At 40.3% G+C, this 106,113-nt stretch overlaps 2 protein-coding genes across 7 annotated transcripts; one reads left to right on the top strand and one right to left on the bottom strand.

The window, feature by feature from the left end:
• Nucleotides 1-32,191: 32,191 nt before the first annotated feature.
• Nucleotides 32,192-101,629, bottom strand: MAPK9 (mitogen-activated protein kinase 9). 6 transcript variants are annotated; one of them, XR_010025211.1, is made up of 14 exons: nucleotides 101,532-101,629; nucleotides 100,726-100,829; nucleotides 91,079-91,251; nucleotides 88,047-88,176; nucleotides 83,362-83,420; nucleotides 81,622-81,760; nucleotides 78,815-78,980; nucleotides 77,091-77,162; nucleotides 69,865-70,047; nucleotides 68,990-69,114; nucleotides 66,320-66,383; nucleotides 65,877-65,948; nucleotides 61,682-61,884; nucleotides 32,192-32,304 (listed from the first exon to the last, which is right to left on the bottom strand). XR_010025211.1 is itself a non-coding variant. In XM_063120816.1 (13 exons), exons 3-13 carry the CDS (start codon nucleotides 91,198-91,200, stop codon nucleotides 61,742-61,744), a joined length of 1,275 nt encoding a protein of 424 aa, XP_062976886.1. In that variant the 5' UTR covers nucleotides 91,201-91,251; nucleotides 100,726-100,829; nucleotides 101,532-101,629; the 3' UTR covers nucleotides 59,927-61,741. The 6 variants fall into 6 exon arrangements, 4 of the variants coding, with proteins under 4 accessions (XP_062976886.1, XP_062976888.1, XP_062976885.1 ...); XR_010025212.1 differs by lacking the exon at nucleotides 32,192-32,304 and adding an exon at nucleotides 42,505-42,521; XM_063120816.1 differs by lacking the exons at nucleotides 32,192-32,304; nucleotides 77,091-77,162 and adding an exon at nucleotides 77,454-77,525 and having other exon boundaries at nucleotides 59,927-61,884.
• On the top strand, nucleotides 41,935-43,690 carry LOC134394941 (rho GTPase-activating protein 24-like). Its single transcript, XM_063120820.1, has 2 exons — nucleotides 41,935-42,457; nucleotides 43,361-43,690. Exons 1-2 carry the CDS (start codon nucleotides 42,324-42,326, stop codon nucleotides 43,596-43,598), a joined length of 372 nt encoding a protein of 123 aa, XP_062976890.1. The 5' UTR covers nucleotides 41,935-42,323; the 3' UTR covers nucleotides 43,599-43,690.
• Nucleotides 101,630-106,113: the final 4,484 nt, after the last annotated feature.

Genomic DNA, 106,113 nt, shown 5'->3' on the forward strand with positions numbered 1-106,113 from the left:
CTGATATACCCAGCATTGCTTGGTCTCCCTAAGATATGTGTCTGCAAAGTAATCATCTTAAAGTAGTAGGCCAGTGCTAGGCCAGTGAGTTAACTTCTAAACAAATTAAATTTGTATCTTTTATTACAACAACCCTGCAAGGTAGGCTAGTGCTAGACCTATTATATAACTTTAAAACAAATGAAATTTGTTTCTTTTTCTCTCTCATCCCTGACACATGGGGGTGTTGCCATGATTTTACTTGTCTCCGCAGAAAACAAAAAGTACAACTCCCAGCATGCCTTTTACCACAGTGCCGACTTGCCCAATGGGAGTCCTGCCACTGAGGATCATGGGAAGTAAAGTCTGGCTGAGCCAGTCCATGCTGCATTGTGCAATCAGTGCCCATAGGTAGGCCATGCTGACTGACTGACTGACTTATGATTAACTTGGTCATTGCTGTCGGCTATGCGGCTGGAGCTGCATCCTCCTCCCTTACTGCTCCTGATGCTGCCTCCCCCTCCACCCCCCGTCATAACTAAACCATAACATTCCAAAACAGATGCAGGAATTACTGAATAAAGTTTATGATTTTTATGTAAAAGTCTGATTATACCATTGAAGCAGAAGAATGAATGGAGGAATGACTGATAGCTGAGGCTAAAATGGAATGGTGGGTGGGGTTGGTGGCAGTTGGGGAAAGTCAGGTAGAAGGAGAACTAAGAGAGTTAGTGAAAGGTCATGAAAGTGGGAGCTGAGTTAGGTTTGCTCATCCATATTTTATTTTAAATCAGCCACTCTATATGCCACTACTATACCTCCCAACATGCCTTTGGCAGCCTGCAGGTGCCCATGTCCTCTGAAATATCCTCTTGTTGCTAATGGTGCTCCTCGATAGAGTGTTGAGGAGTAGCATCACTGAGGAGGGGTGGTAAGTGGCTGTCAGTGGACACACCCAGCTCTGACCAATCCTGCTGGGACTGCCTTGGCCTGCACTTCTCACCCACCAAGTGCTCCATCACGGCCTGTAGTGAAGGGCTTGGGCTGGGCTGGGCACTTCCCCCACTTTGTTGGGTCTGTTTCTGGGCATGTGCAGTGTGTCTCCCCTTCCCTCCCTCTTAAAGGCAAAGGTTGCACACCTGCTTCTCCCAGATTCTGAGAAAATAGCGATATCAGGTCGGAATGCCTTTGAGCATGTTTGGCCCCTCCAAGTCACACTGTTTTATCTAGTTACAACTTTAAAACCATGCAGAGGATGGGGGGAGGCACTGCAAATGGGTGCAGCCCATTTATGTGGGTTGTTTCCTTTTACGTGGAATTGGGTTGACTGTTCAAGACCAACTTTAGGAGTCGGGGTTGCGAAAAAAAACTCAGCAGCAACACACCCATGCACTCACAATGGCCGCCAAAGGCCTCCTGCCCAAAGTCTGGCCTCCTGCCCAAAGCATGCTGGGAGTTGTAGGCATAAACCTTGATTTTTATTAAATTCCTTAAAGATACTTAAAACCCAAAATTCTGTGTTTTTAGATTTTTCTGGTTTATTGTGCAGCCAGACCTATCAGCATGCCAAATTTCAAGTTTCTAATTCATCTGGAAGTGGGTAAACATTTCCGGACATACATCCCAAACATACTTTCCACTTTATAGGTAGAGATGTTTCATAATTCCACTCTGAAGAAACAAAAAGTAAAACTAGGGAGTATTCTAACATGAAGTAGTGTGAGATAAGACTCAAGTAGCAGGTTTTGTGTGCCATTAAAACATGTCAAAGTGGTAAAATGTCAGTTATTTCAATAATGTCAGTAATTCACATGGCAAAAACCCAGTTATTTCACTCCTTTTTTTCAAATGGGGAGGGATAATGACCCACCATGTGAGTTTTCCTCATCAAGAACCAAAAACTCTTGAGCAAACCTGTATATTATTGAAACTGAAACAACAAAGGTAAGGTGTTCAATATTCTAACAATTCACCTTTGGGTGCGAACCTAAATTAATCCAAGCATTTCCAGAAATAGTTATACATAAGGCATTCACTATTGGTTGATTTTGACTGGAGTTACCTCCAAGCAAAAGAGTGCTTGCACCAATCAGTTCTAGATTCCATAATTTCATGACATCGTCCAAAATTAGATCGTATTCAAGGAATCCACGCAAGCCAATTTACTCAATTACATAGGTGCCAATCACCATGGTGTCCTTTTAACTGTGGACCTACCGATTAGAACTTTAGACTGACATGTTTGTAAAATAGCTTAAAGCCAGCTGTATCTGTTGAAGGCTACTTCTCACAAGTGGTAAATCTGAGTCTGGTGAGCTGTACCAAAACTGTAGATGGGAGCTCCTATGAGTCAATGCTCTTTCATATAATATAATATAATATAATATAATATAATATATATATATATATATATATATATATATATATTCTTCCACATAAAAAATGAGCATGGCGTCTAGAAGACTAGGCTTGAATCCTTCACCCTGACATCATTTTTTCTATGTGGGGAGATTTGTTGTTTTTGGATGGACCAGCATTCCATCATGACAGCCCCCCACCAGCAGCCTGTAGAGGTACAGTCTGCACACTCTGGCATCACTAAAGTGAGAAGGAAGTCTATGTCTCAGGGCATTGGGTACATAGCAAACTTGTCTTGTCTAAACTGCAGGTTGATATTTGAAGACAGCATTATGCAGGAGGAGGCAACAGACTCTGAAGTTGGGCAGATGCCAATAGCACACCATCGCTAAATAGGCACTCCACAAGGGAAGTGAAATCTCCTCTCTCTTTCTTGGCGGCAGCGCCAGTCATGTGAAAGACGGACAATAAGAAGGGATCTCAGAGAAATTTGCAATGGAATCAAATTAGATTGGATTTCTATGAATCCAACCTGCAGATTATGTAGTGGATTGACTTTTCCTGAGTTACACAGATTCTGCAGACTTGTGGCCCATTTTTTTTTAAATTAAAGCATGAAAATGTGCATTTGGGGTGTACATTTTACGCATATTCAATTGGAAAATATCTGATTCCATCAATGAGTGGATGATGGAACGAAAGACTCCTGACAATCCGCAAAATGCAGAAGGAATGGATTTTACCAAATCCATACATCCCTAACAATAAGTTGCAAAAGTTACCTCTCCCTAACTCAGCTCCTAGTTTGGGGAGGGGGAGCATGCCTCCTTTCTGCAACTCACCCCAAACAAACTTTCTTACCTCCTCCTCAAGGCCTCCTCCTCCTCATGCTGTCTAGGTTTGTGGGCACCTCAAGCATCCAACAAATTATTTCCCATAACAATGTCTATTTTCACTACATTGGTAGGGGAAGGGTCTCAAGTCACAAGCCCAAGTAGTGCTTTCCCTCTCAATGATCTGGCCACAGTCTTCCTACCCACTCCCCACTTTAACTTCAGTCAAATACAAGGGAAATCTCACAGCTGCTGAGCCAGGAGCACATTCCATTAGGCTCTGGTATTCAGGAGCTCTAGCATGCAAGGAGAGGCTAGCAGGAAAAGGCCACACATTATGTAAACTTCTAATATGTTCCTTCCTTAGCGGTATGATCAAAGGACTAGCATTGACAGCTAATTTATCTTGATTTGATTTTCAAGCTTTCAGTCCTGAGTTAACACCAGATTAACAGAGCAAATGTTTGATTAAAATCAACAACATGACAAAATCTAAGTACGTCCTCAGACTTTCCACACTCTATCTCCTATCAAAGGAAGAAGGGAAGAGGGGAGCTCCTTTTTTCCCTTGGCTTTTTAGCATGCAAGAAAATGTGTTTTCTGGGCTCTTGCTTTGCCCCTGCTTCCTGGGTTGTTTAATAGGCTTACAATCCTGTGCCAAGGTTTCACTTGTGATAGATTTGTAGGGCTGTGCATGGACCACCACCCCAACCTGCTTCTGAATCAGCCAACTCGCCTCAGCTATTATTATTATTATTATTATTATTATTATTATTATTATTATTATTTTATATAGCACCATCAGTGTACATGGTGCTGTACAGAGTAAAACAGTAAATAGCAAGACCCTGCTGAATTCAGACCCAATCTGACCCACTTTGGATTCAGATCCAAATTGTATCTCAGACATCAACTGTCAGGATTTCCCCGGATTTGTCCTGGTTTTTGTTCTTTCCATGGTGTCAGGGGGGATTTTCTATAATTTTCAATAATGTCCTGGAATGACACACCTTCCTCTTTAAGGCTGCCATTAGCATGGCAGAAGGGAATGACATGCTTTCTTGAGGCACATCATTCCCCCACCCCTAGCTCCAATTGAGATCTTAAAGGGGAAAGTGGGTCATTCCTGGACATTATAGAAAAGGCCCCAATTGGAGTGGATGGTGGTGGTGCAGAATGAAATCCTTTCCCCTCCTCCACTCCAATCGGGTTCTTTAAGGTGGCAGGGGAATAACGTACTTTCTGCACAACTCAGAAAGCTGCTTCCACACACACACACTAGGTGTCCTCTTTTTCGGTTTCCCAAATATGGTCACCCTATCTTTGGATATCAATTTTTTCAGATGTGGGACCAACCAGAAACCCGTCGGACTCTTTTCCCACTCACTCCCCCAAACCCTTTATGGCCCTTTATGGCTGCCTTTATGCAACAGTACATTTATGAAAACCCAGAACCCACATGGGCGGATGCTGGATTTTAAAGGAAATTTAACATGAAAATTCATCAGTATTTTTGAACACATTTCTCTGAATACATGCCTCATATACACATTTTCCAGGCATTTCCCCTAATATAATACATTTTGTATAATGCATACACATTTCCCTAATATACACATTTAAATGCAGTTTTTGGATCAGAGAACTCAATTGTAAAAGTTGACATAGCGTGCATTTCGAAGGATAACTGAGTTTTGGTTAGTGTCTTGGTTCAAAAGTGCGAAATATGTAAGTTCTCACTATCATTTCAAGTAATGTAAACTGAACAAATTTCTCCCCCAGCCCTAGCAAGCCATTTACAGAATGGGTCCCAAAGTAGCTTCACATAGGCCCCAATGGAAGAACAAGCATCATTCAAATGATATCCCTTTAAAAAAAACAGCAACAACGCATAAGTTTGGCAGTTGGAGACAGAAAACACCCTCTATGTCCTCAAGTGTATGTGTGTGTGTGTGTGTATGTATGCATGTGTGGTGGTTGTGGAAGTGGTGGTGGTGGTAGAGTTGTGTTATGAAAAGAAAGCTAACCAATTAAAACAATTGCCAAAAACACACACATGATGTTCGTGGTAGGAAAGGTGTGCCATGTGGTTTCCTTATACTTTCCCCATACCCATACTTCAATTCCCAAACAGCAGTGAGAGGGTGCACATGCATTGCAGAAAGGAATAGCGTTTGCACAATCATTATAAGCAAATTTAAGAGTGATTTTTTTTTAACTGGACAGAATCCACTTGTAATTACTAACCCTCTCCCACAATGAGCTGGGGAAGTTCTGCCCATGTCTAATTTTAGTATGTGATAAAATCATTCATAAGTTGATGAATCCAGCCCTGAAATTAAAAAGAATAACTTTTGGTGTCTATATTCGTACACAAAGGGTGAGAAAAGGGGTGTAGGAAGGTATTCATTCTACCCCGCTAGCAGATTCTTTACCATTGCTCTTGCCTTCCCAAATATGATGTTTGGGAGACAGTCGTAGAACAGAGATAACAGGGTTTGGATGGCAGCCAAAGACATGCAAGCAAAGTCACATTCAGACCCGTGTTTCTTGGCATTGCTGTGAAGCTCATTCTATTCAATTTCCCCCCAAAATGCCCAGGGGGTATTACAATGGTGGTTTGAGTATTTGACACACCAACTGAAGGGTTTGATATTTTCCCCTTTAGTACTAGAAAGAGGGACGTGATTGCCTAACTTAGAATATATTTTGGAATACATCCAGTCTGTCCAGGGACCAGGAGTCACAGAGGAAAGGAAAGAGTTGAGAACGCCCCTGGAAATATGTGAAAATCACAGCATGTGTTGAGACGAATGAGTCTCACTCATTATTCTATGTTAATACAAGCTATTTGACTCTCCCAAGGAGCTTTCACATCACAGAGAAAATAACCATCTGTCATGTACAAAGTGGTTATGGTTATTTAAACTGAAGCTCCTGTCCCTTCCCTTATGACACCCCGAAATGTTCTAGTGTAATAAAATACCTGAAATACCCCCACCCCCCAGCCAAATACCGCCCATCCGCCAGCATTCTTATATCAGAGTTTTAGAAAGCTGTGTTTCTCCTTCACCTGATGGAAAGCTGAACTTACTTTGTTCAAGTAATTAGCAAAGTGAAAACTAAAATTTAGCTAACTTGCGACAAAGAACTCCAATTTTTGAGACAATAAAGATAAATGCTGCCTTCTCACAATCTAGATTTTTCCATCCACACCACAGTTTCATTTCCTAGCCTTATTCTTTTGTTACTTTTGTGGATAAACTTTATTCGTTACAACCTCAGTTAATCAGTATTTATTTTGATATTTATTACTTTGATACCCCTCCTTTCCACACACACGAAATGATGCTCAAGATGGTTAACAATAATAAAATACAGGTTAAAAACAAAATCTTGATTGACGCATAACAAAAAACCAATCAATAAAAACACAATTAAAACATAAGAATCAAACAACCTGTTTAACTGTCTTTTCAGACTCAAAGCCCCCAGTACCACTTATAGCATCTGATGTGGTGGGTTGCAACTTGTAACCCATGAAAGCTTAATGCCAATTTATTAAAATATCTAAACAACTGAAACAGTCTATAGGTGTGCTACACTAACCCTTGAATTTCTAAGCAGAAGGCTAAAACTATTATACTATAATGCAACAATATAAGAAATAGTCAGGCCCTAATCTTCACTTTCCACTGAGGAACTGCACAATCTGTTGAAGGTATTTCCTGTAGATGTGCAGGTCCAAATCTACATGAACATCGGAGGGGGGGTTCCTATTGCTACCTCCACAGGAGGCTCAGGAAATGGCAACAAGGGAGAGGGCCTTCTCAGTGGTGCCCCCACAACCATGAATGAGCTCCCCACTGAGGCCTACCTGGCATTGATACTGTCATTTTTCAGTGCCAACTAAAGACCACCTTCTACTCCCAGGCATTTTTAAAAATTAAAATATGATTTTTTTAAAAAATTCCAATATATAAACAACACATGAACAGAGGTCCAGATTACCCCGCAAAGGCCAGCTGAAACAGAAAAGTTTTAGCCTGCCTCTGGAAACACACCAGGGAGGGAGCCAGTCTAGCTTCCCTGGGAAGGGAGTTCCAGAGGCCCGGGGCAGCCACCGAGAAGGCCCTCTCCCGCATTCCCACCAGGCATGCCGGTGGTGGTGGTGGTGGGACCAAGAAAAGGACGTCTCCTGAAGATCTCAGAGGACGGGCAAGCTCGTAAGGGAGAATAATAATATGGTCTTTCAGAATTGTTTTTATCTGTTTACATTGTCTTAATTTTTCTGTGTTAATATTTCAGGCTATTTTTATTATGTCATACAGAAAGTGAAGCTGTTACATGAACTGTTCTAGGCTCAGGTTGATAGTGGAGTGGAACTTACGAAAGTCTTGGTATAACAGGGTCTCCTATCTGTGAGTTAAGATAATAATAAAGATGTCATCAAAGAATCTCAGGTAGAAAAGAGGTTTTGAGGGACAGAAGCTGAGAAAGCATAACAAAGTCCACTATGAAGATGGTGGAATACTGTGGGGCCATAGGAGTACTCATGGCAGTGCCACTGAACTGAAGAAATATGTTCTCTGTCTGTACTTTTTGCATTTCAGCAACTCTGACAATACAGTTTCCATCCCCCCACCCCCCAGCATGTGTATATAAATCTGCCAATTTGAGATGAAGACTTCATGTATTTGATGAAGTGGACAGTAGCCATGAAAGCTTCTGCCAGAATGAATCTGTTAGTCTTTAAGGTGTTACAAAACTCTGTTGTTTTTACTGCAACAGACCAACATGGTAAATGCTTTAGAAATTATTAATGCTGTGTTCATTGTCAAGCATCCAATAACGGCCCTCGTTTTGAATCCCTAGATTCAAAAGGGTATGGTAAAAATCCAGTATGGTAATCATTTCGGGAGCCCACACAAGATTTGCCATCTCTGCTTCACATTTGTTCACTATGGGCCTGATCAGACAACATGCTAAGCCATGGTTTGGGAGCTAACTCTTTGGCAGCAAATGGTTAGTGAGTGTGTTTAAATCGTGGCTATGTAGTCACCATGGTTTGGAATGGTTCGCACAACATGCTAAGTGATAATGTTTAGCTCAAAATGTTTAACTACCATGGCTTAGCATGTCATCTGAACAGGATCTACATGAACAAGCCCATAGGACTTTCCTGCTCATAGCCATGAAAATGTAAATATGAAAATAGGTATTGGCTGTTTAGCCAAATAGCTTAATCTTCTAGAGTTTTGAGGAACAGAGGGTTTTGAAAATGCTGAAATGACACCAGCTTTTTCTTGTTCAACATCAAGTCCTTCATATATGAACATACACAAGTATAAATGACCTCATGACGCAACGTTCTGAAAACAGTTTAAGTCACAAATTTTGGCAACACTTAGCGAACGTTGGTAACAAGAAACAAAAACTGAACCATTTCGGTTTCATGTCATACAATAATGCAGCCTTCCCCAACCACATGCCCTCCAGTTGTTTGGGCTACAACTCCCATCAGCCCCAGTCAGCAAGACCAATAGTCAGTTATGATAGGAGTTGTAGTAGAGAACATCTGGAGGGCACTAAGTTGGGGAAGGCTGTGTTAACAACCCAAAGTGTTATTTATTTTTTAAAAGAAGATACTATTCTGGAACGACAGCTTGTTTTTTCCACCCAAATTATTTACGTAAAATAAATTTTGAACAGGAACATTGTTCGATGTCACCTCAAATATGGGCCTCCTAAGTCCTGTATTGGCATCTTGGTAGGTGCCCTCCTCTTAGCGAAACAATAAAGAGATTCTAATGTGCTCTGTGTTGTCCGATATCTGATAAATGTGCTCTCTGATGAGTGCAATATATGTTACTTGCATACTTAATGCTACAAAAAGTATGCCTATTTTATCTTGTGACTGATTAAACCCGGCTTTTGACAGGTTATATTTCACTTGTTGCTGCAGAAAAGGCTACACAGAGATCAACATGCTAAAAAGTTGGGGAAATGACACTGCTTGATTAATTTCCTCTCTTATCTGAATATTCATTTGATCTTCCAGATGTGATACTGTTCAAAAACCAACCCCTCCTTCCCTTTATCTTAAAATCAAATGTGAAGAGCAATACTTCATCTAAAGAGAACCAAAATTAATTGTCATGCTGTCGTCGTTATTTCACTAGAATCTATTAAAATTACATTTGCATACTTCATTATGAGGTTGATGTATAAACCTAGCTTTCGTGTGTGTGTGTGTGTGTGTGTGTGTGTGTGTGTGTAAGGGGAGGAAAGAGGTTTACTTATTACAGAAATGAAGAATTTCCTTGTGTGAAGCACAAAAAGTTCCATGAAGAATAGTACTTTGGCACTTTTAATGCATGTAGTTTTGTCTGTGGGATTAGAGCAGCCTCAACTGGAAGCCCATCAGATGTGTTGGACTACATAGCTGGTTGGGGGATTCTGGGAGTTGTAATCCAACACATCTGGATGATTACAGGTTGGGGAAGGTTGGATTAGACAATGGGCACATGGCATTTTTCAGGGGAGAAACTGTCATAGTGGAAGACTTCCTTACAAGTTTAGTGGACTAGCATTGACTTCAAGATGACGTTCTCCAAGTCTCACATGGAAGCATCCAGCTGACTACCTCCTATCTAGATTGACATGAAGGCCACAATGAGCCATATGGTCTGTCAACAATATATTTATTTTCAAATCAGATCATCCTAGTGTGTGTATATTGCAGTAAATGCTGTAAAAATGTGTTGGTTGCACAGCTTGTGATGATCCACTGGATGATATTGACAACTTACCAGCTGTGCACCTGTACATCTGTGTTACCACTCTTGCTCAAGACACGTGTCTCTATTCCAGGGGTGGGAACTGGTTTAATTAGGGTTGCCATATTTTTCCTGCATTGGATTCCCTGGGAGGAGATGAGGTTAAAACCTCCCCCCAGTGAACCAGATTACTGTTTCCTGCTGCTATTAGTTATTATCTTCCCAAACCCTGCTGGGTATTGTATTCCAAATTTTGGAAAGCAATTCACCCAGTTTCTCCAGAGAACAGCTCCTGCCATTAGCTACCTTTGATAGAACATTGGTTGATCAGTTCTGACCATTGGCAAGCAATCAACTTAATAAAGGATGGGCACCCTCAGCCAGCAACCCTAAGAGTATCTAATATGCCACATAGCCCACTTTGTCATTTTACTATTGGCATTACTCAGCTTTCCTTTAAAAAGATCCAAACTTATTTCTAAGGGCTCCTCTAGACCACTCACGAAAGTTTGCAACCAGGACATCTCCTGCTGTACCCATTTAAAATTCCATCATGAAAAGAACCACTTTTAAAGTGGTAACATCTGAAAAAAGTGGTTTCTTCTGCCACCAGATGGTGCTGTCTCAATGGAAGTGAACAGAGCATGCTTAGAGAGGAAGTATTCAATTCAAACCACATGGTCGCTCGCTCTCCACCTGTGTAATGCAGCCCATAACAATTGTGCAAAAAGCAGGAAGCACAAACGCCTTGGGTAAGCAATACAATTTCCCCTTAATGTAAAGACGCCGGCAGGATCTACACTACTACTTTAAAATAGTTTATAACAGTAGTGACAACTGTTGGGGCCCAGGACACATTTCATATAGAGTTTTCAAACCATTTTTAATGTGTCATATACTGCTTAGTGTAGTTCTGGCCGCCGTAAAAGTGATTTTCATCCATGAAGCTCAGCATTTAATTTGCCTGATCGCTTAGCTACTGAGGATTTCAAATAATATTCCTGTGGGTTGTTTAATTTGAAATCAGATGCATGACAGGCTGTTTAGCTCAAGTAAGTATTGCTTTTCCTCTGATTTTCATAATTTTACAGAGCTTTATCAAAGCTTAAACCTGCAATTCTCATTACAGGGAACAAATAAAAAGAATGACACAATTTTCTGAATTGGAGTCTGAATATCTGCTATCAATAACAACAAAGTCACTCTGATTGCCAGAGCAGGTGTTTAATTTATGCATCACGATTGAAAAAGAAATACTAATGCCTTATCAGAAAAGAAGCTTTTTCAGTAGTCTCCAAATTTCATATAAAATGACAATCTGTTTAATTAGTCGAATCTCTTCGTTATAATTAAATCCATCTATCCTAGTGGAGATTTTATATTTGAAATTGTTAAAAGAGAAACAATTAGTGCCCAGAAGGTGGTTTGTGGTTTGTTGTTGTTTTTAAAAAAGGATTATCTATTTGTACATCAGAAATGATAAGACACACCCACTGAATAATTTTGAGAGATTAAAGTACTACAGCTAATTACAGAGGTCTGATATCAAAGATCTATTCCATGTTAATATATGAGTCTTGGGCATATTTGACAGGTTTAAAACAGCATGGGATACAAATGAGGGGCTCCCTCCCTTCCCGATGGACAACATTGTGGACAAAGTAACCCTAAACTCCTGCATAGTTGGTACCTTACACCCATACAGTTCCAGCACCTGAGCAACTAATTCTCTCTCCATCTGTGTTGGTGAAACCGTTGGGACCAAGGCAGATATGTACATATGCGATGAACCTGTGATGTTGTGGCAGGTTTCTGGTTGCAAATTTGCCAGGGAAACTCTAGAATTATTAAGCAAATCCAGAGCTCAAGTGTGTACACCTGCCAGTTTTGTGGGAAAGCTGATTGTAGGGTTCCCCACAAAGAACTCGTTGTACATCTCCTGGTTGCTGCACATATGGAAATTCTGTAGCACTGGTAGTTAGCTGATCTGTCCTCTACAAGCTCATACGTGATAAGTCAGATAATGTCTGAAATGGTCCTTAAAGGAACTCATTTATAGCACCTAGAGAAATTGACCCATTGGACTCAGCTTTCTAGAGGACTAGTTAAACCTCATACTGATTGGTATCTCTTTACTTCATATATAAATACTGTTCTGTTCTCCCAGGCTTTTAAAGTATTTTAATATGTTTTGTGTTTCTGAATGTTCCGCTATTTTAGTCCCTGTGGTGTGGCTTTAATTCTTGTATCTGATGGGAGTTCTAGTTTTGGCATCTGTATTATATTTTACTCAGTATCGGTATGCCTATTGATTTTTGTACTGCTTTGTTGTTTTTATTGTGATGTTGTTGTGATTTTATTATGTGTTGACTTTACTGTACAATGCCTAGAGAAATTAATTTTATGAAGCATTCACTAAAGTAATTAAATAAATAATACATAAAACAAAGCAAGGCAGCAGAAATGATTATGAATGCATTTCCCAGTGGCTGACACATGTCATACTGGTATGGATTTTTATTTTTATTTTTACAGAGGGGCCATTTAGAGGACACAACCACATGATTTCTTGGGGTCATAGTACTGTTTGATTTCTGAAGATGTCTGTAATGCAATGTATATTCAGATTTACACACAGTGTTCTGCACCTACAACTTCAGAAATTAAAGTCAGTAGGCTACATTTCTAACAGTTAAATCAATTATTAATAGTCATAATATTAGTAACCATTTATTTGTATGGCTAAATCATGGAAACTCTTAGCCAAGTCCCATTTCTTCCTGTCCCTGGTATTTCTGGGTTTGCTTAGAGCAATATTGGATTTTAGTACTATTATTATTAAATAAATAAATAAATAATAATAATAATAATAATAATAATAATAATAATAATAGAACTGTTGGGTGTTTTGTTTTGTTTTTAAGTTAATAAATATAACAATTCCGTTTTCTCACTTTTTCTCACCAGTTTAAGGCACCTTCAAGCTTCGTTCTTCTATCTATACTATGAAAGTGATGGGAGGTCAAATGCACTCTTTTCTCTGGGGATTCACAATTTAAAAGATCAAACCAGTCCATACTCCAGGAAATAAAGCCAGGCTGCTCACTTGAGGGAATGGTATTAAAGGCAAAACTGAAGTACTTTGGCCACATAATGAGAAGACAGGATACCCTGGAGAAGAGGCTGATGCTAGGGAAAGTGGAAGGCAAAAGGAAGAGGGGCCGACCAAGGGCAAGATGGATGGATGATATTCTGGAGGGGACAGACTTGACCTTGGGGGAGCTAGGGGTGGCAACGGCCGACAGAAAGCTCTGGTGTGGGCTGGTCCATGAAGTCATGAAGAGTCGGAAGCGACTGAACGAATAAACAACAACGAATTTCCTTTCTCATACATGTTCAATACTTCTTTCATTGTTGAAAGCTACCCAGACTGCGCATTGTCTGGACTGTGAATTATTCAGCAAATACTCCTGTGCATGGCAAATTGAGAGCAACCCTAATTACAGATAAAACAAAACATTTTTTTAATGTTTGGTAAGTCTATAAAAGTAATTAACCTCTTCACCTTGCCCCTAGCCTTTCTCTGGCACTAGGAATATCAGGTTGTGTTTTCAGTATCACAGAATGCTTCTCTGTAACAACATCATAAGAAGTTCAATAGTCTCTGTCCAAATTAATTAACCCCACAAGTCCAATGGGCAGATAAAAGCTTGGGCCTGCTTAAATTTCAAGAAGGGAAGCTGAGCGATCGAACAAAATTTATTACAGAAGTAGCTTTCTTCTTTCCTTTCTTCTCCAGGTTTCTGCCCAGCGTATCCTTACATTCTTTCACTAATTTGGAACACTACTGAAAGTGGCTTGCTGCAGGCACAATCAAGCTCAAATTAACCACTTTGAAGTCCTGTTGATTTAATTGTTTTAATTTCTACCACTAAAAGGGCTTAATGTTTTGCAGGATTGTGACTTACTGTATATCTCCAACTTTGTTCTCAATGCCTCTATCATTAAATGCCTCTTTTTTTCTAGGTATTTTTTCCCCTTTGACTTCTTTAGAATCTATGTATATTCATTGTCTCCACTTCTTATCCTTTAAGTAGCACTTAAGTACAAGTACTTTGTTTTGGGTTGCATTTGGATTTATGCTCAAGTATCCTACTGCATCCATATCCTGCTGAGGTAGAAGGGTCCAGATGGCAGACTAGCAGGCTTTTCCAGTGTGGCCACACTGCCAGGATTTGCTTAGTTTTAGGAGGAGTGTTGATGTAGGTTTCTCCTCCACTGTACTATACCAGGTTTGGGGAGAGGGGTGATCAACTTATGGTCCTCCTGCTCTTTGACCCACAATTTCCATCATCCCTCACCATTGTCTATGTGACCAGGGCTTATGAGAGTTGTAATCAACTTGTGTGGTCAGTCTACTCCTATTTTGGGTGATATGAAGTAGTCTAGCACATCCACATCATATCACATCAATGCAATAGCATGGTCCCAAGATAGGGACTGAAAGCCAGTAATGTCACCACCTTGCCGAAGATAAGAAGATCTGGGTTTTTTCAGTGCCTAGATGGGAGACTACCTAAGAATCCCACATTTACTGCCTCGGGTTCTGTCATAGAAGAAAGGTGGGATGTAAATAGAAGTTTTTCATGGTTTTTTAAAGTAGTAGATTCAAACTGGATTTTTCTTGTTTAAAATTGTTTTAGATGTATGTGTGTCTCTCTGTGTGCTGTCTGTTTATATTATTGTCTCTCTGTGTGCTGTCTATTTATATTATTGTATGTAAATAGTTTTTATAATGCATTTTAAAGGTTTTAATCTTCGTAAACCGCCCAGCATGTTTCGGCTATTGGGCGGTAGAGCAATGTAATAAATGTAATAAATGAAATGAAATACCCTAACTTGCACTACCATTTATTACCTAGATAGATAGATGACATTTTGAAACAAATGAAAAATCCATCAGGTCAAAAATACTTCTGGCATTATACATAAGGACTGGGAAGCAAAGAATGAACATAAACCAGAGTCATGCCGTGAGATACGCTTTTATTGTTCTTTGAAATATTTCTCTTTTTAACTGAATGCTTCTGTGGAGATTGACTGGAGTTTGGGGGGAGTCTATGCGCTCTATTAACCCTGTAGGAGCTGCACAGTGGCTCTGTGTTGTTTATATGATACAGCCGCCAACTCACAGCCACACTGGGTTTTTACCCCTGAAATTGTGCGTTTTCAAAGTCTCAATTTATTGCAATTTTTACCTTTGCTCCAAGGCCACCGCATTGTTTCCTGGGTTTTCCAGTGGGTGTAATTCTGGGTAGGCATGGGAACGTATGCCAGGGGGCAGGGGGAGGGCTTGACAAGGGAATGGCCACTGGGGCTATAATTTTTCCTGTTTGGATAGCCCACACTCCCTCCTGCCCCATCTAGCTTTTTTGATTTCACTTCACAGCAATGATGCTGTGGCTTTTGAGCTAATCACCTTCCACTGCGTCATCCCCTTGGCTTATGGCAGAGGTGGGGAATGTGTCAGATGCTGCTGGACTCCATCTCACAACAGGCCTAGCCAGCATGGCCAGTGGTCAGGGATGATGGGAATTGCACTCTAACAACATCAGGGGGTGGACACAGGTTCCACATTGTTGGTATATGGCCTCTTCATAAACAATATTTTCCTATACAAAGTTAAGCTCTGCATAGGAAAGAAAGAAAAACGGAACACTGATGCTCATGAAAAGTGGTGCAAGTATTTATTTTGCTGCAAAAGTGAAGCACAAAGTCACTGGTTTCCTGGCCCATTTACTCGAAAGCCCATAAGCACTTGAGCCAAGCTTCACAAGTGACAGTGTTCCTTTTTTCGTTTTTTGTTTTAATAAACAGAGATTCTGTCAGGAGAATGTCATGTGAAGCAGCTTTTGAATTAGAATATCTGAAACCTCCTTTTGAGCCATCTTTTTCTTTGTGTGTAGAGGTAAATATTCATGAAGGCAAATCTCCCAAATGCAGTGCAGACGGCAGCAAAAGAATGATGAAATTATCTATTCGCTACCAGGTTTGGTTGGGGCCAAGCGGCTGTCTATGGTGCAGCTTTAGAAACTGGCCTTCTCCCAAGGTAAAGTTAAAAATTTCTTTGGATCTTGATTGCTCTGTTTGTAGTCAAGTGAGCTATGTAAATTCAAATAATACTTTCAGGAGGGAGAACATGTGTGGGCTTTGTGTGAATCCAGCGTCAGCATCAGCTAGTTGTTCATCAGGGAGCCAATCCAGGGTCTGCCAGGTTTTCTGTGCAACCACCTGCAAGGTTGAGCTTTCCATGTTTTCGAAGCATCCTCGTTTGTAGGTTTGTATTGCAAATTTACACAGTGCTACCCCTTTGTAAGTGAAATTATATCCGTATTTAGATATGCATCCATTCAAACAAACATTTTGCTGGGTCCTCATTTGCATCTGAAAAAGTCTTCTCTTCAGTTGGCAGGGTCTCATTCATGTTCTGCTCACTCTTGCCCTCATCAGCTTTATAGAAAAGCAGGATCTCAGCCGCAAATCAGCATGTGACAGCTGTGGTCAACTGGAAGAAGACTGAGGCTCAGCCCAGGGACACAAAGATGGGGCTTGTATAATTTGGAATGGAGTGCGGATATTTTTGCGTGAGGCAGGCAGGGTAATTTAAGGAATCTGCAGTCATCATCTGTGCCTTTCTTAGGGTGACTATGTGGAAAGGAGGACAGGGCTCCTGTAGCGTAGAAAAAGGATTTTCAGCAGGTGTCATTTGTATACATGCAGCACCTGGTGAGAGTCCCTCTTCATCACAACAGTTAAAGCTGCAGGAGCCCTGCCCTCTTTTGTATCTGGTCACTCTAGTATAGCTCCTGCAGTTTTAAGTGTCGTGATAAAGAGGGAATTTCACCAGGTGCTGCATGCATACAAATGACACCTGCTGAAATTCCCTTTTCTATACAACTGGTAAAGATACAGGAACCCCACTGTCCTCCTTTTCATATGGTCACCCTACCTTTTTAATTACAAGGGTTGAATAGTACAATGTTCTTGAAATTATATGGAAAAGACTTCCCTACCCTATATTCGTCCAGATGTGTTAGATTGCAGCTCCATCATTGGCCATGCTGGCTGGAAGTAATGGGAGTTGCAATCCAGCATATCTGGATCGATATTAGGGAGGAGGGGGGCATATTCAACCAGTTCTTGGGAAACTGCATTGGCTACTGAGGCTCCATTGAATGTGCAACTTATTGACTATTAAAACTTTCTTGTCCTGAGCCCAGATACAGCACAAAACACAACTGGAGGAGCCCCACTCTGCATACCTATATCTGTGGGGCTGTCTATACACACAGAAAGCCCAGGGGTGGGTGCACAGTGGCGCTGTGTCAATTGTAGGACACAGCAGCCATCATGGGGCTTTCTCGTGCAGCTGCAAAGAAAAAAAGTGGGGGACTTACCCCAACTTTTTTCTCTGGAGCGAGGCGAAGATGGCACATCCGCCATCTATCCTTCCTTCAGAGTCACGGCAGAAACGTGGCTTGGTGGATGATGATCCCTGATTGGTCGCCATCCACCTGGGCAGAGGGCAGGGGGCAGGCCCGTCCACCAGAAACCCCACACTTTCAATGCTGCAGTGGGATTAGCTGCTGCCACTCTGAAGCTGTAAAAGCTTATCATGGCGGGAACTCAGTGCTGTATAGGCAACCCCTGTATGTGCTTGCTTGCCAGACTCCTACCCAAGGCAAAAGGGGGATGGAGGGAGAACATCAGAAGAATCCCTGCTGGAAAAGACCAAAGGTCTGTCTTGTCCAGAACCCTGCTTCCCATAGTGGCCAGTCAAGCAGAACACACAGAAAGAATCCTATTTTTATTTTTATTTTAAATTTATTATAACATTTCTAATTGCTCAATCACTAATGTTCTCTAGGGAGATTATAAATAATTAAAAATGAATATGCCATAGAATGGTTACACATTTTAAATACGATACAAATATTTAAAGGAACAGGATAATTTAAAACAAGAAACAACACAGGAATCGATAAAACAGCCATAACAACCTAGAATTATATCTCTAAAATGCCTGGGAGAAAAGAAAGGGTGTTGCCTGGCACCAAAAGGTTAACAAAGTAGGTTAAACAGGCGAGGTGAGCCTCTTTGGGGAGTTTATTGCATGAGTGAGAAGCTACCACTGAGAAGACCCTCTCTCTTGTATCCACCCACCTAGCTTCCTTTGGTGGGGACACCTGGATGAGGGCCTCCAGAGATGACCTAAGGGTCCAAGCAGGTACATTCGGAAGGTGATGTGCCTTTAAATACCCTGGCCCCAGGCCATTTAGACTAGAAGCCAGTGCAGTTGAAAAAGCACTGGCATCACATGATCGTATTGGTCAGTTAGTAACCAAACAGCTCTATTTTGAACTGACTGAAGATTCTGGGCTGTCTTCAAAGATAGTCTCATGTTTAGTGCACTGCAGTAATCAAACTGGGAGGTTACCAGAGCATGGATAATTGTCACCAGGCTATCTCTGTCTAGATAGGGTCACAGCTCCTATACCAACCTATTGGCTTATCCTGGGTTGCTGCTCCCCAGCAGATGCTATTCAATGTCATCCTGCCTCTGAACCTGGAGGCTACATGTATCCATCATGACTAGCAGCTATTGATGGACTTACAGTGCAATCCTATACTAGGGTGACCATATGAAAAGGAGGACGGGGCTCCTGTATCTTTAACAGTTGTACTGAAAAGGAAATTTCAGCAGGTGTCATTTGTATATATGGAAAACCTGGTGAAATTTCCTCTTCGTCACAACAGTTAAAGCTGCAGGTACCCTGCCCTGTTTTAAATCTGGTCACAGTATAGCTGCAGTATAGCTCCTGCAGCTTTAACTGTGGTGATGAAGAGGGAATTTCACCATGTTCTCCATATATACAAATGACACCTGCTGAAATTCCCCTTTCAATACAACTGTTAAAGATACAGGAGCCCTGTCCTCCTTTTCATATGGTCACCCTATCCTATACATCTCCATTCAGAAGTAAGCTCCACTGAGCTCAATGGGACGTATTCTCAGGTAAGTGTGTATAGGATTGCAGCCTTAACCACGGATTTTCCATCATCCCTCCTACCCCCAACCATTGATATTGGCATCAGGAGGAAAGCTCCCAGTGCAACTCAGGTTGAACAGCATTTTTGTCAGGTTGGCCGTGGTCCTGATCTTGCTTGTGTGTGTGTGCACGCGCATCTCCCATGCACTCCAGGGTGGCTATTTCCATTTCTTAAAATATGCATGTTAAATGGAGTACTAACACATCAAGGCCACAGCTAGACCTAAGGTTTATCCCTGGATCGTCCAGGGGTCAAACCTGTTCATCTAGGTGACACACAGGGGATCCATGCTCAGGCAGGGGCGAACCCTGGATGATCCCAGGATAAACCTTAGGTCTAGCTATGGCCCAAGTCTAGCTTGGCCCTAACTCAGTGGAAATGGACTTGGGGTTCAGAGGTTACTCAGGTGGTGACTGGAGGGGGCCTTTTCAGTGGTGGGGGCTCGAATTATGGAATTACCTCTCTAGCCATGTGCACTGACTGCATCTTCGCTATAGCTTTCAAGTACCAGAAGTCTGTCCAGTTCTCTATGGCCTTTAATGGCATTCGACCTAGGAGACTTGCTCCTCCTGGTTTTACAGTTGCATTGCAACTGGCCCCCAGTTTTATCTGTTTGGTTAATTGATTCTTCTGTCTGCTGCTGTTTTTTTTTTAATAGTAATAATGCTACTTTATTGTTTTGTTTGTTGTTTGTTTTGAACATACTTATTGTTTCATTTGATTGTTAGCTGTCTCAAAACTTTGTTAAAAGGCAGGATATAAGTCCACCAGTAAATGCATAACTAAAACGTAACTTCCACTGCCTGCATCATTCTCTGCAATTAACCCCTGTGCTGTAACCCCTTTTTCCCCTCTGAGGGAACCTCCTGTGAGTCATGCTGCTAACAGTTTCTCACCCCCTTTTCCCATTCCTTTTGACACAGCTGACACATTACCATTCACACACTTGCAAATAACTGCTGCATTTATAGCTGTTATATAAAATCAAATCCTTATCCACGTTGTTGCTGTCCTCCAGCTGACTGGTATCTAACAGACAACAAGAAGACGAACACAGCATCCATTACCTTTGATTTAAACAAATTTACTCACTTTATCCAATGGCAGTTATAAATTGCCCACTCCACCAAAGCAACTTTTCTCAGGCTGGGTAAGTGGGCTGCCCACAATTAAGCCTTAACTTGAAGCTTGGCAGAAATGCTGAGATAAACAGGATTCCCCACTCCTCACATTAATTGAATTTAGAACTCTCAAACACTAAAAAGTGGATTTTTTTCAGCCAGCGGCCTCCTCAGATTTATATTCTCCTTGATAAAATGGTAGTTATAATTAGAAGTGTTTCTCCAGATCAACCCACTTAAATGTCACTCTTTTATATATTTATGTGAGGCTTTTAAATATACACAGTAGGTCATAATATTGTAGAATTCATTCCCACAGCAGGCCTGTGGAAAAGGTCACTACTCCCATTTTTCAGATACAAAACTGAGGATGAGATATAGTTATCTGTGCATGGCGTTCCAGCACGTCCTTGCATGTGATGGACTTCAACAATGCCTGTGCCCACAGAATAATGCAGCCAATGGAATTTTCCTTTTAAATACATTTAATTGTCCATAATTGAACTGCTCCTGAAGAAACCTAGCCTGGACTTTGATGACAACATTAACAACTATGGGACAATGGCTAACATTCCCTTCCTGAGCAAGGTTATTAATTAATTAATTAATTAATTATTGCATTTATATCCTGCCTTTTTTCCTCCAAGGAACCCAAGGCGGCGTACATAATCCTCCTCCTCCTCTCCATTTTATCCTCACAATAACAACCCTGTGAGGTAGGCTGGGCTGAGAGTCTGTAACTGGCCCAAAGTCACCCAGTGAGTTTCCATGGCCAAGTGGGGATTAGAACCCAGATCTCCCATCTCCCAGTCTGACACTCTACCCACTAAACGACATAGTGCCTAGTAGCCAGCCTTTAGGTTACTTAATATAAAAAGTATAGTAACACTGGCATATTAATACTATGCCCCAGGGATCTGCAGGGTAATTGTTTGACAAAGAAGAGGATATATATCGTCTTCCAGAGCCACAGTTTGTTCTAACTAGAGACAGATCAGGCCAAGTAGGTTTTTCTTAATTTTATGTAGGATACTTAGGAAGATACTCTTTGGAAGGAATTCCACATCTGGGACAGGCATTTCTCTTGCTTCATTATTGTCCAAAGACCAATCATGTAGGAGGTGCCCAACCTGCAGCCCTCCAAGGCCTTAATTGCATCCTTCCATGTGTATTTGTGTGTGTGTATAGCATGCATGAGCAGGCAGCATGGGTAGGCAGCTGTCAAAAGCCCACATGCTCAGAATGGCACATCTGCCCCATAGGCTGCCACAGTTGCCATCTTCCTCCTCCTTGCCCTTCTGGCCAGCCCTGCTGGTGAAAGCAATCATCATACCCACCCCATTTTAAATGTGTGTGTTTTTTTAAAAAAAATCCTACATTTTGAGTAGCAGCGATCCGAACCAATCAGACGCTGCTTTTGGGGGACACATGACAAATGAGGGCACAATGCAGTCATCATTACATCACTCTTAAGTGTCCTCCCCAAAGATAGCATCTGATTGGTCTGGATCATTGCTACTCAAAATATAAGTACTTTATAAAATATTAAAAATCTGTGCAGGCCGCTCATTTGGCCAGCCAAGTGCCATGCTGCTGCTTTGCAAGCAGGACCAGCAGGGCCAGGTGAGGAGGAGGAAGAGCTGCCACCCCCACCCTCCTACCCCCCACCCCTGAGGGAAGGGCAAATGGATGAGCAGGCGGACTTAGGAGGGTTGGCAGGGCAGGCGAACATGACTGGGTAGTTTGGGAGGGCAAGACAGCAGGCGGGGGGCTTCAGCGAGTGGGGCAGCTTTAGCATACAGGGGCCTCTGGTGGTGTCATGGTGGTCCTGCCCCCAGCCAGCATCACACGTGGCCCATGGAGTCGAATCGGTTGTGCACCCATGATGAAGGCAGATCAATGTTCAGCTCTGCATATATCCACTTTTTTCATGATTCTCGTTTTGCAGTTATTTGCAAGTCATTGAACAAATGCTTCTGGTGCCTATTCCAAATATTGTGCACCTCTATTAGAGAAGTACAAGCTGCTGGGTGGTATTTTGTTGATAAAAAAACCAAAACACTGTTCTTTTAGGTAAATTCTAACCAATATAAATAGACAGCACATGGGTTAGACTTGCCTTTGGAGAGCCACTAAGCCTAATACACTGTAAAATATATGAACTAGATAGCTGAGGTAAACTCTGTTCAATGCTTGCTATTGAGCTCATGTCTCGGAAGAGGTTTGTGGTGTTTTCTCTCTCTTGCCGTGGCAATAATTACATGGGAATACATAGAGAGGATAGCAGTGATAAAGAATCAAGCATGCAGTAACAAACCACACACTTCTGCATGTCCACACATTAAGAAATAGCATAACAAATTTTACACACACACACACACACACACACTGTGGGGTTGTATCACAAACCATAATGTATGCACGTATGGTAGATATGAAAGTATTATGGGAAGGGTGCAGAACTTCTGAAAGGCCATCGGCACGCTGTAAAATCCTTGCCTAATGAGGCTAGAGCACAGACAGGCAGCTTATCTGTCAGCTGGGCTGCAAAACCTTTACACAGATAACAATGATTTCCCTCTGCTCTTGCTAGGAACTAGAGATGCAGGACTCACTTGCGATTTTAAGGCTCTCGAAACGTCGTGGAAGTAGATTCTGGATCATAAAACAATCATGCAGCTTGACACAGAAGTGTCACATCTGCCAAGGGAGCAATTTCTGTATATTTCATGTTTAGCTGAGAAAGTGAGCATTAAGCACATCCCAGGGATACGCTGCACAACATATCTGTTGTGAGATCTGAGATCTGTGCTTTTCCTATGGAACATGGCGAGGGTGCACCTTCAGTGCTAAATAATGAATGAAATGGCTGCTGATGGTCCTCTGAAAATGGAATGCTAGTGACATCTAGTTTTTTAAAAAGTTGCTTTTGGAAATGATTCTCCCTTTCAATTATTCTGTTTGCTTTGGAATTGCATCAACATGCACTGGCATCCCTGAGCAGCACCTTAACTCACCCAGCTGGTCTCTTAGCATAGAAAACAAAAGCAATAAAAAGGAGTCAAAGATAGAACATTAAGCAGTATGTGCTTTTCTGGTAGGGAACAGTTGCATGGCTTTTAAAAGAGAGCGAGCGAGAGCGAGCGCTTTGCATCAATCTTTGCTGATCAGTGAATTCTAGAATCAAAGAACTAGAAGGAGCCAAGGGCCACCTGCTCTGATCTCTGGCCATTAGATGGGACCGCCCACTTACTCCAACCCATCAGATCAACTCAACACAAGGGGTGGCGAACCATATTCTTGGTGAGGTCTGCATTGGTCAAAACCCACAGGAGTCTGCATTCTGGAAGTGGGTGTGGCCATGACCCAAAGTGGATGGAGTGACAGATGTGATTCTTACCTTCAGTTCAGTATGCAACAAAAAACATAGGCATGTGCAACCAGGTGTTCTGCTTCCCCAACTTGGGCAAGGTTCTTTGTATTGTAGTTGTGGGAAACAGCAGGATTGAGAAAATTATGTCAATAACCCAGAATGGAGCCAGTCAGGGAAAATAGCCTAGGGAAAGTCCGAGGTGTAGACTGAGGCTGGAGGTTTCCATTTGGCTCACAGGCTGGCAGTTCTCCAATCTGACTTACACAATCATAGAATCATTGGAAGGGGCCTACAAGGCCATTGAGTCCAGCCCCCTGCTCAATGCAGGAATCCACCTTAATGCATCCCTGACAGATGCTTGTCCAGCTGCCTCTTGAAGGCCTCTAGTGTGGGAGAGCCCGCTGCCTTCCTAAGCAATTGGTTCCATTGTCATCCTGCTCTAACAGTCAGGAAGTTTCTCCTGATGTCCAGTTGGAATCTGGCTTTCTGTAACTTGAGCCCATTATTCCTTGTCCTGCACTCTGGGAGGATCAAGAAGAGATCCTGGCGTCCTTTGTGCAACAACCTTTTAAGTATTTGAAGAATGCTATCATGTTTCCCCTCAATCTTCTCTTCTCCAGGCTAAACATGCCCAGTTCTTTCCGTCTCTCCTCATGGGGCTTTGTTTCCATATAAGATTGATTGCCAGGTGTCCAGCTTTGGCCCTGATACTCTAGTTTTGGAGTCTATTCCCAGGGTGACAAGTCTAATCTCAGGGGTTTGAGCTAGTATCAGATTACTGCCTTTGGATCTTGACTTCTGCAGCAATATTATTTTGAAATAGAACTTTTTTTTTAAATCACTCATTCTGAAAGAGCAAAGATCTCATAAGAGTCCCCCTCTTGCCAATGTTTTCCCCAATTTCTAATTAGGGGGTGGGAATAGATGTCACTCTCTACAGGCATGTAACCCAAAATTAACCCATGGTTTGTTCTTCAGTCAACTTTGGGTCATTTAACCCATGAATAACCCAAAGTGTGTGGGTTTGGACAGGCAGCCGCACTGGAAAGCCCCAAGAGAAGAAGAGCATCATCAGGTGGGGTGGGATCACATTTCCCTGCTGCTGTCCCACAATAGCAATGATTTCTTTACGCAGGGAAAGAAAGAATCAGCAGCAACAACTACATGGCCCATTCAGTGGGTGTTTTTATTGTGCTGCTTTTTGCACACAGCAGGAAATGGCAGCAAGTTTCGTTTTTTTAAAGAAGTTGGATTTACCAGTGTCTATTTTGTCATGGAAAAAGGACCAGAAGGGATGGGAGATGCACGGAAGGCAGACAGCGTCGTCAAAAGTACGTGCGAAAAACTGTGAGTGGGCAGTAATGAGTGTGCAATGAAACGCTTGTCTGATGATGCTCGACATCCTGCCGAAGTCCTCCAGGGGGCTTTCAAAGCAGCTCAAGCAGCGGGAGAGGCTGCAAGGTCAGAATTGGAGGACATACAAGAAAAAGCACTCCACACACACACGGCCACCTCTTTACAGTAAGGTAAGCACTGAAACCCTCCACCCCTTTCTCCAAAATTCTCAACAGACCAAAGAAATAGGCAGAAAAACCACTGCCTCATTTGCTGGGAAACAAAGACGTCGTGAAAGGCAGTTGTGGTTTCTGCACAGCACTATTAAAGCCCCAAGAATCATGCAATAGAAGGCTGCCTCATCTTCCTTCTTTACAAAGAGTCAGAGTTCAGAGGCTCTCAGCACTGCTACTGTAAACGTTGGCAGCATGTCTCATGCTGTCATGCACCAGCACAGTTACTTAAGTACAGATAGTGGAATAAACCTCACATCAACCAACATTTGAGGGCTCTGCTGATGCCAAGAAAAATGCACTGTGGGAGAACCAAGGCAGAGAGCATAACTGAAAACAGACTTGGAGCCAGTTCAGTTGCAAATGTTGTGCAGGCACTGGCTGGCCACACAACTAATAATAATAATAATAATAATAATAATAATAATAATAATAATAATAATAATAATTTCTATTGCCACTGATACATCTCATAAGGGCAACTCTAAAATGTTTCTTGTGGCTGCGTGTCCTTTGATGCTGACCTTGGAGTCCAGGAGAAACTGCTGGAATTTTTATGAGTTAGCATCAGAGACTGTGGTTGATATCAGTGACTGCCTTCTCAGGGCTTTAAATGATCTTGGGTTATCTACTGAAAATGTTGCTGCTTGTATAGCAGACAATGCTGCTGTAAATTAGCAGGCAAAGAAGCCTCAACTCCAGATACTGAAAACACCCAGGAGTTCTTTTGACAAGGCCAGCTGTCATTGCCATGCGCTCCACAATGCTGGCGGACATGCCTGCTTAAAGATCAAGTACGATGTGGAGGCACTTGTTCATAATGTTTATGCTGAGTTCTGGAGCACTCTTAAAACCGAAAAACTCAAGGAATGTTTTGAGGAGCTTGGCGTGAAGTTCCATACTTTTCTCAGCCATGGAAACACTCAGTGGTGCGCTCTCTCTCTCTCTCTCTCTCTCTCTCTCTCTCTCTCTGTCATATTTATTTATTTATTTATTTATTTATTACATTTTTATACCGCCCAATAGCCGAAGCTCTCTGGGCGGTTCACAAAAGTTAAAACCATAATAAAACAACCAACATGTAAAAAGCACAATTACTAAATACAGTATAAAAAGCACAACCAGGATAAAACCACGCAACAAAATTGATATAAGATTAAAATACAGAGTTAGAACAGTAAAATTTAAATTTAAGTTAAAAAGTGTTAAAATACTGAGAGAATAAAAAGGTCTTCAGCTGGCGATGAAAGGAGTACAGTGTAGACGCCAGGCGGACCTCTCTGGGGAGCTCATTCCACAACTGGGGTGCCACAACGGAGAAAGCCCTCCTCCTAGTAGCCACCTGCCTCACTTCCTTTGGCAGGGGCTCACGGAGAAGAGCCCCTGTAGATGATCTTAAGGTCCGGGTAGGTACATATGGGAGGAGGCGTTCCTTCAAATAACCTGGCCCCAAACCGTTTAGGGCTTTAAGTGTCAATACCAGCACTTTGAATCGGGCCCGGACCTGGACTGGCAGCCAATGAAGTTGTAAAAGGACTGGCGTAATGTGATCTCGCCAGCCAGTCCTTGTTAGTAAACGAGCTGCCCTGTTTTGTACCAGCTGAAGCTTCCGGACCGTTTTCAAAGGCAGCCCCACATATAACGCAATGCAGTAATCCAAACGATTCTGTTCTGTTGCTGAATGGCTTCTCTTCTTGTGGCCTATCATTAAATCCTATTTCCTGGAGCTGCGGGAAGAGAAGCCCAGTGCTAACTTATGGCAGATGAGTTGATGACCAATACCACTTCTCAAATTTCACTGCCAGAGTGCTACCTCTATTTTGTGCATCGTTTCATGAAAATATTACATATTTTCTGTCAGCCCACAGTTGCGCACACTAATTAATTGAAACTAATTAATTGTAGGGGCAAAGATATTTTTTTGGCAGCAAAATGGTTCTCAAGTTGAAAGCAGCTACCTGATTCTCAATTTGTAGATTTCAAAAGAGTTGCAATCAAAATGTACAATCAGGCAATAACATACCTTAACAAACGGTTTGAGAATGCATCCTTCTGGAAGTTCGCAGTCTTTGATCTTGATCCAGAGTCAGAGAAGCTAGGCCTTGAACATGTCTATAAAGTTGCCAAGATTCTGGACACTGAAGTTAATGAAGAAGATATTTTTATGAGCTCAGTCTAATTCAGAAGTTCCTGCCAGAGGTGAGAAAAGTGGACCTTCCTCTGGACCAGAAATGGGTGCAATTACTGAAACACAGCAAATCTACATGTCTTGCACAGGGGGTTAATGCTGTGATTGCCATTCCAGCAAAGAATGCCTAGGCACAAAGGTGTTTTCTCACATGGAAAACCTATGGGCAGACAACAGGCACCGCATGCCAGGCCCCTAGATAAAGCAGAGCTTTGTGTTCAACTCAGTTACGAATTCAAGTGTGTCCAGTGTTCTGAATACATAAAGCAGGAACCACAGTTGCTCAGAGCATGCACTTCCAAGTATAAATTCCAAGTATAAATTTTAAGTCCTATGTAAATATTTCTGTGTTTGCAAATTGTGTTTGTTCATTATTGTAAAAATAATGACTTAAAACATAATTCTTCTGGTGTGTTTTATTGAATAAAAGAAACCGAAGGTAAAAACCCTGGGTAATTGCAGGATATGACACTTTGAAAATGGTTTGAAAACTGTATATGGAGTGTTTCCCGGGCCCCAACAGTTGTCACTACTGTTATAAACCATTTAAAAACAGTAATATAGATCCTGCCCCCATTTTGAGTGTTGATACATTATTTTGGCACAGAGCATTTTCCTAAAGCCTAGCTGCCATGGGGTAACCAAAACCATTCGACTAAACACCACTGTTCCACTCATAGGGTTTAAGAGCTGAAGGCTCTTTGTTTCAATGGAAGTATTTCTAGCTACATCACTGGGCTTTGGCCAATATCCAAGGGCATGCAAGTAATAGAACATGGAATGCAGTCATTAAGAGCCTTGATTTACAAGAGCTAGTTTGTGCTTTAAACAGAAAGCCAAGTGCCTATTAATACTGAGCTTAAAAGTATCTCTGCTTCATTACTCTTTGGCTAAAAGCCTTCCAACTTCCTACTGGTCATCTCCCCCCTCCTTTGTTAGAATGGACAGATGGTTCAACGTGGTAGGATGCCATGTGTATAACTCCCTGCGCCATTCTTGAAATGTTGCTGGCAGGTCCTCCCACCCCCATGTTACTGATCCAAAGTTCTGTGGCTGTGAAAAGGATAAAAATGGGGCATGACGATCTCATTAAGCAAAATCAGGGGTCCTGAATCTCTTTCAGCCTGAAGGCTGGATTCTATTTCGGAGAAGCTCTGGAGGCTACATTCCAATGGTGGGCGGGGCCAAAGGCAAAAGTGGGTGGAGCCAAAAACTCAAGCATTTTGTATCTTAAAGCTCTTACTGCCAGCAAGTAGGCCTTAGGAGAGGCATTTCAAACTTTTAGAATTGTGGGAGGGGAGCTGGGAAATGATCAGAGGTTGGGGGAAAGGGGGTGGAGCCAAAGGATGGTGATAGGGGAGAGGACTGGAATTGTGCCCTGGACCTGAACTTCTGTAACCCTGATCTAAATGGCCAACTCAAAACCCACCAAGATTTGAATAATTCATGCTACTCTCTATTTGTATCATTAATCTCAGCTTTTAAAATATGTTTTCGGTTTTCATATTTTGATGTATTTTAAAATGAATAAATTGGTAACTTGGCAAAGATATGTGCATTCTACAAAGTTCATTCAGCAAAAGCAGTTTTCCCTGACCATTCAAATGCACAGTATTTATTTATTTTATTTTTATTTAAAACATTTCTTAGCCACCTTTTAGGGCAAAAGCCCTTCCAAGGCAGCTTACAACCATACATAAAACAGTATAAACATGGACCTCAGCTGTAGACCAGCGTTCAATATCATTGACCATGGTATCCTTGGGAGGCAATGCTATGTGGTGGCTCTGGTCCTTCTTAGAGGGGTGATCTCAAAGGGTGATGCTGGGGGAATCCTGTTTGACACTGTGGCCATTGACCAAAGTCCAAACAAAGACAAAGCCGGGATTTAAGACCAAATGGCAACAGAACCCCCTAGCTTTATTACCCACCAGGCCCCCAGGAAATGTGTAAGGTGAGTTTCCATAGCCAATCACTGTTGGGCTGTCTAACTATCTCGACTTCCAGGAGGGAAGGTGGGAGAGAAAAGCTCTCACTGTAGCTCAGCTGAAATGTCCGTTTAATTTTGGCAGAAACTCAGCTCTGATCTTGAAGGCCTGAACACTAGAAAACCTTATGATAACACACAGAGATGTCTGCATGCCAGCCCCTACTCACAAAATGGAGCTTGCTACCAGCAGCCAAATCTGAAAAAGAAAACGTATTGACATTGGTTTGGTTTCAATTCACCCCAGCAATTTCCTTGCAGAACAAAAGGTTGAATGCCTAGCTGGGGTGAGTGGGGTGGGGTTCATCTGTATTTTATGATTATGATGCATTACTGAGAAAAATGAAGAACAGTTGAAGTTTATGCAGTATAGAGAAGATAATTTGATACCTTAAAAATGGAAGAAATTGCTAGCATCACAGGAAGATCACCTGTGATGCAATTCTATCACAGGTGCCTGGGCCACCTAGCCAAAGCTGCTGTGCTACTGGCATCACCATACAAATAACAAATCAAGGCTTTCCTTTTTCTTTTGCAAACCTGGTGATAAGATTCCCTTTTGTTTTATGATCTCCTGTAAGAAAGCCTCTTGTACACAGGGACAGCTGGTCCCTTTCAGAGGCGCTATCCAAAATACTAGATACAAAGGCTCACCATAAGGAAAGCACAGTGAACAGGTGTTCTCACAGCCCCATCCTTATCCTCTAACATTTCCTAAGTTCTTCCATAGGCAGCAGTATCATCATTGAGTATGCTGAAAGGCATGAAATAGAAATGTACTATGTAAACATCAATAAAATCAGGAGACTTTAAATAACAGGTTATAAGAGCTCCTCTTATCTGTGCATGTTCTAAGAGTCTGAAATTGAATGCAAGATCTCTTCTAATGCATTCCTGCTCCATAACTAATATCTCTGGTGCTCCCAGGGCAAGACTTCTGGGCAGAGGTCCAAGGCCCCTCTCAGTAGAATGAATAAGGAAGGGCCCCCAAATAGAGCATGGCAGGATAACCATGTTTTGAAGTAAGTAAAGTAATGCATATGACTACCTGTCCACATTCTCTGCATTCTCGCTGTTATTTCCAATCTCAGATCAGAGATGCCCATGGTGGTCGGGGCAGGGGGAATTCCTTCATTACTTTAAATCTGTATTTAACATGCTATGTATCCCCCCCCATTTTTACTCTGAAGTTAAATTAGATTGGAACCCTAGCATGGGGGCTATGACAGTTCTTAAGTTCCAGACTAGGGCCCCTACTTTAGAATAAAAATGGCACAAGGAAGGAGATGCAGCTACTAAATACAGATTTTAAAGTGATGTCTGTTTTGACCCTACTGTTAATTTTTTTTTGAATTATGGAAGCAGAATGGTGTGATGGATCTAAGGGTAAGTCAATACAAACTTGATGTTGCCTGTTGTCTTGAGCATATTGCTAGATTCTCATAGCCCTGCACTTTTGCCCCTGAGAAAGCACTCAGGATTAAGAAATGTGTTTGAAATTCTAGTTCTGTGCTTTCTGGGCACAGTTATGGAGCTTTCTCCCCTCACTTGAACACCAAGCAGACTCCTCCAGAACACGCGATTGTTCGGACATTTTTAAATGTCTGTAATAAGCTCCCTTGAGAACTTTGCCTAATGGGAAATTCAGGTAGAAATGATTTATATAAATGAATAAAATGAAAGAACAAATGGTGAATGCAAATCAGGCAGTCCTATAGGAATTAGCTCTATGGAGTTGATAGTAACTAGTCAATAATCCCAAGCAGTAAGGAGACTGGAGAAGCAATACTAGACTATTTACTTTTTGTATTGATATGCCATCCTTCCCCCGAACCCCAAGTGTTTCCAGGTAAGGTTTCAAACAGATCATACAGAACAATCCAATACAATCCAAAAGAAGCAGATAAAAATTAGGAGCATTTTAAAAAATGAGTCAAAGATTAACATAAAAAGCCTAGTGCCCTTGAATTATAGGATGTCATATTGTAGCAGGACCAAAACAAATACACATGCAGCTATGCCTACATTTCATTACACATGTGTTTTCTGTACACAAGTATGAATCCTGATGTACAAAATGAGACCTCAGAACAAGTTCAAGCCAACTAGCAAATATTTAGGGTAGGGCCTTTACAGCTTTTAAACCATCATGCTATGTATATCCTGAAGAAGAGTGGTTGTTGTTGTTTTTTACTTCTTTTGATGAATAAAACTAGGAGAATTTTCCATTTGCCAACATGCATGCATCAAACAATGCAGCTTTATTTTTTAAAATGGCTAATTTTATGAATCATCCACTGGTGATTAAAGGTTTCAATTCCAACAACGTACTCTGCTTTCCTTCACATCCAGTACTGAAACGGGATCATTACAGTGATCCATTGTCTCAAGATAAAGTCACTGTCTCTCACAACAGCTGCAAGTAGTCTGCAGTGATCGCCAAGATGTCTGCAGAGGGGGAATAAGGACGAGCTGTTCTTTTAAATTGTTTAAATTTTTTAATTCAATTTAAAAACAAAATCAGCTTAGGATCCATAACACCATGAGCCAGCAGCCACAAAGAACAAGTAATAATTTAAAAACAAAAACAAAATGAAAAACCCGAACAATCATAAGTTAACCTGTATTTTGTTCTAGTTTCCACTGCACATAATTGTAAATATGCAGGCCAAATGTACATATGTTTACCTTACTAGAAAGGGCAGGAGGCCAACAGACCTTGAGAAAAAAGCATGGCATGCTGACAATTTACTCAGGAATGATGATGATGATGATGATGATAGGAAATCTTGACTAACATTCCACAAAAGTCCCAATTAGAGTAGACCTATTGAAATGAATGGGACTAAAGTTCTGACTAATTTTATTCATTTTTATGTGATACCTAGGGCTGTATTAGTTTCCTGTTTGGATTTTGCAATCACACTGTGATGAGACTTGGAATAAGCTTGAGATGTTACATCCTGATCTTGAATTAAGATGTTTCGTTGGCAGATTTTCCTAGGAACTGGAGAGAGAGAAAATACATTTTTGAGAAAGCTAGACAAGAAAGTAGATGCAGTGGCTGGAATTTATTATTTTAGGCCCTCAGGCAACTGCCATTTTATGTCACCATGTGGATTGCTTCCTTGCTGTTCTAAAATTATGTAGCACCTTTGTAATGTTAAACCAAATTTACAGTCTTCAACTCCTTTATCCTACTACTGAGGCAGATCACTCTTAGCATAGGTCTGCACTTCTGTTGTCCACTACGGACAACAAGGAGAATTAAATGTGTATTGCACCTGTGGAGTCTGCTTAAAGCACCAAAGGGCTTCCTTGTGACCCCCCAAACATTTCTTATCCAGATTGAATACTGATGCAATTACAACCACTTCAATGGCAACACAGTGCCTGCCATGAGAAATCGTGCTCTAATTCTGAAATTCTACTTTTATAAATATTACAGGTGAGGAGTGATAATGATATCTGCGTCCCTTCCTTATTTGATGATGAAAATAAATAGAAAATTATGATTTGGTATGTGATGATGGATTAATATTCATTTATAGCATTTCTCAGATGCCTTTCCAACCATAGGGCAGATGATACTCAAGCCAAAGTACAAAAGCCAAAATAAAGCAGTAATGAAAAAGGAAGAAATCATGATGGCTGATTTCAGCAGAATCCAGCAAAAGTTTCTATAAATTTTAAAGGAACCTGGGAACTACAGACCAGTCAGTCTGACATCCATCCCTGGGAAAATTCTGGAGCAGATTATAAAGAAGTCAATCTGTAAACACCTTGAAATCAATGCGGTAATCACTAGAAGCCAACATGGATTTGTCAGGAACAAATCCTGTCAGACTAATTTGATCTCATTTTTTGATAGGATAACCTCCCTTGTGGACTGTGGGAATGCTGTGGACGTTATATATCTTGACTTCAGCAAAGCTTTTGACAAAGTACCACATGACATTCTGATTAACAAACTAGCTAAAAGTGGGCTAGATGGAACAACTATTAGGTGGATTCACAGTTGGCTACAGAATCAGACTCAAAGAGTACTTATTAATGGAACCTTCTCAAACTGGGGAGAGGCAACGAGTGGGGTGCCGCAGGGCTCAGCCCTGGGCCCAGTGCTCTTCAACATTTTTATTAATGATTTGGACGAGGAGGTGCAGGGAACACTGATCAAATTTGCAGATGACACAAAATTGGGTAGGATAGCTAATACCCTGGAAGACAGAAACAAACTTCAAAGTGATCTTGATAGGCTGGAGTGCTGGGCTGAAAACAACAGAATGAAATTTAATAGGGATAAATGCCAAGTTCTACATTTAGGGAATAGTAACCAAATGCACAGTTACAAGATGGGGGACACTTGGCTCAGTAATACTACAAACGAGAAAGATCTTGGAATTGTAGATCGCAAGCTGAATATGAGCCAACAGTGCGATATGGCTGCAAGAAAGGCAAATGCTATTTTGGGCTGCATTAATAGAAGTATAGCTTCCAAATCACGTGAGGTACTGGTTCCTCTCTATTCGGCCCTGGTTAGGCCTCATCTAGAGTATTGTGTCCAGTTCTGGGCTCCACAATTCAAGAAGGATGCAGACAAGCTGGAGCGTGTTCAGAAGAGGGCAACCAGGATGATCAGGGGTCTAGAAACAAAGCCCTATGAAGAGAGACTGAAAGAACTGGGCATGTTTAGGCTGGAGAAGAGAAGATTGAGGGGAGACAGGATAACACTCTTCAAATACTTAAAAGGTTGTCACACAGAGGAGGGCCAGGATCTCTTCTCGATCCTCCCAGAGTGCAGGACACAGAATAACGGGCTCAAGTTAAAGGAAGCCAGATTCCGGCTGGACATCAGGAAAAACTTCCTGACTGTTAGAGCAGTGCGACGGTGGAATCAGTTACCTAGGGAGGTTGTGGGCTCTCCCACACTGGAGGCATTCAAGAGGCAGCTGGACAACCATCTGTCAGGGATGCTTTAGGGTGGATTCCTGCATTGAGCAGGGGGTTGGACTAGATGGCCTTGTAGGCCCCTTCCAACTCTGCTATTCTATGATTCTATGAAATTAAAATGTTTTGCCAGAAAATATACAGTGGGGACCAATTAAATCTCCCAGGGGACGGGGGTTCCACAACAGGGAAATCCCTGTTCTACACCCTCTTCAGATGGTTTCAATGATTAGGAAGGCACATGTGAGAAAATGTGTCTTATTCTATTCCAGTCAAGTGGGCACCACTGTGACTCTTCTGGGAGATCCGCATGCCTATAAGAAAATAAAAGACACAGCCATTGCATTCAGGCTTACGACTGAACTAACAATCTCAGGCCTGCAATCTAAGAAAGACACACAATGAAAGGAGAGCAATGTGAAACAGTAAAGGTGCAAGAAAGGTAGAATTGAGATGCAAGCTTTCATCAAGTGTTCAAATGCACCAACAGAAAGAGGCAGACATATGTGAAGACATAAAGTATCTAGTGATAGAGAGCAGCAAAGGAGAAAGGGTGCAAATGGAGAAGGGAGAGTGTGATTTAGGGTTTATGAAGGAGAAGGAACCCTAAGGAGCAAAGAGCATGAGAAGAGACACAGGCCTTAGCTAGACCTAAGGTTTATCCCGGGATCGTCCCAGGGTTGTCCCTGCCTGCTCCTGGGATCCCCTGTGTGTCATTTACATTAACAGGGATGACCCTGGGATGATCCCGGGATAAACCTTAGGTCTAGCTAAGGCCACAGTCAGAGTAAAGTACATAGATATATGGGACCAAGAGCATGAAAACATTTCAAGATTGTTAGAAGAAGTTTAAGCAGACTATAAATAACAACAAAAAGGAGTAATGATCATAATGGCAAGCAGAATTTAGATAGAATGAACTAAAGAATAAAGATGGAGGAAAGAGGTTTGTAAGACAAAGACAAAAGTGTTAATGTAAGAAATGCTGAGAGTGAAAAGAGCTTTAGCTGCATCAATACAGCGCAAAGGGTGAATTTGATAGATATTACAAAGATGAAAGTGGCAGGATTTAGCAACTGAGTGATGATGTGGGGGGAAAGAGAGTGGAATCAAAGAAAACACCAAAGTTACAAGTTGGCAGGAGAGAAGACAGAGTAGAATGATAAACATTCGAAGTTGTAAGAGGCACTCTCTCTCAGATCCACGACCCAAAGTCTTTTCAAAGGGCCGTTCAGAGAATTGGAAATGAGGCATACTTATTTATATCATTAGAGGTGATGGGTGGCTTCTTCAGACCTGTATTTCAAGGCCATGAGGCTCGAAAGGCCACCAACAGGTCCTCCACTTGGGGTTGGCCAGATTCACCCAAACACACACTAGACCTGAGAGAGTGTGGAGCAGGCAGGTCCCTCTTGGCATGTAAAAGATGCAGGCTGTGAGGGGTCTTGGATAAGTGAAAGGCTAGTGCCTGGGCAGCTCGCCGCAATAGACTCAGACCTATGTACACCTTCCACATTATTTTCCCAGTTAGAAGAGGTACTTGGAAGCAGGCTTTTCCTGTCTCCTGACACTGCCATTTCTCCAAGGCATCCATCACGTGCCAAATTGCCAACTATTCTACATCAAACAAATCAAAATGTGAATTGTTCTGTATGAGTTTTCTTCTCAGATTGACCCCAAAATAATAGGAGTGTGTGCATGCTTAGGATTGCCTGCAGGTAGATAATTCAAATGCTCTCTTTGTACACCAAGAAATTGTTTTGGGAAGACTTATTTCCTATAACTGAAGGATCCCAATAAAAATAAAAGATTCTCCAAACAGCTTCCTTTAATTTCAGTCCAAACTGCATGTGGCCTAGGAGATCCATGATCAGATCTCTGAATATTTAAATATTTGCACTAAAGTAAGTCCCAGGTGGGGGGAGAGGGAGGATCCAAATGTAATCAGAGCAGGTGAGGCTTAACCGTTGTACTATGTCCCCCAATCTATATCACCCCTCTGAAGGTACTATAAGCCCCCCAGGTTCATGAAAGATCAGGGGAAGCACAGCACTAGGGCTGCTGCTGAAACTCAGAAAGATCCAGAAGTCAGCAGCAAATTTTGGGGTTTGCCACTGTGGATTTAGGGATGGTTGTCTGGTGTGTGTGTTTTTAAATGGTTCGAAGAAATCCTTCATTTTGCTTGATGAATACCTGACCTGCTCTGGTGTTACTCTGAGTAAAAGTTCAACTGACCTCACATTTGGGTCGCTTACTTTGGTTAAATTACTGTAGTAAATACTGTAGAAACTGGAAATCTAAGAATTACAACTCAAATATAGATCTCTGCACAAGAATAATGGTTCTTGGCTGATGTTCTCAGAGTCCTGTTGTACAAATCAACAAGTTTTGGCACTTCTTATATATAAAGCTGAATTGAATATCAGCTCTGCGAAAGAGCAAGTAGCTTTAAAAATATATATTATTAGAATGGCACCAAGATCTTATCTATCTATAAGTATCAACTAGTGGAAAATAAAATGCAACAGTGACATCTAGTGATAACATTTTTAAAATACAGTAGAAACCTTTTGACTTCAACAGCATTACACAAGTTGAAATGGGTTGCAGCCGGCCCTTAAGGGCTGGCAGTTAAATAAAGGAAATAATTTCATTCTTTTTTAATTGCATGTTTCATGGCTTCTCGACTGTTTTATTTGTTGCATTTGTATGCCGCCCCATAGCTGAGGCTCTCTGGACGGTTCACATAAGATGAAAACACTTAAAGACAATATACTGTGATGCCTTTCTGATGCCTTATTGTCATATGCTACAAAGATTGGATGGGCAATTCAATTTGTAGCAGATTTTAAGTTTTGTAGGCAGGGGGAGGCAGAAGGTAGATCTGTATCTACTAATAGAACTCTGGGATGTCTTCTCACCCTTGCTGTAGACTACAAGGTCTGAACAGCAAGTGGTTTGGCATCTTATTCTCACATTCATATATAGTTTTGGTGTTGTTGTTTTAATGCCCCTTTAAGGGGCATCCTCTCTCATCTCACGCTATTCCTCCGCTCGTGCTCTTCGCTCCTCCGATGCCATGTTTCTCACCTGCCCAAGGGTCTCTACTTCCCTTGCTCGGCTTCGTCCATTTTCCTCGGCTTCCCCTTACGCCTGGAACGCTCTTCCAGAACATTTGAGAACTACAAGTTCAATCGCAGCTTTTAAAGCTCAGCTAAAAACTTTTCTTTTTCCTAAAGCTTTTAAAACTTGTTTTTGTTCTGACTTTATACTGCTAGTTTTACCCTACCCTGTGCCTGTTTGGTGCTTTCTCTTCCCCTCCTTATTGTTTTATTATGATTTTATTAGAATGTAAGCCTATCCGGCAGGGTCTTGCTATTTACTGTTTTACTCTGTACAGCACCATGTACATTGATGGTGCTAAATAAATAAATAAATAAATAAATAAATAATAAGGTTCAATCCTATGCATGCTTAGATGGAAAAAAAAAAGTCCTACATTGCCCAGTTAGATCTAAGGCCCTTTCTACACCTAAGGATTATTCCAGAAAAATGGAGGGATCGTCCCTGCCTGCTCCCGGGATCCCGTGTGTGTCATTTGGATGCACTGGGAGGATCCTGGGAGGATCCCGGGGGGGAAATGCAGGTCTAGAAACAGCCTAAGTCAATGTCCTTAAGGGCACAGTCCTATGCATGTTTAGACATAACAAAGACATTCCTGGCTGGGGAATCCTGGGAATTGTATGACTTCGTTAGGTCTGCCTGGGGAATCCTAGGAATTGTAGGATTTTTTTCTGCCTAAACATGCATAGGATTGCGCCTTTAAGGACATTGACTCAGATCTAACTATATACAGTGAGAAGGATGCTTCCTGCTCAGTTCCTGATTCCATCCATCAGTAGGGCTACTGCATACAGGTAGAGTTGGGCAGACAATCAGAAGTAGCTCCAACCATTTGGAGGATGTGGGGTGCAGCATTACACCAAAACCAGCCCCGAGTTCCCTCCTGCAGCCCTTGATTAGGACAACTGCTGATGGTTGCAACTGCATCCAGATGTGTACAGCACCCACTGCTGAATGGTGGCAGGAATTGCACACTGCACAAACCCATCACAATCGTATACATGATTTCTCTTAAGCCAGGCTTATTTCTTAGCGAGTGTTTAAGGGCTGCAGTCAGCCACCTGTTTCCAATCAATATGTAGGCCATTACCTAACATCGGACATATCTACAGAAGCATCTTTCTATGCACATGTGCCCCAACCTGCATCGGGGTGAATGTTTCAATATGTGACAATCTTTGCTATTAAAAACATATAAATGCTATGAATAATTAAACAATGAAGTACATGATCATAATTACTCTTACTCAGGAAAAACAAGCGAAAAATTTCAGAGTTGCATACAAAGTAGAAAATTCAAGAAGCTTGTCACTTAATTCATATACACTCTGCTAATCCAGTCTTTCCATTTGTATTGTATTGTATTTGTTTAGATTTCTTAAACAACCCTCCAATAACCCATGGGGTATTGCTGGGTTATTGAATGGTTGTTTAACCAGCCAACAAGCCATGCTGCCCAGGTTTGGACAACACAATAAGCTGTGCTGGGGTAGTGATTATGCAAATGGTGTCTGGCCCACACCACAGCTCACAACAAGCCACCATGGCTTGCTTTGATTGTGCAAACTGGACCATTGTAAATCCTACTGAATTCATTAGAACTTATTTCCAGTTTCATTTTTCTAGAGCAGGGGTGGGCAACTTGTGGTGCTCCAGATGTTTTAGTCTTCAGTTCCCATCAATCCTAGATAAGATAGCTAATGGTGAGGGCTGTTAGGCGTTGTAGGCCTAAACATCTGGAGGGGGACAAATTGCCCAACCCTACTCTAGCACTGTTATTTGGAAGCCCTGTTATTTGCCTAACGGTGCTTCCATACAAGGCTTTTATCCTGAAATCTCTCTGCTTCATTCAAGGAATTTTACAAGGGGTCCAGACATCTTCAATGTGTAAAAAAATATTTAGGAGGAAAGGATCAAATAACTTCACAAGGCATTTGGCTGGAAGTACTAGGAGCCCGCCGTCTGAAAGACTTCTTTCTTCACCCTTTTGACACTCCTTAATGCATTAGCTACAGTTTCTTCATAAGGCTCTCTAAAGTATTGAGAAAGCCTTATCGATTGTGCCTTTCAAGACAATTCCTGTTTCTTTCAGCACAGAAAGCAAAAGAAAATCCCTTTTAGTTTCCATTCCAGCTGAAGTCTGCTTAGGATGCCAGGATACTGAAGTAATATTCAGACTGTGCACCAAGCTGTTCTGGAATCAGTAACATACTGTACGGGCGTGGGGGGGGGAGAGAGCTCTATTTGCCAAGGCTATTGAAAAAGAATATCTGTCAGGTAGTTCTACTCCAGAATGAGAAACACCTCTCTCCTACTTACAAGCAACTGCCACTGATCTTTTCAGGAATGTCTTCATGGCTTTTGGAAATTGATTTGTCATAAGGACAGAATACAGCTGCAATCTGCCTTCAGATACCTGTCGAGATTACTTACAAAGCAAAAGGTAAAAAGCAGGGATGAAGACGTTCCCACACTTTTGTTCATTTACACATTCAATGGGGTTGTACCATTCTGCATTCCGTTATTTCGGAGTTCTGCTTTAACAAAAGAGAGTTTCTGTAATTCCAGAGATAAAGCACACACTGGCCTGGTTCGCACGATTGGCACTGCCCACCTCAACACTACTTTTGTCCCCTTTGAGTTTTATTAATGTACACATGTGCATCAGCATTTGGGCCAATGTGGAGAAAGAGATGTATAAAGGAAATGAAAACAATAGTAAACTACAAATTTACTATTTGTAGTAAATAGTAAACTACAAATGACAGTTCAGAATTTTAATTTTTGTGAACCGCCCAGAGAGCTTCGGCTATTGGGTGGTATAAAAATGTAATAAATAAATAAATAAGAGTGTATTGGGGGTGCTGAATAATCACATTACTTCATTTCCATATAGCTACTATAGTGAAGATATACCTACCTACTTCTAAATATTTGAATCATTTTTCTGTGAATGGGTCCAGCTGGTCTGATTCAAAAAGAATACATCTTCTGTTTACATGCAACAACAAGACTGTCATATTAGCATTGGCCAACTTTGCTTTTGCAGCTCAAATGTATAGAGCAAAATTTCTGATCTTGTATGATTTGTTTGGTATTGTTTTTGTTATGCTTGTTGTAACCATGGGTTGAAACAATAAAGCTTTATTACTACTACTACCTACCTACTTGAAGTTCTAGAAATGTTCACTCTTGCTTTTTATGTAGTTTTTTTAAACTTATGCTAGTTTTGTATAAATGTATTGTTTAGCCTCATCAACAATTCCAGTTTGTTTTGTCCAGAAAGGCTTGAGACAAATTCTTGCTGTTCCCAGAAGGATCCCTTCTGTTCTTCTTATAAACTGGCATGTTACATATTTAAGACAGGTGCACATTTATATATTTTTGACGATCAGCTTCAAAATTCAGTGGAAGTCAAGAGATTGACACTGCTAGGTGGAAGCACCAGGCAGTCAACTGGCACTGAAAAGGATAAAAAGGACACTGTTTCTAACGGAGCAAACTGTGAAAAGTAACTTGGCTTCAGAAGACAGAACATCTGTTCAGAAGTATGTGTTGTGGCTGTTTTGCATATTTTAGCAGTACTGTGGCTGCAATAGATAGTGCAGTACCAAACCAGATTGAAAAATATCTGTGTATGATTTATTTATTTATACATCTTCTGACCTAGGATCGGATCTTCGTTAGCAAAAATTAAGTCTCCTCCATGGCATTGTGTGTTCATGTTGACCTGTGACTGAACACTTATTTATAGAAGTCTCTCTAAAGATTCAAGTAGGAGAACTTGGACACTTCTTCAGTACTATCGGATGCAGTCACTGTTATGGGCAAGATGCTTTGATTTGAAGTGCTGTTGATAGGAGGGAGGGAGGGGTACTGGATTATTTAGCACATTATTTGCTTCAGTTTCCCACTTACAAGGAAATATAAAAACCATTCCTTTGAGAAGAGCCAATGAGCCATTAGTCTGTCAGAAATAATTAGAATATTTGTTAGCAAGTAATCAGAAGAATGTAGCAGAAAAGGTCATCTCTTTTGCATCAGTAAGCACACATAAAATGTTTTTTTATCTGTAATTGTAAATCGTTTTATGATGTTTTAATTTATGCTACTTTTGAATAATTGGTCTTGCCAAAAACATGATAGTGGCATAATAAAGTTAACGAGAAACAGAATTAACCATTGCTCACATTAGAGATACAGTTAGGAGTTGGCATTACGAGTCACATGGAAGCCAGTTATCATTCATTCAGCTCCCTCATTCCAGTCAACAGTAAAGCCAAAACAGATTTAACATACTCCTTCTATTGTCTGTACAAAAGACATAGGAGGCCTTGTGCTTGGGGGAAAAGACGGTCCAAGTTTTACTTCCTCTGCGCTGTTGCTGCTTGGCAGCCAAGAGCAGTTCTGCAGAAAATGTAACAGAAACATGCAACTAGCAATTCATGGGGAAGTCAGTTTTCCACCCACCCATGTCAGTCAAACTACATAGAAAAAGGGGGAGGAATAAAAGGGCAGTGTCTCTGGTGGGTACTAACAAGGCCTTATTGCAAGAGGACGTGTGAAGCACGGCAACTTGAGGCGTGTCCCATTCCATATCAAGAACAGACTCTGAAGCTGAAACAAGACCCAGGCTCCAATAAAGTGGATTCTTTCCAAGCATTTGAGAAGCTTCAGACAGCTGCAGCTAGGATGAGAAATCTCATAGTCCAGGGTCATACAAGAAAACAGACAAAATCAAAACCACTTCTAACCTAGAACACTCGTCTGAGAAGTCTAAAGGATATAAACAATATTGGTGAGATCTCTTGGAAGAACTACCCAGATGACTTAATATTGGAAATCTCATTTCAAGCTTTTCTTCTTCTTTTTTAAACCAGGCCTAGCACACAGAAGATTTTGTGGAAAGCAACAAGAAACACTTTGGGGCTTCAAGACAGCTTGGAACAAGGCCGGATGAGCAACTGTAGTGAATGTCCCCTTTTGAGCGATGACATCTCAACGAGTCAAAGTTCCTTGCAGTGCCATTTTGTCAGTCTAAAGCAGCAGATGGCCTGCCAGAAGGCAGAGTATGAAGCAAAGATTTTAAGGTAAAAGTTCACTTCATGAAAAGTTCACAGCTGGGGCTATCTTCTTTGGGTTTCCCAGGTGCTACTGCAATGAAAGACAAGTAGGCCTCAGCAGCGCATACATATTAGGTAGACTTATAGATTGCTATGAGTGAACTGGAATATTTTACACTAAGGGTGCAATCCTATGCATGTTTTGAAAGAAAAAAGTTCTACAATTCCCAGAACACCACAGCAAGCATGGCTGCCCGGAGGGATCCTGGGAGTTGTACGGGTTTTGTTTAACTTTGTCTAAACATGCAAAGGATTGCACTGTAAGAAGGAAAAGAATCACTATGTCTTATACTTTGAATTTATGCTAGTTTTAGCTATGTCTTTAAAAAAAAATTTTTTTAATGTGGCTATATTTTTGCCCATTAAAGCCAGGAATACAGTTCATGTTGTCCTCCAGAAAGGACAATAATATAAAGATATCGGGTATTGGGTGTAGTCTGAATCCACAGCATTTTCTAGACATAGAGGGAGAAGGGAGGCTATAATTAGATTTTCATAACTACTCTTCATCCACTGGAATTTCACTGTCTACTGCAGTGAGATTTGAGCTACTGGTGACATGTTAATTTTCTTCTTGTGGTCCACACAGTTGCACAACTAACAAACATGTGAAAATGGTGATTTCTAAAAGTGATAGGCATAATCGATACAGAGATTGGTCTGACCATAGGTAATGGCTTTACTACCTTTGAATCATGTCAAGTTTGGAAGTACCTTACTTTAGGTTGTCTCTCCTATTTGTATTACATGGGAGGCTAAAAAGAAAGTATTGGAAAAGCACTATGCTTTAAAGATCAGTGGACCTCAAGATAAAGCCAGAAAAAGGAGGGCTGCAATGTGAAAAACTACACTGTGTTTTTATGCCAACAGCCTGGAGCAACAGAACAAAGAATTACAGTTAGAGATTAAGGATCTGCATTCAAAATTGGGTCAGCAAAGGAAGTGGTATCGTTTGGTGGAAATTAAAATGTGCAATGCAGAGAGGGCATACGAAGATGCAGAGAGGAGGAATGAAATGCTTCAGAGAGAAATGGAAGATTTTTTTGATACCTTTGGAGAATTAACAGAGGAAATAAAGACACCTGAGGAAATTGCTCAGAGTTTTTAGATACGAACAGGCCTTAATTTCAGCTGGAAAAAATATCTTCTCATTACAATTCAAATGCAAAATGTGAAAATTCTGGATGTTTTCTTTTCAGAGCAACACAGTCATAGTATTTTATAAAATTCCTCTTGCTTATATTTTTATATATTATTTTTTAAACTGTTATATGGTAGAGCTCAATTGCTTAATTTGAACAGTATCAACAGAAATCAGGATTACAGCCTGTGGAGTAGGAAAGCAAGAAGCCATGAGTATGGAAGAACTAGTATGAAGTAGATTTGGGGAGAGTATAAGGAGGTAGTAGGCTTTGTATGCCAAGGAAGGTTACAAAGAAAGGCGTATAGGGGAGAAGAAAATAATCTAATAGGTTCCACTATAGGAGAAAAGGGGGAAGATGGACTACTAAGTATCACTTTGAGGAGGAAGATCAGTTTCCAGGCTTTTGCAATCCATTCAAATATTACATGAAGTGCCAAAATATCATAGAGTAAGGGGTCATACTTAAGTGTTTACAGATATCTGTCCCATGAGGTTTAAAAAAAGCACTGGACAATCTCATATCATGGGGAATAGTCAGGCACCTAAATGCTATTGCAATCAGAGGGTAACATGGATAAAGAGGGAGAATGAAGACACATTTGCACAAGTGAGGGACATTTATTTAGAATTTATAGAGATTAAGGAGGAGGAAGACAGAATCATCCCAAGATATACATTTCCCATTCTTTAAAGATATGGTAATATTGAAACAAAAATGGTCTGAGGAGTAGGGGGAGCGTGGGTAGATTTGGAAAGAAGTCTATGAAGATGTTTTTAATTCTGTTGTTGAAAGCTGGTTAAAAACCTTTAATAAAATATAAATAATAAAAAGAAGAGGGGAATACTGAAATTTCTGTCAGCTCCAAGTAGTATTGTACTCTCTCGGCATCCACAATTCCTTTGCTACAAACAGACTAGACCAGGGGTAGGTGGCCTTTTTGAGCATGTGAGCACATTTGGCAATTTGAGAAACTGTTCTGGGCATCACCACAAAATTTATGCTATGGGCTACTCACAGAGGCTAGTTACAAAGGACAAGTAATTAGCCCTGAAGATTGAGTAAAAGTTAGAAGTTTGCTTTGAAGCAATTCCAACTGCTGATAAGAACATGGCCCAGTCTCTTTTCTGCTTGTTTGTTGCCTATGGCAAACAGGACTGAAAACAATGCAGGTATGACACTTCCGTTTCAAATTGCAATAACCTGTTGTCATAAAAGTGGGGTGGGGGAGGGTGTCCAGTGCTGATATTGCTTGTGAAGTTTGTTTTTACCAGTTTTAAACTGTACTCAGTATATATATATATTTTCAAAATGAAGTTGGAAAGATTTGTTAACTAGGAAAGCTCCTATTTCCTAGTAGATCAGTAGGAAGAGAAAAGGGAAAAAGAGGGGGAGGCAGGGAGGGACTTAAACGCTTCATGGGCCAAAAGGAAGCATTCCAGAGCCCCAACATTAGCCACCAACACAACAAAGAAGGCACATAGGTACCCATATTACAGAGTGGGATGATGGAATGATGCATCCCCAAAATATGTCCATTTCACAAGAACCACCCTAGGAAAAACAGGTGGTTATTTTTTTACACTAGAACCTGTTTACATAGCATAAAGTATAGCACAGTATAGTTCTCCCTCCCATTCCACAAAAATGTGCTATACAGAATGCAATTGGATGAAATTCAATTGGATACAAACATTGCATCTTGAAAAGTAAATTGGGAAATGTTGAAGTTCAAGACATTAAGCTCATTCTAGGGGTCATTGCAAAGGTCTGGTATTCCCTACTGAGTTTGAAGTGTATTGGCCTATTTTCTGGAATGACTAAATAGTTTCCATTTTGTAAGTGGCTCTTATTAGCTTCTGTGTTCTGTAGACATCTGTGTAATGGGAAATCTTGTCACAGCAACAAAAGTTGGAGAAATAAAAATATATTCTCTGCTTTACTCTTCCCCGTCTTATTTTCCAATCAAGGAGATTTGATTTTCTTGACACAGTCAAGAAAAAAGTTTCTGAAAGCATTTTTGTATAGGTTCAGGCAGTCAATTTGCTTGCTTTAAATGCAAAACAAACACAATTTTACTTAAATAAAGGCCTGTAAAGGCAATTATCATCTATACGTCACACAGACCGTATCATGATGACGGAGGATGGTGGAGGCTGTAGTCCAATGCACCTGGATGGCATCAGACTGGAGAAGGCTGCTGTAAAATTTCACAAAGACAGTATTGTTGCATTTCTGGTCTTCTTGCTCCACCTTATCTGGGATTTTGCTAAACGTCATCCACACAAAGTCTGAGGGTCTCCCCCACTTAGTTGTTAAAAGAACTCAACTGAAAATGCCTTCTTCCAAGTTTACATAAAACTTTAGGCATGCAATTCCATAAAGTATAAAAATATATATTTCAAGACACAGAGACCAGTAAGCCAGGTTTCTTATATATACTTTGTCCACATTTATTTCATTTTTTACAGTGGTTTCAATATTGAGGTTATAAGACAAGACTATTGGGAGGAAATGGAAACCCAACTTAAAATAATGCTAAAAGCTAACACTTAAAAGTTCATTATCAATAACATTCTTTTGAAAAGTTGAGTTCTGTTGGGGGAGGCATTTAAACCTTTTGAAGTTACAATGATATAAAAGAGTTCACTTCTATTTTCCACAGAGCGTTTCCTTATTGCACAAGCATCAAGAATAAAATATGTCAAGAGCCTCATTTAGTAGACAGAACAGGCCACTATATCTATACATTTAGACTTCAAAGGATTTGTCCAAAAGCACATATCAAACAAACTAAAATAATGGCCTGAGACTCCAAACATGATAGCAATATAAGGGCTTGATGCTATTTTTCTGTGATAATTTGTATATATATAATTATTTGAATACAGGCACATACATCGCGCAACACACATTTTACGGGGAACAAATGGAATTGCATAAATGAAGGCTTATGGAGAAAGAGATCTGAAAAGATTATACCAATGCAGACTTAAAGAATAAATGTAAGGCCATTTGTTAAAAACAACATTTTAATGCAGAGTATTCAATGGGGCTATTCACACAACATGATGAGGCTGCTATAACTCACGTTTTCTGAGTTCGCATGACCAGACAACCCCTGAGTGGTGTTGCATATGCAACTTAGCACCCATGGGAGCCATGGCTCATTGTGGGTTAAATAACCCACAATGAGCCACAGCATGTCATCTGAATCTGAGTAATAATTCATCTACTCAGGTTATAGGCATAGCGTACTGGAACCTTCTGTGTAAACTCAATTTAAATTAATGAGAGCTACCTAAAATGTATTTAATTTTGACTGGGCTCATGCAGCACAAGGTTGAAATGCATTCCGCCCTTAGCTAAAATCTAACTGAATTGTTTAAGTGACTGAGAACTAGAAAAAATCTTAAGAAAGACTGTTAGGCAAAGACTTCTGCCTCCTAAACAGTGACACAATAGATGAATTTCTATAATGATACCTCTTTGGTCTGATTCACACAACGTTTGGGTGATATTTTCATTTCAGTGATATTTGGGGGTATATCCATACTGAAGCTTTTATCTGAATGTGTCACTCACCATGGATCCAGCTCCGAGTTAGCATTCTACTTCAAAAATAGAATTGGCACAAGATCTGGTTTGCATGTAATACCAATTCATGGATTGTTTAATCCAGTGAATAGACAGAGCAGTGCAGGGGCAAGCAAATGCACTGCTTCTTGTGTGTTTGCCACTTCCATTTTGCATCCGCTTTTATAAACAACCCAGGAATTCTTGGATTGTTTGATGCGACATCTAACTCTTGGGTTGTTTGATGCAACTCTTGTGTTGTTGGCTTAAAAATTTTGGGTTGTTTCTCCCTCAGCAACCCAGAGTTCCAAGTATGGGCGTTCCCTGAGTTGCTTATGAAAACTGATGCAAAGTGGAGGTGGTGAGAGAACAAGAGGCAATGTGCTTGTTTAATGCCACATAGCCTCAACTAGCTATGGGTTGATTAACCCATAGTTAGTTATGTGTGAATCAGGCCCTTGACTAGCCTTGCACACTGCATTAACCCATACTCAGTGGTTGAATGTTGGTTGTTGCTAAACTGTGGGCTGTTTGTTCTGCAGAGTGGCTTGTTAACCATGCAGTGTGGCTTATTTTTCTCAAAGAAGCCACTTTGAGAACCCACGGTCTCTTGTTGAGTTGTTCAGGATGATTAACAAGCTACCCTACATAGTTAACAGGCCACCCTGTGGGAAATGTCTTGGGTTCAAACAAGACGCTAACCCACGGTTCAACAAACAACCCACAATTAACCACTGAATATGGATTAGCATGTTGTGTGAACAGCCCCATTGGGTGACTCAACCTTTGGAAAGCATTAAAAAAGTAATCAAATGGACCTTGAGCATTTGCCACTATATAATATTTTAGTTTTAAGAGAGGAAAACTACTTGGAAATATTTTCAAAAGTTCCCCTAAAACATTAGAATGTTTTTGCTGGACTGGATGGCATTACATACTATCTTTAATTAAGTACTTAACTGACCATAAATTAGTTGTATGACACTTTTGAATTTACCAGTCACATTTGGCCCTTGAAAATAATTTTCAATCATTACCCAGTAAAAGACTCCAAAGAGGCAATAGCCTTTTGTAGAAATCTACACTTTCTGCAATATTTCATAATATATTTTGAAAAGAAAAACCAAACACTCTGGAAAAGCACAACAGCTAAACATAAGCCAATAGACCTTAAAAATAGATGTATATAAAATGTCAACCATATTGCTTTGCCAATTCTTGTTGAAAAAAGTAATGAAGGCATCAAAAATTCATTAAAAAATTGTGCACTTTTGTTTCTGTTTCAGTCACCACTGTTTCCCCTAGAAGATTATAGCACCTCACTGTAGAATTTGCTATGAAAAAGCTGGAAGGATACAGCTTTGCTCCTCACCTACACCCCTAGAGCAATTGAATATGGCCATCATTAACATACATGATTCACTTTCATTATGAATGGGAGAAAAAATGATTGAGCTATCATCTGTATTTCAGTCTAAGGCACAGAGTGCAGCACTAAAGCTCCATGTCAGCAAACGGTCATGTGCACTTGCTAGAGCGATACTATTGACAGGACCAGGGCTTCTCGCTGAGATGGGATCCTACCTTTATCTAAGCTTGACATAGGTTGCCTGTATAACTTGCACAAGGAGGGATTGATTCCTACAAGTTTATCTGGGAACTTCTATATTCTAAACACTGAAAAGCTAACTTATATGATGCATAGAAAAAGTTTTATTTGGGGACAGGGAACCTAAATAACAAAGGACTTCATTGCTAGCACTGATACCCATAATCTAACCCATTGTCCCATTGATATCAATTCAGAAACTCGCCGTTAAATTCTTAAACCAAGTTCACACCAATTTTTGTCAGTTTTAAAGAACAATTAACTCTGTGGTTTTTAAATTTAGCTTTATGTTTCAGAGAAAGATACCCCAGCTAACATTATAGGACACTTAGTTTAAACCCATAAAAATGCATGTCCAAAACTTTTTAAAATAGTTTTATGTTCAGAACTGATATGCTTTCTTAAACTACAATTTCCTCCCACCCTTCAAAAAAGCTCTAAATGCAAAAGAGCTTAATAGTGGCCATAGCACGCATACTGATGCACAGAGGGTTCCCTGTGGGCATGGGAGTCCCTGTTTCTGCCTCTTGCTTCCACAGCATGAGCAAAGGATGATAGTCAGCCTGCTAGGTTGTTACAGGGAATGGGAGGGCTTGTCCCTAACTCCCATTTTCCATCCAGCCCTCCTGCTCCACTCAGGCAAAGAACGTTAGCTTCAAGGCACGTTCCTTGGCGGAGCAAAATGAGCAGACTGGTGCAAGGCCTGTATATGCACCCACCCATGTGCACTGGAGGGATAAGAGGAACACTGTACTCTTATGCACTATGGGAATCCCTCCATGAGCAGGTGCTGTGCGCGTATTGAATCAACCAAACACACTTTTAATATGTAAAGATGGTGTAACAACAGAGAAGGCATGGTTGTGTTTAGAAGAATCCTAAAGTGCTTCAAAAAAACAATGAACAAAACAGATAGCTGTGCAAAAATGCAGGCACTCTTTCAGAAAAAAATAAGCAGCAGCACGACAAAGTAAAAACTAGAATCTTAAATATACAATTTAAATCTTTAAAACATTTTAAATATTTACTTTTCAACTTTGGAACCAGTTCAATTTTAAATTTTAGAACCAACTGAAGTTGGGAACCAATTAAATTTACTACTTCCAAGGTAGAGTGGTTTGTTTGTTTTTACTTTATTATTTTATATTCATATAAGTATTGAAATATAGGACCCAGACTTATCTACAGTATCCTCAATGAGTTAGTGGCAGTGAAATCCACAATCAGTATTATAAAAAATAAAATACAATTGTTTTATAACTCAAAAATGAGAATGTGAGTTCCTCTTGCCTTGTACATATATTATGAGAAGATGCCTTGTAATTCTTTAGCACAAGAGATTCTCATCATTAACAGAGAGCATAACAGGACTTCTAACAGAACAGTATTAAAATAAGAATCTAAACAAATTATCTTAAAATGTTCATTTTTCATACCCCAACATATAAAATGTGATCTCAGCAACATTCATGGTAAAGTAATGAAAATAAAGATCAGGGGAGACAGCTGAGGAAATTTCTGCCAGAGTCAAAGTTACCTGGAAGCATATGTGCACATTACATTAACTTCAAGTACGTTCTCTAAGTATACACAACCCCAGGGAAGAATTTGGCTCCAACAGTATCACTAAATGTAGCATCAAGCCCTGATCCATTCCATACTACAGACATTGACTTCATCTATGTGTACAGACACCGTTGATTTTGGATTTACAAAGGTGAATAACAGTTCCTGTGTTTTATAATCCAGTCGCTCTACATAAACTGTATTGCTCCAAGACTGAACTAGTATTCTATGTGGCGTGGTCAAGGAGGATGTGTCTGCGCTTGGAAGAGTTTTCAGACATTTATCAGGAATGTCATCCAGCATACATCTCACGCATTAGAATGGCCATCAATTTTGTTTCGGAAACAAGAGTCTTAATTTAGAGATGCTGTAGCTTGGCAGGTTTTAGTGTGACCTAGCCCAAATTTTCAACCTGCCCATATATTTCTCTTTTTAACTGATGGATGGTTAAACTGTGGCCCAAAGCTACAGATTCATATTACTGCATCTTAACTACCTAGGGCTTGAATCCAAAGAATCATACATCTAGTTCCTCATGCCCAAAGGAGCTTCAGAGCAGCACCCTGCCCCAGTACACAAAAAAGTCCCTTTTGAAAAAGAGGGGAGTTTCAAAAGCAGTTTGTCATATGGCCTGTAGTTTGTTGTTCAAGAGAAAAAGGAGTCAAGGCACATTGTGCACATCCAAGCCTAAATTAGTAAGTTGGATCCTTGCCCCTTTAAATTCACATGTGTTCCATAGAAAATCACGTAAATCTGTAACAGGAACCAGGCTTTCTTAAAGTAAGCTGCCAATGCTGCAAAGAGGAACTTGAAAAGATGGATCAGTGAGGATACAAGATGTTTCATTTTTAAATCCAACACTGAACATAATGCACACAGATGCCTAGGACAGCTGAAAAAAGTAAACATTCGCTTATATAACAAACCCTTGTAATTAAGTTCAACCAGCCTGAATTCTTTGATAACTATCTAAAATAAAATGGCACTATTTCAAAGGCTGTGCATAAACCTAAGAACATAGGGCTTTTTCACACATTACGGGAAGCAGCAGAAAGCACTAGTGACTTACAATCTCTTTTCAAACGTATGCTGTAATACCATGCAAAGGACCAGTTCATGCATGTCCCCACCTCTGTCTTTCCTTTTTTGCTGCTTCCCAAAATGTATCCAACAGCTTTCAGTTATGTAATTGTTATGGCCACTGCAGACTCATGGCTGTCTTTATATAATCAATCATAAATATGCATATCCACACAGAGTCATTTCCGCAAAGCACTTTTTACACTTCAGACTCAAAATGGGGTGCTTCTAATTTCTATAACATTTTTGAACAAGTGACAAGGGCACATGCGAAAACAGTTTTTGAATCTACTCCATCTCTGCAATGCCATTCAACTACTCAGAGTATGTTTAAAATAATATGTAGAGTACAGAATCTGAACATTTAATAGCCAATTTACTTCATTTCCCTTTTCAGGTGAGCAGTTAAGTATAGGAAGTACAATGCACTATTGACAGATTATGACTATTTAAACATTTCACAGTAATGTCAGAGCATGCTATAGTAGTCAATCTTGTTATGGGATTTTATTACTGAAAGACAACCTTACTTGTTTATATACACACATAAATAGCTTTTAGAAAAGTGAACATTTAAGTGACTAACAGAAGACATAAAATTTATAACAAATGTAATATGCTTCATCTAAGTATTAGTAAAAAGTGAGCCTACTGAAATATAGGTGTCACTGCTAGACCCTTATAAATAGCATGGATAAGATAGAATCCATGATTTATCATACTTACATTCTTTTGTGGCAGCAAGGTAAGTTGTGCAAATGTATGCTTTAGGCTTAGAGTTCAGTCCTAATACTTACTCACTGCACAGATTTAGATTTTTAATTGCATGAATGAGTAAGTGGTAGAATTGAAGTGTAATATATTCTGAGGCTGCTACAGATATAATGCTAACCAAACACCAACTGTAGTTAAGTTATGAAAGTGGGCCATGGGATCATGTTTCTACTCTCTGTTCCTTCCCTCTTACACTTATTCCTCCCTCATTTCTTAAGGATCAATCAGCATTAATCAAGCAGCCACTTAGAGATATTTTTAAATGAATTTTTCAGTATATAAATCTATATAATTATAATAATGATGATGATGATAAAAAGAATATCCTTAGCATATGATTTACTGGAAAAATATTACTACTAGAAGAAGAAATTAGTTTGTAGGTTTGAATCTCACATTGATTTACTGAGTCCTGTACTTTTTAATTTATAATTATTATAATATAGAAGGCAAGATTATAATATGTAAGTGTGTGTGTGTGTGTGTGTGTATCTGTCTGACATCCATGCCATAAACTTAGACATCTGAAACTTCATATGCATACTAAGGGGACCCAAGGAGTGGGCACTTCAGTTATTTTGTTTCTAAAACACATTAATTACTTTATATTTTAATGTTTTCATGTGGTGGAAGCTTGCAGTACATCTTCAGCCACTGGTGTAGACTTTCCTAACCAGTACATAATATAGACATAAGGAAGCTGCCTTAACCTGAGTCAGAGCAAATAGGCCAGTATTATTGACTCTGATTGGCAGTGGCTCTCCAGAATTTCGGGCAGGAATTTTTTCCAGCCTCACCTGGAGTTGCCAGGGATTGAATCTCAGTTGTTCTCCATGCAAAACATGTGCTCTACCACTGAGCCATGAACCACTGAACTCTCCTTTGCAGTTCAGTTTGAAGCCAGGGGACATTAGTAAACCATGGGCCAGAGCTACCAGAACATCTGAGATCCACAAGTTCAATCGCAGCTTTTAAAGCTCAGCTAAAAACTTTTCTTTTTCCTAAAGCCTTTAAAACTTGATGTTGCTTGGACTTTATACTGTTAGTTCTACCCTACCCTGTGCCTGTTTACCCTACCCAGTGCTTGTTTGCATTCTCTTCCCTCCTTATTGCTTTACTATGATTTTATTAGATTGTAAGCCTATGCGGCAGGGTCTTGCGATTTACTGTTTTACTCTGTACAGCACCATGTACATTGATGGTGCTAATAATAATAATCCCTCAGGGGAATGGAGAGGACAGACCCATCCCTCAGGGGGCTATGAGGTGCACCATGGCAGAAACTGTGCCTAGGGATGCCATCAGGCATGGATTCATTCAGATAGGTACAATATGCCCAACTCTGGCATCTGGTAAGTTTGCTTAAAGGTTTCCCTGTATGGGTATACCAACCTGTGTGAAGCCAGGTCTAAAATAAGCTTACTGACAGAGCAAGAAAGGGTACAAAAGCGAAGTGGTGACGGAATAGTGCCTGTGACGTAATGGGGGCACTGTCTCAACTGCAACTGTGTGTGTGTTTGTGTACATGTACATGCACACACTTTTGCAAATGGGAGAGGGAATTCTTCTTGCTGTCAGGGAGAAAATGAGGTTACACTCCCCCTGACATTCCAGTTTTCTATGTAGAACGTTATTATTAAGAATCATTCTATCAGGTAAACTCCCACTGCAGTACTCAAGACTTACCACTTTAGAGAATGAGGCCCACAGGATAAGATAGCAGTACAATATCTAAGGAAGGTGTTACTAGACACGTAATGTGCCCATCTTTTTTGATTCCCAAGTTTAAGATTCTATCTTTAAAATAGGGTCCCCAGCCTTTTTGAGCCCATAGGCACAAATGGAATTAAAAAATAAGTAAGTGGGTACAACCACAAAACTGTTGTTGTGGGTAATCACAAAATGATGTCCAAGAGAGAAAACACACACACGCACAGAGGTTTGGGCCCCTTGTGGTTGTGGTGATGGCACTACTACTGCTATGAAGGGGGCATCCAAAGACCCCCAAAGCCCTCATGGTGGCCAGAAGCAAGTCAGATGATGGATCTATGGGGTCTTTATGAAGCCCCCCCACCCCCGGTTCTGGCTTTTCTGTATCCTGCCTCCATCACCTGGCTACTGCTTCCCCACCCTTCCCAATCACCCTAGCTGTTTTCTCTCTGCCCTCCCCTATACCCCAACATTCTCTACTTCCATCCTGGTCAGTTCCCCCTGCCCTCCACCGTTGCTTTGCTCCACTCCCCCAAAAATCCTTCTATACTTTTGTATATAAGACAGTTGGCTCCCATGCTTGTGAGGTGGCAGTATCTTAAAATCCCAAAAATGCATTGCCTTATGTCAACATTAGATAATCTACTTCGGAAATTTTAAAACAGCCACTGCCTCACAAGGATGGGAGCAAAGAGGCTCTTATATAGAAGTGTTGCTGCCATTGCCTGCTCAAACAAGGACATCCAGATGGGTGGAGAACAATAGACATGAAGGTCACTAGAAACACTGGGACATGATTCCTTGGGATGTCAGTTTTAGGCAATGGCTGTGTTTAGACATCACAGTAAACCGTGGTCTATCACAACAGGAACTGACCTAGCATTACCTGAGGCCTAAGTTCCCATTCTCCCTTCCTCCTTCAGTGGCAATAATGAGTTTAGAAGCTTTTGCTTAACCATAGCTTGTGTTGTCTGAAACATGCAAACTGTGGTTACTCTTAATGATGGTCTGTAACAAGCCAATTTCCAACTATGAGTTATGAAGTTACTTATTTCAAACAAATCATAATTAAGATTAACCACAATTTAAGGTTCAGATGACATGCCAAACTGCAGCTAATCTACAACAGAAGCAAAAGCTTCTGATCTCATTGTGGCTATGCTGAAGGGAAGGGGGAAGCACAGGAACCCAGAGGTAGGCTAGGTAATTCCATGACTTATCAAGATGTCCAAATGCTACCAGCATTGACTACACTAAAATAAATATTAAAATGTTTAATCTCCATAGCCCCTTAAATTGAGGTGATAGCCAAGATTATGTGCACAAAGTACATTTCATATAACTTAGAAAAAAATAGTCCTCCCAAGACCTCAGAGATGTCTCTTTTTTGTTTTAGCTGATATTTTCACATTCATTGGTAGAGGCTAACCCTTGGATGCTTCTGAGATGTTCTCATGAGTTATTGCATATCCTTCAATTATCATGCCCTCCCTGGAGGAGTTCTCCTCAGAGAAAGGGCTAGAAGCTCCAGTAATCCAGGGCACACCAGACCAGGGACTGCCACCTGACCCATAGGAGCCTGAGCCTTCGAAGGACATAGCTGCATGGCCATATCTGCCAGGGGAAAGGGATTCTACCTCTGAGGCAGAGGCTGAGCAACCCTTTGATCCCTGGGAACATCACTGCCTCAAGAGACAGGCTAGTAGGGCTCCTGAGCGAAGGAGTGCTTGCCTCCAGAAAAGGTCTCTTTAGAAGAAAGTGACTCCTTAGGAGTAATCCTGGAAAGGAAGACTTGATTACTACAGCTGAGCTCTGGGTGACATCCAGTAAAAGCCTTCACTGAAAACCCAGCCCGTGTTGGAATAACATGGTCCACCCTGACTGCTGCGTATCTTGCCTCTTGAACCATGCCCTATGATTGATGCGCTCTCTCCTGACCTTTTGAACTACCTAACGACCCTGCTTCTGGACTGCGTAATGCACCCTATTGATTTACTGTGTTTGACCTCTTGTCTGTTATCCTGTTGTTGCCTGCTCCTCTTGTCTGCCTACCTGCGCTCTGACCTCTGCCTGGATTTAAAACACCTCTGTTGTACCCTGAACCCCATTGGCTACCCACTTGTAGACTTGACTATTTGTTGACTTTACTGCATTTAGAGCTTGCTACAGCCAAAGCCAGACATCTACATGTCACAGATGAAAACAGAAACACTCCAGTGCATGAGCAGGTAGGGCTGAGACAGTATGATCTAGTGGACAATAGTGAAGTCAACACAATCCAGATTCAAATGTGCTACATTCAAGAACCACAACTAAAAGCACATGCAAGAAGCTGGGTTCAGACGACAAGAGCAGTGAGGGAAGCCTGAGTCAGATACTTCATTTAAACCTACATTACATTTTTAAAATTTAGAGGACGCTTGTCCAATTTTACAGCTGAAGAACACTGACTGTGTAATCCTATGCATGCTTACTCAGAAGTAAGCCCTATTGTGTTCAATGGGACTCATGTTTACGTGTGCATAGGATTTGCAGCCTCAGATAATAAATGACTAGCCAAAGAACATGGCAAAGAATTCTTAAACAGAAAAAACAGAGTGCACCTTTAAGTATAATGCAGTGTTTCCCCACCACCACTGAGCAACTACATTCTCCGCCCCCTCCCCACCGACTTAGAATTAAGAAAAAGGAATTACATGCCATGTCTCCCACTGATTAACGTCCCAGCACTCTCCCATTTAGAAATTAAGCACTAACCACCTCTGTTGAGGGTAAACTACAACAAAACACACAAACACAGTTCCTCTCCACGCTACAATCCAATCATTTCCTTTTTACAACAACTCTTCACAAGAAGGTTTCACCCCCACCATTTGTTGTCATATGCAAGCTCTCCATTCCCTCTGAATGTAATTTAAGGTGTCATCAAGCCTGAACAACTGCAGTTTCGCACCCTCCCCTACTCAGAATTCAAGAATACGTTAACCTAGGATAGCTGCTTCTTCAAAATCAGAAAGGTTAGAGGGTAGAGATTTGCTCAGGACAGGGCTCTGGAAATCATGGCTATCCTAGTTAAATCTGGACAACTGGATTCTTCTAATATGAACCCACTGAGCCTCAAATGGTTACAGCACAAACCTCTGACTACTGTAACAGCTCAAGTAGCCCAAATACTCTCACCACACCACTGAGTATCTCTGCCCCCATCCCCTCCCTCCCCAAATTAAAAACAACAACTCATGTAGAATTCCTGAATCAGTGCTAGAGAATGAAGGACAGCTTTCATTTTTGTATGAGGAACCAAGTACACAACCCCATGCTCTACTGCCATTGTGCAATAAAAAATTTACAGAGCAAGACACTATACTAGATTTACTATATACTATACAAGGTGTACAGACATGATCCTTGAATGCCCCACGTTTATAAAAAATAGTCCACACACACCACTTATTTTCAAAGCGCAATGTAAATTTTGAAAGGTTTATATCCTGTAAATTTACACACATTATGTTATTTATGGTTACTTTAATCTTTTGTAATATAATCATATTAGGTTGGATAATCTACAACTAAATGGGAAAGCTTTTTTTAAAAAAGCGCACATTGAAACGTACATTGTCAAACACAGATTTCCATTTTTTCAGTTTTAAATATAGTAGATAATTTAGACTGTCTTCAAAGCATTCGGAATTTAGTTAGATGATTTAATAAAATGCCACTTTAAGTCAAAGTTGCTTTGCAGCAGCTTTTCATGCAACCTGGAAGAGTACATCTTTCACCCAGCAGATATATTTAATTTTTTATTGAGTGTATCCTTCTAACGTTACATCTACCCTTAAATTTTAATTCAATACATTTGAAAAAATGCATAGTAATCTTCCTTCTAGTTGGTGCTTAGATTTGGCAAAAGAAGAAAGGGAGGATTCTCAGCCTACGTTTGGACGCCGTGGTAAATTATGATTTAGAAAAACATGAAGTGCAACCCCTGTCCAGCCAAGGAGTTTAGAAGCCTTTGCTTCCATAGAATCATAGAATAGCAGAGTTGGAAGGGGCCTACCAGGCCATCGAGTCCAACCCCCTGCTCAATGCAGGAATCCACCCTAAAGCATCCCTGACAGATGCTTGTCCAGCTGCCTCTAGTGTGGGAGAGCCCACAACCTCCCTAGGTAACTGATTCCATTGTCGTACTGCTCTAACAGTCAGGAAGTTTTCCACTTTTAGTTAACCACAGCTTCCCATGTTATCTGAATGGGAAATTGTAGTTAGTTTGAACTTGGCTTCTTTGAAATTTCACACAGTAAATGGTAACCAGTTTGTCACACCGGATTGCACAACAAACTAAAAGCAGAGATGAAACTTTCCAAACTCCTCCTCTTGGCCATGAGGTGGAGAGGAGAGTATGCAAGCCTAGGAAAAGGCTAAGCTCATTCACATTTTGCTAAACCATAGCTTAGTCCAATGTCCAAAAGTGCCCTCTGTGTACTTTCTCCAGTCAGATACAGAGATTTATTAGGAAGCCACTTCAAAATGCAGAACTGATAGAATGCCAGAGAACTTGATAAATCAAGCTTTCAAGGCCAAATTGTCAAACAAATTGAACTGACTAGGCTGGTTCACACAACACAGCTGGATCATGATTAGTTGTGGTGCATATGGCTGCTATTTTGAATATGCAACCCGATTGAAGTGAGTGGGGGTTGCACCACTTTGTGCAGCCACTGTGGATTATTCAAAAGTTAAGCAACTCTTGCATAACCCCACTATTAATAGAAGGTTATCAGAAGGTTGTTTAACCCTCTAATAACCTATGATGGCCGGGCTACATATTCAAAATAGCAACCACACGCACCTCGCATGCACTGCAGCTCACTGTGGGTTAAATAACTCATCTGTGTCTTAGTCTAGCTCAGGTGTGGGCAACACACAGCCCACATGTGGGTGCGAGTTAAAAAAGCTTTAAAATAGTGCTATGGAGCAGATTACTACTGAATACAGTGACAAATTAAATTTTTAAAAAGTAAGTATTTCCTCCACTCTCTTTTCCTCATGCATTAGGGATGTCAGAGAAATCTGCAATTGACTCACATGAGCTTGGATTTTCGAGTCGGATCCACAGATTCTGCAGCAGACCACCTCTTTCTGAGTCACACAGATTCCATGGACTTGTGGGCTGGTGTGTTTTTTTACTTTCCGGAATTTTACACAAATTTAGTTGTAGAAAAATATGTTAAAAATGCACATTTTCTCATAGGCTAAAGCATGAAAATGTACATTTTGGGGGGACTCATCAACTTTGCTAATTTGCACAAATTTGGAAAACTGGGGGGGGGGGAAATCCAATTCCATCAATGAGTGGATGGAATGAAAGGCACCTGACAATCCATGAAATGCAGATGAATGAATTTTACAGAGTCCACAGATCCCTACTTATTGAGGCCCGTGAGACGGTGGTGGTCTCGGAGGCAAAAATGTCCCCCAGACTACCACCACCCACACTGTTGCCAATCCCTGGTATAGATCTTATCTCATTGGCTCCCTGATGTCCTTGCCTCTTTCTGTTCCTTTGTTGTTGCCACCACTGCTTTTTAATTTGTGGCAAAGACTTTTTTATATATAATATTCCTCTACGAAGTGTCACGTAGATGGATTCTATAATACAAGTATTACATTGTATATGATGTCCAGGATCCATAGCACCACACACTCCGTTTTCATTCTGCACTGGGGCTTTTCAGTGTTAGCCCCTTCTTACTGCACTCCCTCATGACCCTGGAAGTCACTCCTGAATGTCAGGGGCCTTCAAGAGCCACATCCAATGGAAAAGTTAAAAACAAAACACTCCCATGCATAAGAAAAAGCACGTGTGGATCTTAGGATCATAACCAATAATTTTAGAGGAGTTTTAAAAAATCTTATTTTTCTAAAAATATTTACTTCTACCTGGAATCAATGACATGTCAATATGTTTTGAGCAGAGTAATCCATTGATCCAAGGATGTTTTTTTTTACTTGACACTTAACTGCCAAGTGATGAATTACATATTAAATAGCCATCCATATTAAACAGGCATTTTATGTCTTCTCACATCTCAGGTACAGTGTTTTAAGGGAGGCTGTTCACATGTTTGACTGCATCCATATCAATGGATTTATATGAAAGTCTGAAAAGGAGTTAAGACTCGAGAGCAAATTGAGAAATCTAATCAAAGTCAGGGCAGGAAATACAGCAGCATGCTTGACTTGCTCAAAAGTTCTATTCATTGAAATGGTTACTCTGGAGAAAGCTCACACTATAAACTAATTAGGCTACAATCCTATACCCACTCACCTAGGAGTAAACGCCACTAACCACAATGGGACCTTCTTCCAAGTAAACATGCATAGGATTGTGCTGTTAGCAAAGTGCTGGTGCCAAATCTAAAAGGTGGCAATGCAATTAACCTTTGGCTGTTAGAAGAACAAAGAGATTCCAAGTTTTGCTAAGGGCATGGACCCCTCCACACAATCCAGAAATCTTCATTGTTCAGGGCTACTGTAAGCCTTAGCTGTACAACCTGGGATTGTCTTACAACTTTCTTCCATCTACCATAATACCACCCTAATAGAGTGCTAGTCAGGCAATCCACCTATACATTCACACAAATATTTTCCTTGCAAATATTTGATGAATGGCCTTTACTCAGGCTCAAGAAATGACAAGCTAGCATTTTTGTAGCTAGAAAAAAAATTAAGCCTGATCAAGCTGGCTCAAGACTGCTGCTTGTGTTTGGAATTTCCTAAAGAAGGGTAGGCAATTGCATGTTATAAATCTTACTTATTAACCTAGACTCCCTCATGTTGTTTAGTGTTTAAAATAGTCCCTCACATTTTCTATGATTTTCAATTCATTCTGGATATAAATTTAAATGTTATTTATATATTATATAGAGATCCCTTGAACACATACTAGTAGGGGGTCAAACTAAAACCTCTGAACAGTTCCATCTTTTATCTGATTTTCCAGAGCAATGCCAAATAGGGAAAAAAGGAAAGAAGTCTACAAGTGTTTATGAATTGCTTCAAAAAGACCAAGAAATCCTATTTTAAAAACATACACGAATTCACAAATGCATGCAAGAGTTACAAAAAATCCATACATGACCTATTTTACTTATTCCACCTACCTCTTGAAATAAAAGCACTGGAAGAGCACATTCAGAGAAGCAGTTACATTCAGATGTAAAGATGAAGCAAACACCCACAATTTTGCTTCTCTTATGGGAAGTATATAAAATTATTTGGAGGTGGAGAGAAAAAGGCCTCGAGAAAGGAGTGCTATCCAGAAAAACAATTGCCTCTATTTTACAGTACCAAGAATACCAGAATAATACATTAATATGGCATATGTTTGTAATCATATAGATAAGAAGAATATACATTCAACAAGACTTACAATGGCTTTCTTTTTTTTTTGGAAAATTTATATTGACTATGCGTACGTATGTTTCAGACTTCTGATAGAATGCCCATGAACTCATTTGAGCTCGGAGTTATTTTAACTGCTCACCTGATATAGGTCAAAACAGAATAGTTTATAATAATATCTTATATTTGTTTTGCCTTGAGATACAAAGTTGCTTTCATTCTACAATATTAAGCAGACAGTCTTATTGCAACTGAGTAAAATTACAGGTGTTACTTTAGAGGAACATGCAGAACATGGAGTTTTTCTACTTGGTTCCATAAACTTACAAGCAATTCAAGCCCAACAGAAGCAAAAGTTCTTTGCCAATGTTAAATCTTCAAAGCTGATCACCGGCATCCTTCAAGTGTTCCTGTCAAAGCATCAAGGCTGCTGTCTGTGTCTGAAGCCAATGTTTGTTCTGTTGACATGGATGAAATGTCATTGATTGATGATGACTGAGAAGGGCTGGTGTTGCTATTCACTGCTGCATCTGTGCTAAGTAAACCAAGCATAAGAAAATCTGAGGCAAGACATGGTTGAAAACATAGACGGTATTTTAGAATCCATAGAATTCCTTCCCCAAACACAATGAGTTACTTTTATATTTATTAATGGGATATATATGAAAATACAATACAATACAATGCAATATTACAAGCCTTTTCCTTGCACTCAAATTGCTGTGGGCATTGCAGCAATTGGCCTGCCAGTGTTGGAATGAGAATCAGATTTCAGTTTCTTTCTCTGGTCCAAAATGTTACAAAATATTATTTATTTACAAAATTTGTAGACTGCATCATATCTGAAACAGATTCCAGAGCAGTGAACATAAGAATTAAAAAAGTAAAAGATACAAAAATTAAAACACTATTATTTTATTAAAAAACACAGAATGACAATAAAAACCTTGGCTGTCAGTCAAGGAATGCTTCTGGAATAAGAGAGTTTTCAGGAGGCACCGGAAACAACACAGTGTTGGTGCCTACCTGACCTCCAGGGGCACAGAGTTCCACAGAAAGGGGGCCACCACGCAGAAGGCTCTTCTCCTGGTAGACTCCAATTGGGACAGAGGTCCATGTGGAACCATCAAGAACATGCCTTCTGATAACCTCAGTGACCGGACATGTTGGTAAGGGAGAAGGCAGTCACTTAGGTGTTCTGGTCCTGAGTTTAGGGCTTTGTACACTAGTACCAGAACCTTAAACCTAGCCAGGTAAAAAATAGGCAGCCAGTGCAGTTCCCTCAGCAGAGGAGTAACATGCTGAAAAGGGGCAGGTCCTGACAACAGCCGAGCTGCTGCATTCTGCACTAGTTCCAGCTTCTGAAGCAGCCTTAAGGGCAGCTCCACATAGAATACATTGCAGTAATCCAGTCTTGAGGTTACTGACGCCTGTACCACTGTGGCCAAGCTATCCTTGTCCAGAAAAGGTCATAGTTGGAGAACCAGCCAAAGCTGGTAAAAGGCACTCCAAGCCACAATGGCCACTTGGGCCTCCAGCTACAATGACAGATCTAGAGTAGCCCCCAACTACAGACCTGATCTTTTAGAGGGAGTGCAACCCCATCCAGAACAGTCAGTGAGCCTATCTCCCGGACTTGGGAACCACTTGGCTTCCATTTTGCCAGGTTTCAGTTTATTGGCCCTCAACCAGCCCATTATGGAGTTTAGGCATTGATCCAGGACAACCTCTCCTGATTGAGATGTCACCAGGACATACAGCTGTGTGTCACCATCATACTGGTGGCACTTGGTCCAAATCCTCTACTGACCACATCCAATGGCTTCATAAAGATGTTAGACAACATTGGAGACAAGATGGTACCTTGTGGAACCCTATAACTTAATTGCTCGGGACCCAAGGAATGATCACCCAATGTTACTCTCTGAAATCGGCCATGCAGTTAGGACCGGAACCACTATAGCCTCTGATACTCATCCCACAAAGTTGATCCAGGAGGATACCATGGTCGATGGTATCAAAAGCCAATAAGAGATCAAGCAGAATTAAGAGGGTTGTACTCCCATCCCCCTCTTGATAAAAGTCATTCATCAGGGGGACAAAGGCTGATTCGGTCTCGTAACGAGGTTGAAACCTAGATTGGAATGCGTCCAGAAAATCAATATCCTCCAAGAGTACCTGCAGTTGTTCTGCCATGACCATCTCCAGTATCTTCCCTAAGAAAGGGGTATTTGCATCTGGGTGCCAGTTGTTTAATACATGGGGTCCAGAGTGAGCTTCTTCAGGGGTGGTCGCAGTATTGCCTCCTTAAGGACAGCAGGGACCACCCCTTCCTGAAGAGAAGCATTCACCACATCATGAACCCACCTAGTCAAACCCCCTTGGCTAGCATTTATTAGCCAAGAGGGACAAGGATCGAGAGGGCACGTGGTTGGTCGCATTGCTGCAAGTACCTTGTCCACGTCATCAGGCTGCAACAACTGAAACTGATCCCACAAAATCAGGCACATAGTAGCATCAGACACCTCGACTGAAACTGTGCTAGCAAAAGCATAAATGTTGCTGCGGAGGCAAGCAATTTTGTCCTCAAAGGATGATGCAAAAAGGTCACAGCAGGTCTTTGAGGAGACTAGGACCCCATTTGCTGGAGAGTGTTAACAACCCCTGGACCACTCAAAAGAGCTCTGCTGCACGGCTACTTGAGGACACGATGGAGACAGCAAAGTAAGCCTTCTTTGCTGCCCACACTGCCACACAATAGGCACGATTATGTGCTCTACAGTGTGCTGGGTCAGCTTCGCTTAAAGACCTGAGCTGTTTGTGCTCTAGCCAACGTCAAGCCTGTTTCACTGACTTCAGCTCCCCAGTATACCAGGGAGCAGAGGGGACTCCACAGCGCCAGAAAGGGCACTCAGGTGCAATCAAGTCAATGGGCCTCTGCATCTCTCTGTTCCACAGTGAGGCTAGGGCCTCAGCTGGATCATCAGCTCTCTCCAGTGGAAAATCCCCAAGAGCATTCAGAAATTCATCGGATTCCATCTCCTGGGGCGGAATACCCAAATGGGTCCCCCAGCCCTAAAGGAGGGAAGTAACTCTCATTACTCCAAAGAGAATACAGGCAGACTTCTGGTTTTATATTTTGAAAGCAATATTGTCTGCACTAAATTTTCACAAGAGAAATACCAAACTGTACTTACTTTCGTACTTTCGGTAACTTCGTACCGAAAATCACTCTCTCACTTTTGGATTTGAGCATGAGTAAATTGCTCATTTGACCTTCCAGAATTTGGCACATGAGATGTTCCTTCTCTTCCCCCCAGGCAAACTTTTTGCCACCAAACATATAGGCAAGGACAGCATCCCACTCATTCAATTCCTACCCAAAGCCCCAGCAGCAGAGCAGATGAGAAGGTTGTGTGACTGCCCATAGTCACTTGGAACAGTAGTTACTGATGAATGCAACTCTTCATTTTTCCAGCTTCTGTGCAGTCCCATACATGGGAGACTGAAGAGCTTTTACCAAGAGGAAGATATCGAATTTAATCAGGCAAAAATACTCTACAGAACCTCTATATCAACAGCAGCCTCTTTCATGGCATCAATGTCCATAGCATAGTGCTGCCTTGCAACATCTGACATTTATGTACAATTTATTTTTTCAGGGTCACATAGGTATAGGCGCTCATGCAGTCTTCCCCATTACATGCCTTGGAGTGCAAGACAGAGAGTACTTCTTTTCATAATTGTTATAGAGCATCCCCTGCCTCCTTTACATCTGGAAGGATAGGGATGCCTTTCCCTATCACTTCTATAGGTGCAGAGCTCTTTCAAAACTGAATTAAAAAAATTCCTATAGCACTAATACAGCGTAAGCAAACTGGTCCTCTCCACATGTTTTGGACTACAACACTCATAGTCCCCAACCATGGTACATGCTGGCTCAGGCTGATGGGAAATGTTATCCAAAACTTCTGGAGGGCATTAGCTTGCACTCCTTAGTGGAGCAGGTAGGCAATCACACCATTTTTGTTCCTCATCATGATGGATCTGCCTGCTGATGGGAAAAAGTATGCCCATCCTTACCACATACAGATGTCACTTAGACCTTCCTGTTTTCTTCTGACACCTTAAAGAAATGGAACACAGAACCTCTGTTTGCCACTGCTAGAGCAACACCAAAATAACACTGAATACTTTTTCCTATAATCTAGCACTGCAGCCCCAAAACATGTATAAAGCTAAGCTGTTTCAGTCCCTTTAGGGAAATAAAGTATCACCCCACTCCCAAGCTTTACTCTTTCCTTTCAAGCTGAAAATTAATGTCAGATCCCCTATTCTTCAGTACCTCAGTTCTTTTGTTGCTAGGTATTTGCACAATAATTTTGATATTGTGAAAATTGCACTAGAACAGGAATTTGGATGACAGAACTTACCTGGTATACTTCCACTTACATTACAATGGATTTAACAGCTCATAAACAGTTCTTGAAAACAAAAACAGACTATTACATCAATGACTAACCTGAAGGCTGTTCTTTTACTAAACCATTCTTATTTCTTTCTTCCCAATCCATTACTTCTTTATATATTAGTTCTGTATATATAAGAGGAGGAGCGGGAAGAGAAAACATTACAAGGGTGCTTTCATCTTTTTAAAATCTTGGAACATTTAAGACAGTCTATATCTAGATTTTCATTATCATATAGTTCGTCATCAGAACAGACATCTATTTATTTATTTATTTATTGCATTTATACACATGAAATTGAATAACACATATTCTCCCTCCTCATACTTTTGTCCCCATTTCTCCTAAACCAATCTTCAATTAGCCATATAAAAAACACAGTCATCTTTCTGTCACAGTAGTATTTTATTTTATTTTATTATTTACTTAAGACTTTTATAGGCCACCCTATAACAAAATATTCTGAGTGTATTAACCCATAGTAGATCTTGGTTACCTTTCCATTCTTCAATGGCATGTTCTCTTTCTTCCAACTGTGCATCATAGATTTGAGGTGGGGGCTACAAAGAAAATAAGGTTTAATATAAAATTCTTCCACTACATCTAGTTTTATTGAACTTCTGTGGATATACAAGAGCTAAATAGGAAACAATTATTTATGTATTTATTGAACTGGAGAAAAATACTTTGGAACGTTCTCATGTTTAAACTCCACCAAAATGAATGGGAGCTGCAAAAAAAATGGCCATGTCTCAGCATGACTTTCCATCATGCCTGTCAAAATTAAAGGTTTCATATAGTACAGAGATTGATTTGTATTTCCATACCCAAATTTCCCATACAAAACGCAGTTCACACTGCAGCTAAAGCCAATCTGCTTAAAAACGTCACCTCAGACATCATTTTAACCTAAATCCAGTGCTCAACTGCATACAAAAGCTTTGGCTCTATTAATTTACATGCAAACACGTTGCACTTTTACATGTTTAAAAACACCTCCCCCGTTTTTTTCCACACAAAAGAAAAACTAGTTAAAAAGAGCAGGAAATCCTATTATTGCTACTGCTTTTGGATTTTTGCTGGACATGCTGGTTCCCAATCACAGCTACACTAAAATCCATATTTCCATTACTTTTAATATAGACAGCTCTCACCTCCACTACAGGGGAGAAGAAAACATAGTTCAAAGGAGGCTAGAAGATGGCACCCAGTGTGAGTTAATTACAAGTCTGTGCTTCCCCCGCCCCCAAAGATTTGCTTCTTTGCTTCTCTGATCAACAATTTCCCCCTCTTTCCTCCTTCCAGGGATGATTCTTTAAAAAAAAATGCTGGCAAGCTCTATACACATGTAGAGACACCAAGATGTTAGGAATCAAGCAGCACTCTCTTGTACTTTTCTGGATAACTACAAAATACAGGTGTTCTCCAAAGGACTAAATGGCAATGAGTTAGATATCTTATTTTGATTGACCTTCATAAAGATAACTAATGATACAGCCCGAAAAAACATACAACTGCTGAAACTTTTTTTTTAAGAAACCCAAACCTAACATACCTGAAATTTTTCAACAGCAACTAACCCTCTTTCCTAATAAAAAGTGAAAAATATTTTTTTTAAGAACTATCCAAGCATTTTACAGACTGCAGTGTAATTACTGTAGTACTGTGAATAGGATTAATACTTTGCCTTCTGCATATGGAAGAGCTCCTTCCATTCACAGAAGACTTTTAATCAAGTGGAAGGGTACTGCTGACAGAAAAAAGGGGAAATGAGTTTTGCCAGTTCCCCCCTCCCCATACAGATCCCACTGTCACCTCCCACAATGTTCTTGAGAGTCCCCCAACCCACCAGAGCAGTTATCAATGTGAAGAAGGGACTGTAGAAAGAAGGGCGAAATGGACAAAAGTTGCCTCCCACCTCCCAGCAGTGGGAGCCATTTATCTATAATATTTTCTAATGTGAGAAGGAGAATTCTAAAATTTCCTCTCCCTCTGAGCTGGGCAGATCTTTGGAATACACCTGACAAGGGCAATGGAAACAAGAAGAGAGATTGCTAAAAATGCAGGTGGAAGAGATTGTTTTACCCCAAAGGATCAGGTTGCATGTTGTGGAAGAGGCTGTACTACCCTAAAGATCAGGTTCATATGTTTGGAGTACTCTTGGATCCATCACTGTCACTCGAGGCACAAGTGGCCTCAAAACAGCTTTTTTCAGCTTAGGTGGATAAAGGAACTATGACCCTATAGACAGCCTTGCTACAATTATCCATGCTCCGATAACTTCCTGTTTGGATTTACTGCAATGCATTATACTTGGGAGCTGCCTTGGAAAATGGCTTCGAAACTTCAGTTAGTCCAAAATAAGGCAGCAACGTTAACTGGGACTGACTGATATAATCACATTACACCTGCACTGGTTTCCTGTATATTTTTGGGCTCAATTTAAAATGCTGATATTAACTTTTAAAGCCCTAAATAGTTTGGAGCCATCTTAACTGAAGGATCATATTTCCATCCATCCATCCATACATACATTACTCCTTTCGGCGCCTCCTGAAAACATCTTTAGTCCAAGAAGCCTTTCTTTAACATGCAGCCTTGGATTTCTGTGTTGTTGTTGTTTTGCTTCTTTTTAAATTTTGTTTTAACTGTTTTATTCTGTTTTTATTTTTATTTTTACCTTGCACACCGCTCCGAAATTTTTTCAATGAGGAGCAGTATATAAATATTCTAAATAAATAAATAAATAAATAAAAATACATACATACTGTACATACATACCTGGACTTCAAGATAATCTTCTCATGCCTTGCTCCCAGCACCCCACCAATTGAGGTGTGGTGGGTGGCTACTACAGAAATGGCCTTTTCAGTGGTGGCACCCTATTTGTGGAATACCTTCCCCAGAGAGGCTCACTTTGCACCAGGTGAAGACCTCTTAATTTTCCCAAGCTTTTTAATCTTAAAATGTTGCAGTGCTTTTTAAATTCATTGCACTAATATTATCTGATATTGTTGGCTTGTCTTCTGTTTTAGACTTCATGTTTTGTGTTTTGCTTTTACTTCTTTTTTTACACTGTAAACTGCCTTAGAGAACCTTGATTATTGGGTGATATATACATACTGTAAATTAAAAATTAACAAACAAATTTTAAAGGTAAACTTACTGCTTCAGCTTCAGCTGGGTCATACCAAACTGTGATATAAGGATGACGCAAAGCTTCATCTACTGAAATTCGTTTGTCCGGATCTACTACTAGCATTTTTGATAGTAAATCTCTAGCTTGACTGGCTAGAAAATGAAAGTGGTGGGGGGAGATGTTATTGTTAGCATCTAAAACCTTGGAGCAAAAAGATAAGGTACAAAATGCATATTCATAGCAAAGGCATTCGAGGAATATCTATTCTTATGTTTGCAATTAAGAGGGAACAAGGAATATTGGATCTTGGAACTAACACAGTATCAGATAAGCAAGATACAAACAACATGCTTCTGATAAATACCATATTAAAAAATAAATATTTGCATTTATGTAAGTGACAGACAGTACCAAATAAAATATGGCATCAATTAAAAATATGTTGTTTTCGGTATAAAATGGTTTCCATAGTACTGCTTTATTCAACATTTAAGTTGCAATTCATATTATTGAATTTTGAAAGTTTGATTTTTAAAGTCTGGAAGTTGAATTCTCATACTGCACTAGTAGCACAAATCATTTTGCTCACTTCAGGTGGATTCAACTGTACCTTGACTCAAACGTAAATAAAAAACAACTGAACGAAAAAGAGAAACACATTCATTGATTGGTTAACTCATATAGTTAGAAGTTAAATACCCCAAAGCAAGAAAATAAACTACTTGTGCTTCAAGAACTTGGATGGTAATCTGTGTTGCAACCTGAGGTAGTAAAACCTCTACAAAAGTGATACCTGCTTAACAACCTTGAGAAACATGGAAATATGGAAAAAGTATTCTGCATATTTTGAAATGAACAGATGCTTATTAAAAGATACACACACAAATGAAATTAAATCTTACTTTTTAATTTGTCACGATCAGATTCTGATGGAAATATCCAGTCTGGAAAGAGCTCTTCAAATTTGATACCTGGATATTTTGGCCTGTTTTCTACATAGTTCCGCACAGTAGGCTGTAATTTTTTCATGAAGTCTGCTGATGGTGTGCCTAACTGTTCAATAACTTTGTTCCACTGGTCAATATCTGCAAACCTTCCATTTAGGAAAATAAATTATTTCCCCCCCCACACACACACACACTGCAAATCTGTAGAGCACAAAGATTGGGAATATACAACAAATAAAGTACAACAGTATTGTTATTTCAGGACAGTATAAAACCACAAATGTTCTCTATATAGTTTTTGGAGAAAAATACACATAAGGGTGAGCAAATTTCTCAGATTCGTTGTGGTTTTGTCGGAAATACATTGAATTGGATCCACCTAAATTTTTGCATAAGAGGGGAACCTTTTCAATGGGGGCTATGGGAGGCAAGGTTTGGGGAGGTCAGCTTCCATTAGCTCTGTTAAACACACATTTATCTGGAACCAACTTTCTAACAGCATATGCATGTGTCAATGCATGTTCACTCAGAAGTAAGTTCTACTGTGTTCAATTAGGCTTATTCCTTAGAGTGTTTAGTATTGTAGCCTAAAACAGACTGAGAATTCACTCCTTCCTAAAGTAAAAGTATGGTATAGTACAGGGTTTATGGTGTATTTCTGGAGAAGTATCCAAAGCTATAATGACTAAATGCTATAAACGTTGTCAAAATTCAAATACATTTACAAATATTTCCAGTCTGATTTCATATTTATGGATGGAATACAGGACAATATTATGAACAACTGAACAAGGCAGGGTTACCTGCAAGAATTGTCTTCCAATTGGCTCTCTGTGCAGACCTATATTCAGGAATGTGCCTCTAAAATCTACAGCAATAGAGCCTTTTAAAATGCTGTGAAGAGACTAAAGTGTATATCCACTCCATTAAGCAACACAAACCTGGGTCTAATGGCACTCATTGAAAAGTAATGCTCAATGCCCTTCATGCTCAGTTCCCTCTTACTGTTGTGGAGGCAGCACCATAATGCAAGAGAACATTCCCCAGGGAGAAGAAATGCACAGAGGTACTTGGAAAATTATAGTTACATATAAGCTGGTGTTTTGTTTTTTTAAAATCTCCTTAGGATACAATCCTATGCCTTACGCCAGGTGAAGCCCTTCTTATTCGCCCAGTATTTTAACAGTTTATCATCTTAGTCTTTTAACTTTGCTGTTTAAAAACTGAATTTTAATTCTTGATTTTAAATCTGCATAAATCTCTCCATTGCTGTTCAGTTTTACCCTGGTTGTGCTTTTCTATTGTACTTCCATATTTGTGTTTTTATACTGTTGTTTTGTTTTATGCTTTGATTTGTATTTGATGGTTTTGACTTTTATGAACTGCCCAGAGTGCTTCAGCTACTGGGTGGTATAGAAATGCAATAAATAAATAAATATTTAGGCATGCTCTCTGGGGAACGGTGGGATCTGTAGGACTTTTTTCTATCTAAACATCCATAGGATTGCACCTTAATCACTTTAACCTCCCTAGCCATACCAGCACATATCTCAGGATTACAATTCTAAAGAAGCTGATATCAGGGATCTGTTTGCAAAACGAGATGGTAAGGAAAATTGATTGTGTTAGTCAATAAGAACTATGGTTTCTGTGCACGTTATAAAGACTCTGGGTAAAATCTGACACAAATTCTACTTAGAACAGGCCCAATGAAATGAATGGGACTTAAATTAGTTATGATGTATTTCAACAGGTCTAACTCTAAGTTGAACTTGTGTTGGATTTTACCGTTTCAATGCATTTTTTGGATTGTAACTCTTCAAGAGACAGACTGTTTGCTGAAGATCTACCTGTTTAACTGTCTTTTCAGAGCCAAAACCTCCAGCTCCACTTATGGCATCTGAAAGCTCATATAAATATATTAAAACAACTGAACTAAAGCAGCTAGTCTATATGTGTGTTTCACTTAATCCTTAAACTTCCTTGATGGATAGCTGACCTTTCACATTGTTGGAAATGGAAAGAAGTATTAACTGCCACAATTCAACACATGGGGCAAGTTCACTTATTTTATTTACAATATTTATATACCACTCCCCATTCAGGAATTTCCTTTCCATCTAATGTTTATTTTTCTTTTTTAATGGCTCTTACAGAGGTTTTTCTTCATTTACGGTCTAGCACTTTTCATTCACTTCTATAGAACTTGAGTACTTCGCAGAGGCAGTCGCATCCCCACTTCAATAAACTGTTCTTATTTGAGGTACTCACTGGACAGACTGGGCAAATAACATCACAAAAGTTACCAGCCTGCCAAAAAATAATAATAACTCCCCAAAAACACCCCCACTGTTTTTCATTTTTCTTTTACTAGCCTACACAGGGCTGGCAGAGGAGTGACAGAGCGCTGCATTCTCGCCTGCCCACGGGCCTCTACTTCCCTTGCTCAGCTCCGTCCATTTTCTTCTGCTGCCCCTTACGCCTGGAACGCTCTTCCAGAACATTTGAGAACTACAAGTTCAATCGCAGCTTTTAAAGCTCAACTAAAAACCTTTCTTTTTCCTAAAGCTTTTAAAACTTGATGCTGCGCAGACTTTATACTGTTAGTTTTACCCTACCCTGTGCCTGTTTACCCTACCCTGTGCCTGTTTGCATTCTCTTCCCCTCCTTATTGTTTTACTATGATTTTATTAGATTGTAAGCCTATGCGGCAGAGTCTTGCTATTTACTGTTTTACTCTGTACAGCACCATGTACATTGATGGTGCTATATAAATAAATAAATAAATAAATAAATAAATAATAATAATAATAATAATAATAATAATAATAATAATAGGCTGGGTGCAAAGACGTTTTCCTCCTCTAGCAACATACCTGCATTCTACTCTGTGCACAGAAGAGGGAAGGAGTGTTCCATTCTTCCTCCACCAGCCTGCTCACTCACCTGCATGGAACTGCAGGTTTCCTATGGCCACCAGGCTAATGCTTAATCAATACAAGGTGCACTAGATGTGGATTCAATGGAATCTGATAGCCCTATTCAGTCATTCCATTTCTGGTCATACTCCACACTCGAGGAGAGGGAGAGCTCTAGCCTCAGCCCTTTATCATGCATTGCCATCACCCATCAACTCATAGAGGCCGACTGTCTGAAGAGGAGAAACTCCTGTATCCATGGAAGCACTCCACACAAGCCAGAATGCTAATTTTCAAATCACCTGAATAGGACTGATAGGTTCTTCCACTCTGGATCTCATACAGAATTATTCCAGAGGCAGCTGAAGTAATCAACAGCAAGCTTTTCTACTTAAGCCAAGCTGTAAAACACTGGATGGTCAGTACTGGTCTATAGGACCATATGAAGCTATCAATGCTACTCCCACATTAGGGCTCTGAGGAAACTATATTACTTTTTGGTGGACGAAGCTGTGTCAATACCCTGAGTTATCTATTGTGCTTCTATAGGCTTTACAGAAGCAATTCCATATGTAGAACTGCACAGAGGACATGATGAAGAACATATACATAGAATTTCTTATACAAGAATGTATAAATAATTTAAATAGCTTACTTTTAGTACATCTGCCATTAAGGCACACAGTTAGACATGCTAAGGATTACTTAGTTTTTCCTTGCTTAATCAAATGCAATTTCAATATCAAGTACCATAAAGGATGGAAAAACATCACATGCTAAATTGTGCAAATAAAGACAGATTTTGATCTGCATAGATAAATGTATTTTACTGAAGAACTCCACCAATCTAGAAACAAAGGAGGCATTCTCTTTAGGCAAGTCGCAGTGCAATCCTATACCTGATGTAAGTGCCATGGCACTCAACGGAATTTAGTTCCAGTTGTACAGAATTATAGCCTTAAGAGAGCTTGAGTACAAACCATGTATTTCACCATTAAACTGCAGTACATATTTTAAAAAAACAACTTTGTGAGTTCATGCTCTCTGGTGCCTTCAGAAGTGTTAATGAAACTAGTTTGTCTAAAGGAGAAAAAACATGCCTTTTTGCAAGACTGACAAGTGTCAAACCAGGAAAGACATCATCTGAGGTCTGGTGGGCATTCCTAAAAACCTCAAAAAAATCCAGTTTCCTGTGTGTGTGCACGCACGCATCTATATGAGCGCCCCTCAACTTCTAGGAACAAACAAGCAATAATGATTACATAATGTACACTCCTGGTTCTAGAAATGAATGAGGAAGTGCCTCCAAGAATGGGCATCTCTATATGATAGCTAAAGTCAGAGGATTGTAGTTAATGAAGTTTAAGATGGGGAAATATATTGTTCCCTCTCCTCCCACACTCCTGCTGAATTGAAAAGCCAGAGCTGCGTGAACCTGGTAATTGCCAGAAGGGATGTGTATAACATGTCATGGATACCTAACATCTAGCTAGGTGTGCCAGATCTGAGAGAATTGGCAAACAGAGCACACAAGTCTTTAACATCCAAATCCACTAAGGGGAAACTTTCACAACTATGCACTTTCTAAAGAATTTTTTGTTGTTATTCAGAATTTTATTTTTTAAAACCAGCATATTCACTTGCTAATAACTGTAGGAAAATAACTGGATGAGTATATTTTAAGGAAGATACCAATCCCTGATACACGTAGTAACACTATCAACCATATCCTCACTCATAACGGTCATTTACTCAGGATGCTGCCAGAAAACCACATCAGAGAAGATTTTCAAAGGTGTACTACAAACTGCCAAATAGGATCTTCACAGCTTAAATATAGATGGTGTGGATCCTGGTAGGAGTATGGCAGATAGCACTGGGAAGAAGTTTCAGTCCCAAGATGTTAATTTTTCTGACATTTTAATTTATTTATTACATTTTTATACCGCCAAATAGCCGAAGCTCTTTGGGCGGTTCACAAAAAACAAACATAAGCATTTGCTTAGACCACTATAATTGGACAGATAGATGGGGAAGCCACTCTCCCAGGAATACTCAAAAATAGGATCTATGCCAGGAAGAAAAATAAGTCCGTATGAATACAAGTAACACCTCTGGAAATAAGTTCCATCAAACCAAGACTCGTTCACCTTTATTCTTGAAACTGATAATCTTAGGCTCTCAGATATTTCAGTGTTCCTGAGTCCACTTATTCCAGCTACGAAGACACCAAGGTTAAGCAGTAATATAGAATGACACTATATTTCACTTTTTTGGCTTCCTGGGGTCCCATTTTCAATCTTTTCTTTCTTCCTCTGGGCTAACAGGTGCAATAGGCCAGGCAAGCAATGCTCCCACCAGACCAACTACATGATTTTGCCCACTATTCAAACTACACTGTATAGCCCACTACTTAAGATATTCTTCAGTGCTCACAAATACATTCTTGAAAATCCTCACTGGTCTACTTTATTTGTCAAGTTTTCCCAAGCGCACGCATCAAAGAGTCAGGTCTGACAGGCTCAGCTTGCTGCCACTCTCAGAGTGGGAGAAATACTTCAGATTAAAATGGTGTGTGGCTGCTGTCTCAACAAGGCCACCTCAGCCTTTTACAACACATATTGGCAACCAGAGAGCTGGCCTACTTTTTAGACAACCTTGCTAGAAGAAAATGTGATGCCCAAAGGTAAAAACACAAGTGGGTCAGGGAGGGAGAGAATCTACGAGTTTGGAGTGAGCTGAACCTTCAAACTGCTACATTTTCCAAAAATAGCTTTAGTTAAAAATCGTTGGCAGTTTATTTGTTTAGACTGAAGATCTATAGCTACTAGTTTTATCTGTTTAGGCATTTATATCCTTCCTTTCAGCATTACCAATCCCAGAGCAGCTATTGTGCCCATCATCTTCTTTAACTCACAATGCTGTCTCCTACTTCCTGTTAGGTCACCCGTTTGCAAACTAACGAACAAAGTAATTAACTAACACCCAAATGCTTATTCAGGTAATAACACTGGGCCTGCTCACACCATCATGGAGGGGTGGGCTGCATAATTGCTCTTGCCAGTGCAGTTTGCCATGTCATGCAAAGCTGGCAAGGGTACCTTGCTGCCTTAGTTAACAGCCATCTGGAAACCTAAAACAGTCAATGGGTTCTGGGGGGCCCTGGCATGTCAAGGTGGCTTATTTCCCCCTTTGAACAGTGGTTATGGCATCACATGTACTGCGATTTTAAAAAGCTGCTGTGGCTTATTTTGATAATGTGAACCAGCTCGGTTATGGTTGCTACACAAATTACATGGATGGAAAATAATACTTACATAAGAAAAACACCAACTAAACCATGAGAAGACTCACACCTTTTTCAACTGTCTCTGCTCAATCATGAAAAGTGCCAATGTCTCTTGAAATATATGAAATGTTTTCTGAAGAAATTGTGATTGCCTTTAGAGTCAACATCTATTAATCAACAATATAAGGCAATGAGCAAAGAAACAGGCACTAGATTGGTGGAATTCAAACAAGATACATTTACTGCACAGATTTTTGTTAAGCATGAAAGACATACATGAAGACAGAAAATATGAAAACTAGTGTTAACATGCAACTGACAGGAGACAGAGCATACATGAAGAATTGTGTTAGGTTGGTCATAAGGCTTTGGAGGATAAAATAATACATATGGGAGAAAATTGAAAAAATGGAAATCAAGCTTCTTCTATTTAGCTGTGTTATTAGATTAACACATATCAATCATTAAGATTTTATGAAATTAATTATATTTTTCTAACCTGCATTTTCTAACCTGCAATTATATTTTTCTAACCTGCATGCCTTCACTATCCATTTGAAGATAACAGGATAAGAACTGACAAGACAAAACCATTGTTGTGAGCCTATTTCCATTGTGCAGAGAAATGCAAAAAAGCAAACAGTATGAATTTTGAGCAATAATTTTGTGGCGTTTTCAGTCTAAGCAGTGGCAATAGTGTTAAGGAAATTTGCAGCATCATTAAGACCGCAAAAAAAATGAAGTTCCTAACACGAATGATTAATGTTCAAAACGTGAAGTTAAATGCGACCAAAGAGAATAAAAGTGTAAGTGCTTAGTTAATATCACAAATTCCAAACATGCGTGGCAGATCCATTCAGGAAAGAGAAGTATTATGTTGAGGCCAGGGGATTAGCATCTTTTACATCCGTAAGTGTGTGAAGTAACTGTTTGGTAAATGTGGATTAGGTTCAAAGATTATTAGGGAAGGATACGATCAGTGCCTTGGAATATCACACAACCTTTCACCAATTCTCCCATGATGCAACCAACTGACCAGATATCAACTGAAAGTAAAAATGAAATGATAAAATTATGAAGTGTCATGAACTAAAGTGGAAAACAAAAAAATATTTCTACATTAAAAACACAACAATGCAAAAAATGAAACTGCTAACACATGTTTTTGAACAATATGAATCAGAAAACTTAATCTAATTGCAAATTTTAAATTTTAGACAAAGACTTGCGGTAGAAACGATAGTTTATATGGCAGGTCTGTCACTTCCTCAATATGTACTTTAGTCTTATTTTTTATTGTTTACAGTTGTGCTCCCTGAAAGCGCTGTGAAGGATACAATCTCTTCCTGGAAACAGGACCTTATGGAGGACCATTTCTGCCATTATGCACCCAACAGACCAGATATCCACTATCAAATATTAGGTGTAACAGGAACAAAAATTAAAAATCTCTTTAAAAATTCTACGGATACATTTTCAAATGTTAAGAACACACTGAATATTTAAAACTGCACAAGATATTTAAAATTGTACAGAAAGAATAATCCAAATGGACTGCATTATACAGTCTTCTATATTCCAATCCAAAGAAAAAGGTGTACTTAAGTCCTACTAAAATTAATGGAATTAATTATTGACTTGACCCACTGATTCCAATGAGTCAAATAATTCACTTTCTCTAGATTGAGGCCCATATTGATCAAGATCTATCAAGTCTTCTTCATATATATATATATATATATATATATATATATATATATATATGGTTATAGTTATAGCAGAATCTCTACCCCAGCTTCATCCACAGACCCAGTTTGCACGTAATGGTGGCAAAGCATGGTTTAACTAATCCATGATTTGTCAGATCGCATTCCTGGCATGTACCAGGATACTATAGGTTATTTGTGAATTACAAAACCCACAGTTAACCTACAATTAGTTCATAGGCTAACTGTGGGTTGTTTAACTGATTATCCCGTAATTTCCGGATTCACAAGTCATGAAACAACCAATAATAATTATTTATTTGTTACCTGCTTTTCCCCCTGGATCAGTAGGGCTGATTAGAGGTATATTATGCAAAGCAGCAGCAGTACACACCACGCCCAGAACCAGTTAATTAACCCATAATTTACCACTGTTATGTGCAAACAGGCTCCAAAGGTCAGCTTTGTTGCACATTACTCATCTATCATGAGAAAAAAATCTATCATCATGTCTCAGGGTTGAGTTGCCAGGCTGGAAATCTGGGAAATAAGTTTTGCCTTTACTTCCTTTCTGTAGCCAGTGAAATAGGTCATGAGACTGCTATCACTCATCACCACAAAGTGGTAATCAGGGTGAGAGTCCCACCCTCACAGAAAGTACTCAACAGGTACTTACCAGCAGGAACTGAGAGGTTATGCTGGATGAAGGAGGTAGCTGGATCAGGTGTGTAGCTGACTGACCAGCAGTGCCCCCTGCCTCTAATGCCAACTCTTGATCCCCTCCACTCCACTGTCCCAGTGGCTGCTTAGTAGTGATGGCTAAGTGCTACCTCCTGCAACTCCCTAGTGAGCTATAGTCACATTACATGATGGTAAGACTACTACAGGTGACTCTCTCAAACCACAATAAGCCATTTGAGAAATAGAGAAGTCTAACAACTGATCAAATACTCCACAGATGATCAAATACAATATTCCATCCTGCAACTTACCATTTTCTTTATATCCCATGCCAAGAATAACCTCTGGTGCTCTGTAATATCGTGTTACTACATACGGAGTCATCATGAAATTAGTACATGCTGTCCTTGCAAGTCCAAAGTCAAGGATTTTGAGAGTACAATCTGATTTTACTACTATATTGCTGGGTTTTAAATCCTAAGAAAAAATGTATTCAGTTAAATGCTCAACAAATGGTATAATCCATAGAGGTCAGCACAGGTTATTACTCTATTTCAAATTTACAGTTTGACATAGATGTGGCTTTGCATACAAAATCTTTGACTCAGTTAAAACAGAAAACCCACAGCTAGTGTAGTATAGTGGATAGAGTGCTGGGTCTTGCATCTAAGGAAGATCTGGGTTCAAATCATCTGGCAACCATAAAGCTCACTGGATTCTTCCATACCATTGTAGACTTCAGCATGACACTACACTCAATCCGCTCTGTTCCAGATGTTAAGTTCTTTGGAGAGCGAAGTTGCAATTTCTTAGCCCTGTCTTGCCCCAACTTTAGTATGTTTTAGATCAACTGGGTGTGTGTGTGCTTGAACTTGTATAAATTGGCAGTTTATAAAGTGAGGACAATTTAATGCTACATTCAGGTATTTTATTCTTTAGCATCTTATGGAACATTTTGTTATATTAATGTTTAACATATTATATTAATATTATATTGATGTTTTGCAGATGGTGTGAGCCACCCTGAGGGCCTTCTAGGTAGATAGATTATTCATACATTTCAAAAATAAATAAATAAATGTAAGATTGCACAGAACTTAATAAATATCCTGCAAGCCTATTCTAACGCACATCAACGAAGAGTGGTATCTTGATCGTAATTCAAATACCGTTGTCCAGCAACAGCAGTCCTTTCTTAGAAACAGGTTTCCACAATTTCTGCTATAGCTAAAGTACTGGAAGTGCTGCATTTGGGGTTTAGGGAAGGAGAAAGAAAAACTGGGGTGGGCAGTTTGGTATCCTTCACCTTCCCTCCCTTGAGGTTACAGATTGGGTCAGTGAAGGACTCTTGAATGAAATTCATCTGCTATTGACGGGGAGGTATAACTGAACTAAGTTTGCAGGAATCTTGTGTATTGCCACCCACTGGAAAATGGTTTGTACATTGAGGAGATAGTTGGCTTACTAGGTGCTTAGGTGTCAAGAGTTGCTGGGAAGTGGCCCAGTGTCCTTCACTTAATCAGTGGCCTTCAAGTAATCAAGGATGACGCCTGGGATAGGGAACTGCCTGGTGAACTATCAAGTCATGGTAATCTATGCATATAGCCAGAACAACCTGGGAGAATGCTTTGTCGTACTATGCCTATATAAACCTTGGCTACAGTCTCTGGAGTTTCATTGGTGGATGCAGTTGCTGCAGTGTATGCCCCAAACCATGGCCAAGGAAGCCCATCCATTGCTGTAAACTTCAGGGACTTTCCAGTGACAGAAGGGATGTGAGAGGCAAAAAAAAATCCGCTTTACTGTACTTTTCTGTGTCTGTGTGCAATTGCTTCATTCAGAACTGCACCTGTAAAACGTGTTCACTCATGCTCACAAGGCACCTTGTCCCTAGATCCTACCCAATCTGACAGCTGCTTGTGGTTGTTAAAACCCTTTTTCTTCTTCTAAGCCTTATCAGTAAGGAGCGATCTGTCAAAATGAGAGCACAGCAAAGGACACTCAGACTTCTACAGGAGTTGCAGTGCAATCCATTTCCTTATAGCAAAATATTTTTCTTAGCTTAATTCTGTAAACAAATGCAAGCTGATACCTTTAGAAGATAAAAGACTTGAAGAAAATAGATCAACTTTGCAAATATGTTTGAGTCCTCAACACCCAATTTCTATCTGTTCTTCTTTAATTTTCCACCATCATCCATCACTTGCTATTCCTCCTGGATGTGCAATGCGATTTTCTCATGACCAGAGAAACAGTTGGACACTGCTGCAATGTTTTCCAAGCCTGAGAATCCCTGCACTGGTGACAGCTGCAAGCAGTAAGGAGTCACTGGCTGGTAAGAGCACTTTATTATTCTTGTGGCTGTCCACACTGCTAATCCTGTCCTTTAAAGGTCAGGAACGGTAGCATGCTGCCTCAACAACATTTTTGTCTGCAATTTACCTGCAGGCAGCCATTACATCTCTCTACAAACAGGCAAGTAACTAACTGAAACAAAGTTATATTAGACTGGTCCAAAGGAGGCAAGAGCTGGAGGAAATCATATTGCTCCTTACTGATATTGTATATGGTAGAACGTATTTGAGAGAGTTCTTACATTTTTTAAATAAAGAGATGTTACACTATTACGCTTCAGTTTGTCTTCACCCATTCTAAATTGCTATTAATAAGTGTTTGTTTCAGTTCAGTGTCAAAATCTCAGGAAGAGCAGCAAATTAATTAATTTGAAGCTCTAAAAGGATCTTACCAAACTGAAAGTCTTGGTAACACAGTCTAATTCATCTAGTACCACAGGGTACTATTTGATACCCTCTTGTATACAAGTATGGGAAAGGATAATGTTTATAGAAGAACGATCTACCCATTACAATGTGAAGAAAGACGAAGTTTTGCTCTGATCAGTAGATCTGATGCGGGACAAACAAGAAGGAACAGTATTAAATTGGCCCTGCCTACATGTTTCCACAGAGAACTTGGTTGGTCAGTCTTGGAAACGTACCTTTAACCTGATCCATCAAAGTATTTCTTAACTATCATTGAATTATGAAACTTTGGATGTTATAAATGAGGGCTGGCAGGATAAGGCCGGCATGAATGTGATTTTAACAGCACTACCTACTCTGTGGATGATACCAGCTGAATGGAGGTGTTTGATACCACACAACATCTGGTACAGAAGGTAGGACATCCTTTCATGATCCAGCTCCATATGAATAACTTGGCACAAGTTAGCATCCATCAGTTCCATAACCAAATACCTGATATATTAAAAAAGAAAAGAATAAAAGCATTTCTTATTTGTTCTAGTCACCTCTCTCTCTCTCACACACACTCACTTGACAATTTGCCAGGAGTGTTTTCTTCTGAGGAAAATCCATTGCAATGAATAGGGATAATACAGGATTATAATTAAATTGATGTGCTACTCTTAACTCGCTTATGCAGAAGATAATTCCAATGTAAAATGCTTATTAGTTACATATTTATTATATTCACATATTTATTTGGACATTTATATGAGAAAGATCAAACTCAAGGAATGTAATAAAAATATAAATCACAAGAACATTTTAAAACCATTCATATCAAGAGAAAAAGACTAACAACATATTAAAAACTCAGGCTCAATCAATGAACTCAACCAATAGTCACTGCTATTACCACTAAAGGCAGAAACTGGCCATAGTAAAGCTATATCAGATAAAAACAAGAATGTAACCATTATGTCATACTTTGGATCAAAATTAAAATATACCTACAAATACACAGATATCTTCTTTGCAATGCCCCAAACGGAAAAAATATTCCTAATTGAAATTTACATAGACACTATGAAGGAAACTTGCCTATTTGCAAAGGTGAAAGTTATTTCACCGTAGCCATATTATTTTAAAGGAAAGACTCCATTTGTAAAAAACTTAAATCAAAACTCTTCAACAAAAGCATTGTTATATACATACCATAAATGCTTTAGTTCTGTGAATATTTACATTTCTTAGCAGAATTATCTGAAAGCATTCCAGATTTGAGGAATATATTATTTTGAGGGAAATTATCCCCAATGACATTAATAGGCAAAACTCCAACTCCCTCATTTATATCCTAATTCAAAAAGGTTGTCAGGTTATTTGCACTTATTATTGGTTTGACTGCTCTTTGGGCAAAGGGAGAACAAATAACCAAAGATGACAGTTATGTGGCCAATAAAACAAGTTTTAAAAAATAAGATAAAAAGTATTTTCTCATTTTTAATAGAGTCCTGAGATTTACTGGAATGCCATTAAGGGTGCAACTCTATCAGGTTGCTGCCTGCTAGACAGAAGACTCCAGTCGTAGATGCTTCCACGTATCCTGTGCTGGAGGCATTTTTTTTCCTCTCTGTCCTCCTTTAATTTCTTTAGGTGGGCCTCTGAGTCAATCTGGAGGAGTTGTGCTGGTGGGGATGGGCCCAGGGCTAGAGAGATCTCCAGCATACAGCATATCCTGGTCTCTTTTTTCTCACTGCCCTGCCTCCTGGCATGCCCCCTTTTCCCTCTTCCCAAGGTTATGACACCAGCCTTGGAAGAGGAGCTGCTGCAGAGCTTTCCATAGCAGCTGGGAGGGGGATGGAGATGAAGATCCAAGTGGGGATTTTCACCTCCAAGGACATCACACTATCCACAGCCTCAGAGGTGAAAATTCCCAGTATTTTAGGCCCCCTTGTATGATGGGTAGGGGCCGTGGGATTGCAAAATGTCTTCAGGAAAACCCATATATTTAAAAACAAATGTTTCAAATGATGCCATGTAGAGCAAATGGAGAATTATTTCTAAAATCAGAAATAGATATTTATCAAGAAAATGCAATAAACTAAACTTACACATCTTGAAATTCTTCTAGTGACTTCTGTGGTGTGAATACATTTAATAGACTAATTATCTGTAAAACCAGAAGTAAAAAAACCACATAAACATTACCACAATGCTTGCAAAACACTTTCCGCATGATTAATAATTTTCCTAGAAACACAACAGCAGTTTTAACTTCGTCACGAAACATATGGTTAATATAGTGTTTTTCAAAGATTTAAGAATAATCTCACTATTTCCAATCTGCTGTTAGCTTTTCATGGTGTTAATTTTTTTTGGTCAAATTCCATAAAAAACAGTCAATATAAAGGAGGTAGATTTAGGGCTCAATCCTATGTGGATTGCTGGCAGCTCCGAACTTGGAGGTGCCAACTATCCAATGCAGGGTGGGAGGGCAGTGGAGATGATTTTGGAGGAAGAAGGCTGGAGGAGCTATATCATACGTCGTATGGCAGTTGCCCTGGTCTCCTCCCTGCCCAGGAAATGCCTCCCTTTTCCCTGTCTTTGCACTCCGTTTTCTGAGAGTGCAGAGGTAGCTGGCATGGTTCTCTTCACGCCAGCTCCGAGGGGAAGATGGCAGGGAGTGCAGTTTCCTGGCTCTGAGGTTGGAGCCCTTTCTCTAAACCTGGAGCCAGGAAACCGTACTATCCTATGCCTGCCCAACCCCGCAGATATAGGATCGCTCCCTATTAAATTGATTAAATTTAATGAATGGATTAGATTTATACTAATGTACTTTTGGATTTATTGTTAATATAGGCATTTTCAAGTAGTCGCAGGGTGAATTCTTACATTATGGAATAGTATGGTTGTTTCTCAGGAATATAGGAAGCTGCCTTATACCAAATCAAACAGCTGGAGTTGCCAGGGATTGAACCTGAGACTGTTCATATGCAATTATAGGCCCGGTGGCTAAAATCCCATTCCTTGAAAAGGTGCTTAGCAGGTGGTTGCAGGACAATTCCAGGAACTTTTGAATGAAACAGATTATCTAGATCCATTTCAATTGGGCTTCAGGCCTGGTTTTGGAATGGAAACTGCCTTGATCACGCTGTGGGATGACCTCTGTTGGAAGAGGGACAGAGGGACTGCAACCCTGTTGATTGTATCAAAAGCCACTGAGAGGTCCAAGACAATCAGCCATGGTATCCTTCTGGATAGGTTGTCTGGGCTGAAAGTTGGAGGCAGTTCTGCTCCTACTTGGATGGCCGATTCCAGTGCTGGGGGATTATTGCTCTGTGCCATACCCAGGGCTCTATTTTATCCCCTCTGCTGCTCAACATCTACATGAAACCACTGGGGGAGGTTATCCAGAGATGTGGACTGAGGTGTCATCAATATGCGGATGACACTCAGCTCTACCTTTTCTTTTCATCAAACCAGGTGAGGCAGTGGCTGTTCTGAATCAGTGCCTGGGCACAGTAATGGACTGGATGAGGGCCAACAAACTGAGACTCAATCTAGACAAGATGGAGGTACTATTAGCGAGTGGTTCCTCTGTCCGGTTAGGTGATTTTCAACTGTTCTGAAGGGGGTTGCATTCCCGCTAAAGGATTGGGTTCATCGTTTGGGGATGCTCATGTATCCAGAACTATCACTTGAGGCACAGGTGGACTCAGCGACAATGAGCACCTTTTATAAGCTTAGGCTGATATACCAACTGCACCCTTATCTGGACAGTTATCCAAGCTCTGATAACCTCTCGTCTGGATTACTGTAATGCATTATATGTGGGGTTGCCTTTGAAAACAGTCCAGAAACTTCAGCTGGTACAAAACAGGGCAGCATGATTGTTAATAGGGACTGGCCAACAAGACCACATTACACCAGTCCTTTTCCACCTTCATTGCTTGCCAGTCTAGGTCCGGGCCCAGGCTCGATTCGAAGTGCTGTTATTAACATTTAAAGCCCTAAACAGCTTGGGGCCAGGTTATTTGAAGGAACGCCTCCTCCCCCATGTACCTGCCTGGACCCTAAGATGATCTTCAGGGGTGGTTCTCCATGAGCCCTTGCCAAAGTAAGTAAGGCAGGTGGCTACCAGGAGGAGGGCTATCTCTGTTGTGGTACCCTGGCTATAGAGTGAGCACCCTAGGAAGGCTCGCCTCTCACCTTCGTTATACTTTTTTCGACGCCAGGTGAAGACCTTTTTATTTTCCCAGTATTTTAACAGTTTATAATTTTAGTCTTTTAGCTTTGCTGCTTTAAATCTGCATTTTAAATCTGTATAAATCTCTGCACTGCTGCTTGGTTTTATTCTGGGTGTACTTTTATATTGTGTTTTTATATTGTGGTTTGTTTTATACTTTGAATTGTACTTGATGGTTTTAATTTTTGTGAACCCCCCACAGAGCTTCGGCTATTGGGTGGTAAAGAAAGGCAATAAATAAATAATAATACCACTGGCTACAGCCCCCTCCAATACACAGGAATAGCAAAATCATGTGAAAAGGCCAGGTTTTATTATACAAGTGAGCGTAACCATGTTTCTGGCCTCCACCACATGTTTAATCTCACACGTTTTTTATCTTAGTAAATTGAGCTATACCATCAAAGAGAAGCAGCCATTACACCCTTGTAATGAAAGAATTAGCCCTCAGATCAATGGACCATAAGAACATCCATTATTTCATCTGCTTTAGCTATCCATTATTTTGCTATTAAATCAGAAGTTATCTGAACAAGAGCAGGAAGCCAGTAGTATAGATTGCCAATTCCTTTTATTTTCTTCACCCCTCAATCATCAATTTTTTGTGAAATGCTTTTAAAAAAAACACGTTTCTTTGTACTCTGTCCATTGTACAACCAGGTATAAAATTCAAAATGCTCCTGTGAAAACCTACAGTAATATTAGCATAAAGTGTATACTGAGACTTCCTACTAATTATCCATTTTTCTTCTAACAGCAGCAATTGATTAGTCTAAGATTATATCAAAAACATATTGAATACTACTTACATTGGAGAATAACTGGAGATAATTATATTCAAAGTGCTGGTTATGACCTATAAAGCCCTATATGGCTCGGGTCCAGGTTATTTGAAAGAACGTATTCTTCCTTATGAGCCTGCCCATGCTTTAAGATCTTCTGGAGAAGCCCTTCTTTCAGTCCCACCATATTCACAGGTGCACTTGGTGGGAACATGGGAGAGGGCCTCCTCGATGGCTGCTCCAGTGCTCTGGAACTCTCTTCCCGGGGAAGCTATTCTGGCTCCCTCCTTGATGGGCTTTCAGAAGCAGGTTAAAACTTTTTTGTTCCAGCAGGCCTTTGGAGAATAATCTGGCCCTCCATCCATGTTAATGTCTTATAATTTTGTTGTGTATTTTAAATGTTTATGGTTTTGTTTCTCCCCCCTCCCCACGTATGTTTTAAACTTTGTAAGGCCGCCTTGAGGCCCAGCATTGGGCAAAAGGCGGGATACAAATAAATAAATAAATAAATAAATAATAAGGCATATCTTTAAAATTAATGCTTCCCATTGAACTATATTTGAAACAGCTTGGAAATAAATAGTTCTATGAATATCTTCTTCCAGGCCTTCTAGCAAAAGAATCCCATGCTGAATTTGACACTGATCAAGATATATATAAACAAAGGACTCAGAAATGTTGCAGGTGTAGAACTAAAGAAAGGTTTTTTTTCAGATATATTGCGATTGCCCCTTAATGTTAAAATTCTGGAATAAATTACATCAGGTAATCAAGAACAAGACTGGATTATCCAATCTTGTTCTTAAAGAATTATTTTTAATACATTTGCAAAAATATTATTTATTTATTTATTGCATTTCTATACTGCCCAATAGCTGAAGCAGAGGTTCCACCATTCCAGTTTGAGGATGGTTAGCAAAAGCAAACCTTATGTATATTTATGAAGCTAGGTAACAAGTAAGATCCTTATGAATATTTCAAGGAAGTATAGATATAAAGCAATGGATAATAGTGGGTCTTATATATTGCAATTAACATATCAGTTAATATGTAGTTTGTTACTGTTGCACTGAGAATTCAATAAGGTGTCAATGGTAAAAGCACACACTGAAGGCCTTCTGTAGAAAACTGCTCTACAATCAATCTCAGGTTACATGATGAAACATGACAGCTAATAAAATAAAGATCTCTTTCTCAGGGTAATAAAATTACAATTGAAGTACTTCATAGACTTATTACCATCAGATTACATTAATGTTGATGAAATACTTTAGCATAATTAGTAGAGTTTGCTCTAGTGTGACATGTCTTCTGACATGGACATTTGCTCAATACACTGGAACCAAGACTTTAATTTATATGCAACTGTTAAAATATATATGTTCCTATGCCCCAAATCCATAAAGACCCAATTCATATTACGTATCAGACATAGTAACTACTGAAAACCACTTCGTGCTCCAGCTCTATAATGCATCAGTTACCGAATGGAAGCTCCCAGCTTATGATTACTTCCATACCAGTATCAGTCGTGATAGACATCTGGTAGGCATTAAGACTATATTATATTAATAAAATTATAATGAAGCTGAGCAACCCATTTGAATAAAGCTGCTATGGCTACTATGCTGCATCAATAATATAGGGGAAAGGTCTAAGATAGGGATGTGCTTTAAAAAAATCTAGCTATAAGTTTTAGTTATAGTTGACTCAGTTGACATTCACCCAAATGTTTGGTTCTAATGTATGTTCTATTACAATTACTTACATTTTTGTGATTAACACACTTTAGGAGCACAAGTTCCCTGTATGCTCGTTTTGCATGTGTTTGGTTCTGAAAAGGGCGACTCAACTTCTTTACAGCAACATTTATTCCAAGGACTGTATCAAATGCAGCACTGAAACATTAAAGCAGAAACACCACAGAAACATTAAAGCAGAAACACCACAATTACAGATCTTTGAAATCGGGTCCATGCACTAAAAAAGCTATGAGTATAACATTATAGCTCTCTACTCAGGTAGTAGTAGAGACAAAAGGCTACTAAATATTCTTACACATTGTTCAGGGAACACTCTGCCCCTTTTCTTTTGTTGTTTATTTGTTCAGTCGCTTCCGACTCTTCGTGACTTCATGGACCAGCCCACGCCAGAGCTTTCTGTTGGCCGTCACCACCCCTAGTTCTCCCAAGGTCTAGTCCATCACCTCCAGAATACCATCCATCCATCTTGCCCTTGGTCAGCCCCTCTTCCTTTTGCCTTCCACTTTCCTTAGTATCAGCCTCTTCTCTAGGGTATCCTGTCTTCTCATTATGTGGCCAAAGTACTTCAGTTTTGCCTTTAATATCATTCCCTCAAGTGAGCAGTCTGGCTTTATTTCCTGGAGTATGGACTGGTTTGTTCTTCTTGCAGTCCAAGGCACTCTCAGAATTTTCCTCCAACACCATAGTTCAAAAGCATCTATCTTCCTTCACTCAGCCTTCCTTATGGTCCAGCTCTCGCAGCTATAAGTTACTATGGGGAATACCATTGCTTTAACTATGCGGACCTTTGTTGTCAGTGTGATGTCTCTGCTCTTAACTATTTTATTAAGATTTGTCATTGCTCTCCTCCCAAGAAGTAAACGTCTTCTGATTTCCTGGCTGCAGTCAGCGTCTGCAGTAATCTGTGCGCCCAGAAATACAAAGTCTGTCACTGCCTCCACGTTTTCTCCCTCTATTTGCCAGTTATCAATCAAGCTGATTGCCATAATCTTGTTTTTTTTTTTTTTTTGAAGTTTAACTGCAATCCAGCTTTTGCACTTTCTTCTTTCACCTTCGTCATAAGGCTCCTCAGCTCCTCCTCGCTTTCAGCTATCAAAGTAGTATCATCTGCATATCTGAGATTGTTAATGTTTCTTCCTGCGATTTTAACTCCAGCCTAGGATTCATCAAGCCCAGCACGTCGCATGATGCGTTCTGCGTACAAGTTGAATAGCTAGGGTGAGAGTATACAACCCTGCCGTACTCCTTTCCCAATCTTAAACCAGTCCGTTGTTCCATGGTCTGTTCTTACCGTTGCTACTTGTACATTATACAGATTCCTCAGAAGGCAGACAAGATGACTTGGTATCCCCATACCACCAAGAACTTGCCACCATTTATGATCCACACAGTCAAAGGCTTTAGAATAGTCAATAAAACAGAAATAGATGTTTTTCTGGAACTCCCTGGCTTTCTCCATTATCCAGCGGATATTGGCAATTTGGTCTCTAGTTCCTCTGCCTTTTCTAAACCCAGCTTGTACATCTGGCAATTCTCGCTCCATGAATTGCTGGAGTCTACCTTGCAGGATCTTGAGCATTACCTTACTGGCATGTGAAATAAGTGCACTGTCCGATAGTTTGAACATTCTTTAGTGTTTCCCTTTTTTGGTATGGGGATATAAGTTAATTTTTTCCAATCTGATGTTCTTGTGTTTTCCAAATTTGCTGGCATATGGCATGCATCACCTTGACAGCATCATCTTGCAAGATTGAAAACAGTTTGGCTGGGATACCATCATCTCCTGCTGCCTTGTTATTAGCAATGCTTCTTAAGGCCCATTCAACCTCACTCTTCAGGATGTCTGACTAACTCACTGACCACACCATCTGAGCTATCCCCGATATTATTATCCGTCCTATACAGATCTTCCGTATATTCTTGCCACCTTTTCTTGATCTCTTCTGTTTCTGTTAGGTCCTTGCCATCTTTGTTTTTGATCTTACCCTGGCCAATTTATGTAGATTCCTCTCCTCTGTTGCTTGCTACCAATTCTCTGACACACACAAACATCTCCTTCTGTTATGCTAACCCAAGTACCTGCCCTAGTCCTTTCAAGTGATGGCCAACAGCTAGGATACCCCTGCTATTCTTGGGTGAAAAAAGTCAGTGCAGCATTACAGTGGTCTGCACATACAATCGCCAATGGCTTTTCTGGCCTTAAAAGAGCACATTATTATTATTATTATTATTATTATTATTATTATTATTTATTTATTTATATAGCACCATCAATGTACATGGTGCTGTACAGAGTAAAACAGTAAATAGCAAGACCCTGCCGCATAGGCTTACATTCTAATAAAATCATAATAAAACAATAAGGAGGGGAAGAGAATGCAAACAGGCACAGGGTAGGGTAAACAGGCACTGGGTAGGGTAAAACTAACAGTATAAAGTCAGAACAAAATCAAGTTTTAAAAGCTTTAGGAAAAAGAAAAGTTTTTAGCTGAGCTTTAAAAGCTGCGGTTGAACTTGTAGTTCTCAAATGTTCTGGAAGAGTGTTTTAATGGTTCAAGACAGGCACCTGGAATAATGAGACTGTGTGTGGTAGTGGTATAAGGAAAACAGAAGGTAAGCTCAGTTACATGGGAGAAACTGCTTCTTACGCAAGGTGAAGGGGAAATTGCACAGGTGAATGAGGTAACTACGAGTTGGCACTATTGAAAAACATTTCTAATGTCCTTTCTACAATTCTACTTCACTGAACCAAAATAAATAAAATCTTATTAATAAACAATATTTGTATTAAATTTTATGCATAACATACTAATTTTTAGAGCTGACATTTCTTAAGGCAGTTATACCATAGACAAAAAGAGAAAATTCTGTTCTGGAACTATTGGAAGCAGCCGCTAAATGATTTTGCAATCCTGTAGTAAGAGCTAACCTCATACTTGCAAGGATTTTATATCTGACAATTCTACAGTTTACCTTTTTATTGTTTCAAACAACAAATTATTTACCTATGTTTACTAATTGAGTTAATACTACTCACCAAACAATGCCTTGAGCCCCCGAGCCAATAGGTTTCAATTGCTGGTAGCGTTTTAGGACAGTGAACGTTGAGTCTGCAACTTGAACACTGTAAAATTGACTGTCACATTTACTCTCGCTCATGATGTAGTGTCATGTAGTTTTCCGCCCAGGATTTAGCACAATTTCCAAGTTCTGTATAAAGAGAAACAAAAAATGTGAACTGTTTTAACAAGTCTATTATTAAATCGTTCTATTTCTTTTGCAGCACACTCATTCATAAATAAGTACACAGATTGAGCCAATAACCTTTCCCTTTAGAAATCAGATAACCAGGGATAGAAGAATTCAGATGACTATCTGCAGGCTTGACTAAGGTGATAGAGGGGCCAAAAGAAATTTTAGCATAATGACTTGTCATCTTATACACATAATTATTCAAATTCCAAAGGTTTCCAGGATATAGTAAAGTGTCCATTATGAAACTATACCCCTGAGCATTCAGATTATTCGTTATCACACCACATTTATCATGCCATGGGTGGAAAGGAAGCTGCAGCCAAAGGCGTATGAACCACCTCTGTCCTAGTGCCTGTGCCAGTTGTGGCAGCAATATATAGCATTGTTCACAAAGCAGTACAGAGAAAATAAAGGGTGGGGAGGGCACTGTTCAGAAAGCAAAAAATAAAATCTGAACCCCCAGTGCCAGCCTACATGGAAACTTGAAAAAAAAATCCTTCTTGGTTCTTAAGACAGTGACAAACTTAAGTACATAGGCACATTAGAAACATCCACATAGGAAGGAAAATTAAACAAAGAATTAGGCCAACCACAACTCTCAAAGAGACAAATTACAATGAATACTACCACCATCATGCTAGATACATTGAATTCTGATTTTAAAAATACAGGAAATACAACTTGAAAAGAGCCTGTAAGTGAAGGGAATGTGATGACTGAGAAAGGAAGAAAAGGTGCATTAAATAAGTGTTCAGGTTTTGATGCATTGCAGAGCTATGAAAAATACAGAAGTAGCCACAGATGAAAACCATAAATGACAGAATACGCTTTTTCATTTGATTGGTCATTCAAACAAATACTTCTATCACAACTAGTAGTTGTTAAGAGTTAGTGAAAACACATTATGCCAAAGAAGATGATGAGTTAGTTTTCTACTCTGAATAATGTCAAGCTTCTTCAATCATTTATCAAATTTAGAGCTGCAAGCATTTCGAAACTAGAAATATGAAAAAACAGAAATAAATGCATTTTAGGTTTCTTCATGTAAAATTACTTTAGTTTTTACTTCTCTCAGTAAGGGCAAGGACGATGAAATCAAAGTTCAGATCCACTTTCCATCAAATTAACAAATCACATTAAGCAAATAAAACTGTCAGTTCTTGGATAGCAAATACCATCCCAATCTAGTATTCTACACGTGTTCATACTACGTATCTGAATATAAACTTGTGCCTATTTTTCTTGAAGAAACTATACATATTTATAGCATATGCTATTTATTTAAAACATTTCAGAATCATTACAATTCTGCAACCTTCCCCAAATCCCCCCTTTAAATGCTTGAAGAAACTATACATATTTATAGCATATGCTATTTATATAAAACATTTCAGAATCATTACAATTCTGCAACCTTCCCCAAATCCCCCCCTTTGACTGCTTGACACAATTTACAATAAAACCATAACCACAATAAAAAACAATTCCAAAACAAAACTAAAACCAAGCTAATAAAATGCATAAAAATAAAACAGGGCAAACTTCTGAAATCAAAATGCAGTCTTAATCAGTAAAATTTCAGCAGGGCACTTTGGATTTTACCAGCTGTCAATAATGAGGAAAACCATCCGGTCCTCTCTGGGATGCTACACAAATGGGATGCTGATACACATGGGGCAGAATCCAACATTGCCCTTGCATGTGTGGCCAGCTCCACTATTCCATTCCACAAGCGGACAGCGATCTAGCGCTTCCAAGGCAACCTGAAATGAGCAGAAACACTTATTTCTGGAAGGAGGCAGGTTGCCGGAGTTCTCATTTTACTCATTAATCCACTTTACAGATTTCAAGACATGTTTTTTGTCTTGGCTCATATATTGTCATGTTTCTTAACGTTTATTAATACACTGCAGTGAAAATTGAATCTGGAATAGTCTATTTCCATTCATTTACCAGTTCCCGATAAGAAATCATTCAGCATTGACGTAGGAGACTGCCAAATGTTGAGACTGTATGACAGGGTTGGGGAACACCGGCCTATGGGGCCTATTAATCCACACCCCACCTAGTCATTTGGTTTGAAAAAAGGCTTCCATTGACACTAATGGGAAACTTATTTCAGGCATAAGTTTGTACAGCAGGTAGCGAGAGGGACTCAACATAGGGGAGGGAGGCATAACCCATCCTTCATTTTGCAACCTTCTCAAAGTCCCCTCTTCTCTGCAATTAGGTTTGCGGGAGGGCTTCCTTTTACACCAATGTGATGACTCTACCCACTATTTGCTCTGGCCCCACCTATGTTTTTGGAGGGCCACACCCACTGCTGACATGCATCCCATAGAAGGTTACCCAGAAGATTGTGAACCTCCAATCAAAACAGGTTCCCCTATCCTGTCTTTGGAGATCCCTATTGACCTATTATTTCCAAGAATATTTTCATTAGTGGTGGTGGAAAATTAGTGGTGCTGGAAAATTAGCTGGTATATTTTACCACATAAAATGTTCAAAAAATTAACCTGTAACCTAAGTAATACATATACCACCAGTCAAACTGGGCATCTTCAACATTGTAATTAATTTTTCAGCTGAATATCCCTTGGAAGAATGCATACGTAAAATAATGAATGCATACATAGCTCTTTGGATATGCTAAAATTTATTTATTTATATTTGTTGCATTTATATTTCGCCCTTTTTCCTCCAAGGAACCCAAGGCGGTGTACATAATCCTCCTCCTCTCCATTTTTATCCTCACAACAACCTTGTGAGGTCGATTGAGCTGAGAGTCTGTGACTGGCCCAAAGTCACCCAGTGAGTTTCCAAGGCCAAGTGGGGACTAGAACCTGGATCTCCCGACTCCCAGTCCAACTCTTTAGCCACTAAACCACACTGGCTCTCATGTTAGCAGTTTTCAGTGCCTTTAAAATAAATAAATAAATAAACTATGTAAGGAATTAATGAATTGGTATGTTTTAAAATATTTATACAAAGGGAGAATCAGAGGGGCTTTTTCCCAGCAGCTATTCCGTACTCCTTGGAAGTAAGATTCATGAGCAGAAAATGTTTCCACGCATGGCCCACCTTCATTGGATTACGGGAAATATTGCTAAAGTTGATAGTTATCTCTAAAACAATCTAAGTTACAGAACTAGAAGCAGGACAAAAAGTTATCAGGCAAACAGATATCATTTTGTTTAATTTCTCTGCCAACTAACAAAACCTCACTGCTTGCTAAGAAAACATGCTAATGTAAATTAACATGAGAGACTGCATTTTGTTGAACAAGTATCTAAATATATTTGACACAGCTCCAAGTTAATTACATATCTTCAGCAAGAATAAGATGGTTTGGAAAATACATGAATAGCAAGACCTGATAAACACCACTAGACCAACTCAATTTAGCTACTATGGCAAAACCTTACTATGGCAAAACCTAAGGTTGTAAGAAACTAGAAGATGGTATTAAGGCCCAAATTCCTCCAAAAATCTGTCTCAACTGCACAACTTTACTCCCTCAAAACATTCCCCTAGTCTTTACATTTCCTGCAAATATTTTATTTAACTTTGCTTTGATAGGGCTCTGGTCACAACATCATCATCATTTCTCCCCTCCCTCTACCAATCTCAGCAGATGTGATGGGTCATTAATGTGAATCGTCAAAATGATGAGGGAAAAACACTATGTAGAACCAATAGAAAGAGAGGTAGACTCTAGTGTTGAAGAGTAGAAATTTTTTTAATCTCTTTACACGAATGTCTGTACTGTTTAAAAATATTTTTGTAAAAAACTGTTTGAAAAAGGAGCTCAACGTTTCGGATCTGGCGATCCTTCCTCAGGAGCTACAAACAGATGAAGTAAAATTACAGAACAATAAATATATTGCATGTCATTGTACACGAGAAAAAATGCTAAAGGAAAAGAAAAAGAAAAAGAAATAGAACAACACCTTATCTTCTTTATACTTGGTAGTAACTAGCTTCTGTCTAGATACCATTGTATTATATATTATCCAACAGATTATTTCTAGCTTTCATTTACAACCTAGGATTCTGCAATTTATAAATGTGAATTAACTACTTTAACTTCATACTTACTAACTTTTCTCACATAAAACAAATGAAAAAACTAAGGTACTAAATTTCCGAATGCTCTTTGCCCATGTAGGAAACAATTCTGGCTTTGTTGTTAGGGTGTTGGTATACCTCCCCTTGCCATTTCTGCTTTTTCCTTTTGTCTTTTTTATGATTAACCAATGTATATCTTTTTGTCTTCAATCCTTGCATGTCGGGGAAAATATGTTGGCTAGAACCCTTTCTCCTTGACATCTAGTTTTCTATATAGAGAGATCTGTTCAGCACAGGGGAAACATTCAATTCAATAAAACATATACAACCAGGAACATGCTTGCCACTATTATCTGAATTTTTTTTAGGGTTAGGCCTGTATTTGTGAGGGCTAGGCCTTCAAAATCCCATGCACGGCAATTAATCTAATTTCCAAGCGTCCAAGCCTGCAGTAGGCTGCTCTAAAGGACTAAAACTGGCAGCATGGGAGTAGATGTAGGAGAGTGTGCAAACATTTTTATATGTAAATTTTTCCCAACACATTCCATATGTCAGTATCAAGAAATAATCTTTGCTCAAAATATTTTCTATGTGATGCAATAGGCTCTAGTCTACAAAAGCTTATACCATAAAAAATATTAATCTTAAAGGTATCAAAAAGCTGTTCCATATTTCTTTCCTCATTCCTCCTTGCTTCCATATTCTAACTTCCAGGACAGGTTGTAGGCTTTTTAGTCATTCAGTATGATTAGGTGCAATAGCTAATATTTCTCACCATACCAGATACAAAATTTGGAGTCATAATGTGATTGAAATTTTCCAATTTTCCAGACAGCTTCGGCTATTGGGCGGTATACAAATGTAATAAATAAATATGAACTGGAATTGAACTAGCTCAAGATATGTGCAACTGGCACTAAATGTTATTGGCCTGAAATAACAACTTTAGTCACAAACAAATTAAGAAAGTTTATAATTTGACATTATACTTTTGGGTTTAGGAGGGGGGTTCAATTATGATATGAAGTACTACTTCTGAGTATATTTAGACATTTCAGAGGGGCAATTCAAGCCAGTATTAGGACAACGTTAATATTAACAAGCTGTAACAGTCTCTAGAACTGCTGCCTGGTGCATGCAACCTAACAATTAGACACCTTACAATCAAAACCAAAACATTCTGATCACACACATAACATGAAACAGTATGTTATCTTCACAGTGCATCCCTCTGCCACAGGATGAGCCTAATCTCTTCCCATCTGCCAAATTTGATTGACTGACATAGAATTTAATGCAGGTTCAGCATTACCCCTCCCTCTAGTCTTCAGATGGGCTGAAAGTTTTGTTTTGTAAGACCATCTCATTTACATTTAGCTATTAATTCAGTGCTTTAAACACACACACCAAGTCCAAAGCTACTCATGGAATAGGGAGGGGGTTGTCCTTAGTGACTCCATGAAGTCCATGCCAGTCAAACAGTACAATGCACAGACAACTTCTGCTGCAAACTTGCAGAGTCATTATTTTTCAGAGCTTGACCCTCTGACAGTACTTCACAATCGTGTTCACCATTTTAAAAGTGTTTTGTCTGTATATTGAGTGTCTTCTGCTAGATAAACTGGTGCTGAACTCACTTTCAATCAAGATTTTCATCAATTGCTAACTCTACAGTATCTCAACAAAGAACTATTTTAAAAGAGGTTCTAAAAGTGGACTCATACCACAAAGAGTTGGACTCAGACCACCAAACTCTCACATAAGCCACTAAACTGTTATAGCCTTCCAAAAGTCATTATGGGAACAATGAATAAGTGTACACAGAAATTATTACACAGCAGTACACAGAAATTATTACACAGCAGAAGTTCAAACATTAAACTTTAGCAATACTAGCAGAGAACAAGCTACTTTTCTCCTTCTGTTTTGCTCATGGCTGAGAAGAAAGTAGCAGTAATTCCATACACCACTGCAAAAAAAGAAGATGAGACACAACTGTTGAAAAAGGGCTTTCTCCAAATCCATTTCTGTCCAGGATAAAAACAGTTACACGCTGTTCCTGAATAGTTCACACTATTTCTCTCAAATAGGCAAAGGGAAACAGCCATAAACTACTGCAGAATCTTCCAGTAGTGATTTAACACCAAACTTCAGCTGGTCAAGTGTGAATCAGACTGACTGGAGCACATCCAGGAATAAACCAGCAGTGAAGCGCCACTGCAAATGCACCAAATAATAGCTTATGTCACAAAGCTGTTGAGAGGATAAAAGACTACACTGAGCATGTTATAATACATAGGACCAGATTGCACATCACAGCAGCAAATTATGGGTTAATTAGCTCAAGATTTGCTGGGACATGTGTGAGCCACTTTGACTTTGCATAAACAACCTACATATGCCCCATTCATAGATTGTTGCATGATGTCCAAACCCAGACACTCTGGATTGATTATGGTTTAAATAACCCAGAGTTAACCTATCAACTAATTGTAGGTTCTTAAGTTCTAGGGCATTCATAGGTTGTTTTCAAAGTGGAAGCAGCTTGTGCACAAATTCCTCATGTACCCAGCAAATCATAGGTTAATTAACCCATGATTTGTTGCCCTGCCATGCAAAGCAGGTCATAGTGAAAATCTTCAGACAACAGTTCAGAAGATTATCTAATGCAGATTAGTTTTTGTTTTCTTTATTTATTTAATTAATGCATATTAAGTTACTTAAGGAATAGTAACCGGGCAGAACTCGTCCAAACAGTATTTATAGGACTGAATGCCTTTAACTGGTGCACACAACTAAGAGAATAATCCAGTTTAGTTCATCTAGAATGCAAGATAATATCAACATAAAATATATACTCCAATAGACCCTAAAGCAAGATGCGCATTTTTGTGCTTTCATAACTGCAGGAATGAAAATACAGTACAGTTATTTGCTACAGGGAAATTACATGTGCCTTAGGCTGTGGTTTTACATGCACTTTACAGTAAGGGCCACATCACTCATTATGTTCCTCTTTCATGAAAGACACTTCTGCATGTAGGGAATAATATGCGGCCTATTTGTAAATCAACACTTGTAATGATACACTTTACAACATACGGTAAATTCAGGCTTCCCAGTGAGTGTTCACACTATAAAATATATATGAGATCATCACATATTATGATCTTTATTAGGTTTCATGTTCTCTCTCCTACATAAAAAAAAACACCCTCTGGTGCACTTAACATACAAAGCGGATCTAGGGCTACAATCTTATGCACACTGTAGAGCAAGTCTCTTTGAACTCAGTGGGACTTACCTCTGAATGAACTTGCATAAGATTGAGCTTCATGTCCTACAGATCTCAGTAGTATTTGTTCCTGAAAAGGTATAGAGATGAATTGGACACCACGCTTAATGCAGCTCCACTAGTAGAGGCGTTCAGAGCACCGTCTGGTCCAGTTTTATTGGATGAGTTTCAGTTATTGAGGCCCCAGGTTGTGGACAAGGTGCTTGGCCAAGTCCGGTCAACCACCTGTATGCTTGCCCCTTGCCCTTCATGACTCATTACATCAAATAAGGAGGGGATTGCCAGCTGGGTCCAGGAGGTTGGAAATCCCTCCCTGAGAGAGGGAGTGGTGCTCTTTAATAGAGGTGGTAATCAGACCACCCCTGAAAAAGCCTAACCTGAACCCAGAGGATGTTAACAATTACAGGCCGATGGCTAACATCCCCTTCCTGGGCAAGGTGCTTGTACGGGTTGTTGCAGGACAACTCCAGGCACTCTTGAATGAAACAGATTATCTAGATCCATTACAATCAGGCTTCAGGCCTGGTTTTGGAACGGAAACTGCCTTGGTCGCCCTGTGGGATGACCTCTGCCAGGAGAGGGACGGGGGAGTATGACCCTGTTAGTTCTCTTGGACCTCTCAGCGGATTTCGATACCATCGATGATGGTATCCTTCTGGATAGGTTCTCTGGGCTAGGAGTTGGAGTCCAGGAACGGACCGGATTCAAAGTGCTGGTATTAACATTTAAAGCCCTAAACGGCTTTGGGCCAGGCTATCTGAAGGAACACCTCCTCCCATATGTACCTGCCCGGACCCTAAGGTCATCCTCAGGGGACCTTCTCTGTGAGCCCCTGCCAAAGGAATTGAGGCAGGTGGCTACCAAGAGGAGGGCCTTCTCTGCCGTGGATTCTCAGCTGTGGAATGAGCTCCCTAAAGAGGTTTGCCTTACACTATACTCCTTTAGACGCCAGGTGAAGACCTTTTTATTTTCTCAGCATTTTAACATAGTAACTTAATTTTAACTTTGGTGTTTAAAATTTATATTTCAAATCTGTATTAATTTCTGCATTGCTGCTTGATTTTATCCTGGCGGTGTTTCTATATTGAATTTTGTATTATGCTTTTACACTGGTTCTTTTACATTTTGAATAGTTTTTATGGTTTTAATTTTTTAAAACTACCCAGGCAGCTTTGGCTATTGGGCGGTATAAAAATGCAATAAATAAATAAATAATAGATGCCACTCCAGAATGTTTGTTTGCCGCTTACACAGTGGAAAATGTATTGGATTTTGATCTGAGTAGCCATGATTATAATCTCTGCTTAGCCTTCAACAAGTCAAATTACCCAGAATCACCTTCCCATTGTATAAAAATGAGAATAGTGACCTCTCTCAACAGAGAGCATGAATACAAGAAAGATCACAACACACTTTTCAAATGCATAAAGTGGTATATAAACTGCAAAAGCAATAGAAAGGTAGAAAAGAAACATGTCTTATGGAGAATCATATACACAAAAACAAAAAACACAGCTAACAAAATTAATGCTACAAACACCTGCCCTGAAAGCTAGCAGGCACATTTTGAGCTAATATTCTTATTAATTTCAATTACATTTCGGCACATGAAATGGAAAAATGATTCAACAAGCAGACTTTTCTTAAAAGGTAATTTCTATATTCGAGAACAATAATATCAAAATCTTATATTATCAATAATTTGACATACTGACAGTATACTATGCTAACTTTAAGGCAGTGAAGTAAGACGTCAAGAGGAATTCTAGTAGTGACAGCATGGATGAGCTGTTGCATTAAATAACAAATGTTGCTTGGATTGTTGACTCCCACTCCCCTCCTACTCAACAGTAGTTTGCGGTGACTTATTTGAGATGAGAGATACTCAAAAGAAACCTTAGCCAGCAATTTCCTTGAAAGTAAATGCTATAGAAACCAATGGGTTCTACTTAAATATGCATAGGGAGGAATTGCTAACCCTCATCTCCCAAACTATCCTATGGGATTGCTCTATTCTGCTAATGAAATCATTTTTTGTATGTACCAGCCTGTTGCAACATCCTCACCTGAGAGCTCAGCCTTTGCAGTGAAGGGATGTAAAGGCAGGATGAGGGCAGCAAGCTTTATCCTAGTCCAAGAATGAGACCTCAGGAGTCATCTAATCCAGGCCCTGCACAGGAACGGGTTAGTTCAAACAAGCTACATTCCCAGCCTCTCCTCCTCCTCCTCCTCCTCACAAATCGCAACAGATGGGGATGTATGCGGCACCAAAGAAAAGGAAGGAGAAGGTGGGGGGGGGCGGGGAGGTGAAGATAGACAGTGCGTATAAACTCATGCGTTTACCTTATCCCGAGTCAGACCACTGGTCCAGCTAGCTGTCTTACTTTAACTGACAGCTGTTCTACACGATTTCAGGCAAGGAGGCTCTTTTTATCCCTGGAGATGACGGGGACGTTCTTCATGCAAAGCAGGCTCCCCACCATTGAGCTACGTCCCCCGCGCCCTCCCCAAGCCCCGGAGTGCTTTTCCTTCGGCTGGAAAAGAAACGCGTCGTGGGAACGGGGGTGGGGACGGCGGGGAGTGCGAGGGAAGGAAGCTGGCTAGGGCCTGAAGTGAAGCCTCGGCCGACACCCCCCGCCCCGCCCCGCTCCAGGGCCAGGAGGCCCGCAAGATAACAGGGGACCTTCACAGCCAGAGCTGTGTGTGGAGGTGGGTGACTGAAGTCACCATTACCTACGATAATGGTGGTGGTGGTCGGCGCTGCTGTTGCCGCTCCCCAACCCCCACTCCCTCCGGCGCCTCCCACCAGTGACCCTGTTCCGCGGCCGTTGGTGGTCCCTCCGTTACACGCCGGCCCTGGAGCCCGCCTCACCTCCTCTAAAGCCCCCAGGCGAGCCACTCTGCCGCTTCGACTCCTTATTGAGCTCTCAGAGACACTCCAACCGCAATGGCCTCCCTCAGTCCCTCACAGGCCGCACCAGGCACGAGCATGCGGACAAACACCCCCGGGGGCCAATCAACAGTTAGAATCTTCAAGGTTCAGCCAACCAACCTTCGGAGGCGGGTCTTAAAGGCCACTATATAATTCAGGGGGCGGCAAGCGTCTTCCTCTGCGACGGGGAGGGATGTTCTTAGAGGTAACGTCACCTGTGTGCAAAATATGCGAGATTCAAAATCTCACACTCGCTATACGTGACTGTGCCTTAGCACACCGTCTGCCCATATAGTATTCTAAGGAGGAAATCGCATCGTTGCTAATGACAGACCTTCGCGGTGTTATGACGGGAGTGTTTTTCTCGCTGAGGCAAAATTAAGTGACGTTAAACCACGAATGCGCTGCTCAAGACAAGACTAGTTGCGCTCACTTCACAGCAAAACATCATTGCCACATATTAAAATGCTAAGAGCACAGTTCCCCTGCCTTTGAAATGTATTCGTATTTATAAATGCCCAGGGCTTGGCAAAGCCAGTGAAGGAATATTTTAGCCCACCTTTTAAGACCCGGCTGTCTAATAGTCCCAGCGCCTATTAGACAGCCGGGTCTCTAACGTCATTTGCAGGCCCCCTTCCCGGTTTTGCAGCACCGCATTCCTGCTCTCTGCTTTCACGCCCTCCTCCCCCGTCGTCGTTTAGCTTCTTATAAGCTTCAAGACGTTTTTTCCTCTCCACTCCGGTTGTACACTTAAAACTACACCTTGGCTGTAGGTTGGAGGTGGAGGTTGACAGATCAGTGAGCAAAGAGGAAGCTTTCCGCTTCCTTTCAGTGCAATTTTCGAAACAGCAGCTCCTGCGATGCCCCGCTCAAGCAACACATCTTGGGAGTCATGGGTCGGCTTTCAAAAGGGGCGATGGGGGGAGTAAACCATCCTTGTAAAGCCAAGCTATTTCCTTGAACGCCTCATTCTCTCCTCACCTATTATTAATGATATATTCTCCCACCCCACCACCCCCTTTGCAAAAGGACAAAGGCTTTGTGGAAAGGGATGGTGGTTGCCCAGCCTCTTGCTCCAGAGGCTTCTGAAAAGCAGTATAGTACATTTAGCCCAGAGCCAAATGTATTGTGAAGGGCTCTCAGTGAATGTCAACACTATGCAGGTTATATTCTTTGTCCCTTCCTTCCAAAATATTCTTCCATCCCGGTTTCCCAGTATCTCTTCTCCCCACCCCTCTTCTTTGTTTTCAGTTTTCTCTTTCTCTCCCCTACCCACTTTTTGTTTTTGCTTCTTTTCTTAGAGGACTAGAGGATGAAAAATTGCATTACAGTTGCTCTAAAACAAGCAAAAGTTAGCAACCCTATCTGAATTTGGTGAACTCTCATGGCCTATTCACAGATTGCACTAGCTAAACCCTTGCTGTGGTTCCAATTTCTCCTCCCTCCTCAGTGGCACCTGACTATTGGATGTAAAGGTGTTGCCTTCAGAAAAGGAATGAAGACTGACACTGAGGGTATAACAAAACTAAACTTAACTAAGAACTAGGGGTGGGCAGTTTGTAGTTCTCTAGATGTTTCGGCCCCCCAACTCCCATCAACCCCAGTTGGCATAATCGATGATGGATGTTGCAAGCCAGAATATTTGGCAAGCCACAAGTTGCCCACCCCTGAGATTTCTTACTTATGTCCTACAATAAAAACATATGCATGTTTACTCAGACGTTATTGAGTTCAGTGGGAACATAGTACTTGGAGTCTACTACCGACCACCCAATCAAAGAGAAGATGAGGATGAAACTTTTGTAAACAGTTTACAGTTGCCAGTGTTTCAAGGAGGTGCAATGTAGTAGTAACAGGGGACTTCAATTACCCCGATATCTTTTGGGAGACAAATTCTGCAAAATGTGGACCCTCCAAGAAATTCCTGATGTGTGTTGCTAATAACTTTCTGCTACAGAAACTGAGGAAATGAACTAAAGGATCAGCTATCCTTGACTCGATTCTGACCAGAGATGACTTAGTGGATAAAGTGGCAGTTACTGGAATTCTGGGGGAAAGTGACCATGTCATACTTGAATTCTTGATTTTAAAGGCAGCAAAAGCTGAGTGTAGCCATACACATACTCTGGATTTTAGGGAAGCTGATTTTAATAAACTCAGAACAATAATAAGTAAGGTCCCATGGCAGGTGACCCTAATGAGAAAAGGAGTCCAAGATGGGTGGGAGTTTCTAAAAAAGGAAATACTAAAGGCACAAATACAAACAACACCAACAAGGGAAAAAAGTAGAAGCCAACAGAAGATGCCAATGTGGCTTCACAAAAAGCTTAGTGATGGCCTGAAAACAAAAAAGGACACATAGAGGAAGTGAAAGGAAAGGCAGGCTACAAAAGAAGAGAAGAGAAGAGAAACAAAGCCCTATGAGGGGAGACTGAAAGAACTGGGCATAGAATAATAGAATAGTAGAGTTGGAAAGGGCCTATAAGGCCATCAAGTCCAAACCCCCACTCAATGCAGGAATCCACCCTAAAGCATACCTGACAGATGGTTGTCCAGCTGCCTCTTGAATGCCTCTAGTATGGGAGAGCATGTTTAGCCTTGAGAAGACAGAGGGGAGACATGATAGCACTCAATGATAGCACTCAAGTACTTGAAAGGTGGTCACACAGAGGAGGGCCAGGATCTCTTCTTGATCTTTCCAGAGTGCAGGTCACAGAATAATGGGCTCAAGTTATAGGAAGCCAGATTCCGGCTGGACATCAGGAAAAAACTTCCTGACTATAAGGAAGTTATAGTCTATAAGAGTGACTATAAGAGCAGTACGACAATGGAACCAGTTACCTAGGGAGGTCATGGGCTCTCCCACACTAGAGGCCTTCAAGATGCAGCTGGACAGTCATCTGTCAGGGATGCTTTAAGTGGATACCTGCATCGAGCAGGGGGTTGGACTCGATGGCCTAATAGGCCCTTTCCAGCTAAACTATTCTATATTATATAGGCCTTTACAATGTGTATAGAGAACCTTAATGTGTTCTAAAGAAATTTTTAGACACATGTTGACCTGGGAAGATTCCTCCTAGACATGTGTCTGTGGAGTCCAAGACAGCCTTTTCCTTTTAGGAGTAGATGTCTTTTCTAAGCCGAGATGTCTTTTCCTGGCTTTAAAAACAGGTTAAAATGTGCAAAGGGCTACCTTAAGAACATATATTAAAAAATATACCTGCATAGTAATTATCTGTAATACCAAAGGTCTACGTAGTCCAACATCCTTCTTCCCACAGTAGCCTTCCCCACACAAACAGAAAAGGAATGCAATAGCCCATCCTGTTGGTTATATGTCCCCAGCATCTGATTTTCAGATACAGCACCCTTCTCCAGATATTGCACTGCAACTCCCTTAATCTTCTCCACCATGAATTTGACTAATCAACTATGTTGTGAGCTATGCCTGTTGGAATGCGGAGCGTTTAGGGGTGGCTTGATTTTGGATGCACAATTAAGGCCCACTAGCTTTACAAAAGACCTGGTCCTGAAGCTGGGTAAAGAAACTTCTGGAGAACTGAGCTATTGATCTAACACTGTTTGGGGACATCATGTGTCCCTCTTTTGTTTTCTCATTCCCTGTTGAGTCCTCTTGCTTCTGTAAAGAAAGGGTGATACTATAGCTCTCATACCCTTCTCTGTGTTTGTCTGCCTGTCCCATTTTTGCTGTTGTCATGTCTGAATGAGATACTGAGTCAATGCCTCTTTTCAGTCATTTTGTGTGGAGTTCTATGTTTACTGTGTCTGTGGGCTGTCTTGTCTACTGTAGAAGACAAAGGGATAAACAGGAACTTGTTTGGATTTTGCTGTACGTTGTATTCATTCATTCATTCATTCACTGGATAAGAGACTTTCTTTTGTTATTTTAAAAGATATGAAGCTATCTGTCCACAATCTGTTATAATTCTTTCAAAATGAGCCTTGCCAGCATGTGAAATAGCAGACTGAGCACTACATGGTGTTATACTGTTCCTCACATTTGTATTCCATTCTTCATCTACTGAGCTCTGGGTAGCATACATGGGTGTGGGTTACCCTTAGCTGCACTTTACCCTCATATTACTGTGAGATAGACTAGGCTTGGATAGTGACTGGTCCAAGGTGGCCTAGCTGGATTCCATGGCTGATTAGGGATGTGAACCGAGGTCCCCTAGCCCCAAATTCTAATTGACATAGCTGCCTATATTTTTAGACTGTTCTTGGGTGTGCATCTTATGGAAGTTGTCATCATAAACACCTGCAGTCTCCCTAAATTCTGCGACATTCTGGCTTCGTTCAGACAACACCATAGACAATGGTGTTGGGAACAGTCAACTCAGCTGTTTATCTAGGGGGTAGTCTCCACACAACAAGTTTCAACAGAACTGTGGAGTGGTTTGGGCTGGCGTTGAGTGGACTAATAGTCAACCCGGTATTTGACTGACACAGCCCTCACCCCTCTCCCTGCCTTCCCGGTGCTACCCCAGCAGGCTCTGCGCGT

The sequence above is a fragment of the Elgaria multicarinata genome, chromosome 3, assembly GCF_023053635.1.
Source record: "Elgaria multicarinata webbii isolate HBS135686 ecotype San Diego chromosome 3, rElgMul1.1.pri, whole genome shotgun sequence".
Classification (NCBI taxonomy): Eukaryota; Metazoa; Chordata; class Lepidosauria; order Squamata; family Anguidae; genus Elgaria; species Elgaria multicarinata.

Bases quoted from the DNA above. Each gene is read 5' to 3' on its own strand.
- LOC134394941 (XM_063120820.1), top strand. From the start codon at position 42,324: ATGAGCAACTGTAGTGAATGTCCCCTTTTGAGCGATGACATCTCAACG. The intron at 42,458-43,360 runs GTAAAAGTTCAC...TTATGCCAACAG, and splicing joins TATGAAGCAAAGATTTTAAG to CCTGGAGCAACAGAACAAAG.
- MAPK9 (XM_063120816.1), bottom strand. From the start codon at position 91,200: ATGAGCGAGAGTAAATGTGACAGTCAATTTTACAGTGTTCAAGTTGCA. The intron at 78,981-81,621 runs GTAGGTAGTGCT...ATTTTTTCTTAG, and splicing joins CAGCTGGTATCATCCACAGA to GATTTAAAACCCAGCAATAT. The intron at 66,384-68,989 runs GTAAGTTTACCT...TTTTCTTTGTAG, and splicing joins ACCCAGCTGAAGCTGAAGCA to CCCCCACCTCAAATCTATGA.